Source organism: Phocoena phocoena, chromosome 12, assembly GCF_963924675.1.
Source record: "Phocoena phocoena chromosome 12, mPhoPho1.1, whole genome shotgun sequence".
Lineage (NCBI taxonomy): Eukaryota > Metazoa > Chordata > Mammalia > Artiodactyla > Phocoenidae > Phocoena > Phocoena phocoena.
Window position 1 is genome coordinate 30255749 of NC_089230.1, and position 144179 is coordinate 30399927.

Genomic DNA, 144179 nt, shown 5'->3' on the forward strand with positions numbered 1-144179 from the left:
TCAGTCAGGAAAACAACCACCTGATGATGTAAGCATAAAGGGTTTCAATGTGGGGAGTCAGAAGCTTCCACCGAGCGTCAGAAGGGCAGGTGAGGGAAGGTGCCTCTGCAGTACCGCCCTGGGCGGATCTCGGGAGCTGGCCCAGGAGCCTGTGAGAATCTGGAAGCACCCAGGAAGCTCCTGTCACCTCAGCCTGCAGCACCGACGCAGTGAATCTCAAGGAACTGTCACCAGCTGTCTAGGCTGTTGACAACACCAAAGCAGGTGACCTGTGAGAGATCTTGGAAGCTGCTGCGATGCCCATGTCTGCGGGCCTGTGCACACTTCTGCCTGGATGGCCTCCAAGGGAGGGTGGCCTCTCCCTTCTCTGCCTCCTCCATCCCCTGGAAATGCTTCTCTTTGGGCCACACTGACTTAGAACCAGAAAGCAAAGGAGGTTCTGGAAAATGTAGTTTCTGGCTCCCCTGCAGTGCAAAGGACACTACAGAAGGAGGGGACAGTGATGTTGAGGTGACAGCACACAGCCCATCACAATGGTGAAACGCTGATAGATGGAAAGAGCACAAACAAGGTGAAGCAGAAAGCCTCACAGAATTCTCTTCCATTAGGGGTTCTTTGGTGGGGAAAAAAAATAACACTGATTTTAAATGGTAAACAAGCCCATTTTCCCAACCAGAACAAAGTCTCTGTATTATATATACTCTGGGACCCCAGCACCTAGCTGTTTCCTCCCTCTGTCCTTCCCTAGTTGCCCAATAAATATTTGTGTACTTAATTTGGCATTTATTTTGTGCCAGGCTGCCACATGCCCGGGCACAGAGGGTATTAGAGTGAACCAAAAGAATGTGGTCCCTGCCCTCAAGGAGCTTACATTTTGATATTAAGCATGTAAAAAACACTTGATGTTAGGAGGAAAATGGTGGGTGGGAGAGGAAGGAGGTAAAGGAAAAACTGAATGAGGATGAATCCACCTACACCTGGGGGCTGTTCATTCTTAAGGACTGGCTTCCTGTTTACCCTATTACCTCATTACCAAGTACGTGAATTTCATTCTCTTTTCTCAGTTAACAGACTACTAGAAAAGTGATAGTTTTCTAAAAAGTAGCTACTAATTTGAAAGTTGATCTGTATGTATTGTCTCCAGGAAACAACTTTCCATCTTTTGGTGGCAGCATCTGGATTCAGAGCTAGGGTGTCCTGATAGGACTGACATTTATAGGACTTTTGCAAAAGTATTACTCCCAATAGAGGGAAGAGCACTGGAAAGAGGAAAGAGCTAAGGGAATTTTGGAATCCATGTTTCTTCAGAATGTACTCAAAGCCAATGCATTATGCATGCTCCTAGTAAAATGTCCCTTAAAACATTTTCAATTTAACCCTGCTCTATCCCTTGGCAATTTTTATTATTTTCTTCTGGTATCAAAATGGAATAAAGAACACCCTCAATGGCTCACATTAACCCATTTTCTCATAATTTAAATACTGTTTCAATTGGTCAATTTTAATCCTTTGTTTTCGCAATCCTTTGGTTAACATGAAAATCATGCATATTAGGAAATCTTATTTTTCTCCAAATAATTCTAATTTTAAAAGCAGAAGTAGAACTAAATGACACACTAAATAGATTTTTATAGACCCTGTTGCTTCTGGCAGGTTTTTAAGAGGTTGGTCATTTAATTACTCAGAGTGGGATTCTTGTAGGTTTTGTGTAGTGATGGCATTCCTGCTTAAAATGTAAGTGGTGGAAGGCAAAACCAGATTTCCTGTGCAGTCGTTACACGCATAACACCCTTACTTGTTTTAGAGGGAGTCTGCTAGAACTGAACTGAGTCTTTAAATAAACTTGAAAGGACATTAATTCCCACTTTGGCAAACCCAAAGTACAAATTTTTAAGTGTTTACTGTAAGTACCGTTAGACAGTAGTTACTAACTCCAAAATCTCTTAGCATTGGTGGAAACTTAGAAATGCAGTTGTTTACCCTCAACAAAGATTTACTGATGCTAGTTTCAGTTGCTAGTGAGTGCCTTCTGGAAGTTTCATATCAACTGTTAAATGGTACATCTGAAATGCTAAAGTCAAACCAGGATCAAAGAAACCAAGTTTACATCTCTAGAAACTAGAGATTTAGCCCAGGAGTAAGATACAAGCTTTTAGTAACTTGCATAGCTGAAGACCTAATCATGAACAGCTTTCATGAGTAGTTAATTAACTGAGAAAATAAGACATGCTGTAGTAAGGACAGATAAGGAGATAGAAAATATGAATGACAGGTGATGAGACCTGAAGGGTTGAATGAGAAGATATGTGTCTAATATGTGTCTAATCAGAGTCCCAAAGATGGAGAATAGAAAAAAATGGAAGAGATAGATGATTGCTGAAAAATTTCCAGAACTAATCAGAAACATGAATCCACATATACAAGAAATAATATGTATATCAAGCAAGATGAGTAAAAGGAAACTGAAGAACAACAAAGACAAAGAGATCTTAAAAGCAGCCAGAATAACTAAATATCCACATGCAGAGGAAGGCCAGATTTTGACAGTTGAATTTTCAGTGCCAAAAATTGAAGCCAAAAGACAGTCGAATAACATCTTCAAGGTGCTAAGTGACAATAACTGTCAATCTAGAATGAGCGCCCAGTGAAATTATCTTTCAAGAACAAAGGCAAAATAAAGACATATTTAGTTTTGTTTTTTTAAAAGGAGAATTTGTGACCAATAAACTTTCATTTAAAGAATAAGGATGAATTTAGAGAAAAATAACTAGAAGGAAGGTCTGGAGAAAGATGATTTCTAACATATGTAATATTCATCAGTTTTTCATTGAGTCATATTGAAAATAGAAATTACGTTGTCAGTACGTGTTAGTTGCCTACCCAGAAGCCATGCAACTCTTGCCAATTCTTAATGGTCTCAGACTTTCCTTTGGAATATTTTTTCTCCTCCTCTCTTGGGTAGCAGCCACATGCTTTGGGTGGAATTGACTCCAACCTAGCTCCAGAGATGGTGGGCATTACTGTAGATAAATCAGCCCATCCCATTCCTTTTGCCTTAGTGATTGGTTCAGGGAAGGGCAGAAACCCAGTCTAAACAATCAGCTCAAGGATTCCTCTCCTTCAAACTATAATCCAATCTGGATATCACGTGGGTTGTGGTGCACTGGATATGAAGCTGGACACTAGTGCAACATTTTAATACTATGAGGGATGATACAGCTTCAAGACAAGGATGTGAAGTTGGGTAGAGTCGTTCATTTATTCAATAAGAATTTGCTGAGTGCTTAATAAATACTGGGCCTAGGAAAAGCAAAATCTTATTTAGCACATTCTGACATTGGGGACAATGAAATTGTTTATAGCTTCCACAATAATTAGAAACATCTCTTAAAACCTCATCCTTGTATCTAGGAAGACTTTTGCTTTTCTAGTCAGGAATTTTAATTCCAGAAAAAGAACAAGACAATGAAAACATTGTATGAAAGGTTTCTTTCAAACTTTTCTCAATCAACAGTTTCTACCCCAATCATCGTGATGCTGAGAGGCTTCAGAAACACAAGTGACTCTGTGTTCAGACCAAGTACTTGGCCTCAGGAAGATGAATGATCAGACCTACTCACCATATGATTATAAGGGTCAGGTAGTTTAAAAAGAAATTACAATCTGAATTGAACCATGGATGAACAGTGTTGCTATTGAGCTTCAAATCCTACCTAATAAGCATAACCTTGTAAAGAGAGGTTAGTGTTTGGGCAACTGCATGTTCTTGCAGAAGAGCAAAGCTTTTGCAATATAAATAGTTGTGAGTGTACTAGCTTTCATCTTTGATGCCTTAACCCTCTGTGTTTAGAGTTTTTGTATCCAGGGCTGGATTGAGAATTTTAGAAGCTCCAAATACTAAAAAGATTGTGATGACAACCCCATATGTAATTCAAAAGAAAATTTATTTTTTCAGAAGGTCATAAAACACCTAAATACTGAAATTAAAATGACTTTTTCTAGATTTTCTTATTTTGAAATGCTGCATAAATTCATCACAGTTAAAATTTCTTAGTAATTTCTGGTTCATCTGCTTTGTTGGTATCTTAAGCACTTAACTTAGTCTGTTGGGTAATAATTCAGCATCAATTGCATTTTACATTATTAATTTTTCTGTAATTTTCAAAATACAGACGGAGGGGAAGAATATTATTTCAGAGAGGGATTTGATCACTCACAGCCAGCAGTATCCTTTGATTTGGGGGTAGTCTAGACTTTTTTCCTGAATAGTTCTAATAAGGAAAAACCTTTAATCCCAAATATATTACACACTGACAAAGTAATGGGTTTTAGAAAAACAAAGTAGGTCTTATTTTGGTACTATGCAATGTTTGGTTGAGATTAAACATGGTTGGAGGAGACACTTAGGTATGTAAGGATCACCGAGATTCATGGGTCAGGCCTTTTGCTGATTTGCTTTTCTAAGACTTGGTAGTACTGTGCCTCAGAGAACTAGGGTGAGGTTAGCCAGTCATTTTTGACTAAACAAAGAAGACTGCTTAAAGGTCTACTTTTTTCTAATCCTCAAAGCTATTTATGATTTGTAAAGTAGTATGATTTAACCTTTAAAAAAAATCATTGTATTAAGAGAAAACAAAAAGACCAAAGTCTCCCACCTAATGATTTCAATATGACATTTGTATTCTTTTTTTTTTCCATCTAAAAACCCCCTCAAGCTCTATGGAACAGAGCAAAGAGAAATTGACTGCTTTTTGTTGGGTGAATAATTCACTGGAAAACATTTGTCATATCAAGATCTTAGAGCAAGAATAAATATTGCCCTCACTGAGGAAACCAAAAAACCTCAGTTACGTTATCCTTCAATACTTTTAATTTAACTTTTATTTCTCTGCTTATGACTATTTCCAAATTATCTAAATTTAATGATGTGGTTGTTTTTTATATAATGACAGTACTATTTGGAAGACTCTTCTTTTTTATTGAAGCATAATTATTGAGGAGAAACAGAGATACACACAGGCAAGCACATACTACAGTGGCACAATTTTACCGGTTGAATAGCATTTAAATCACTGTTTAATATGTGGTGTTTTCCTTTGGGTCATCAATTATACCAAGTTATCTCAGACTCTTAGCTTCTTTGCTCTTGTAATTCCTTTAAAACTATGGGGGGGGGGGGTACTGTTGGGAAAGCCGTTAACAGGGAGAGGGGAAAATGGCCTTTCTATCAGTAGCATATTTTAAGGGGATAAAGCTAAGTAGTTGTTTTCATTTAAATTATAATATGCAACTAGAGACTCTCAAAAAGAATGAGAACACTATAATTGAATCACAGTACTTCTTAGTTTACATCAACATTCTATCACCCATTCTGTAGGTCTCTACCTTTTAACCAGCAAAGAGATAGTTACCTTTTAACCAGCAAAGAGATAGTTGCCTTTTATTAAGACTCTCTTCAGTGGATAGTGACTTCAGTTCCACAGCTGAAACCACCAAAGGGAGAACCCATGCTCCTTTCTCCTTATGAAGGCTATCATAATGTAAGAAAACTGCACTGAGCAGATTAAACAGGCAAGGGAGACTTTATTAAATACTATTGTAATAGGAGAAAGAGATTGAACTTACCTCCACTGAAACAAAAGGTAAGAGAACTTTTAAGCACTGAAGTGAGGTGGTGAAAAGTACTGTTGGGCATTATTGGGGAGGTTAGTCAATGCCATTAGGCCATCTCTGTTTGCTAATTGGTGCTTATTGAGGTTAGTTCCCTACCTTTTCACAGAGACTAGGAGATAAAGGTGCAATCTTTCTAGATGATTATGTTTTAATGGGATGGCTCCCAGGTCCTTGAGAAAGACATTCTTGGTATTAAAAATATAACACTGGAAGGCAAGGTTGGTTTACGTCTAAAAACAATTAATGTTACGTACCATATTAATTGAATAAAGCAAAAAACCGACATGATCATCTTAGTAGATTCAGAAAATACATTTGACAAAATTCAATATTCATTCATGGTAAAACTCTCAACAAACTAGGAAGAGAAAGAAACTTCTTCAACCTGCTAAAGACATCTTCAAAAAAAGCTAACACCATCTAAAATGGTAAAAGATTAAATGCTTTGCCCCTGAGATTGAGAACAAGACAAAGATGCCTCTACTCCTCACTTCTATTTAATATTGTACTGGTGTTTATAGCCATTGCAATCAGGAAAAAAAAAATTTTTTTAAAGGCATCTGGATGGGAAATGAAGCAGTGAAACTCATTACTTTCAGATGATGTGACCGTTTATGTAGCAAGTTAAATGGAATCTAAAAAGAAGCTACTAGAACTACTAAGTGAGCTTTGCAAAGTTGGAGGAGACAAGGTCAATGTACAAAATCAATTGTATTTCTATATACTACCAGTGAACATTCTACAAATTAAGAAAATAATTTCACATTAGCATCAAAAAGAGTAAAATGCTTAGGGATTAATTTAACAAACGATATACAAGACTTGTACACTGAAAACTATAAAATATTGCTGAGAGAAATTAAAGATATCTAAATAAATGGAGATATAGTTTGTGTTGATTGGTTGAAAGCTCAATATTGCAAGATGGCAGTTATCTCCAAATGTATCAATAAACTCAATACAATCTCAGTCAAAATACCAACTGGAATTTTTATAGAAATTGACAGGCTGATCCTAAAATTTATATGAAAATGCAAAAGTCATGGAGTAGCCAAAACATTTTGAAAAAGAAAAATAACATTGGTGGACTTCTACCTGATTTCTAAGCTTACTACAAAGGCACAGTAATCAAGACAATGTGATATTGGCTCAAGAATGGACATATAGATCAGTGGAAGAGACTTGAGAGTCCTGATATAAATTATTACATTTGTGGTCAATTGACTTAATTAATTTAAACCTCGTCAAAATTAAAAACACTTCTGTCTTCTGCATCTGTCCCTGCAGGGTCAGCCCTTGCTAAGTCACAGCCTGAATGGGAACCAGACGACAGCTTGTGTTGAACAGACTAGTGCCAGGTGGATAGGCCTTCTTTAAGAACGAGAACACAAAATTATGAATACAAAAGTAAACTGTGAATTGTGAGTATTTAGAATGAGAAAATAAATCACAAAAAATTACTATATTTTAAAAAGAAAAATAGCACAACACAATAAGTGATGTTGATGATTTATGATGACAATAGTCTGCCTAACACTTTTATAACTTTTTTCCTGCATTTTCAGGCTGCATACACTTTTATCTCTTCATAGGAACATTTTTTGTAATACTTTTTCTAGAAAGACTAGAAATATAGTTCATTCTTTCCTCTATCATGACTGATGGAAATTGAGTGATCAGAAAGCTTTCTTGCAGTTTCTTCATTCGTTACCGGTAATGCCTCATCTGAGTTTCTTTCTCAGGCATTGGTCAAGAAAATTATAAGAAAACTCCAATATCACTGGATATGGACCCTGATAACCCCTGCCACAGCAGATGGTTCACTTTTATTAGGTCTTTGCTGCTCCCTCTTCCCAGTGGGCAGTACCTGAAATGATGGACAGAAAATATTCCTGAATTCTCGGTCATAGTTGCCCATAAGCAGGGAGACATCTCGTTGGGCTCAAAGATAGGGTCTGGAGGCCTGAGGTTATATCTGGAGTCCCAGGATGATACAGTAATATTCCTGGTAGCCGCTAGTATCAGTGCGGTCCCAGTACCACCATCAGGTTGTAGAGGGTGACCACCAGGCTGGGCAGTACTTCCTGCTTCCTGCTCATGGCTAGGGCCACTCCTCTAGTCATCCAGAGAACAGAGCAAGCCTTAAAACGGGTACAGTGAGAGGCCCTAAAGATTAAGATTCATTAACAACATGGTAAATCTACCTCTGACCACAGTTGACATCTTTCTGGAGGGTGTGTTTGTACATCGCCAAACAGATCCTCAAAGCTCCTCTGTCACAGAATGTTAGAAGGCAATTAGCCACATGCTTTCATTTACATAACACCTCTACCAAAGACCTTAAAATTAGTTCAGAGTTTGGGTTTAGTCGAGTGGAGATATGCCAATGGACAGACGGAGTACGGTGAGGGGGATGGTGAGTGTAGAAGTGGAGACAGATGGCAGGAAAGCACAAGAGGAGCCTTTGGGGGAAAATATCTAGTAGTAAACGGTGTGGCAGTTAGACTCAGTAACAGTGCTTGACTGGTGTATTTTACAACGTGAGGCTGCCATAGGGACAAAAGAGAAGAACAGTATAAATTGCCACCGGGGCTATTTCTCGACTGTGAGAACTTCTTCTCTTTGAAAGAGCTGGACACAGGGAGAGGACAGTGCTTTCCAAATGGCAGAGAGAAAGTGGTCAACACTGGGTATCAGGAGGCATATTGCAGGGAGCGAAGATCTCAGGCAGGAGATGGCAGAAATGGGAGCATGAAATCTGTCCCAGGTTAGCAGAAGCCAGGTTCTGATTCACACAGCTGTGGGCATCCCTTAGCTGAGGCAGCCAGCACCACTGAAACTCCATGGACCAAGAGGCAGGAAAGAAGAGCTCTGGCATCTGCAGGGGAAAGTGGGCCCCGAGAAGATCACACTGGAGTCAGTATCACCCCGTGTGTCTCCTAACGTGGCTGTGGGGCAGATGCCTTTCCTGAAGGCAAAGCATTTACTGGTATTAAGTGACCAATGAGCTAGCTCTGACTGCACATAACACACTCCTTCTGTTTCCTGGAAAATCCCAGACAGACGAAAGAAGGGAAGACCTGAGGCTTTGTCGCTTGGTAAACTGAGGCTCTTAATCCATTTATCAAATGTAAGGTTAAAAACAACCATGCGTGAGATACCATTGATGGGCCTCAGGAGAACATTGGGTGACATATTCTGAGTGCCTTCACACTAAGAATTCTCCAGGAAGAACCGTCTTTACCAAGAGTCACCTGATTCCCTCCAGACCAAGAAATGACCAGCAATATGGTCCTTCCTCTGCAACTGACAGTCTCTAATGAAGAGATGCTGTTGTTCTGCTCCCCACCAGAGTCTCCTAGAATATGTGGCAGGGATGAAGGTTGCTTCCTTGGTCCTGTTGGCCAGCCAGCAGAGAGAGTCAGAATGACAAAGTTTATACCTTCTAAACTATACCATCAGGACTTCCCTGGTGGCGCAGTGGATAAGACTCCGCACTCCCAATGCAGGCGGCCCGGGTTTGATCCCCGTTCAGGGAACTAGATCCCACATGCTTGCTGCAACTAAGGAGCTGATGAGCTGCATCTACGGAACCCGCCTGCTGCAACTAAGACCCGGCACAACCAAATAAATAGTTAAAAATAAAAAACACCAGCAGCTAAATTTTCACTATGTTATGATTTTAAACCAATACATAAAAATGATCATGAAAATATCTTTACTGATTTTCATGTTTATAAAGATAATTCATGCTTATTTTTAAACGATGTAACAATATAGAAGGTAAAAAACAATATCCCCCTTCCCAATAAAAAGTGTTTAACAGTTTGGTTTATACCTTTCCAGAATGTTTTCTAAATAAAATAGTTTGAGTCCCCATCCTAGGTCGTTTGGGGAATCTAGCATTTTCTTCAGTTGTTTCAATGATTCCTGAGGAAGATGCTAATATAGTGGTTGCATATTCCTCTTGCTCTGGATCCTATTCGGAATTCAATTGCTTATTGCTTTGTGTTGTCCCCTGTTTACACCTGCTGACTGCTCCAGCTTTTCTCTGGTTTTCTTGGCTCCAAAACTTCAAAACAGGAATTTCTTCTGTGGACCATGCTTTCCCCAGCAGAGAAAGGGATTGCTTCCTCTTAAGTTCAGTAAAGGATCTTTCAGGAAAACAGGTGATTGTTTCAGTGGAAAGCTTCAGTGAGTAGAATGACTCATCTTTCAGTCCTAAGACCTGCCTGATGACATCAGTTCAACAGCCTATGTGCCATCATGCCCGCCTTCTTTTTAAATCCCTTTGAGCTATGCTTTTTGGCTCCTGTAGAAGTATGTGCCTGTGGGAACGTTTGGCCATGCTTACAGAGATTCATTTAAATCTTAGCATTGGTAGATTAGAAAACTTGTTTTAAGTGGTTTATAATTTTGGGGATATTTGTTGGTATTATTTTCTTAAATATATGTATGTTTAAAAAGCAAGTTTATATAGGATAAATGGAATAAGCTTGACACAGAATTAATACATATTTTAGTTTCACATGTAATAACATGCTTTTTCTCTAAAGCAGAACCCCAAACATTAAATGATGTGCTTATTTATTCCTAGTAAAAACACCCTCAGAATTATATCGTTTTTTTAATTTTGTAGGCCACATTATTTGATATCTAATTTGATTCAGTTGATGATGTGTAAAGAAGAGATTTCACAGGAAAAAAAATCAGTTAACTAGTCCAAGAAATAATATATCTAAATATTGAAACGCGTACTTTAAACCAATAAATGACAGAGTTGAGACATTTAACCTTTAAAGAAGAATAGAAATAATAAGATATTTTTTGTTTGCAGCCTTAGATTTTGTTTAAAATAATATTGTACAGTGTTGATTACTACACCATTTGGCTCCATTTGAAGAAAGAACATGATTGTAAGAGCAACTTTTGACATTTGAAAAACAACGTTGTTTACATTTGAGAAAATCACTATAGGTTGTTTTTAATACATTTAAAGAGATTTACAAACACTCATATAAACTTTATTCTATGTTCATATTACTTCAGTTATATTTTTCATAAAGTTTAATAACTGTAAACACTCTAAATGAAGCCATATGCCCAGAACAGGCACTGATTATAATTCTTTTATATTATACTTGAGTTCAAGACATTTCCCCAGTTACAAATGATTTAAAAGCTAACAGGGCTTCCCTGGTGGCGCAGAGGTTAAGAATCTGCCTGCCAATGCAGGGGACACGGGTTCGTGCCCTGGTCTGGGAAGATCCCACATGCCGCAGAGCAACTAGGCCTGTGAGCCACAATTACTGACCCTGCGCGTCTGGAGCCTGTGCTCCACAACAAGAGAGGCCGCGATAGTGAGAGGCCCGCGCACCGCGATTAAGAGTGGACCCCGCTCGCCGCAACTGGAGAAAGCCCTCGCACAGCAACGAAGACCCAACACAGCCAAAAATCAATCAATCAATAAATAAATTTAAAAGCTAACAGGTGAAAGAGTTGGTAGGTTCATAATTGGAAAACAAGTTATGAATAGAGAAACTAATGATTGTGAATTTGTATCCAGAACATACAAAAAAAAAGAAAGAAACACAAAAAAAAGTTTACCCAGTTATCTGTTGGCTTTCTGATACAGAATATGGTATTAAATCCTGTACACAACAGCATACATTATGGATATAGATGTTTTACCAGTCAAAAACATTTGGAATTTTAAAAATTCCAAACAGAATGAGTTTGTTCAGTTAGGGATTGAGTTTCATGTTTGTGTTTTTATCCTTCACCCTTTACTCTTCATCCCCAAAACATTTATTGAGTGACCAGTATGTAGTCAGTTGATACATATTTATCATTTTCAGGTTGAAGAGAGCAGCTGAGTGAGTATAATTAGCGAAGAAGGGTTTTCAACGGGCACTCATGTTCTAGGACTCCCAGTTTAAAAGGGGAGACAGAGCTAGGAGAAAGATTTGTTGGACGCAAATATGAGTAGGAGTAAGGGACTCTACCCCTTGGATCAGGAAATTAACCCCTTTCTCTTGTGTGTCAAAAGATACCCTAAGAGGGCTTCCCTGGTGGCGCAGTGGTTGAGAGTCCGCCTGCCGATGCAGGGGACACGGGACGATCCCACATGCCATGGAGCGGCTAGGCCTGTGAGCCATGGCCGCTGAGCCTGCGCGTCCGGAGCCTGTGCTCCGCAATGGAAGAGGCCACAACAGTGAGAGGCCCGCGTACCGCAAAAAAAAAAAAAAAAAAAAAGATACCCTAAGAAAAAAACATCTTGCGATGCCCTCAGGCTTATGATTGGTGGAGGCAGGAGCCCAGGGACCTAAGTGTTCAGATATCTCAGTAAAAGGGTTTACAGTCCTATTGTATCCCTGGCCTTGTCTTATGACCTTTTTCCCTTTTCAGCTGCAATAATCCATTCCTTCAATAACCTTGCTATCTCTCATTATATACTATACGTACATATGTATAGTATATATAAAATGAATAAGTAAAGAAAACCAACCCAAGTTCATCTTCCTCCTTCAAGTTTAGGGATTCTCTAAAGATCAACACAGACTTTCCCTCCTCAACTTCCAGTGAGACCTGGAAGTCTCTGTCTTCTCAGTGGCTGTTGACCCTACTGGCCCGCAAAACATTGCTGATTGCTCTAGTTTCTGTATAAGTCTTACATTAGCTCATCTAAAATTAATTTAGTTCATATTTCCTGGAGGACAGTAGCCTGAAAACCTACTGGAATGGCATCTGCAGGCACAGGTACACTGGGGAACTTTCCTCCAGGAAAATTACATGCACTTAGGTTTTGTACCAACTTAGTGAAAGCTCTTCCATGTGCTGAAAAGATACACGCATGACAGCTTGATCTCTGGGCAGCAGGTAGACGGAGGAATGAAAGGTGTGCTGATCTACTCTCCCTTCCTCCCCCTTCCCTCCATGTATGTTTACATACCTGTTGCCATTTGCCCCTGTGTGTACCTGAAAAATCTCTCTAGTGAACTGAAAACTGTTTAAACTCATTTCAGAAGAGGTGAGTTGGTTTTAATAAAACAACGTATGACTATCTCCAGGAAAGGAGAATTTTGGATATTTTATATGTAATTATGAATTATATTAACTGTTCAACTGAAAGTGACAATAACAATAATAGTATCCTCATCATTAGAATATACTGTGGGCAATGGGTTCATATTTTCTTTTTATATTTTCTGTATTATGAAAAAAAACCCTGGAGAACTAAACATTTATTCTATTTTGGTAGGCATACTGTTGATTCTAAGTGACTTTTGATTCTCTGTTGTATCTCTCCACCACCCTGACAGCTGAATTAATCTAAAACCGGCAAACATTTTCTAGTGCAATTGGCTTGGTGCATTTGTCATGTGGAGATCTGACTTTAGTCAGCCAAATAGCAGTCTCATGACATATTTAAAACATCCCTATGCTCCAGGGATAGAAATAACCTTCTTCTCCATACTCTGTTCAAGTAAATATTTCCTGGTAGCATTTCTCAGGGCAATATTGCTTACGTGAAAAACCAACTGTTCCTTGCATTCTTTTTAATACAATAAATGGACATGCTTTAATTGGTGTTCTCTGGCACAACAAAAATCTGTAAGACGAAAGCAAGGAATAAGTCTAATTAGGTCACATTCTTGCTTTTGGAAATGAGCATTCTTCACTTTAATACTTAAAATAAAAAACACAACTTAATTTTAATGAAGAATAGCCAAATAAACATAATCTTTTTGTGGAACTTTAACATTAAAAGACCATTTTGGCTAAATATGCAAGGAGGAATAAAACTTTTAAAGCCTTGTATTTAGTTTTCTTTTTGGAGTTTTCTAATGTTACTAGGTGTAGGAGTCTGTATTTTCAAATTTAACTTTATAAGGAACAGGGTTTACAATGCCTAAGTTTAAAAATTAGGTGAGGTGATGGAGGAGATGCTGAGCCCAAATAAATGGGTGAAGTGAAATTTATACCCCTTTTCTGGTTTCAGAGACCTGAAAAGTGTTAGTTCCAATATGGAGGATTTTTTTCTATCAAAATAAGATTTAAGAAGTAAATAAGAGATCAAACTTGGGCCAAAACAAACTATTTCTAGAAAAATGGGAAACTCAGGGAATTTCACTAGCCAAAAATTTTAATGATAAAGAGTTAGAATAGTGCTATAGACGTTAAGAAGAATAGAAATGAACTGGAGGGAGAGCATGGCACACTTCACCTCCAAATATGGAGAACTGAGGCTTCATACTACTGGGAATTACGAAAGCTTTGGGGAGATAGAGTGTAACAGAGGAAGATCTTATCAAGATAATGTGACTGAAACTCAGGCTAAAATTTCATCTACTCCGTTATGAATTCTACAAATATTTCTTGGACATTAAGTGTTTGCCAGGACATGAACTGCTGTCTTTGGGTCACAGCAGTGAGCTAGTCAGAACAAATTCCTAGCTCTTAGTAGAATATATATTCTAGTTGGAATATAGACAGTTTTTTAAACTGAGGGCTTCCCTGGTGGCGCAGTGGTTGAGAGTCCGCCTGCCGATGCAGGGGACACGGGTTCGTGCCCCGGTCCGCGAAGATCCCACATGCCGCGGAGCGGCTGGGCCCGTATGCCATGGCCGCTGAGCCTGTGCGTCCGGAGCCTGTGCTCCGCAACGGGAGAGGCCACAACAGTGAGAGGCACGCGTACCGCAAAAAAAAAAAAAAAAAAAATCCTCTCCCTAAAAGCAACCATAAACCTGGACAAAACACCATATGGTCATTTCAATAGTTACAGAAAAAATATTTGGCAAAATTAATACCATTTATGAAAAAAATATCTCAACAAATTAGAAATAGAAGGAAACTTCCTTAACTTGATAAAGGGCATCTGTGAAAAACCTATAGCTAACATTGTACTTAATGATGAAAGACTGAATGTTCCTTCCTTGTGATCAGGAACAAGGGCAAGGATATCCACTCTTATTACTTCTATTCAACATTGCATTGGAGGTTCTAGCAAGAAAATGAAAGGCATCCAGTTTGAAAAGAAAGAAGTAAAATTTTATTTATTCAGGTGACATGACTCTGTATTCAGAAAACCCAAGGATTCCATTAGAACTAATAAGCATGTCCAGCAATGTTGGATACAACATCAATACATAAAAATTGATTTTATTTTTATATACTACCAACAATTTGCAAATAAAATTAAGAACACAATTTCATTCGTAATTTCATTAAAAAGAATTAAATACTTAGGAATAAACTTAATGAAAGAAGAGCAAGATAGGTAGAAGAAAAAATATAAAACTTGGCTGAGAAAATTTACAAAAGATCTAAATAAATGGAAAGACATTTCATGTTTATGGATTGAAAGACTTAATATTAAGATGGCAATTCTCTCCCAATTCTCCCTAGCAGAAGATTTGCAAAAATTGATGAACCAATCCTAAAATATATATGGAAATGCAAAAGACCAGGATAGCTAGAACAATTTAGAAAAAGAAAAGAAAGTTGGAGAATTTAGAATTCTTGATTTCAAAAGGTAGTATCAGCCTGCAGTAATCAAGATAATGTAGTATCCTTTACACTTATGGTGAATTGATTTTCAACAAAGGTGCCAAGGCAATTCTTTGGGGAGAAAGGCTAGGCCTTTCAATAAACAATACTGGGACAATTGAATATCTATCTGCATGCAAGAAGAGGAGTTTTAGGACTTCCCTGGTGGTCCAGTGGTAAAGAATCTGCCTTCCAGTGCAGGGGACACAGTTTCGATCCCTGGTTGGGGAAATAAGATCCCACATGCCTCAGGGCGACTAAGCCCACGCACCACAACTACTAAGCCCGGGCGCCTCAACTAGAGAGGCTGCGTGCAGCAAACTACAGAGCCCACTCTCTCTGGAGCCCGTGCGCCACAACAACATAAAAAAAAGATCCCACATGCCTCACAGACGATCCCGCGTGCCGCAACTAAGACCCAACACAGCCAAAACACTAAAAATAAATAATTTTAAAAAAGAATTTAGATCCTAATCTCACACCATACACAAAAATTAATTCAGATCAATCACAGACCTAACTGTAAAAGCTAAAATTCTTAACTTTTGCTTTATGTGTGTTATTCGTTTAGTTTTCTATGTATGCGGCACATATCTACCTTTAAGCTCTCAGAAGTCTAAATTTTCTCTCAAAACCTCCAACACAACAGGTACCCCATCAGTTTCAGAGTTTTGGAAGTTCTCCTGGAGTCTTCTGTTCCATGCCCATGTGGACTGATTCCTTTCTATGACAGAGTCATCATCTCTGAATCTCTCCCCATCCAACTCTTGGAGGGCTCTCCCTTTGTCTCTCCCATATCTGAGACCCTGATTCATGGCTCTTGCTTTATTTCCTCCAGAATATTTTTGAGAAAAGATGCATAGGAGATAAGGTTTTGAGATTTTGCAAATCTGGAAATTCTCTATTGGTCACCTTATCCTTAATTGGTCATTTGGCTGGGTATAAATTTTTTGGTTGGAAATAATTTTCCTTAAGAAATTTGATGGCTTTGCTCTAATGACTTCATGCCAGTGAGCTACTGGGAAATTTGACTCAATCCAATTCTCACTTTTTTTACACAATTTTTTCCCTTCTCAGGCAATTTTCAGATTGTTTTCATCCCATGTTTTAGTGATTTCATGATGATGTTCTTTGGTATAATTTTATTTTCATCCTGGACCCAGTGGACCCATTTCTACAGTTCTGGGAGATTTTCTTGGATAATTTGATACCTCTCCCCTCCTCTCCAGTCAAGTTACTCTGCTTTCTTTTTCTGGAACTTCTGTTATTTGGATAGAAGCTTCTTTTCTAATTTGGTGTTATTAAAAATAGTTATTTTGCATCTTATTTTCATCTCTCTTTTTTTTGCTTTGCTTTCTTGTGTGTTTTTTGTTGTTTTTTGTTTTGGGGTTTTTTTTTTAACATTATTCTCTATGCCTTCTTTTGAGCTTTTCATTTACTGTATTTTATTCTTAATCTCTCAGCTTCCTTTTATTATCTGATTGTTTCTTATGGCATCTTGCCAGTTTTCACAGATGCTATATTATTTCTTAGCTCTCTGAGGATATTAAAGACAAATTTTTATTTTATTTTGTTTTCTGAGGATAGCTTCCATTTCCTCAAGTTGCATTTTTTTGATGATTTGTTTTCTTTTTTTCTCCCTCTCTGACTTTCATTTTAGAACAGTAGAGAATTTCCTCAAATACCTTGTGATCTTTTGTAGTTCATTCATACTGAAAGTTGGGGAGTGAATGGGAAGTTCTAGGGTCTAGTGGGACATGTATACTGTGGGGTGACCTGACTCGGCAGTTTCATTGGGAAGCGCCCAACATCAACATCCACATCCTTAGGCTGAGTAGATTCTCCAGTGAATGATCTTCTGTCTGGTGAGTTTAAGTCAGCTCTCAGGGTTCTAGAAGCTAGTGGAGACAAAACTGTAATCTGACAGTCTGTACTTTATGTATTCCCCCTCTTCTCTTCCAGGGCTGTTGCCCTCAGTGCTGCCTGGTCCCCTCACCTCCTTCCCCGATTCAAGTTGCTCTGTTACCCTTTCTGGAGGATAAGCCTTCAGTTTGGGGCTGGAACAGATGAGGGTCATTGACGCAGGTGAGTAGAAGAGAGGGGATTTTTTTATCCAACTACTTCCTAAATTTTCAGAATCTTGCTATTTTCACTGTACTCCCCAGCCCATCACCTTCACTTTCAGAGGTATATGGAATTCACTGTGCTTGGTCGTTTGGAGATGCTTGGATTTAAGTCACTTTTCTCCTTTCAATAGAGAAATAGACTTTCTCTATTGCCAGGTTAAGATTTAGTTTTCTCGGATTTGCTAAGTTGGTTACCATCGATCCATATGCTTTATGGTTTCCAAAAGTATGCTGTTCTTTTCTCCCCTAACATTCTCTTTTTCTTTGTACGTTTAAGGCTTTGAAAAACCATGTTAGTGCATTTCAGGAGAGAGAGAGGCCAGGCAAATCAAGTGTTCAGTTAACCATCTTTACTTAAATGTGTTATATTATTCTTTATGTCTTTTTGTGCCAGAAAGTTTTCATAATTTAAATTAATTAGAAGGATTTTCTGCTCTGAAATAGGTACATTCAGAATAAAGCTGGTGGTTGATTATAGCTAAGGGGATTGATCCCAAGAATGCCAGGCACTGTATTGTCAGCAGAACCTATGGAACCAGCTTTCTCCACGACACAGAGAAATTACATTTCTCCTGACCTCAAAGGAAGTTGCTTTCCCTTTCTTGGTAAATGTAAATAAAAAAAATACTTCTGGCTTGTTTCTTGCTACACATTGTCCTTTTTTTTTTTTTAGCATAGATTTGAATAGTGATTTAGTAAATTGGGAATTAAGGAACAATAAAAAAAATAACCCCCAAAACTCACATTTAAAATTTCCAGAATTAATGACTGGTTCAAAACGATTTCCTAGGCCCACAGATTTGTATTTTAACTTTCCTACAAATGAATAGCTATCTCAGAACACTTTCAGGCACTAGATCTTTCCATCAGGTCAGAGGGCAACATGACACAGCTCATAGAAAGCGAGTGCTTGTGGGGTGATGTCAAAAGCCTCAGGGGGAGTCTGCAAGTCTGAGAGGGGCTTTATTCATCCCAGTCAAACTCAAGGGTCCCAAGCAGTCACCACTCAAGAGACAAGGGAATGCAAGGTCTAATTTCAGTGTGCTCCTTGATCTTCAAGAGTAACTGCCGGTAACTCCGCTTAGAGGCTTATCTGCCAGAGTTGGTGAAAATTTGCACTTAACGGTCAAAGCTGCTGGTTTGGTTAGTCTGCTGGACGACGTTAAACCCAGCCCGTCCTGGGAGGTTGGGTGGGGCCCCTTCGCACCAGCTCATTCCCTTTGCCTTTGATGTGATTTGCCCTGGAGCTCTTCACCTCTGTATTTATGGTTAAGAGCAGACCACTTCTCTTGGAACCGTGTTTTTGGAGTCAGCCAAGGGCAACAGGACTCTTTGCATGCTTTTAATTATAGGCTTTTTTAAATGTTTTCTTCTGCACTCCTATATTTCACTGTTAGTCAGTTTTGCTATACTTTTCTCTCTTTCCCCTCTGCTGCTCTAAAGTCATTTAATTTCAGAAGGAATCCTGCCTTATATTAATGACCAGTGGAGTGAAAACAATAACTTCTGGAATTTTTATTTACAAATGTGAATTAAATGGACAAGAAGGAATCAATTTCAGTTGCTTGAAATAGAATATATTTGTTGGGCAAGGTTGGTGCGATGGAGGAGGTAAACAAAAACTGGGTGGCTTGACTAACTTTCCATAGTTTTCTTCTAGAGAAGTTACTTCTAAGTGAAGAGCAGTTTTGTCTTTAGGCTTATTTATTTTATTTAACATGTACTTAAATAAGACCTCCTAGTGCCAAGCTTTAAGGAATTTATAAGTATGAGCTCATTTAATCCTAACAATCTTATGAGATAACTTTAATTTTATCCACATTTTATAAAGGATAAAAAATGAGGCACAGAGAAGTTAACTAACTTCCTTAAGGTTGCACAGCTGGCAAGTGGCAGGGCTGAGATTTAGCTCCAGGTGGTCCTCTGCTCCAAAGTCTATGCTCTTCTTTTTCTAAAATACTGAAACCATACCTTGTTACCTACGGGTGTGTTCTGCTTGTAGAAATTAAACAAGGAAGGAAGAAAGGAAGGGAGAGAGAGAGGGGGAGACAAAAGGTGTGGAGAAGGAGGAAGGACAGAGTGAAAAAGAATCATAAATGACAATGATTAGTCACTTTCATCACTACATCACAAGCTGGGTTTATTTAATTCAGTACCATACATTTAGAGTACATGCCATTTGAAAATGCTTCCAAGGTAATCTTCTATATGCTGTGAAGCCAAGTGTACCTGTACTTGAAAACACTGAAATAGTGCATTCAAATCTGAATCTGCTTTAAATCAAACGTTTCAATTTTCTAAGTAGACAAGCTTTGTAGGGGAATAAAGAGATTATTTCATCATACTTTTCAGAGTATTCAGAAGATTCACAATAACTGGCTAGGGAGAATATGGGTATCAAAAGGAAGATTTCAATTTCTACTGTGCCTAAAAATTGTATTTTCAAATGTAGATTCAATAACTGAGTTTTAACTTTTGCATAAATTGATTAGATAGATATTAGAAAGATGTATGTTTTCTGGGCAAATACAACTCTCCCACAGCATACAGATATTCTTAAACATGTGGTTATGAAATATATGACGAAATTGGAGATTATTTTAATCGCGCGTGTGTGTGTGCGTGTGTGTTGCAGGGGCAGAAGTCTAGAGGGTGATGTCAGGACGTAGAGGAAATAAGACTTCAGAAGTGAGCTGAAAGAGTGGGATCCAAAGAGTGATTGTGTGTCAAGCAGTTTGAGGAAATATAAGACAGGAGGAGATAAAAATATTTACATCACACAGTTAATGATTCAAAATGTCATACCTAAACATTCATTTGGTTGACTGAATTTGCTTCCTAATAAATTAATTTGATGAGTTGAAACAGCTCTGCTTTGGAGCATCACATAATGAAATGCATTGGCATTTCACCCTCTCTCTGCTCTAGTCCTGCTCAGAATGGCACATCTCCATTTGTTTCTTTAGAGCCTGGATGCATTATTTCTTTACGGTGGTTTAAACTTTGTGTCTTGGCTCCACTAAGAGTATCTTGATGCAGTTCTCTCTTATATAAATACTCTTCCCCCCAATTTTTGCTTTGTTTTAGTTACTCTCCATGTTCCGATAATTCTTACCACATGGAGCAAAACATTTCAACACTATTTATTCAGAATGGAGGCCCTCATTTTGTTCTTTCTGTTGTTGGAGCTCAAAATAAGAAAGTGACAATATTTCAAAAATGGTTTTATATTAAAGAAAAATGTGTGCTGTATCCAGCTCAAAAGAGGAAATCTTGTCAGGTTTCTGACTAACTGTAATTTGATTCTTCTTCTAATGCTCCCTGAGTTACTTACATCACTAAAATGCAAGCTCCATGAGGGAATGGATTTTTTTTTTTTAAATGGGGCTTTTTCAGCAATATCTCCAGCATCTAGAAGTATAGGCACACAATAGGTTCTCAAAAGTATAATGAATAAATGAATAAAATAACATCCTGGAATGCAATCTAAATAAAAAATTCACAAATTTCAAATAAAAAAATATATTTAAAGGGATTAATCCCAACAAACTAAGGACATATTCTTTCATAGGGTTGTGTAACCATGATGATTTCTTAGAAAGGTTTTGTTTCACAATACATGTGAAAACTTTATGTGTGCTTGTTTAGAAGTTCTCATGAACACCAGCTGCTCTGATAATTTTTAACCATTGGTAAAAATCCAGAAACTTGTAAATTCTAGTGGCTATTGACAAAAGGCTGAGTAAAAAAAAACAAACTTCTCCATTAGAGAATGTATGCTGTGAACATTTCTTTCTATTAAATATTTGAGTAGCATTTCTTAATTTTAAAATGCTCCTTCCGTAAAAATCACAATATTCTTTTTTTTTTTTTTTTTTTGCGGTACGCGGGCCTCTCACTGTTGTGGCCTCTCCCGTTGCAGAGCACAGGCTCCGGATGCGCAGGCTCAGCAGCCATGGCTCACGGGCCTAGCCGCTCCGCAGCATGTTAGGTTCTTTTTTTTTTTTTTTTAAATCACAATATTCTTAAATGTTCTGATTTTTCTGGTGCTCCCCAACCTAAAATTTCTCCTATAGATGGAAATCTTTCTTCTAACCAAAACTTCATAGAAGACTCTTCACAAGTCTGATGTCATATATCATATATACCTTAAATTTTGTCTTAATCTTTAACTTTCCTTTTCAGGCCGGGTCTTTAAATAAACTCAACTCCTACAATCATCTCTTTGCACCAGCTCATGTTAGCTGGGCAGAGCTGTCTTGGATCATCTAGTTAAGTTTCTGTTTTCTGTTGGAACATTCCAAGCTTCGGCTCTCCTGGTTTAGAAGCTCTGTTGTGAAATACCGCCAACAAGCCAAGACGGGGAAATGGCTCTAATTGATGGAGAGTTACCTTAAAATGGGTGATCCAACAGAGGTGGCGATCATGTGGGCTGAAGCCATGAGACTGATGTTGGCAGGACTCTGGTATGCCCCTTGTCCCCCTTGTCCTTTTTTACACATTTCTCACTCTTCTGACTCACTCAGTGGGATTCGGTCTGTTGCTTTTTCTAATCTTTTTGCATTCTTGGCCACCAAAGAAACATACAGCATTCACACCACCTTAGACAAACACTTTTCAGGTAATTCCTTCATATAAAAGGTAATTCAGAATTGGCAATAAATATGCTTTAAGTAGTGGCTACCGTATAGTTTAACAGTTTGCCTAACTTTGCACCCCTCAGATAACATGCATTTTATCACATGGTGTTTGCTGTTGTTCACAGTGAATCAAAGAATTAAAATTAATGTTCTTTACTTGGGAGTACTTATTATTTCCTTGGGGAATATATTGTTACAGGAATATCTGCAAGACTGAATTAAAACATCATTTTTAAAGAGGAATGGGAACTTCCCTGGTGGTCCAGTGGTTAAGACTTTGCCTTCCAATGCAGGGGGTGTGGGTTCGATCCCTGGTCGGGGAGTTAAGATCCCACATGCCTCACGGCCAAAAAACCAACACATAAAACAGAAGCAGTATTGTGACAAATTCAATAAAAACTTTAAAAATGGTCCACATCAAAAAAAAAAACTTAAAAAAAAAAAAGAGGAAGAGGAAGGAAGAATAGAGCAGGAGATGGTCTGTCTGGATGATATTTGGCCTCTTCTCTGTAGGAGGTGGATCAAATTGATCCCACAGGTCAGGTTAAACCCCTTTCCGGGAATATTTAGGCCTCCTAAATATTCTTCACACAAATAAACCTACCTTACAAAGGTATATTTTAAAAATATTTTCAAATCAAAACATTGGTTATGCTAGTCAAAAAAGATTTTTAACAATATTGGAGGTATAGAAATGACACTTTGATTTCTCTGGTTTATATCCCAAATCATGATTTTTTAAAAACTCCCTTAGGTTTTTTTCCCCTGACTTAACAGTCCTGCAGTATAAGTAGCAATAATAAAACATTATTTGTCAGTTCTTCTTTAAAAAGAAAATAAATTTTCTTTTTAAAATTAGGTTTTCAAACTATTTTACACCCACTAACTGGTTAGTTTGTATCATGGTCTAAATTACCTAAAAGCCTTCACTCCCTAATGTCACTAGGGGTCATAGAATTAACCTACAATTTGAAAAACAAAATGTGATCATGGCAATTTTCTCTATAACTTTTTGCTGCTGTGAATTCTAAACACTGATTATATACTTGAGGAAGAGAGCAGATTACTCATTTTTTTCTAAGTTATTCCTTACAAGACACCAACTCTCATTTTATATCACATGAAGTTTAAATTTTCAACATGTTTAGTTTTCCTCTCCTAACATCTGAAAAGTGGAGGAAAAAATGGATTGACAATTACCATTCTGCCTAACAAGATTAACTGAGCGACTTTAAGTTGTGTCTGAGTGTACGTGTGGAGAGAGAGAGAGGAGAGAGTATAAAAGAGAAATACTATTTTAAAAAGATGACTTACTTTCTTCAATTTCATTCAGAATTTCACTTCCCCTCTTCACCCTCACCGTGACTTTTTAACATTAAATTTTTATATGTTCCATTGCCATTGAACCAATCTTAGTATATAGACACTCCTCAAGGAACTCAGTAACCACATACAGTTTTAGAAACTTGTGTCAAGAAAAGCTCCAAATATTTGTAGGAAATTGATTTCCTGTGGGTTTTTGTTTATTTTATTTATATTCAATAAAAGTACTACCAGTAGAGTTGTTTGATAAGAGATGTAAAAAAAATACATACCTGGCAGGGGAGGTACCATGATCTCGAAGGTAGTTTTCCCAGGGGGAGGTTTATCCATTGCCCTTTGGATGTGTTGACCCATGCGATTTCCCCAAGTGTGGGAAACTTGACTGCATAATTTGTAGCATTTGGGGGACTGTGTTTATGGTTTCCCCAGAAAAACAAAGAGGTGTAAAGAAGTTTCTAAGACATGTAACAGTTTATGGTTATTAATAAATATTTAATATTATAAGAAAATTCTTCCTTTACAGTTGAGAGAAGATCCTGTTGTCTTTGCTTTTATAGAAGTTGAAAAACGTTTTTCCCCCAGTTTCCTTCAAATAGGGAGAAAAAAAACACTGACTTCATAAAGTTACTCTAAAGATTAAATGTGACGTTCATGTAACACACCTGCGTCACTTTAATAAACGTATTGGTATTATTGTGATGATCGTTATCATTATTATGATTTTACTTCTAAGGCTATCAATACTTGGCTCTCCCCATATCGTCATTTTAACAGTTATTCTTTATTCTTTTGGTGTCTCAAGCTCACTGTTGGCATTAGTTTTACCAAATATTAACTTCCATAAACACATGGGAAGGTGAAGAGTAGAGATGAAGAGGTTGTGAATACAGGGAAATTCACCTCAAGTGTAGGGCTCCCTAGAAATTACCCTCTGGTCATGCTCCTGTGTTCTCATTATTATTAATGGTTTTACTCCTAAGGCTAATTTTGTAATGGCCTGGGGTTTTGATAAACTCTTTTTGGGCAAACTCTGCTGTAAGTGAGGTGATTGACCAGCAGTTATCTAGTCAATTAACAGTGACAGTCAACCTGATTATTTGTTTTATTTGTTTAATTACCTAAAGAAAAAAAAAGCTGCCTTTTGAAGACCAAATTGTGTTTATGTAAGGCTAAGTCGATTAATCTTTAATTTCTAAGTTAATTAATCTTTAATTTCTTTAACTTCTAATTTGGATATTTAAATGTGGAAATTTCCAAAGAACTGAGACTAGAGCTTAGATTTAAAAATGAAAAGAAATAAAATCTTGCAGCATAGGAAATAAACACACACATTTTTCCTTTTTTATTCAAGAATTGATTAGAGGGCTTCAAAACCTAGTTTAACACTCATTCCCAGACTATGTCTTATATTTGCCAGTTTCCACATGGAAAAATAATTGCTAATTATTCCAGTTTTGCATTTAAGGGAACCTCTTTTCATTATTTATTATGCTTAGTAGTGATTGTAATGACTTTCATTATTTTTTTATTTATTGTGTTTTAGGCTGCTTTGGGTCTTATTTGCAGCACGCGGGGTCCTCATTGAGGCATGCAGGATCTTTCGTTGCGGTGGCACCCAGGCTTCTCTTTAGCTGTGGCTTGCGGGCTCCAGGGCACGTGAGCTCAGTAGTTGTGGTGCGGGGCTTGGGATCTTAGTTCCCCTACCAGGGATGGAACCCGAGTCCCCTGCATTGGAAGGTGGATTCTTTACCACTGGACCACCAGGGAAGTCCCCCAACATGTTTTTTAATAATTACATTTTTATATTTCTAGTCTTTATGTTTTTTCATTCTAGTATAGATTTCTTTAATTTTTTCCAAAAACCTCATATGGAGTTTTGGAATCAAGTAGTACTGAATCATCTCATTCATATTCAGTTTTTGAACTTGATGCTGGTTGCTCATTTCGACTAAGTACGTAGACTTTTCTTGAAATTGATGGTTATAGAAGCATAAACCCATAGAAGCACAAGCATTTAAAATACCAAATCTACTGTACAACCAGAAGGGTAATATTTAAGGAGAATATTACTGTACTCACAATGACTTTTTTCTCCCAACATGTTCACAGAAGTTAAAATTTGGTAAACCAATACCAGTGGTGGGCATGAGACATCCAAAAGAGTAACTGTTAAGAGCAGGATGTGGGAAGAGCCAAACATTGTTAATTTTGTCAGGCAACCACCTTTCCTGCTTGTATCTATTTTAAAAAATGTAACTTTGAATAACAATTCACTTCTCTCTAGGACTTGCTAGCTTTGGCTGCAAGATGAGAGTATGGACTGCAGGGTCCTTGAGGTTCCTTTCAAGGCAAGTCCTAGGATATTCCTAGGACTAACTCAGCACATTTTATCACCCCTCACTTCTCCTCCCATAATCACTGACAGCTTCAGTTGCTTCACTGCCATAGAAACTAAATTTAGAGAACATGGTTATTTTTCTTCATCTAAAGATCACTCTGATAAAGAGCACAATTCCTGGGTCTATTGCTCTCATCAACGCCCAAACAACGTTTTAAAAAGGCTTTACAATGCTATAGGCTGAGTGCTGGTATAAATCAATTTCTTCCCTACCACGGTATTGATACACATCATAGTTACTTGTAAATGGAAATTCTAACAGATGGTCACTAGTGATAAAAAAAAAAAAACAGTGTTATTATTTTTTTCCTCTAAGAAAATTTTATTACTTTTTCTAGTTGAAACAGTTTGATTACAGAGCGTGGTTTATAGATAACACCGAAGTGCAGGTTTTGCACAGAGAAAGTGGTTTGCTTGTTGTTATCTTCATATGGAGGGATTTTCAAGGCCAACTAGCACATATTTTCAAAGTAACCTCAAGAACTCAGTTAAGCCCATTTCAGTTTTTTAATAATAAAAATAAATGCACTTCTTCGTCCGTGCCACCATCATCATTGGTATCATCCATTATTAAAATAAGGAGTATAATATTGGGCTAATAGCGGATCACGGCATCTGGCTCGTGTGAAAAATAACAGCCCAGCTGAAAGTTTCATGATGATGACCTGGTAGCTTTAAAAATTACTTTTTTTTGTTTTAGTGGATATGAGGTGAGAGCTAAGGAAAGTATGTAGTCAAAAAAAAAAAAAAAAAAGAAAGAAACCAAAGTTCTATTTTTGGCTTTTTCTGCCACTGACTCACAGTATTAACTTGAACCAGTGGCCAACTTTCGTCTACTAACTAAGCCTATCCACACAAGAGGCTTAGTTAACAGATGAAATGAGAAATGCTTCAGCTTCCCTCTTTGAATGCTGGAGAACTGCTGAGATCACTTATATAAATATTTTTCTTTGAGCTCCCTAGAAGACAGGAACTTTATAAATATTTAGTTTTATTGTTGCACCTCAGGTACAAGTAGACGGGAAATTATACTCCCATACTTAAGTAAGAAATAACCTATTTCTGATAATCCTTGTTCATACCAAGGACTTTGCATTGGCTTGTTAGGGTCTCTTGAGCTTTCTTTTTTTCCATCCTCCTCCGCCCTTGCAATTGACAAACGTGGAAATATAAATAAACCTTCCACAGCAGCCAGGGTTCCAAGGTAAGGAAGCCCAGCATGGATGCAGACACGCTGGCTGATGGCAAGCTGTGTATCAGAATGGGTAAGGATTCAAAATACACATCACGTTTAGAATTCCTGATTGAAAAGTGTGAAAAAATGATTCATTTTTAAAGAATGAGTAATTTGGTTGAATGTTCTGAACTCAAGAAGGACCTCACTGAATCTCTAGTTTTGTATTTTGTTTCTTTTTTAGATACATGTGTAGAGAAGAAACCTAAAAAATGTGATTGTAACCACCAGGTTTAGAGTCACCCTGTTTATTTCAAGAGGAGTTTTACAAAAGTAATTCGCCTGTTTCTTTGCAAATTCTTATTCAATAGGCTCTTCCTTCAAGGTTTTAATGGCACTAGGTTCTGGAATGATGTTCTCGGAATTCATACAAGTGTTATTTTTGGATGGTGGGATTTCAGGTGATTTTTTCAGTTTACTTTCTTATTCATATTTTTTGCATTTCCTGACCTTTTGCTTTAAATAAGGAGCAACTATCATTTTTACAAAAACAATAGTTAAGAAAGTAAATTTGAAAGCTCTTGCCACTGATTTCATTCTCTTCTCGGCTCTGTACCCTGAGTTTTTAATGGACCTGTGATTTCTTCCTGCTTTCCTTACAGATTTAAGACGAGCAGTTGTACAGTAATTAATTTCCCAGCTGGGAAACTGTGACTTTATGCAACTGAGCGGGGAGATGGTATTGATCTAGGGAACTCAGGCAGCTTATAAAGCACACTTAGATAAAATTGTCTCTTTTGTCTTCATTTACTGGGGTAATTCAAGCCAAGGCAGAATGGGTCTCTTGAGGATGAATTATGCTAATGGTGTTCTGTTTGTTGACCTAATCTCAACACGATTAAATTAGTTTTAATAGTTCTTAAGGGGCTTCCCTGGTGGTGCAGTGGTTGAGAGTCCGCCTGCCGATGCAGGGGACACTGGTTCGTGCCCCACTCCGGGAGGATCCCATATGCCACGGAGCGGCTGGGCCCGTGGGCCATGGCCACTGGGCCTGCGCGTCCGTACGCGGCGGAGGAGGCCACAACAGTGAGAGGCCCGCGTACCGCAAAAAAAAAAAAAAAAACCAAACAAACAAAAAAAAATAGTTCTTAAGCACTCAGGGTGTTTTGGATGCAATGTCAGTTACAGACAAGCAAAGGGCAATAACTTCACCCTCAACATTCTGACTTTATGAAAGAATAAAGACCATTTAAGACTTTCTCTTTTGTGTATTCATATATGGTCTCCTTTTCTATTTTTGCCTCAATACCAGGGCAGAGCAGAACATTCAATCATATCTGGGGGCCAAGCTTTCCCTCCACAGCCCATCTTTGTTAAGAGGATGCTTCCGGGAGGATCTGAAAATGCATCTGTTTATTCTTCCTACAAGTATTTATTAAGCACTATTGCATGTTCATCCATATTCTAGGCAATGTGCTAGAACAAGGAACCAGAATCTGTTCCTGACTTAAAAGGCTCCTGGAGGAAAACAAGCATATGGACGGACACTGAAATGTTAGGGGTGCCATCATGAGGTCTGGACAGAACATTCCATGGGCATGGGTACCACTGTGGAGGGGTCAATGCAATCTGATGGACATGTGGGAAGAAGGTTCAGAAAATACTTCGAAGAATGGAGGGAAGAAAAGGCAAGTGTGGCAGAGTGTGAGCAATCTGAAAAGGCACAGTGATGGGAAACAGCAGGGCTCTCTTTTGAGGATTCTAGAGGCAGCTTTTATGTGTCCGGTTGGAAGTGGGTGAGTGACATGGCAGTGATGGAAGGTAAAGCTAGAACAGTAAACAGGGGTCAGATTCCAGATGTGAATTTGGGATTTATATAACAAACCCCAGGAAGCAGATGTAACCATGTATTCCAGGCTCCTCTATGCTAGGGATAAAAGTGGGGTCACAAAACAGGAAGTTTGCCTTTGAACACGCTGCAGTAATATAACTCCCCTGAAATGCCTGTGCCTCACATGGTACCAAGACCCACTCTTCTTGGCCTCCGTGTCCACCATTTTGTTCCTCTCTCTCCACATTCCCTTTCTCTTCCTGGCCAGAGCAACAGCAGTAGCCATGCCCCTGTGCTTGTATAAATGCAGTTCTAAGGATGCGATTCTTAGTTTGCTGAAGTTGATGTCTGCCCAGGGAGCCCTGTGGCAGCTGGTAGTTCATACTCTCAATGCCTCAGTTCTTTAAAGGCTTCACAGGCTCTTTTATTTCTTGTCTTATCCCAAGGTTTCAACATTGCTCTACTCTGATGGTGGTCTGTTGTCGTTGACTAAACCTGTAGACTTCAGTCCCCTCTCTGCTTGGGATGAGTCCCTTCTCAAGCAACTCCCTGAACTCCCTGGTAAACAGATCTGGTGGAAGGTTGCTTTCCAGAATTAGTCAGATATGCCCGAATCTTTGGGAGAGCACAGTTTTGATGCATGGTGGCAACTCTGGAAAAGTTATGGGGAAAGGAATGGCAAGAGAAAATAGGAGCAGGAAAAAACAGACTGAAACATGACTCAAAGAGAGAGAATTAATATAAGCAGCTTGTGTGGAGCCTCCGAATCCAAAGTAAATAGTACATATTTGTAGTATTCTTCTTACCCATATTTTTTAAATCTGATATCTTATTTTTAAATTTTGTATTATTTGTATTTTATAAGCCACCTTAGAACTTTTTTGAAACATGACAGAATATAAATAAATGAATAAATAAAGAAGGTAATTTGCAGTTGCCACACGGAGTAATTAGCATTCTGAAGACAGGAGTGATGTGGTCAAAGGTAGAGACAAAAACACTTTTTGATAAACATGACTATGGCCAGAACTTGAAAGAGCAGGAAACGAGGATATCAAATTAAAATCTAACTCCCAAATGATGCTTCAACCCTGACCTATTTGCTGATGGCAGAGTGGTTTGGCAGAATTTTGTCCCCTCAAGACCAAACCAAATCAAACAAAAACCAGGCAGAAGGAGGCAAGCCTGAAGGTGCTGACTCCTGCCGTCAGGAACCAGATCTCCCCAGACTCGATGAAAGGGTGAGAGAGATGCGCTGGACGAGGTGAACCGTGTTCCCGGCGGGGTAGAGGCATCGCTGTGTACAATGGTTTCGGAAAATCGACAGCAGCGAATACCGAAATATTAAGCGGTTAACCCTGGACGGGACTTCCTCTTACTTGCCCTCCAGCAAACCCAGTATTATCCCTTTGATTACTCGGGTCCTCCCCTCCTCGGTTAAGCTAAATTTACCCTCTCTCGGCAATTCCTTATTCTTTCCCCTGGGATCCCCACCCCCTGGTCCCCAAGACGTGCTCACCCTCCCCGCTCCTTTTCCCTCTGCCCCCGACCCCCTTGCCTCGGCTTCCACCTCCTCCTTTCTCCTTCCAGGACGTCCGTCGCTCCGCTCCCCACTGAATCCCACCTCGGGGACCAAAGCTGGGGCGCGGGGTGGCAGATGGATGGGCGGCAAGGGCGGGACGCCGCTGGAATCGGCGGGACCCGGGCCGACGGGCTGGCGGGCCGCCCGGGCCTGGGAGGGAGAGCGGGACGGTCCGGCCCCTCCCGGCGGGCGGGACGGGGGGCGGTGCCCAGCCGCCGGCTCTCGGCCGCCGCTCCGCGTGCGCCCACCGCGTTCCAGGCGGCTGGAGCCCAGGTGCCGCCAGGCGGGACGCGCCCGAGGATGTGCCGCTGGCCGCTGCTCCTGCTGTGCGGCCTGCTGCCCGGCGCGGCGGCGGGGGGCTCGGGCCGCCCCTTGCCGCACCGCACCCTCCTCGACTCGGAGGGCAAGTACTGGCTGAGCTGGGGCCCGCGGGGCGGCCGGCTAGCCTTCCGCCTCGAGGTGCGCACCGCCGGCTACGTGGGCTTCGGCTTCTCGCCCACCGGGACCATGGCCGCGGCCGACATCGTCGTGGGCGGCGTGCTCCGCGGGCGGCCCTACCTCCAGGTAAGCGCGTCCCCTCTCGGAGCCGCCCCGCCGCGCCCCGGCCGGTCCCGACCCCGGACCACCCGGCTTTCCCTCCGGCCGAGACTGGAAGCCGTCGCGCCCCGCCGCCCCGCCGCCCCTGCCCGGCACCCGTTTGCCTTCTCCGTCCGCTTCTGTAGCCTCCGGCGCCCAGGTTTCACGCTGAGCACGGTGACCCCAGGCAGCTTTTCGTCTCTGAGCACTTTCCTGTCCCCAGCGCCCCATTTAATACATCCCCCAGGTACACACCTGCCACGCACCCCCCCTTCATCCCTCACAGGAAAGGAGAGGGACCCCGGCTTTGGGGGCCTAACGAGACAGCTCTCAGGGTTGAAGGGACCAGAGAGCTGTAGCATTTGCCGTCTTGCTATCGAGGGTCGGGGATCTCAGAACTTCCCACATCTCGGCTATTCTGAAGCCTCCTGGCTCGCGGGCTGGGTCAGCCACCTTACCCGAGAGATGAATGAAAGGTCCCCAAGAATCGCTAGGAGCTTGCTATTCTGAGAGACGTTTAGGAAGCCGCAAAACCTACAAAACCTGGAGTACCCAGGCAAAACCCCCTATTAAGTGGCAAAACTTTTCACTTACTTTAATAGCAAACAAAATCAATTCGACAGCTACAGTTTTGCTTTGAAGGAGCCCGAGTAGAGTCGTTGCCTGTTCACAGATGTTTTTATGAATAGGAAAAAAATTTTTTTTAAATTATGAGATGACCAGAATGATTAGGTAGGTAGGTTTTCTGGACATCTTTGTTCGATCTTGACCGACATTTGGACACTTCTCCACGACGACATAACATCGTGGTAAATATAGTGTTGCTTATCAAAGTTCATCCAAAAATGCTGACCATTGCCGAAAGTCTCTTGATGCAGATGAAAACTAGTTGCTCTGGCATTGTGTTAAGGCTTTGATGATGTTAAAATCGATGTGCACGATGGATTTCAAAGAGCATTTCTCAATAATTTTATTTCTGACTTCTAAGTTTGATTTCCACAACATTCTGCAATTGATTTTTAACGCTAATTTTGGCATTGGCCTTTTAACTCCGGCTAGAAATTTAAAAAAATGACAGCAATAAAAACTTTAAAACCATCTTGTTGTCTATATTTTCATAAATTAGTCCTTTCTTCCCCAAAATAAGGACAACTCCAAGAAAGTAAAGTTATATGAGGATTACACTTTGTTGAAGTCATTGATGTATAAATTTTCTCCTTCTGGAGCATCTCAGACATTAAATTTGTAAACCAAGAATTTGACCCCAAACACTGGCCTCACTAGCTGAATAACTTAGCTCTCTTCTGATATGAAGTAGACAATACCTTATTTAAACACCTGTTGAGCCACATCTTTTTGTTCGTTTGTCTGTTTGTTTTTTTAGGGTGGGGAGAGTCAAATGCCCCTTAACTATCCTTGCAAGTTTTGTTGAAGGGCGCAAGTCTTACTATAGTGGTATCATAAAACAGAGCATGTATACTCTAAAAGATAAGTCGATATTGATTTCCCCAGAAGAGTAGCAGTTCTAGAAAGCCCATCCAATTTGATATCAAATGAAAGACTAAGAGTAGAATTCTGTTTCAACATGCCATAATGGGCACACCACAAACACAGGGTTTGTTAAACTACAGTATTTTCACACTGCTGGTGGTTCTTCATAAAGATCACATAAGAATTAATTAAGTGCACTTTAGATGGGTTTTGAAACATAGAACTTTTCTTAAAGTGATTACTGAACACATATCACTATGAAATAAGTCTTGGAAATGGATCCTTTCCCAATATATTTAATGAGCACGAAGTAGGACTTTCCCCTCTGTTTTTATTCCTAAGGAAATGAAATCTTTATTTTCATGTATAAAGGATCACCATTTTCTTAGTTGACTGACATCCTTTACTATTCCATGTTTTTAAGCATCCCATTCATTTTAGGACATATAATATACAATAAAAATTATGCTTATCAGTTGAGAAAGAAAATTTATTAAAAACTTCTTTAATAAAATGAAAGACCCCAGACACTAAAAATAAAAAGAAATGTATCAGTTCCAGCTGGATCATCCAGGGTGGGTGATTCCATTTCCCAACTCTTGAAATTGTATCTTCCCCCTAGAAACTATTGATTTGAGATTCTTCATGCAATGGTGTGATAAGGGTATCCTCAGCAACTGTACCAAAAAGGTAAATAGGGTTGTTAAACATTGTGTATGTGATTCCACTAGTAGACTGAATTTTGTGTAATTTTACTCCCAATAAGAACAAATTTTGGGGCTTCCCTGGTGGCGCAGTGGTTGAGAGTCCGCCTGCCGATGCAGGGGACAGGGGTTCGTGCCCCGGTCCGGGAAGATCCCGCATGCCGCAGAGCGGCTGGGCCCGTGAGCCATGGCCGCTGAGCCTGCGCGTCCGGAGCCTGTGCTCTGCAACGGGAGAGGCCACAGCAGTGAGAGGCCCGCGTACCGCAAAAAAAAAAAAAAAAAAGAACAAATTTGGCTTCTGGGGCACAATGTAGGATGGCATCCGAGTGTATGATAACAACCTAAGTTGACATCCTAGTCACCTCCCCTTGTGGCTATTTTCCATATATTTTATTTCATCCTTTCTTATTTAATTAAAAAAAACTTGACCTTTACATATTTTTTATTCTTTTATTATGACTTTTAATAATGATGATTATTAAACTCAGTTTATTATTAAACTGATGACCTTAAACTCTTCTTTTCAGTAGAATATTAACTCCTGGATAATTATATAAGAATAAATCCTAACCAGCCAGGCAGAGAATTGTCGTTGAAACAGATGTCATAAACCCAAATTCATGTCGAGGTCAAGCAGCAAATGTAAAAGAGTGGCAAGTCTTGAGTGGAACAGGCAGGACTGTAATGCAGCAGAGTAGAGGGGAGAGAAGAAACCCGAGTTTTTGCATGTGAATTACTGTTATGTAGAAATGCACATCGAGTCTTGCCAGATCTTCCGTTTGTTTTTGTTTTTCTGAGAGAAGAAACTTTTTTTAAAAATGTATTTATTTAACTTATTTATTCTTGGCTGCGGTCCTCATTGCTGCGCGTGGACTTTCTCTAGTTGCGGTGAGCGGGGGCTGCTCTTCCTTGAGGTGCGCAGGCTTCTTATTGCGGTGGCTTCTCCTGTTGCGGAACACGGGCTCTAGGCGCGCGGGCTTCAGTAGTTGTAGCATGCAGGCTCAGTAGTTGTGGCGCACGGGCTTAGCTGCTCCGCGGCACGTGGGATCTTCCCGGACCACGGCTCGAACCTGTGTCCCCTGCATTGGCAGGCAGATTCTTAACCCCTGCACCACCAGGGAAGTCCCAAGAGAAGAAAGATTTTTAATTTGTGTGTGTGTGTAAGTAAAACCTTCTGATTAGTAAATAGCAGCCACAATTCAGAGTTGTACAAAGCACCCTGTAGTGCGCACATACATACACAATTTCAGTTGAGATATATCCCATGGACAGCTTCATCTGGGACCAAGAGGAAAAGAAGCTAAAGTTAATAAAGAATCAACCCAAATTATGAAAATCCAGAAAAGACAGAGAGGCAGGTCCCATTTCTCTTCAGGCCAGATTTATTCTGTGTCAAGAAACGTCCAGTGTCAGCGGGGACCTTGCCCCTTCTTTTGATTGTCTGTCATTGTGTAACGAAGCACCCCGTACCGCAGTGGCTTATTTGGCTCACAAAGCTGCAATCTGAGCAGGACTTGGTGGTGACAGGTCTTCTTTGCTCCACGTGGTGTCAGCCCCAAGGTGAGTGCTTGAGTCACCTGGAGGCTCTCTCACTGGTTTGTCTGACTATTGGCTGGACCTCCGCTGGTACTGTGTCGGGAACGTGGCCTTTCCATGTAGCTGCCTGGCTTCCTCCCAGCAGAGTGACTGGGTCCCAAGAGTGAACATCTTGAGAGGCCCAGGTGGAAACTGGATGGCCCTTTATAATTTAGCCGTGGAATCACGGACTGTGTCTTCTGCTGTAGTCACAGCCCCACTGGATTGAAGAGAGAATGTAGACGCCACCTCAACATCACGCTGGGAGGAGGTCACACGGGAGGGGAAGATATTAGTGTGGCCATCTTCGGAAAATCCATGCAACCACACCCATCGTCACCAACTTGCCAGTTCCCTTCCACCACCGCTTCTGAGTACCTGTCACCATGTAGTCACCCTCTCTTGACACTGCTCGGTTTGGGAGGCAAGTGCTTACTTTTTCACCTCTTTCCTTACCCCCCCCCTTCTCACACACACACACACACACACACACACACACACGCACCCGCGTTACTCACAAGAAGTTAGTGAATAGTTAGCCTCCCAGTCCCCATTCCTTCCACCCCTCCCCCCAGAAAAAGAGTTCTAAACCTCCACAAACCCACATTTTTCAGTGGTTGCCCATCACTAATTCAGGGCTGGACCCAATGAGACTGTCTCCGGAGGGCAGCGCGACATTTGCTTGTAGAGTTGTGGAGTGAAAAATCAGATTTTGATTTCCTTGCCTCAAGGCAGTATACTGGCTTGGACATCCTTAAAACCACACCCAGAGATGAGGTATTGTGGAAATTTGCCCTGCCCGTTTTGTAACCCTCCGACCCCGTCTGGAGATATTTCTTCAAATGTTGTATAACCAGGTACCATCAAAATGGTAAAGAAAAGAGAGAAACGCGGTTGTGAAGTAAAGCCCGTCCCAGTGTGCCCTGTTGGGTAAGTTGCTCTGGATCGGGTTACACTTGGGGACACGTTACCCCTGGGATGCTGCTGAGGTCAGTTTTGAGACGGTGCGTTTCACAGAACAGCCAGGGGTGGGGGTGGGAAGCGGTCTTTCCTCTTGCCTCGGCTTTGTCTCAATGAATTAACTCAACTCTCACTTCCCTGATGCACTCAGATTCATGTCCTTTCCTTGTACTTTGCCCCTTTTTGACACAGAGTGATCCCACCCCGACCCAAGCCACTTAGCAACTGTGAGTCCCCATTTGGGGGAAGTAATCCGGGTTGATGAATGCCTAGCTTGTGTGAGTTGGAGAAGAGGGCAGCATTGTCAGATGTGCCTGTTGAATTTGCACAAAAATGGATTCACTCTTCCTTTGGGGGTGTAAATCGCTGGGGAATGGAGGCTGAAACCTATGTCATCATTTGCTACAGCCTTGCTGGTTGGCCGTCGCTAGGACTGAAACTTTTCTGTGATGAGAAGGAAGTCTTCAGCAGCGGGGTAATTGCTGCAGGGCTTCTCCCTGAGGAAATGCTCGGAAATTATGCTGTGATTTGAAATCACAGAAAACAGTGAGCATTCTTTGTGGTTAAAATGTGCTTCTTTTAAGTGCACCGGGGCCAACGGCAACAAAGAAATGTTTGGAGAGCAAATTGAAAAGCTGTAAGGGAAAGGCGAAGAGAGTGTGCAACCCTGACACAGCTCAGCTGGGGCTTTGTTAAGAGATATTTATAAATCTTCAAATTATGTGTCGCCCCCCCCCCCCCGCCCCACCATCAATTTCCAGATGATGAAGGGACCTCTCCAAGCTTCATGCTTTGTGCATTAGTAATAAGTACACATGCACCAATGTAAGCTGGAACAGGAACACACCAGGATACTCTTCAGCTGTGTGGTTCTCCCTGGAAGAGCAGATGATTTCATAGCGCCAGCCTGAGGAAAGGGCAGAGTAAGAGCGAAGAGAACCGTGCACCTGAATTGACCATCAAGGTTTAAGACTTCAGGCAACCAACAGCCTATTTCTGGATTCTTGGAAGGAGAGGCAAGAATCCACTTCAAAGAAAGTGAACGGTGGTTTATTAATTCATCATTTGTAATAGAGCCTTATTAAAATAAAGTTGCTGGCAAAAGGAATGAATTCATTATATATCATGTTTCTGGAAATGTTTGATCCATATGTAAAAACAAAAAACAAACAAAAAAAACCTCTGTCTATGGATGCCTCACAATGCTGCTTATTGTAACTTTAAAAAAATAATTAGTACAGAACTTTTTTTGTGTGGTAAATATTTTTTGTTTATTGAACAAATAAACAAATAGTTGATTTACAATATTGTGTTAGTTTCAGGTGTAAAGGGATGCAGTTATATATACATTCTTTTTTATATTCTTTTCCATTATGGTTTATCACAGAATATTGAATATGGTTCCCTGTGCTCTACAGTAGGACCTTGTTGTTTATCCATCCTGTCTATAATGGTTTACACCTGCTGACCCCAGCCTCCCACTCCATCCCTCCCCGCAACCCCCCCCCCCCACCTTGGCAACCATAAGTCTGTTCTCTGTGTCCATGAGTCTGTTTCTGTTTTGTAGGTAAGTTCATTTGTGTCATATTTTAGATGCCACATAAAAGTGGTATCATATGGTATTTGTCTTTGTCTGACTTACTTTACTTAGTATGATAATCTCTGGGTTCATCCATGTTGCTGCAGATGGCATTATTTCATTCATTTTTAAGGCCGAGTAATATTCCATTGTATCTATATATACCACATTTTCTTTATCCATTCATCTGTCAATGGATATTTAGGTTGCTTCCATGTCTTGGCTATTGTAAATGGTGCTGCTATGAACACAGGGGCGCATGTATCTTTTCAAGTTATAGTTTTGTCCGGGTATATGCTCAGGAGTGGGATTGCTGGATCATATGGTAGTTCTATTTTTAGTTGTATAAGGATCCTCCGTACTGTTCTCCATAATGGCTGCACCAACTTACATCCCCACCAACAGTGTAGGAGGGTTCCCTTTTCTCCACACCCTCTCCAGCATTTGTTATTTGTAGACGTTTTAACGATGGCCATCCTGACGGGTGTGAGGTGGTAGCTCATTGTAGTTTTGATTTGCATTTCTCTAGGAATTAGTGACGTTGAGCATCTTTTCACGTGCCTGTTGGCCATCTGTATGTCTTCTTTGGAGAAATGTCTATTTAGGTCTTCTGCCCATTTTTTGATTGGGATGTTTGTTTTGTTGTTGGTGGCAGTATGATAAAAATTGAGCTGTAACCCAAGTGAACTCTTTGGGGTCCTCAAAAAAATGTTCAGATTGTACAGGGGTCCTGAGATGGAGATGCTGGCATGTCACTGGTGTCTGTCAGTCAGGCAAGGGATGTGTCATGAGCCGAGTGGTTCATCCAGTGAAAGTGCCCCACGCACAGTTCAGTTCAACCTCTTTTTCCCCTATTGTTATTTTTTTCCTTTGTGTGGGTTCCCGGGAGTGGAGTTTCCAGATTAAGAAGCAAAAAGGCTTTGGAAGCTCCCCACTCCAACTTATAATTACATATTTAAACATTTTTAAATTTTATTTTAATTTTTTTCTGGCCATGCTGCAGAGCTTATGGGATCTTAGTTCCCCAATCAGGGATTGAACCCGGGCCCTCAGCAGTGAAAGCACCGAGTCCTAACCACTGGACCGCCAGGGAATTCCCTAAACATTTTTTTTTAAACTGTGGTAAATTATATGTAACATAAAATTTACTGTCTTAACCATTTTTAATCGTATCTTCCCAAACTGAAACTCTGTCCCCATTAACCACTCAGCCCCCCATCCCCCTCCCCAGCCCCAGGCAACCACGAACCCATGCTCTGTGTCTGTGGATCTGCCAGTTCTGGACGTTTCCCATCAATGGAATCACACACTCTGTGTCTGGCTTCTCTCGCTGAGCATCGTGTTCTCAGGGTCCATCCATGTGGTAGCGAGGGTCAGGGCTTCACCCTTTTCGTGGCTGAGGGACGTCCCCGTGTGTGGAGGGACACGGTGTGTTTCTCCATCATCTGGTGATGGACACTCAGGCTGTTTCCACCTTCTGTGCTGCTGTGCACACACGTACAGGTTCGCTTTGGAAGTTTGTAGGTTTGTGTTGCTAAGCCCCTTCCCCTGCCGGGTCCCCACTGGCATGCTCTTCAGCAAAACTGCCTCATCGGTCCCGGGTCCCGAGGACGATCCGGTTGCTGAACGAGGGGGAAGGGCTGCGTGTGTTTGGGTTCCTGCAGGTTCTCTCCCTTCTGCTCCCGCTGACCATTTACTCTTCCAGGGCCACGGCGGTGAAGACTAGGTCCTCGGCGGGCGCCCCCCGCACGTCTTCCAGGATCTGCTCCACCGTGGGGGGCGCCGGGCGGGTGGGCAGCACCGCCCACTTCTTGGCCTTGGAGCCCATCCCTGGCGGCAAGCCTTCAGCCGCAACCGCGGCCCAGTGGCCACTAGTACAGAACTTCTAAACACAGAATATTTCTCCAGGAAACCTCTTCCCAATCTATGTCTTTTTAACTTGTTAAATTTTAAAATAGACTGGGAAAAAAAAGCTTCACATTAGGACAACATACAGCACACACATAAGCAGAGAATTCTACAAAAATAAAAATAACTTCAAATATATCACTTTTTGTTAACTGTAAAAATGGGATTATATATGAGTGCTGTGCAAATAATGTATAGACCAAATTTAATTTACTACTGAGGTCTTTTGTAGTCATCTAATGTAGCCAAAAATTATGAGAAAATCTTTAAACAATGCTTGCTTTTACAAGTTAAACGTTGATGTTTTGGGTATTTACTTGCTGCTCGTAAGAGCTCATAGTTCAGTTGATTCCCCTTAAATTTCCTAAACCACCCCCGCCCCAATTTTACGGTTAAGAAACTAGGCCTTAGGTACCTATTAAACGACTTGTTGGAGGCCATACAGATCAGTAGCCTGGATTCATTTCCTCTCAGTCCTGGTTTGGTGGTCTTTCTTCTCCTACAAGCAACTGGTAGCTTACATAAAAACATATTAACAGTTTTCTTCCTCATTAGTGAAAAAACATGTTAATAAAATGCATTTTTAAAAAGTGATAAAATCATAGTATCTCTCTCACTACTTTTGTTGTACTATGAATGTCATAGATATACATTTCTATGATGTGATTTTTCATTCATGGAGTTCTTGGGTTGTTTTTTGGCTGTGTAGGGTCTTAGTTGCGGCATGCGGGGTCTTCGTTGAGGTGTGTGGGATCTTTCGTTATGGTAGCGGGCTTCTCTCTAGTTGTGACGTGCGGGTTTTCTCTTCTCTAGTTGTGGCGCACAGGCTCCAGGGCGCGTGGGCTCTGTAGTTGGTGGCATGTGGGCTCTAGTTGAGGTGCACGGGCTTAGTTGGCCCGCAGCGTGTGGGATATTACTTCCCTGACCAGGGATGGAACCCTTGCCCCCTGCACTGGAAGGCGGATTCTTTACCACTGGACCACCAGGGAAGTCCCTCGTGGAGTTCTTAATATATGCCATACATTATGATAAGTCCTTAAAGTGTGTTATCTCATGTAATTCTCACAATAGCCCTATAAGTTCAATATCTTATTTCTCCCATTTTGTAGATGTATAAACCTGAGGCTCCAGGCCACACAGCATGAGAATCATTTGGGACTTGCATATGACTGTTTTAGTAAAGTACTCACCGATAGGCAGAGAATGTTAGAATGTCATTCATTCACTTGACCAATATTTATGGAAGGTTTATTGAACAGTTCTAGATGCTGGGGATATAGCATTTAGTGGGAGGAAATCAGTGGTATCAGGGGGCTCACATTTTGATGGGGGATAAACAAATAAACCAGCAACAACAATATCAGAAAGTGGTAGCTGCTGTGCAGAGAATTAAAATAGGGTGATGTGATAAGGAACAGCAGTGTGGCTGTTTTAGACTGGGATGCTTAGAATCAAAACACGAAGGAAAACAAATATCCCAAGTTTCAAGGTTGTCTTTCAAGATTAACCATAATGTTTACAATTCAAAATATCATATACTATGAAGAAGATTATCTGGCACGGGCATCAAAGGACTCAGTAGACCTTGAATATAGGAGACTGCCTACCTGGAGGAAATACAATTAATGTGTCTGAACTGTATGAGCTCTCTTTTCTATTTCTGTGGCATTGTTACACAGATGTTTAGTAAGCTCAACTAGAGTCTTTCAGGCTTTGATCTAGAGACTCGGTGATTTTATTTTATTTTAAATTTTTTTGCGGTACGCGGGCCTCTCACTGCCGTGGCCTCTCCCGTTGCGGAGCACAGGCTCCGGACGCGCAGACTCAGCAGCCATGGCTCACGGGCCCAGCCGCTCCGCGGCATGTGGGATCTTCCCGGACCGGGGCACGAACCCGTGTCCCCTGCATCGGCAGGCGGTCTCTCAACCACTGCGTCACCAGGGAAGCCCAGACTCAGTGATTTTATAGGAGTTTCTTTCTTAATACCAGGTATGAATGTTTTTCTCTTATACTCTGTGTTCTTATCTTCAATAATATGAGAGAGCTAAAGGACTTTGAGAAGCTACAGCAACAAAACCACATGCATCTGGGGAAGACTTCCATCTTTCAGGCAATTTTTAGACTAAAACTTGGAAGTCTCAGTTTCTTAGATACAACTAAATTGCTACCATTTTCCCCCTGCAAACTTCATGCACAGAAACCCACTCATACAAGGAAGTTCTTGGTAGATGAAACCATGTAGAAGCAAGGCCTCTGGTACTTTGGACATCCAGATCCCTTTGGGCAGGGCCAAGGTGGATCTGTGCTACGGTGGATTGGAATCCAGTGGTGAGCAGGCAGAGCTAATGGAAGACTGAGAACTGGGAAAGATACTTCCTTCATCAGAAATTCCCAAATTTGCACATTAGAATCACCAGGGCATCTTTTAAAACTTTCACCGTCCAGGCAACCCCCATCCCTCCTTAATACCCATTAAATCACAATCTCTGGGGGTGGTGGACACAGGCATTAATATATCTTAAAGTTTCTTAATTGACTCTGTGAAGGCAATTCTGAAATGTGCAGACAAGTTCGGGAACTACTGACCTTATGTGGTTAGGCTCTTCAATCAGAATCGGGTGACTCCTGTGTGGTCCACCTACAGAAGCTTGGAAGATTCCAGGCACCGGGCATGGGGACGCATAGCAGGATTCTGGACAAAGCAATTCAGAGTGACCACTTGATGTTTGAAGCAAGGGCAAACATACGCTTAGATATTTAAGATTATTTTGTAAAGTAGAAAAATAAAGTGGGTTTTTCTAGAATTGAAACACTTCTGAAATGTTCAACAGATTTGGTGATACTTCTAAGTATTTTCTCGAAAGTACATGCTGCAACGAGAGCAGCAATGGGAGAACTGTGGGTAGTGGTGTATTTTAAAACATGCTGAGCCAGAAATCTTCCTCCTCCGCATAGCCCTCTACCATTCCTACACACCTTTTGTCAGTCGGTACTAGCAGCTGTATTTCTAAGCAACAGGAATATCTGCCCACACAGAGTCTAAAATTCATAAGTTATATATGGCCACAGGGCATTAAAGGAATATTAATAAATGAAAGTCTTAGATAATTTCTCAGCCTGTTCAAGAGGCGTGTTCTGCTCTAAAATCTTTTTTTAGAATTACCAGTGACAAAATGGACTCCCTTTGTATTTGGAAAAATTCTGAAGTGTCTTTCTAGTTACGTAAATAGATATTCTTTTCCTTCCCTCCTTCATTTTCCAAGGTTGCTAATAAGTGAAATGCCCTAAAGCTATAGTTGCAGTAGGGAGAAGGAGGAAAAGAAGCAGGAGTGGTGGATGATTAGTGTTTTATTAGGGTGGGGATGCAACATTTACAGGTCGATGAGTGTGTCAGTGCTGCCACAGTCTTCCTGAGGGACCAGGAAAGAGTCCATGTGCCTGGCGGGTCCTCAAGAAATACCTGCTGAGCAGCTAAAAGCAGGAAGCCCTGCTCTGAATCCCAGCACTGCTCGCTACTTACTCCTTGTGTGGCCCTTGGCAAACTCCTTAACGTCTCTAAAGTGACAGTTCCCTTTATGAAGAAGGGAATTACATCTAACGCATGGGGCTTTTGTGAGGATTAAATGAAATAGGCGTGTAAAGCTCTTAGCAGAGTATGTGGCACGTTAAAAGTACTCAATAAGTACAAGGTATTATAATGAGTCGCTCAGTGAAATATCAGAATTGTCAGATGATTACATGGAGAGAAACGTCCCAGATTTTCAACTTGGGGGAAAATATCTACTGAAGGAGTAGATGGGGGAGATTCATAGTAATTTTTTTTTTTGTGGTACACGGGCCTCTCACTGTTGTGGCCTCTCCCGTTGCGGAGCACAGGCTCTGGACGCGCAGGCTCAACGGCCATGGCTCACGGGCCCAGCCGCTTCGCAGCATGTGGGATCTATCCGGACCGGGACATGAACCCGTGTCCCCTGCATCGGCAGGCGGACTCTCAACCACTGCGTCACCAGGGAAGCCCGATAGTAATTTTTGAGGAAATTCAAGGACAAACTTTAAGCAACTGGTTTGTGAATGCTTGGCCCTAAGCAATTGGTTTGTGACTAGAGGTCAGCATGGTTTCAATAAACACAAGTTATACTCACAAGACTGCATTTGCTTTTGCATTTGATTTGCTGAACCAACCTGTAGTTGTGGTAATAAATCAATGGTGTGTCTGAATGATTCTAAAGTAATTGGCAGGTCTCTTAGGATGTCACAACATGTTGATAACAGACTGCCTACATTAGTCCACAGAATAAGGACTCAAAAGATAGTGATATATGGGGAGGGGGAAGGGTGAGCTGTGACAGGGCGAGAGAGAGGCATGGACATATATACACTAACAAACATAAGGTAGATAGCTAGTGGGAAGCAGCCGCATAACACAGGGAGATCAGCTCCGTTCTTTGTGACCACCTGGAGGGGTGGGATAGGGAGGGTGGGAGGGAGGGAGACGCAAGAGGGAAGAGATATGGGAACATATGTATATGTATAACTGATTCACTTTGTTATAATGCAGAAACTAACACACCATTGTAAAGCAATTATACTCCAATAAAGTTGTAAAAAAAAGGATAGTGGTATATTAAAATAACGGAAGGAAACTAAAAGTTAAAAACTCACTGAGAATACAAATAAAGTTAAATGCTTGGTTTAAAGATTAATTGTGTATGTACAAAATGTGTAAAATTGGACTTAATTGGAATTCATATGAAAAAGGTCTAAATATTAGTTCTTCTTAAGCTCAAAAGATGTGCTTGTTGAACACAAATATGCAATATTAGCCTATAAACTCTACGTTTACATCAAGGGAAGTAATACTGACATTGTAATCTGTACTAGGCTAACCGTAACAGAAGATACCTTCTTGAATAACTTCTTTAAAGGATGTGTGGGTGAACTGGATCATTCTAAAGGAGAATTCCAAGGATGATTGAAATCTCTGGAAATTGGGGTACTTGAATAATGGGAGACCACTGGCAATGTTTGCTTGGAAAAAGAACAATTAGAAAAAACATGATCATTGCCCGTGAAATAGTGGACAGTCTTCCTCAAGAAATATGGATTAGATGCTACCTATTAGGTTCCAGAAGGAAGAAAAAAGACCCAATTAGTATACTTTATTTTAGGTTAGTATAAGAAATACATTTCTGACCATCAGAGGTGTTAAAATGGAATGAGTTGCCTTGTGAGATTGTAAACTCATGAGCTTTGTCACTGGAGATGTTGAATACTGTGTGATCCTCTCTTAAAAACATTTTTGAGAGAAATCCTCTTGATAGGAGCTAGGATTAGGTATCCTTCAGGCTGTCTTCCAACTTGAGTGTGATGCTGAAAAGAAATTTACTCCACAATCTTGCTTTTAGGTTATTCTAGAAATTAACAGAAGGGAAGACATTAGCAACTATGAAACTGTCTATGTTGTTTTTTAACCTGCCTCAAGAAGGTCTGCTGTCTCTGTGGATAGCTATGCATTGAATCTTTACATTAGTTGTGAGAGTATTTCATTTCTTTCCCTACTATATATTTCAGTATATTTGAATTATATTAGTGAATATATGTTAATCATATATAGTGAATATGTATTAGTTTTGAAACCGAAAAAATGAAAAAAGGAATGTCTTATGACTTGTATATGCTCAAAAGAATTTGGAGGGCTTCAGGAGCCTTTATATTCAAGGCTGAATAAAAGTTGGTAAGTTTCAGAAGCTTGGTTGATGCATTATTTTGATCTAAGAGCAGTCTACATATTCTCTGCCTCCTGACCTTCTCACCTGGATGTCTAGGTAGCATCTTAAATCTGCTTCTTCCCCAGCCTTCCCCATCTCAGTAAACGGCACCTCTGGGTACCTCCAGTCAAAAATTAGGGGTCATCTTTGTTTCTTCTCCTTCCTTCTTCCCACATATAAAACCCACCTCTTCAGATTCTATTGATTCTTCCTCCAAACTAAATCTAAAACCTGCCCACATCCCTTCAGTTTTACTACTACCACTCAAGCTTGAACCCCTGGGACCACTGTGTGACTCCTGTCTTCTGATCATGGCTCTTCTTTTTTCTTCTTTTCATTCTCCACACGGTAGACACAGTAATACACACACACACACACGCGTATATATATATTTTCATATCAATCAGAATATGTCACTTTCTGCTTTAAGCTCAAATAACTTCTATATAAGTTTAGTATTAAATCTGAACTCCCTATACTGACCCATAAGGCGTTCACAGCATCTGGGGCCTCATGTGATCTCTGTTGACCTCATTTTTCTGTTCCGGGCACTACAGTTCAGTCACCCTGGTTTTTATTTGCTTCACCAAACTGGATAAACCTCGCCTTGCCCCCTTCTAGGTCCTTTCCAATAGCTGCCCTCTCTTCCTGGACCTACTTCCTCCTCACTTTCCATGGCTGGCTCCTAGCTGTAGTTTATTTCTCAAAGTAAGTCTCAGTGTCTCAGTGGTGACTTTTCTGATCCCTCAACCCAAAGGCTTTCCAATCTGTGTCTAGAATCTCTGCTTTATTTTCCTATAAGCACTTATCAAAATATTTTTGGTTATATTTTTATTTAAATTTTAAAAATTGTCTGCTTATCCTGCAACTCCACTATCAGTTTGATTATAATAAGGACTTTGTCTTATACTGTCTATACTGTACAATCGTGTGCTCTCAGCCCTACATCAGAGATGAGGAATAGTAGCCATGCAATGAAATATGTGTTGGAAAAAAGGAGAGGAAGAAGGAAGGGAGGATGGGATGGAGGAGTGAAGGCAGGAAGGAAGGGGCCTTCTCTTCAAAATTTATTCCTTTCATAAACCGGTCATGGAAAATTAAGAGAAGTCATCTAAATTTTTTTTAAAATTAAAATGATGGAATACGGTGAAAGTAAAGTAACATCTTATGTCAATGGTAAGATTTGGAATTGTTTTTTCCATTGAAGCCTATTGTTAGAGATCAAGTCAAAGTTTTCATTTTACACTTTATCTGATAATTCTGTAATTATAGCAAAGTCTTAAATGACCTATATGAAAACTAAAATGAGATGATTGGCTGTGGGAGAAAATTCAGGATGTGTATTTCCAGAAGGTGGCACTTAAAGGACAGATTGCTCAGGTGGGCCCCTCATGGAACGCAAGCCAATAGGGCTCGCATTTAGGCGTGCTGGCAGCATTTAACAGATCCCTTCTTAGAGCTAGAGAGCTTCAGTTGTATCTGAAGTGGTTTCTGGAAGGCAAGCCCCTTCTGTTTTGACACTCCTCTCAAATTTCCAAGATTAGCGAAGAAATAACATTAAAATCAGCTTATACTGAAATCTGAAGATTATGTTTATATAGTTTGTTTATATGGTTTTATGGTTTTTTAGGATCAAGGATTCTCTTGAACACAAAAATATCTATTATTATACTATCGGTATTATTAAACTACCATAACACTTATTATAGAAATGGATATTACAAACAGGAATGTTGGAAGTAACAAGGCTTTTGTGATTTAGAAAAAGAAGAAAAACTACAAGCACCTGTTGAAGAAAATGATGACGGATGGTAACATTTTTCTCAAGGGTCCCTCTGCAGCTGTGCTTACATTCAGTTCCCCAGGCTGAACCGGGGTTTATTCATATCTTTTATTACACCCATAAAGAGTTTTCACTTCATCCTGTTTAACACAGCACCGGTCAAAGCTCTTCTCTGTTTACAGAGATTTTATTCAAGAGAGGAAAAAAAAGACTGACAATGAGTGAGAACCAGTTTCACATCTGTGTAATCATGTTTTTTAACGAGAGGTCGTAGCAATCTTGTGGATTATCAAAGCTAGTGTTTTTGGTTTGTTATCTTAGTTTGAAGGTGGCAGTCCGTACTCTGGCTACCATGCGAAATGCTAATGCCAACTTCTGCTGATGCTGTCTTTACTATTGCCACACAGCGTTTTGAAACCTCAGTAATACAGTTCATCATTTATTTCAAAGCATAACATGTTCAAAAGGAAAAATATCCTGTGAGAATATGCTTCAGAAGTAATATTTTATTTATTTTGAATTTTATTTAGTTATTTATTTATTTATACAGCAGGTTCTTATTAGTTATCCATTTTATACACATCAGTGTATACATGTCAATCCCAATCTCCCACTTCATCCCACCCCCACCCACCACCCCAACTTTCCCCCCTCGTGTCCATACGTTTGTTCTCTACATCTGTGTCTCTATTTCTGCTTTGCAAACCGGTTCATCTAGAAATAATATTTTCATGACACAACTGCAGGTTAATTTTATTACCAGAGTCTAATTATCAACTCAATTTTCAAAGGTAACAGCTAATATTTTACCTTTAAAAAGTATAAACAGTATAAAAAGTATAAAAGTTAATACATGATTAATATAATAATCCGCAATAAAAACAAAAAATAATACCTCGATGACAATTCGTATTGAAGCTGATATTTATGCAGATATTTGAGTTAGAATATGATTGAAATCCGCATAAAACCATTTATCTAGGGAGATGTTACTTCACATTTCACTTTATAGAACATTAAAAATGAATAAGTACAAAGAAGAATGACTTCTGCATACCAGCTTTTATATTTACACAATTAAAGCATCCACATATTTTTATTCTTAAGTGCTTACAAAACCTCTATAGGATCATGATTCTCTGAATCCTCCTCAACCCTCTTGCCCTCATAAAGTCAACTTTTAATGGTACTTAATCGGAACCTACTTTTATTTATCAGCATTTCATGTTACATTTATAATTTATAAATATATTTAATACATATACAATGAGATTTTTATAATGGCGAGACCATGACAATGAGAGTACACTGTGATCAATATTTCTATTTTTATTTATTTTTATTTTATTATTTTTTTGCTGTATGCGGGCCTCTCACTGTTGTGGCCTCTCCCGTTGCGGGGCACAGGCTCCAGACGCGCAGGCTCAGTGGCCATGGCTCACGGGCCCAGCCGCTCTGCAGCATGTGGGATCTTCCCGGACCGGGACACGAACCTGTGTCCGCTGCATCGGCAGGCGGACTCTCAACCACTGCGCCACCAGGGAAGCCCTCTATTTTTATTTTATAAGTCCTGGAATATCAAACACTACAGCAAGGTGGCTGAGGAATGGCCTTCACCACGGATGTACACTGAAGCTGCATCTGGCCCCACTTGCTAAATGGGATGTGGAGTGGGACAGAGGGGCACCATTTTGTTCGAATTCTAAAGGTGAAAATCTGATAGTAAAACTGATCTGGAAAATTTCCTTAAATAGCCCATAAGTACTATACTGTATGGTTTTGTGAATATAAATTTCTAGGTGATGTTATCAGTATTCAAATTCTTAATTGGTCAATGTTTTGCTGTTAATTTCATTCTCCATTTTTTTTTTTCCCCTGGAAGATGATAGTAACAAAATAAGTATTCCATTTAATTATCCCCTTGTATAACATTTATCTCTTTGTCAGACTGTCAGGAAACCCTTAAACTCGCTAAATATACTTTTTTTTGGTTTGGCCAATCCGCAGGATAAATTCTCAAGATTGTTCTCTGAGTGACTCGCTTTCTTTTCCTCCTTCCTTCTTCCTTTTTTCCTCCCTCCCGTCTCTCCTTCCTCCCAGGGAGAATAATTGAATGATAAGAAATTTGAGACCCAGGTTTTTTTTTGCCTTTTTCTCTCCTCTTGCCTCATTTAATTGTGCTTTTAAGGTTTGCCAATATGCCATTTCTTACGGTATAATATTGACACCATCAATCCTGTGTTTGATTATAGTTCATGTATCTTCTTAATACAGGCTGAAGGAAGAAAGTAGGTGCTACTGCGGGATATTTTGCTCCCACCAAGTTAAACTGTTCCTTTACCACAAAGATGTGAATATCGGAGGATAGGTTATGGGTCCTTATCTTTTAGTTTCAAGATTATCCCCGCATTTAGATTTAGCAAAAGGAAAGGCAGGATTCTTCTTTCAAAATTGCACATATTTAATGAGGCTCTGCAATGTGCAAGTCCCTCCATTAGGCACTGAGGATATAAATTAACATCAGAAAACATTCTAAAATAGGGTTTCTCTTTCTCAGATATGTTTTTTAAAAAAATTTCTTTAAAATAGGTAGGGAATACCATCCTAGTGTAAAAGGATTTCAAAAAGCTGTGGCATGTATAAACTCTTTTTCTAAATGTTGATGTCAGTTTCGTAAGATTCATGTCCATTTAGGGGCTAAAAGGTCATAACAGCGTTCCCAAATTTCAGTGCCAGATGTGTCTGCATCACACGTCATGCAGACCCAAACTCATTCTAGCATCTGGTTAAACACCTTCCACACCAGGTCTTAACCATATGTAAATATAATTGAGAGCAAATGGGAAAACAATCTATTGTTCCCTTTTTTTGTTCCATTTACAATGTAAACAACTTTTCTAAAGGTATAAATTTATAACTGGATTAACAGGACTTGCTGTCTATTTCTAGGCAATTACCACTGGTTGAGAAGATAACGTTGTGTGTAGAATATATTGCATGCAACACGGGAATGGAAATAGAGGAATAAAAATTCAGAGAGGGAATGATCACTTCCAGTTGGCATGCTCAAAGAAAACTTCGTAGAGGAGATAGAATCATGAGTCTTGGAGAGAAGGAAGCATTTCAGTGGAGTTGTTTCAGTGGGTGGAGGTAGTGGAGTGGATATCTCAGTGGGGTGAAGAGAGTGGGGAGATAAAGAGGAAGAATGAACAAAAGCAAAGGGCTTGAAAAAGGTAGATTATTTGGGGGGAATAATAAATAGATAATAGAGATCACGTGGTGAGATTTTTTTTAAAAGTCTTTATTGAATTTGTTACAATATATCTTCTGTTTTTATGTTTTTGGTTTTTTGGCCACGAGGCATATGGGATCTTAGCTCCCCAACCAGGGATCAAACCTGCATCCCCTGCACTGGAAGGTGAGGTCTTAACCACTGGACCGCCAGGGAAGTCCCATGTGATGAGATTAACGATAGACTGGAAAACCAGGTTAGGCTAAATTCTAGAGAAACTTGAATCTAAATTATAGAACTTTTCACTCTATACTGTTGAATAAAATGTAATGACACATTGAGAGTGATTTTCAAGGAAGACCTTGACAAAAGTATGAGGTGATAGAATCTGAACTGAGATAGGAGACGCTGAATGGAGCAGAAGTAAAAGCTGGGTTATTTTTTTAAAGGAGGAACTGATAGGAGCAGAGATTATATGTGGAGGTGTGAGTAGTAAAGGAAGAAGTTAATAAAACTGTGGTTTTGAATTTGGATGGTTGGGAGAATGGCAGTACCAGGAAATAAAAATCCTTATAGATAAAGGGTGAATACAATTTTGGATACATTGCACGTGAAAAGACCGTAAGACTTCCAAGTGAAGGTATCCAATGGACTTTTGGGTATGTAATCCTGAATAAAGGTGATGATTGGAAACTCCTGGAGTAGATGAGATTCCCAAAGGATGAAAGATGAAGACAGTGTAGTATAATGTCAAGGACAGAAGTTCCAGGACCATAGTTAGGGAATGGAAATAACAGAGACAAACTGTCACAGGTGGACAACCAACCATGGAACCTTCTGGAAGTGGGGAGTAGGGACATCCTTGCCTTATTCCCAGGACTTACCTGTTCCCAAACAGTGGGGAAGAATTCAGCCTTTCATCGTTAAGTGTGATATTAGCTATAGGTTTTTATAGATTCCTTTTATAAGGTTAAGGAAGTACCTTCTGTTGCTAGTTTACTGACAGATTTTGCCATGAATAAATGTTTTAAATGGATTTTCTACATTTTTGAGATGATTGTATGATTTTTTTCCTTTTTAGACTTTGGTATAATGACTTTGGTATAATTTAGACTTTGGTATAATGAATTGCATTGATTGATTTTCTAACGCATGCACTTCTAATGCATGGTCATAATATCTTTATTTCTTTTTTTTTTTTTTAACATCATTGGGTTCTATTTGCTACTACGTATTTTTAAGAAAATTTGCAGTTAGGCCCAGGAGAGATATTGATCTTTTTTGTAGTGTCTTTGATTTTGGTATCAGATTAATGCTGGCATCAAAAAATGAGTTAGGAAGTATTCCCTCCTCTTTTATCTTCTGGAAGTTTGTGAAGAATTGATATTACCTCTTCCTTAAATATTTGGTGAAATTCCAAGTGAAAACACTTTGACTTAGAATTTTCTTTGTAGGAAGATTTTTACCCGTAGGTAGACTATAGGGCTATTCAAAGTATCTGTTTCACTAAGTTCTGCTGGTTTGTGTCCTTCAGGTATTTTGCCCATTTTTCATCTAATTTATTCAAGCTTTTTACATCAAAGTGTACATAAAATTATTAACCTCTTAATGTTTGTAGGATCTATTGTAATATTTCTTGTTCATTTCAATTACATCTATTTGTTTTCTGCTGGTCCCATTTACTCTTTGTTTTATAGTTCTCTTTTCCTGCCTTATTTTGATTGATTTTTTAATGATTCCATTAAGTAATATTATTTAGACTAGAAAGAAGGCAAGATGTGAGCTCTCATGTATCATAACTGAAATTCTCTCATGTATCAATTTTCTGAACATTGAAGACTCAGTGGTTTACATGAGGCAGATGAGCTCAAGGGATTTTCAGTAAGTCCTGAATGAAGTTTCTCCTGCTTTGTCATAGCTAAGTTATCTGAAAAGCCAGAAAAAGGTGGAATAGCTGAAAGGAATTGGTTTTGGTGAGTGGAAATAAAACAAATGGAAAATTGGCAAGCCAGCTGGATATTTTGTGGGACTAAGGTTTTGGAAACATATTTGCAAGACTAGGATAATTATTCTACTCTTTGAACTGATTACATTTTGTACTGTATTCCTTTTGTTTGCAAAAACTGTGACTACTTGAATCACGTAATGAAATGTGAGCTTGGTGTAAAGGCACAGTTTATCTAAATCCCTTGTTGTCCACACGCGTTGTTATTTCATTTACATACTGAAATCTATGTGATCAAAAGTGGGAAAACCATAGTATCATAGGAATATTTCATTTGAATTGCTTCCACAATTACAGCTGGTTCTCAGGAAAAAATGTTGGACAAACCCTGACTTCAGCAGTAGAAGAAGTAACATTTTATGTGAAAAAAAACTTGATAAGATGATTTTGTAGCCAGAAAGATAGAAACTAACCCGTCCTTTTCCAGCAGTGGCCACTATGATGCAGAACAGTAAAGAAGGATAACCTAGGATCTGACTGCCTAGGTTTCAATACTGGCTTTACCACTTAACCAGCTGTGTGACCCTGGGCAAGATGCTAACCTCTTTGTGCTTCATTTTATCTCATACACTTGATCTGAAGATTAAATGAGTTAATACGTGTAACATGATTAAACTATAGAATGTACACAGTAAGTTGTAGTTGTTACCAGAGTGAAAGAGGTTAGTTAGGCTCTGTGCATTACCGATAATGTGGGGTCTGAATAGTATCTAGATCTGGTACCCTGGGTATCAAATTTACACACACTTGATAGCTAATTTAAAAAGGTTCTAGGAGGGAATTCTCTGGTGGTCCAGCGGTTAGGATTCTGCGCTTCCACTGCAGGGGGCACGGGTATGATCCCTGGTTGGGGAACTAAGATCCCACATGCCGCACGGCCAAAAAGAAGAAAATAGATGCTAGGAATAGAAATGCCAAATACCATCCATTTGAGTATGACAGTTATAGACAATTTAAAGTTCTTCTCTTGTACACTGTATTTTCTCTGTCAAGCATGCAATCGTTTCTTCAAATGTTAATTTTAGTGTTAGAAAAACTAATTATAATTATGTTTCAACATGTTTATTCTAAATCAAGTCTTTGTGATCATCAAAAATAAAATATCCTTATGTACTGAAAAAACAGTATAATTATGGCAAATTTTGTGTCTTCTGTTAGTGATAAAAATTAACAACGTGATTTTTATAACTCTAAACATAGAAAGCTAATGGTAAAAAGCATGGAGAATATTTTCGGGAAAAACCAAACTCTAATTGCAGAAGAGGGAAGGAGATTGGCATTGAATGAGCTCTAACCATGGTTGGCAGTTTTTTCCTTCATATACTATTTCACTTATTTATCTTTCAAAATCCACAAAATAAGTATGTGTCATCTCAATTTTATTAATGTTAGAACAGAAGTTCAGAGTTTGACTTCAACAATTCGTCAAAGACATTTCAGAGTAGAGCTGTGGGTCAGATCCTAGTCGTTTGATCTCAAAGGCCACGCCCTCTCCATTGCATCTGTCTGCCTCCCAGAAGTGGTCTTACACCACTGAACAAGCTTAGTATGAAAATTATAGCTGAACCACCAAAACAAAACGTCCCTAGCTTTTCAATATCTTGTAATTCAACTAGTGTCATTTCTTTCCATATTTTCCCATTGCATTTCATTTTAATAAACATATGCCATTAAAGCTCCTACTATAACAACCTATAATCTCAGGATGGGTCTCCTTGCTTTTACGAGTGCAGAAGGGAAACACCACAAGGTATAACAATGGAAAAGTGCTGACCCTGGCCCTGGTCCTGGTGTTGCCATGAACTAGTTATTTCATTTGGAGCAAGCCATTTCACAGTGTTGAAGTTCTTTTCACTTGCAGAATGAGGAAAAAGTACTCAGCAATTGTGAATATTCATTCATTCCATCTCTTTCAATGCTCTGTGATACTATAAATCCATTACTGCCTTTTCCTGAAGGGCCAGAAGTTCAAAATATGGACCAGTTTCCTAGGGAACTGTCCCTAGTCCCACCTATGGAGTATCCCATACTCCAGCCCCTTGGAAATTCCCAGGACTTAAAAAATGACTATAAATACAGGGTTTTGTAATAAGCAAACTGAGAATTAAAATTTTAAGGTGATATATGTATACTCTTAATCTAAATTATTTTCACCCTGAATTTAGGACATCCTAATTTTTCTTTTTCATATTTTCCACAGGATTATTTTACAAATGCAAATAGAGAATTGAAAAAAGATGTTCAGCAAGATTACCACCTAGAATATGCCATGGAAAATAGTACACACACAATAATTGAATTTACCAGAGAACTGCATACATGTGACATAAATGACAAGAGCATAACGGTAAGGAGTCTATCAGTGAATGCAGGCATGAATAGAGTGTACATTTACAATTGGGAAACACTTTACAGAATAAAAAGAAACAAATATTTTAAAATAACTGTTAACAACAAAGTCACATAGTCTTCTTTGGAATATTTTTGAATTCTCTTTAGAAGCCACAAAAAAATCTAAGGCTATAAATTTCAATGAAGGCAATTTTTGTGTGAATCTAAAATTTTGAAGAGCTGTTTAAAGTGTGTGAGATTTTTACCTATAAAAGGTTTTAGCTTCTTTATAAAGTTTTAAAATAGGTAATAGATAAAGGTTGGAAAAATTGTATTACACAAGAGAGAATTATGATACTGAATATTAGGCTGTAATTCATCTGAATTGTAACTGATGCATTTTTGTAAATTTCTAAAGTCAAGATGAATAGTAGACTGTTGAAAATTGCCTGTCAACATATTATACAAGATTTCTTATTGTCAGACATCATGCAAAAATTAACATCTTTGTGCATATGCAAATTAGGTATTTAGAGGATCTAAAATTCATGTGGTACTTTGAAGGTTTCCATGAATTTCTTGAATCAATTTCATTTTGTATAGACCAACAAAATTATCGTTTTTATTTGCTAAGTCAAAGCTTTAAAAATGGGAATGTAAAAATCTGAAGCAAATTTGATTAACATTCAGCATAAAGGGTAAAAGAGGAAGAAAAAAAACACATGCAAAGACATGGGCCACTTTTTTATGTACTATACAGTGCAATTATACTTTAATTGGAGTAACAATTATAGTTGTTTGACTTAAGAAAGAATATAGCTTTTAAAATAAATAGCTTTTGTCTTATTATTTATTTTCAGAGTTCTTATTACAAAGATCTGGCAAAGTCATCTTTATCTGTGGGGGCACTGAACTGTTTATACCCCAGCAAACCCTCCCCACTGCCCCGCTGCCCTTTGGGCAATCTCTCATTTACTAAATGGAAACCGATTTCACTTGACAGTGCTTTCCCTAGTTGGGATACCCCAGTCCCTAGGAAATTCCCAAGATTCATAAAATGACCTTAGATAGATTCTAGGATAATAAACAAACCTAAAATCAGAAGTTCCTGCTATATTTCCACTTTCTGTAAATTCATACATGTGAGTGGGCTAGTGTCTGGGAAAAATCTATTGTGAAAATAAAAATCCTGACCTGGGAAGTCATTTTAATTTTCATTTTATTTATTTGTTTTCCCTAAAATGTTCCATTGCATAAAAATAGGTTGTAATTTTCCCAAACCCCTGCTGCTTAACAAGAGTATTTGCTTGGTAACTACTAGTTTGCTAGTTTGGAGGTTTAGTGTGACAATGATTTACCGTTGCCGTAAGCATGAAAGCATAACTACTAAATCAGTTGTCCTTCATTCTGTTTTGGAACACATAATCTTGCATGGGGGAGATGATTTCTTCCAAAAAGGAACTCACCTATTTGGATTGTTAATGACTTAATCAGATTTACACAGTTCCTGTGGGAGACCATATTGATAACTCCAAATGTCATTATTCTCTTTTTTGAGCTTCTATATCCTGCTTTGAATAGAGTTCTTTAAACTCAATTCAATGGTAAGGAAAGTGCTCTCATGAGACATAATCATGCCCCTGTCTGATCACCAGGAGAGCACGGTGAGGGTGATCTGGGCCTACCACCACGAAGATGTGGGAGAAGCGGGTCCTAAGTACCACGAATCCAGTCGTGGTACCAAGAGTCTGCGGTTATTGAATCCTGAGAAAACCAATGTGTTGTCTACAGCCGTACCATACTTTGACCTGGTAAATCAGGACGTAAGTATTTTTTCAGGTTTTTATGGTTCTAGGGGTGGGTTTATTGAAAATGCATAATGGTTTTTAAATTATTGTTTTTAATAGAATGTCAAGAGAATGTGACTTTTGTCCACCTCTCCTTTTTTTTTAAGACAGGTCCCCATCCCAAACAAAGGTACAACATATTGGTGCCAAATGTTTAAGATTCCTATGCTCCAGGAAAAGCATCATGTAGTAAAGGTATGTGACTCACTCACAGGCTAAACTCAGTTTGTATGAACAGAGGAGAAATTGTTGTTCTTAAAACAAAAATAATATCAAATTTATAGAAGTGATTTTCAGTTATTTAAAAGTTACCTAGAGAACAAGGAACTGGCTTATCTGACCCACACACTGTCCTAAAAGTCACTGAATTTAGTGAGAAACTTGGATTGTAGCTAGTATTTTGTGTTTTGTCTCCTAATTTTATATGTTTAAAGGTTAAAGTTTTGGGATGCATTTGTACACCTCTGGTTATTTCGTAGGCAACAACTCAACATTTGGAATTGCAAGTTAAAATAATATATTTATGTATCAATAAATTCTATCTGGGAAGTTCACATTCCCCAATATTGTTTGAGAATATCTGCTTCATTGAAAATACTGGATATTGTCATAAAAATAACTGTTACAGTATATTTTTGAAAACAGGAAAACAAGAAAATTGTAGTGAATTTCTACAGAGTTGTAAAACACAGAATGGGGTAATAAATAAAGCCTAATTTGCCTGTGGCATCTAATTCCCTCCCACCTCCTCTAGGGATAGGTCTCCCAAAACTTTTGCGTCTAGTTAGTGACTGAACAAGTATTTTTAAAAATTTACAAGTCCTTGGCTCTGTGCTAGGAATTGTTTGGGCAGTTCCACGGAGGCTGAATATATGTTTCATACTTTCAAAGAACCTACAGTGAGATTGTAGGAGACGTGACCAAGACACAAGAAAGAATAAGATAGAATTAAATAGTGCACACAAAATACATCGCCGACTTTTTGTCCTCCCCCAGACTATGTAATGAAGTAGTGTGGATGTGAGAAAGGGAGAAACTTCTGGATTCTGAAATCTAGAGGGAAATATGAGGGTTCAAATAGCAAGTTGGCTCTTTAACTATGTGGTCTCAGATAAGTCACTCTGGGGTAGCGCTGCAGGCCCCATTTCCTCATCTGTAAAAGAGGGTTATTCGTCCCACTTTTCCTACCAACCTCAAACCATTCTGGCAAAGATGGAAACACTGAGCACATTCTATAAAGTGATTTAAATTTGTTAATTTCTAATGTATTTCTCCAGTGGCACAGATCTATCTGCCTTTTGTTTACAGAATGATTCATAACTACTTAGAGAAAGCAAGAGGGGTAGGTTGAGGAAATGTTTATTGAATTAATAAGTAGTCCTAAATATTTGTAGGATATTTTTACAATCAGAAGACTTACCAACAGTGTGACTGTGGATGAGTCAATTCACCTCCATGCAATGTTAGTTTCTATTTCTTGCATGTGAAAGGGGAATGCAAATTCTATTCTTACATACTTAATACAGTGCCTGAGTCCTTCCCTTAAACCAATGAAAAGTCTTTCTCAGAAAAGAGAATGGTATATTTATACATACTGTGTGTCATACATTACTATGTGTCATTTGCAGTAAATTTAACTGGAACCTGGCTTAAGGGTCAAATGTAAAACTATAGGTTAAACAAATGTTTCACAAACCAGGTCCTTGATTCATTTTTCAGCAAATGTTAATTGATAGGATGTAAAGTCCTTAACCACTTACATGAATGCATTTTTATTCTTGTTTTTATTAATGCTAATAATTAAGTTGAATGAAATAAAAACAGTTGTCTACACTTAAGGGATGGCAGTATATGTTCTGACCCTCTATGTAGGGTATTTGCTTAGTACCTCATCCAAGAAGTCTTAGCTAGCCTTCCCGTCACAAGCATATCATAGTAAAACTCAGATATGTGTGCATCTATTATCTAAGGGTGTGCTTGGAATTAAGTACTTTCGGGTTCACATTGCTGTCTTCATAGGTATCAAGAGGGATCTCAGTGACTGGAAAGGCTTTGGAGCAGTTTTTTTTGTTTTGTTTTGCTTTGGGTTTTTTTGCAGTGGTTGGAGATCTGTAAGATGACAAAAATTCTTTACCCTGAACAAGAGGGGATTTGAGGGAGGGGCGGCGGGTTGGAGAGCAAGGCTTATACAGACTTTCGTTGTTGCAGGGCAGAGGGTTGGTAGCTAAAATTTTAAACTCTTATTACTCATGAATACCACTTATAGACTAGATTCCTGAGCTTGTTGGTAATCCCTAAAATATTTTAAGTCATTAAGTATTATGAAACATTTAAGTCGCAAATGAACTCAAATAGGATAATATACAAAAAACAACAAACACAAAAACGAGAGGGCTCTATTGGGAAAATAAATTGAAAATATTTAGGTTGTATAAATTTTGAGATAGTCTTTCAAAAATGGTTTTAATTTGCAGTTTACAATGAAATTTTAATAAATATTTAAAGTAGAATTCATAGATTTCTAATTTACCTTAAGAAATTATCTAATTTCCATTCTCTTTTCCTTAGCAGAGATGATTTCTAATAATTTAAGAAAAGTGTATCTTCTTTTCATAGAACCAAAGACTCCTATATTTCAAAAATCCATTGGCTAACTGCTTCTCCTTATTCCTTATTTTATATCCCACACATTGGCTGCATGAAAAAGCCTCAGTCCTTCTCTGATACAAACAAAAAGTGCTTTCTCAGAAAAAAGAACATTGCTTTTATATTGTATTATGTTGTGTGTCATTTGCAATGAGTTTTAAGAACATATTGATTACACTAGTATTATGAGAAACCAGTAGTATTCTCTGGACTCTATTTCAAAGCAAATGTTTATAATTGAAGTTTAAACATTGATAGTATTGCCTAGTATACATTTAGTAGTTGTAATAACTATAAAACTAAGCAGGTAAATAAAATATATTGGTGATTTGATCAATGAATACATTTAATAGAAATGACTAAAATTCAAAATACTAATTACAGCTTAAATTTTAATCATATAATGATAAAAATGATTTACTACTAAAGTACAAAATAATAAGGTAAATAATTTCTAAAATTATAACAAAGATAAATAATCTTATCCATAGGAAGGGTGGGATTATGATATAAATTATTGGTCGTTCCAATTTACTTGTGACTCCAGTTTATTGATTTGTATTTTGATGCTTGCAAAAAATGTCTAAAATTATGACTTGAAAATGTTGATGTTGTCAGATGACAGATATGGAGATTGTGAAAAAGAAAACTCTTGGTAGATTATACTAAAACCACACTTCTCATATGAGATCATCTCTGTGAGTCGCTCTTGAGACCCACCCTCCAGCCCATCTCATATTTAAGCATGACCCTATTTGAGCTTTGCCAAATACGTGATATTACCCCAAATTTAAAATTTTTAGAGAAAGTGATTCTTTCCACTCTCTTTAGTCAATATAATAGCATTATCCCAACTTACAGTAATGCTTGGATATACTCTGCTAGAAGCTGGGGCTGTCAGTTGGTTTAACACACTTTTATTTTTCTTGAGGAGCTTTTAGTGTCAGGGGATTTTCCCCATAGATGAACTAAACTTCTAATTCATCTGTTTAAATCTGATGTGTCTTAATCAATTTAATCAATAGTTGTTGATGGCTTATTGTGTTAAAGAGGAGGAAAAAGAAAAACAGCCAGGTTGAATCACCATCCTTAGTCATCTCCCCTTAAAAGAGATGACTCCCTAATAGGGAGGCAGTAGGTGGGTTCTAGGCTTTGATGGGCCAGGGTTGAACCCCTTCTTTCTATTAGTCACTGAACAGCAGGAAAGTTATTAATCACGTACAACTCAGTTTTACATGGGAATGATACTTTCCTGATGGGATTGTTTAGACTAAAGATTAAATAGCAGGTTTAAAAAAAATTTTATTAGCACTTAGTACAGTATCTAACACAGAAGAGTCTTAATAAATTCAACTACTCTTATCAGTCCATTTATTTTCAGTTTTGCTCTCTGAATGACTTTTCACTGAAAACTACTATTTTGTGTGAAGGCCCAGAAAAGGACAAACATCATGCTAGAAGGTTGACTATTGCTGAGTTTTAAGAGAGGATTACTTTTACTAGTTGTGTGATCATGGGCAAAGAATTTACTGTCCTGTACTTCAGTTTCCTCATCTGGAAAAATGGGTATAATAGTTCTCACCTAATAGGGTTGTTATGACCATTAAATGAATCAAAAGCATTTAATATTTGTAATTTAGAACAGGGCCTGGCACATAGTATTTGTTAAATAAAGTAACTAAATAAAATTATGTTGATCTCTAGTGATACACAGTTGCTAATCTGTTAAACATCTTGTTAGGTTTCTGGGTTTCTGAGGGATTCCAAAACAGCCAACCCTTTCTACACAGTCAGAGTTCCAAATAAAACAGAGATTGTTGCTCATTTCATTTAGGAAGGCCACCTTGAGAACTCTCTGCTCAGGAGAAAGGTGAAGTTGCGTGAAAAAAACACGCATTGTTCTCCTCTTCAGCAATCTACACAAGAAGTGAAATGCTGTGCTTTATACTTGTTACTGGACAGAACATCTTTCTTGCCATGAAATTAGATGCCGCTGTTCTTTTCCATTGCTGGCATTCATAAATCTGAGTGATTTAATTTGGGGAATGTTTCCTAGAATAAGAAAATCTAAGCACAATTGACACTGAATAACCATGAAATGTCCTTGAAGCCAGAGTACTGTATAGCCATGAAATAGTCACTCAAAAATTGATTTTCCTATGCTAGACACACGGCATGAACCTTTGACTTTAGATACTAAATTAAATGAACACTGCCGTCCAGTTTCCCCATTATGTTCTTTCCTTCTTCTTTTTGAAATAGAAAGACGCCATCAACTGGAGAAATTTAGCATTAACACATTCTGACACGTCAAGTGTGATAGTGGGTTTCTATTTCTGAAAATGTGTAAGACTTCAGGATTAAATTTAGTAAAACTTGGAAATTCTCAGTGTCAAACTACATGATTTGACAACTATTAGAATGATCTCTTCTCAGTCAGTGTATCTTCCTTTTTTCCCTGAAATGCTATTTCAAAATATATTTTCGTTCATGTGATCTTTTGCCCCCTGATGGAAATAGCATTTTGGTTTGTCATCACGATGCATTTTCACAGACTCCATGCTTTAGTTCTCATTCTTTCATTGTGTGTTTCACTTTACTCTGTGGCAGACTAGTAGGTGTTTGTTATTGACTGTTGACTGAACAGTTGTTTGTACTTTCACCCATTTTCAGTCCAACTCTATAGTACTTTTTTGGGTTTCCTGATTTCCCTTTTATCTTTTCCTAATTCAACCATATTTCCTAAAGGCAAACTTTAGCTCTTCAGATAGATCTATTTAGTATGTTGAAAGAAATTAGCTTTCAAAGTATGCTTCACGTTAAAATACTTTCCATTCCTTTTAAATACTTTGCAACACTATATGTGGTTATTAAATTCTTAATACCAATGCATGACCACTGGCACCTGTGGATTTCATCACTGATTGACAAAACAGATGATTTTTGACCTTCTAGAAAAAAATCATGCTGAAAAAACATAAGAATCTTCTTCTTTGGGAATTTGTCATCCAAAATTTGTAAATACCAAAATAATTTTACCCTTATGTCCAAGTATATCTAAGAATATCTGAAATGTTGTACAGCTTTTATCTACTAGAGAAGAGACGAAATTACTTGGGCGTTTACTGTGGCTAAAACTATAACTTTGAACAGAAGAGAAGTTGGTAAGAGCACCGCCCCTAGCAATAATGAGCTGACTCAAATTAGCACATTTAAAAAATTGCTGACTTAGATTGTTCAGTACTGCCAAGTTCTTTCTAGATCCTCGTGGGTTATACTGACTTCACGGAAACATCGGAGATTGTCGAGCTACATGGGTGTTCTTAATAGCCACTTGAAAGTGGAGGTAATTGAATTCACTTTGAAAGCATGTCTTTTCATGGAAGTGATTTATTGCTAACTCTGTCTCTAATTAGCTTTCTGACCCTAGAGAAAGTGCTTAACCTCACCATGATCCTCAAATTCCTTGTCTGTAAGATAAATGGATTGGACCAGATGATTTCAATTGCTGAAAACTAAAAGTGAAATCTGTGCTGGGGTTTGGATGCCCTGTGGTGTGACTTCCTGATACACTTCATTCTCACTATCCCTGGGCATGCCAGGGTGACAGTGCTTAGGACCCCACTGCCTCCCTTAAAGTTAAAAGCCCTCCTTCTTGAAGTTAAAAGTCTCCTTCAGTCCCTCGGTCATAGGCTCTCTTAGCATACATTCTGAGGCTTAGGTTTCCATCTGTAAATGGGGATAATAATAGTACTCGTCTCAAATGGTAACTGTCGTTATCAAATGAGATAATATCTGTAGAGTTCTTATATGTTTGGCATATATTAGATAGCTCAATAAGTACTAGCTATATTCCCAATTTACATTGGTTTTCAGGTACCTCTAAATCTTGGATATAATCCAAATAAAATAACTCTAAATAAACAAACAACTAAATAACTCTAAATCTTGGGAATAATGTCCTTTTAAAATAAGGATAGAATCAAGAGTGCCAGGGTGAGGAAGGCTTATAGGTTGGCACAGCGTACAGGATGGACTCTAGAGACAGGTAGGGGTTGTGTTCTAACTCTGCTTTTCATTAGCTGGACGACCCTGGGCAAACTAAACTCTCAGTGTGCATCTTCCCTTGTGAGGTAGGGAAAACAATTTCCAGTGAAGATGAACTGGTTACAAGTGAAGACACCTGTTGCATGATTGGCTCATAATTGCTTGATTTCTTCTCTTGATGGGGATTATAGAGATGGATGACTATAAATTCATCTAGTATTTTCTCATACTTAAAGTCAGGACCGCACTGAAACCACGGTAGGCAGTAAGTCTCTATTTTATTTTGACAAAAAGATTCCCTGGGAATTAGATTTCATAGCTTGTTTCCATTATTCTAAACCGAAGGAAATTTAAGCTAATTTCCTCCTGTTCTGCCTAAGTAAGGATAAAAACCAGCTGGTGACTAACCTCTGGGAAATATTCTTTCACATTCTTAGGTCACCCATTAGCCTTCCACTCTATGGCCTTAAGTAATCTTCAGCCGACATTAAAAGATAGTTATTCTTCTTTGTTGCTCTTCTACCACCCAACTCTGCCCCCAGTCTAGTACATCTATTTTTTTTTAAGTAGTTCAAAAGGTTGGATGACAAAATTGAAAAGCATTAGCCCATCTGTTGATAATTATTGGCTATAAAAATTGGTAAATAATTAACAGCACTTCTATTGAAAGAGTACTAAGATGTTTAGGTTGGATTCTAGAAGTTGATGGCACTATAGGATTAAGAAGTATGGTAATATTAAGATATGAATGACTTTTACTTACATAAAGGTAAGTATGTAAGCAAAACACTTACCTATGTTTTTGCTACTTTAAATACATTATCTTGTTGAATTTTTCACAGCCTCCCTTGAGGTAAGTTGAATTACCACCACTTTCCAGATGAACGCAGTGAGGCATGGCAGGCATAAGTAACTTGCCTAACATTGCACAAATTCTGTGAAGCAGAGCCAAGATTGAACAGAGATCTTCATAGCAAAACTAGTGGATCTTTCTCTCTACAATACTACTAGCCCAGGACTTAGGATTTTTCTAGGTGATATATATCAAGGAAACATAATGTGAATAAGTTACTCAGTACCCAGGCTACTTTTATGTCCTATAGCATCAGTGCATAGACAGAGGGCTACATGAGCAGATCCCACTGGAACCTTCCAGAAATCTCAGTATAAAGATCCTGGGAACTGACTTAGACCTGGTTGGATGGCATTTGAGTACACAGAGGCCTACTGTTTTCACTCTTGGGCATTGGAAATGCTCACGAACAAGAGATGACACCTATAAAGTTTCATTTGTGATTTAGGAAGTCATTTAAATACAATTCGATTTAGGCTGATTAGGTGAAAGATTATGCATATGGATACAAAAGGGCACGGAACGTTAGATCTCAGAGATGATGTTAGGGAGACAGGAACTTCAGTGGAAAGAAGGTAGCTTGCTAATCTGATTGGGCATGTCTTGTAGCATAAGGATCATTGGAAACAAGCCCGTAGCCTTCTCTATAAGCTGAGTTACAGTCCTCTTTGGAGTTAAGTGAAAATAATGGCAATGACCTATTTTATTGCCCTTCACTGGCAATGTGAGAAAAAATACTAACATTTCCATTTGGAAGTTAAATGTATGGCAAAGTGCCTAGAGAAAAGTACCCTAAAAACGAGAAGAGCCATGTTGTTGGAGAGAGGTCTTGAAGTGTTGATATCTCCGAGTGGCCTAAGAACCAGACTGAGTGTGGGTTCTAATCCTGCGGTAACCATTGGTCGGCTGATCATTCATGTGGCTGCACCACAGTGCTTCTCAAGAGATTGAATTCATGTTAAAAACACAGTTCAAAGACTATAAATCTGTATAACCAAGAGGTTGTTCTAAGTGATCTTTAACCCTTAAAATTCTAAGACTTTAGTGAAATATTGAAATCGAAAAAACTGGAAATGTATAAAATAAATCGACACATTCATACAATATATAAAATAAACTGTAATAAAAAGTTATACTAAAAATTATAAAAGGAATGAAGATAATTTGTGTGTGTGTGTGTGTGTGTGTGTGTGTTCTCATGGGATATAACATGCCAATTTTATTTTGATGTCTATTTTCAAGGTAAAAAATTCTATACTTTTCAAAACAGGATGACATCCATTATTTCCTTTTTAATGCAACACTGAAATTTCTTATAGTTTTTATGAATGGAGCTTTTAGTAATTAGTAGAGAAAAGTATATATGTGGTAGAAACTTAGTTTAAATAAATCAGTTATTTACTATTCAAGTTTATAAGGCTGCACAGTTGTGTTCTTTAAAATATCAAGCCTCTCAGTGCATTTAAAAATGAATGTATTTCTACATCAAAAATTCAGATTATACCTAAGAGTTTAAAAATATATCTATTTTATGAAGAAGAATATTACATTCACAGATCAAAAAAGTTATGGCTGAGTCTTGCTTCATTGAATAATTATATCTTTCTTGACTCCTAACCTAGGGTACACATTAGAACCATGTGGATAGAATCTTTAGGATGAAGTCCAGGCCCTTATGTTAGTGGTAGTTGTTGCTGTCATTTGGAAAACTTCCTTAAGTGATCTTGATATGAACTCTGTGGTTGAGAATCACTGTTTTATATATATTAAAATTTCCCAGGAGACCATACTTAAATTATATTTTATAGTACCTAGTAAAATGCTCTTCATATTGCATAGCATCGGTGCATATTTTCATAGTAATACACTGTCTTATTCAACAAATGTTGTAAAAATTGAACACACGTCAAACATCTACTTTTGAAACGCACTGTTAGTTGTCTGCACATGAAGATTTGAGCAATTTATGGTTTTGAGATAGTTTATTCCTGATGCAGTGCACATTTTTTGTGGAAGTGGAGAGGCGAAAACACCAGCTGTTTCCTGGAGCCACAGCTGACATTCATTATAAAATTTCAACATGAACTAATTCAGATATATGGGATACTTCTACGAAGGAAAAAAGACTTATGTTCTAGGGAAATGTACACCTTGAAGTTAACTCTATACATTAATGCTTATAATGTAACGGATCCATTTTAGAAACTGTATACGGAAGACCACCTTCCTGACTTTTGAATGCATTCCATTACCAACAAAGAGACATCTTTTCATCACTGAAATCCCACTGAATTGCTCTATGTGGAATCTTAAATATTGATTAATGGTCAGACCATGTAAATAACTGTTGTTGAGTACATAAGAGCTAGAGCCTTTCAGCCTTTTAGCTTGGCGTGAGAAGTCCTGAGGATGTAGGAGAGCCACTTTGTGATATGTTTCAGAAATCAGACGTGTACTTAATACACAATATGCTTAACCAGCTAGAAATATACCTTCATACTATCCTCTAAATCGCAAAGAAGAATCAATGAGTGTCTAATGAGTGTCCACTTCAGAAAATTCTATGTCTTTTGTCAGATACAAGGCAATATAAGACATAACCTTTCACCCCAATGACCTTCCAATCTAGATGGGGAGAAGAGATGCACACACGCATAACAGAGAAACTGCAGAGCCGGCAAGCGAACATGGTGTCAAACTACAAAGTACAGGCAGCTGAGGCAAAAAGAAGGGAGAGAGCAGTAAAGTTTTGGGCACAGTCCCATGCTGTATGGAAAGAATCATTTGGGGGAAAGTACAACCAGATGGATCTTAGGTAAGGATCCAGGTGTGGTGAGGATGACCAGGAGGCAACCTCCCTGTTTATGTGCTTCCACGCCAACATAAAACGAGATGAAAGACAACATTTACTGAGAACACTGTACATTCTGTGAATCATCAATCCTCATAAAAAAACTCCAGGAAAGCAGGTAGTAGTATTATCCTCATTTTAGGAAACTGAAGCCTAGAGAAGTTACATAACTTACTCATGGCTGATAATTCACCTGTTCATATACTTTTCCCTGAGGAAGAAATGTCTCAAAGAATCCTTGATGCTCCGGCCAACATCTGCCTGTGCTAGAGCTAACCAGCAGCGGCTGGCTGAACTTTAAATTCATAGTCATGTCAGATCAGAATGCAGAATCCCTGCAGTTACTTGTTGTCAGGGTAACTGCATTTTTTGATCAGAGAATGCCTTGGGCATACTACGCCAAAGCCCCTAGTGTCAAATATTGAAAGGGACTGTAGACTGTGGCCTTCACTACCTAAATGGGGTCACTGATTTTATCTTGAATGATACCATTGTGTAGTTTTATCCCCAGTCATGAACTTATAGTTTTACTTAATGTTAGAACTCTGGCAAGTTGCATCATACACTCTAAAATAGAAACCAAGGCTACCTCTTAATTGCATACATATGCATATAACCCTTTAGTTCTTTAAAGAAAAGCTGCAGACAGTTCCTCAGAAGAGAGTGATGGCCTTTCAGTTCTTATGGAAGTGAGAGGTCTTCCCTAGAGCTCCAGTCACTGTAGGGTGACTTGACTATTGAGTTTGTTGGACATCCATTCGCATTGTCAACATCAGTCGAGTTCTCTCAGTAGTTTACAAGTATGTAATGTGTGTGGGCTTCTTTATACAAGAGGTTTGTATCACTTAGCTGTTCATTTTGTTGAATCATGGACCTAGAAGATCTCAAGAGATAGTTTATTTATTTATTGCCTGAGCTTTGAAAAAATATTTCTTTAAAACCACCCTCCAAAGATGAATGTTTCTCATAATTATTAAAATATTCCATAGACTTTCCAAATTTATCTTTATTAACGAAATTGGATATTTTCTCCATAATAGCCGATTTTAACTTCATGACTTCAAGGCAAATTAGTCCTTTTGAATGGAAACTGAACACAGTTTCATCACAGCAGTAAATACCATGGTCTGTTATTGAATGTGCCCCTCTTACCTTTTATGATCTTGGTATCAGTATATACCCATCTGCAAAATGGAAGTAATAATTCCTGTCTTCTCAAGATTACTCTGAAAGTGCTTTAAGAATATTGAGTTTTCAAAAACAAATGTTTGTTGATTGTTCTTTAGCTACCAGGCACTGTGCTTTACTTACTACTTATGTCATTTTGCAGATGAGGAAACTGAGGCTCAGAAAAATTAGATGACTTTCCGAATGTCACAGAGGATTTAATATTATAAAACATATTCCTGTAGTCTAGCAGTGGGAGCTTACCCAATTTATTGAACTTATATGAACCTAAGTATCGAGGACCTTGTTTTCATGGTCACTTAGAGCTGGTTTCAAATCCTGGCTCTCCCATTTGCCACTTGTGTGACCTTGGGTAACTTAAACATCTCTGGATGTCACTTTCCTCATTGGCAAAATGGAGACACTACCTATTCACAGATTAATTATTTGAAAATGCTTGTAGAGCATCTGCTCTAAAGGCATATGATATACTTATATTTTACTCTGACACTTTAAACCTTCTGTTTGCTTTTGTCATCATTTATTTCATGGTTGCAGAAAATGAAGTCTCATGAAAAACAAAACTGCCTTCCTCATCCAATTAATTAATTGAAACTGTGATTCAAATTTAGGTCATAAATCCCAAATTGCTGTTATTTATTTGTGTCTTCAGTATATGAAATACAAAACAATTTTAAGGTAAAAAATATACCCAAGAGTTATATCCCTTTCTACTCGGTCATCTTTTAATAATCGCTAATGAAAGAATTTTTAGAGCTTTTGGAAAAGCTCTAAATTACTTAAATGTAACTATCCAGTAATTTAGAGCAGTTGTGAAACTCACTTTGATTTCATTGACTTTTCTGAGACATTAAAAAGAGGGAAACATTGAAATATATTTATATCCAACTGGATTTCATATGGTATATTAGCTCTTTATAATTTGCCGTTCACTCTTTCTACTATCTTTGCTTTTTGTTTCTATATTCACTTTTTAGATAAAGCTTGGTTCCTCTAAGAACTAGCCTGCCAAACGTATCTTATTTGTTATGTAAGGCAAGCTCTCATTGCAAGAAGTTGTAGGATTCACAACTGAATTAGATTTACAAGGTTAGAGAACTAAGTTCTTTTTTTAAATGATAAACAGGAAATGTCAGTACTCTGAGTAATATTTTCCACTCATATAGCAAATAATTCCAATGGAGTTTTGGGTTGGTCACTTTATTTCAAAGTGTATTTGTTCCAAGTGCTAAAAGATATTTTAAAGACTACTTTATTTCTTCTTCAGCTTGAATTAGTAATCATATGAAATTTGTATATGATATGATGTCCTCCTGGCTGGCCTTTAACAATCTTGAAAAGAGATCACAACTGTTGAAATTTTATCCCTCATTAGTTGAAAGATTAAGGAGTTTGTTCTGTGCACTGTTTCTCAAGAGAATGCTTTAGTTTTCTCTTCTTTTTGGGGGTCTATTTTGTATAATGTTTGTGTCTACCTCTGCTGATTGGATTTAAAATTTGAAAACTGCATTTAATGAAGTGACTAGATGTTCTTATTTTTAATTTAAATGCTGGGAGTTTTTTAAAAAAGTATTTTCTAACATGTGTACATATTTCATTTGCAATGTAATGAAAACTTGTTACAACAAGAAAAAAGTGAACTGTATAAAAGAAACAATAGCGGTGTCCCCCTTCTTGCAAATTCCACTTCTCTGGGGTAACCAATGTTAACAGACTTATTTGTTAATTTCTATAACTTTATGCTCAAGGAAAAAATTACAGAATTATATAGGGTTTTATTGAGTTAATATCCCTTCTTTTTTGAAACATAAGTAGGATCACTATACATATATATATATATATTACTTTGAAATTTTCTTTTTCAAATTACCACCCTTAATCACTGCAGGTCAAACTATAATAATACATACACTTTAATATTTATATAATTAAGTTCCCTATTACATATAAACCGCAATTCTTGCAGCAATCCACAATTGATGTGCATTCAAGGTGATTAAAATTTTTTTTACTGCTATGAACAGTGCTTCAATAAATATTCTTGTAAGTATATGCTTATGTATTAGTGATTTCATTTCTATAGGATAGATTCATAAATGAATGAGTTTGTATATTAGTTTATAGATTAAATAGTTATAGATTTTAACTACTTTATAGATTAGTTTATAGATTAAATAAATGAGTTTATAGATTCATAAACTTTAACCTGGAGTAAAGGTTATCTGCATTACAAATTTTAATTTTTTCATTAGATTACTTTCTAAAGTTTTCACACTAGCAATGTGCCGATATTTCCTCATTCCCTCTCAAGTACTGAATATATTTCAGTCTTTTAAGTTCATTGCCTACTAATGGATGAAAACTAGTATTTATGAGTGCTTTAACTTGCTTTTTTCAGTGAGAGACTGATGCTCTTTTTATTTATATTGCCTCTTTGGTGAATTTGCTGTTCAATTCCTTACTGATTCCTTTTTTAAAAATCCTTTTAATGAATTAGATATATAAAAGTGTACAAACACTAGTATATGACTCACTGGATTTTCAGAAGGTGAACTGACTCATGGAATCAGAGTCAAGATCCAGAAATCAGAACATGACCACTCCCCTGGAGGTGGCCCTTGAGATCCCTTCCAGGTACTGTTTCTCTCCAGACATAACCACTATTCTGACTTCAGTCATTGTTTATTAACTTTGCCTGTTTTGAACTTCATGCAGAGAGAATCAGATATTCAGACTCTTTTGTGTCTGCCTTCTTTTCCTCAACATGCTGTGTGAGTAGCCACACTTTTGCGTGTAGAAAATCATGTGTTCATTTTCATCTTTGTGTGATACAGCGTTTGTCTGTACATTCCAGATTTTTTATTTGTTTGTCTCAGTAAGCTATTGCTGTGTCCCAAACCACCCCGAAATTCAAAGGCTTTAAATAAATACACATTTATTATGGTTTACAGATCAGCTGGCAGGTGTTCTTCTGTTTATTGCTTTGCTTACTCATAAGTCTGTAACCAGCTTGGGTTGTGTAGGCGGTTCTTTAATGGTGGCTGGGCTGTCACATGTGGTTGGGAGTCAGCTCTTTGTAGGCTGGTCTAGGCGTCCTCAGCTGGGAAGTGGGCTCTCCTTTATAGTAGCATGTTCTCCAGACGTCTAGATTGAGCTTGTTCAAAGATGGTGGCAATGTTCCAAACAAGAAGGTAGAAACTATAAGGCCATTTGATGTCTGCCCTTGGGATTGGCATACCATTACTCTTGCCCCAAGAATACAGTTTCAACCTAGATACAGGACAGTTTTTCAAAGTGTGCAATGGTTCTAGCTGCTTTGTATCCTTGTAAATACTTGATATTACCAGTGCTTTCCATTTTTAGCCATTCTAGAGGGAGTATAGCGGTGTTGTATGGTGTGATTTTTAACAGGTTTGCTGAGGTATAATTGATGTCCAGTGTCTTGAGACACTGCTCAACATCGTTACTCATTAAGGAAGTGCAAATTAAAACCACACTGGGATTAGCTATCACATATAAAGCTACTACGAACACTCTTTTACAAGTCTTCGTATGGACATATGTTTTTATTACTCTTGGATACATATCTAGTAGTGGAATAGCTGGACTACGTGGTGTGTATGTTTAATTATTTAGGAAGTAGCCAAATAGCTTTTCAAGATAGTGGTACCATTTTATATTCCCATCAGCAGTGTATTAGAATTCCAGTTACTTCACATCTTGCCAACCCTTTAATTTTAAGCTATTCATATAGATGTGTGATAGAAAACTGATAAACAACAGAAATTTATTTCTCATAGCTCTGGAGGCTAGGAAATCCAAGATCAAGGTGCCAGTAATGTGGGTTTCATTCCCAGACTTCTTCTTTTCGCTTGTAGGCAGCTGCCATCTCACTGTGTGCCCATATACCTCTTCTTTGTGCAAGCACAGGAAGAAAGAAAGAGAGAAAGCAAACTCTCTGGTGTTTCTTCTTATAAGCCTTTAATTCCAATATGAGGGTCCTACTTTGATTTCAAACATACATACATATAAATTTACCTTTGAGAAATTTCCCTTAATTTCTTACCGAGCTTATCAGTACATTTGAAGGTATGTTTAAGTTTTGAGAATCCAGAAGTTTTCCAACTGAGGGGTGTTTAAAACAGCTAGCTATCCTACTGAAAGCTCAAGCTGTGATGGATACATTTCAGTTTTGCCAGATTCGGGATTGAGGAGGCTGGAATGCCATGACCACAGGCGCAGAGAACAGATCTTCCTAGTAATGTTTGAGGGTCTTGTGACATGATCCTATGGGGCATGGGTAGGAGGTTGAAAAGTGAGTTTCTCTTGAGGCAAAGCGGAACTATTGCATTCTGACTAGAGGAATGGCATGATTTGTTGTTGAGATTTTAGAATACAGAAGATTAGAGGTAGGAGTTTAGCCTCTAATCTAGGACAAGTATACGTGAGAGGAAAAGACAGCCTCCACTGGGAGTGGCTTGGGAAATAAGGAGAGAATACACACAAGTGTTGTTGTAGGGGTGGAAGTTGAAACACTTGGCAGCTCACTTGATATTAGGGGTTAAGACTTTAATAAAAATCCAAAGGAAGAGATGGTTCATGGGGAAGAGAAGATGACGAGTTCTTTCTTGGAACCATTATCATAACTCGATTTATCAGATCATTTTTAGGTTTCGCCTTTCAACTGCCAAGAAAGGAGATTGGCCACATTTCTGAAACTGCACATTTCTCTCGTAATATGAATACCTATGAAGGTTGTGAATAATGAAGTTTAGACTGAGTGTGGCTTTTATCTGATTGAGAAGAATATGGAATAAATCACCCATGCTTTTTATGTTTCTCTCATAAATAGAACCATTTTTTGTGTAATTACTATAACAGCAGACCTAAGAATATTTAAGCTCTGATAAAAAGTATTGATTGCAAAAGTTATTTGAGATTTAATTTAAAGAAGATGGAGACCATGTTTAGGAAAAAGAAGATCAGACCTGTTAAGACTAATGACCCGTGAGTTATTCCTTGAGACTCTGAATGCCTGAGTTTGCCATTCAGGTCACCATTGAGTGCCTGGTGAGAAGAGAGAAATGTGCTGGATTTAATGGGGGCAAAGAGGAGCAACAAAGTAAAAAGGACAATATGCTAATTAATTCTGGGTGGTTGCTATTATAAATGATGTTATTTTCTATAGGTATAAACTTTTTAAAATCAGAAACAAGCAAATAACTTAAGAGATTAATGCGATACTTGCTTTGCTTTCCAGAATCCTACATCTAGAGGAGAAGACTTATTTATTCAAATAGCTAGAAGGCAGCAGGAGACTGAAGGGCTTTGAAAAGGTGAATTCAGTGTGATCCTGTTTACTAAGCTAAGCAAAGGCTTCGTGGAGGAGGGGTTATCCATCTAGAGTGGAGGTTCACCCACAGAAGAGCAGTGTTAACTCAGCCGTAGCCTGAGTGAGACACTCTTCGTTTTGTTGTTTTCCCCTTTTCATGGAATTGCCCTATAAATGAGGACTTCTTTTTATGGAGGCCTCATGTTTAAACATGTAGAGAATAAGAAAGAAACAAAGAGGGGAGCCAGAATTATAAAAGCCATTCGCTGGTATTTGTTTAATTTTCCTGAAATGTAAAGACTATACGTACGTATTTCTTTTAATCTTTAAAAAAATTTTTTATTTAAAAATTAAAAAAAAATTTTTGGACCGCATGGCATGCGGGATCTTAGTTCCCTGACCAGGGATGGAACCCGTGCCCCTGCAGTGGAAGCACGGAGTCTCAACCACTGGACCTCCAGGGAAGTCCCCTTATGTATTTCTTAATTGTAGTAATGGCTAGTCACAAATTCTGTGAGATCACCTTCTTTTTTATTATTTTTATCATCCCTTTTCCAACCAGAGGGCAAAGTTCCATAAATAAAATCAAATGACTCTTTGAAACAGTACTGTAGTGTTAAAGTACAAAATTCTTTCTGAGCCTTATTCCAATTCTTTTTCTAACCATAGCTCCCCCTTCAGATCCCCACTGCAGTCTGTGTGGATAAGAAAGGGAGACAAGAACTGTCCCGCAGAGAATGGGACTTAAGCTAGTCAGCCCCGGGTGCAAATTCAAGCCTGCTACTCAGCAGCTCTGTGAGTTTGTTCCATTGACTTAACTGTGCCTCAATTTCCTTGTCTATAAAATGAGGCAATAATACCTGTCTCTGGATGGTATGAAGATGAAATGAAATTAAATGTGGTAGTATGTGTAATGTGCTTGGTACACATAAATACAATTGATAGCTATTACTGATGCTATGGCACCTATATATTTCCTATGGGATGCATCTTTTTACCTAACCTTAGAAGTTAAGCCCCAGGACAGTTGTGCCATGCTCATCCTTAGACCTTCAGTTCTGGGTACAGTTCCTGACAATGGTGCTTAATGAATGCTTGTTGGATGAATGACTCAAATCTAAATTCAAGTCAGTGATGGTGAATTATAAACAATGTTCAGTAAAGTATCTCTTATCCCTGAAACAAGTGAACTTTGAATGTGTGGCACTGTGGATTATGTATCTAATTTCTGGGCTGAACTGAACAGCTCTACTCTGTTACTTGTAGACACTTCATAGAAAGGGCCAAAATTCAATGAAGTGAATTATGATTTGGAAACCTGCATTTACTACCAGCTCTAAAGCGACATTATTTCGTATCTTAGAGAAAAATACTTAACATCAGTTTCTCCTACTTTCATTACAGGATAAAAACATAGACTATGCCTTAAACTTAAATTTAATTTAAATTTAAAGGGTAGTGAATTCTACACCACTGGATAAAAGCCAACATAGAATTCTGCATGAGGCAGTGTTATTCATTTGTATTGCTTACAATTACATCTAATCTTTAAACTATGCGTGAAGGAATAAAAAATGCCATATAATGATTATTTCCGTACTCCTAGAGGAAAAAAAAAAGTTAGCCCATCTATTAAATTTCTCCAGGAAAAACAATCCTTAAATTATGATGAATCAGTGCTAAAATAATACACTTTACTTAAATGTGCCAAAATTATTATGATAAATTATATATAAACACGGGTACTAAAAGTTTCAGGATGTGGAAACAAGTCTTGAAGAGTTAGTTTTAAAATATGCAGAATTAAATCAGTTATTTTTACATGTAAGTTGTATTGAGCTAAATGAAAAACTAAATTTTTTCTTTCCCCTAATTTGGGGCTATGGCATTTTATCATGTGGATCATCTGTTAGTAATTGAGTTCTGTCCTTTCATGGATGGAATTATTAGGCCTTTAAACCATTAAAAAAAAAACAAAACACACACACAACAACAACAAAAACAAAAAGCAGATCAGCAACTGTAGCTTCAAAGGAGACCAAGAAGCAAAAACAATCCAGGGAGACAGAAAATGTTTGATGCAGAACCAAGGAAAGGTCTCGGTGTCTTTGCCGGGACCCTCCCAGCAGGAGCTGTGTCTGTTCAGAGGTGAAGCCAACTCAGTGACATCTGCCAGTGGGCTGGAAAGTCTTGACAACAGGTTTGGGGAAGAAAACTCTTTTATTCTAAGGGCTTAAAAATTTGGATGCTATAATTGGGTTTTCAGAGGAACAGAATGTTGTTTCATCCTGGTCAATTATTACTGTAAATAACTAATTTTAAATTAAAAAATCATGAGAGGAAACAGACTATTGTTGCATTGACTCAAGATTAGGGAAATAAACATTTTTTACATTTTTGGGGACTGTATTATATATTCAAGTGTAATAGCATAACACAAATGTGATGTATATGTAACATTCAAGGAAGTATCCTAGATAGATTATGGATAGGAAATATGAGAACTAATATTTGATGATGTTTGTATATACCATGCACTGTTGTAGGAGTTTCTAATACCTCATGCGATTCTCACAATCACCTTATGAGGTAGGAAAAAAAGACTCAGTTAATTACCTTGTCAGGGGCCATTCAGCTAATAAGTGATGAACCCAGAATTCTTAAAATATATTATAAAATTAATATTTCTTCAGGTAAACAACTCAGATACAGAAGGCCATACAATGAAAAGCAAAAAGTTCTAATTTCTACCATTCAAGTTCTGCTTCTCATAAGCCAACATTAATGTTTTCTTGTATTTTTCTGAAATTTCCTATACATATGCAATCATACACCTTTATGTCTATTTCTGTTTACATTTTAAGTCCTCTCTCTTTACATATATATTTTTTCTTGTTTTTATATTTAGACTTCAAAGGAATTAAACTATATATTTTGACACTTGCTTTTTACATTTAACTGTCTCTTGGAAAATGTTTCACTTCGGTATGTACAGATCTATTTAATTCTTTTATGACTGTGTAGTAGTCCATTGTCTGAATTTAATATAACTTAATTGATAACATTAAATATTTTCAGTTTTCTGCTATTACATACTTCCTGTCTGTATTAGTTTGCTCAGGCTGCCATAACAAAATATCAGACTAGGGTGGCTTAAACAGCAGATATTTATTTCCCACAGTTCTAGAGGCTACGAGGTCCAAGATCAAGATGCTAGCAAGGTAAGTTTCACTCTGAGGCCTCTTCTCTTGAGTTGTAGATGGCTCTTTTCTCATTGTGTCCTCCCATGGCAGAGAGAGAAAGAAAGAGAAAGAGAGCACTCTCCTGTCTCTTCTTATAAAGACACTAATCCTATTGGATTAGGGCCCCACACTTATGACCTCATTTAACCTTAATTACCTCCATAAAGGCTCTCTCTCCAAATATAGTCACTTTGGGGATGGGGACTTCAATGGATGAATTTTGGGGGGATATAGCATTCAGTCCACTCTCTGACATTGCCTTTTAACAAACTCTAACATGTTGCCAATCTGATAGGTGAAAGAGTACGTTGTTTTCATTTCCATTTATGTAGTTGTGAATGACTTTTAACAACTTTTTCTCTATTTGTAACCACTTGTATCTCTTTGCTATATACTTTTCACTCATGTAACTTTGCCTGTTTCTACTATTGTCTTTGTTTGTTTATCAGAGCTTTTTTATATCAAGGGAATTGGTGCTTTGCTTGACATAAATGTGAATATTTTCCTCATTATTTTGGTAATTTAATGTTTACTTATCTTTGCTCAGCTGAGTGTTGCTTCCAGTTCTTTCCTCTATTAGCCTATAGTCCACTTCTCCACAGTAGGAGGATGGGTCACTTTAGATAAAGTTGGAGTGTCCATGCATTTTTATTGCACTGTTCTGTCTCCCCTGTTATTCTGTGATGTTGAGCTATGTTCCTATCAGATATCCCCCATTTCTGCAGTTTTTATCCTTCATAAAACATGTTGGTCCACGTGTGTCTCTCTACCCTGCATAGGATTGGCAAAAATCCAGTTACACTCATACCTTTGATATATGTATCGCTGCATTGAATAGCATGCACTGACTAATAGCACTGTTGGATAAGTTCTCTGAACCACTTTTCTGCAGTATGAAACAGCAAATCATGTCTATTTTATATAAACAATATGTACTTTTGATTACATGAATTGCCAGAATCTAAATGCAAGTTTACCTAAAACTTCAATTCATTGTTTAAAAACAGCTCACACTTACAAGTAAGTTAGAAATTGCATGTCAGAGAATAACTAGCAATAACTAGTCTTGATGTTCTGTTTTCTTAATTAAAGCACAGAAATAATAAAGACTTTGAAGAAGTCTGCTCCATGTAATGAATTGTCAACCAGTGGTAAGACAATGAGTTGCTACTCCAAGTAGGGAGAAAAAAACTCATGTATGAAATTATTGCATCCAATAAGGAAAAAATGATAGATGTGCTAAGTTATACAGAACTGAGTAGAGTTTTCAACCTCTTACTATGAATTATTATGTGCTAGACACATTTTCTTTTACTTTTTTTTTTAACATCTTTATTGGGGTATAATTGCTTTACAATGGTGTGTTAGTTTCTGCTTTATAACAAAATGAATCAGTTATACATATACATATGTTCCCATATCTCTTCCCTCTTGCGTGTCCCTCCCTCCCACCCTCCCTAACCCACCCTCCCTAACCCACCCCTCTAGGTGATCACAAACCACCTAGCTGATCTCCCTGTGCTATGCGGCTGCTTCCCACTAGCTATCTGTTTTACGTTTGGTAGTGTATATATGTCCATGCCACTCTGTCACTTTGTCACAGCTTACCCTTCCCCCTCCCCATATCCTCAAGTCCATGTCTGTGTCTTTATTCCCGTCTTACCCCTAGGTACTTCATGACCTTTTTTTTTTTCTTAGATTCCATCTATATGGGTTAGCATACGGTATTTGTTTTTCTCTTTCTGACTTACTTCACTCTGTATGACAAACTCTAGGTCCATCCACCTCACTGCAAATAACTCAATTTTGTTTCTTTTATGGCTGAGTAATATTCCATTGTATATATGTGCCACATCTTCTTTATCCATGCATCTGTTGATGGACACTTAGGTTGCTTCCATGTCCTGGCTATTGTAAATAGAGCTGCAATGACCATTTTGGTACATGACTCTTTTTGAATTATGGTTTTCTCAGGGTATATGCCCAGTAGTGGGATTGCTGGGTCGTATAGTAGTTCTCTTTGTAGTTTTTTAAGGAAACTCCATACTGTTCTCCATAGTGGCTGTATCAATTTACATTCCCACCAACAGTGCAAGAGTGTTCCCTTTTCTCCACACCCTCTCCAGCATTTATTGTTTCTAGACATTGGCTTCTAAACCAAGTCTTTGGCTTCAGGCTACCACAGAGTATTGCCTCCCCAAAGAAGTTCAGAGAAACAAGGCAAATGTGAGCCAAAATAATCAGAGAAGGAATCCAGGGAAAACAAAAGTTGGGCTTTCAAGAATGAGTAAGATTTTAGCAAGCAAAGTTGAGTAAGGGGACTGTATTGGGTGGAGAAAACAGTGCTAATGAAATCATGGAGGTAAGAACGAACATGATGCATAAAGAGAAGTGATTCTTATGGATGGAAATTCATGCATATAGGGCTCTGTAACTAACACGCAGCCAATGACAGAGCGCCCCGGATGTCAGAAAAATAAGTGTGGACTTGATCAGCTACCAGATGGGTGGTATGGAGCCATTGAATATTATTCAGATTCACAATGTGAAAAGTGGTAATCTGTGAAGATGGTTTGGCTGGGATATGGAGTGTGGTCCAGAAAGCAAGCTCCTAGACATTTAAGAAGATAAGTATGTGATTGGTATAATTCAGGTAGCATGTGTAGGAGGTGTAGAGTAGGATGAATGCTGTGACTGGAAAGTAGCTTGAAGGATATTTTGAAGATGAGAAATATGAAATGGGATGAGCCATATTGCTTTGGCATGTTCTAAATATTCAGTGTTCTCATGAAAAAAAATCGGCTTTCAAATATGTTATAGAACCAGAGACGCAGCCATTAGCTAATATTTGGGGAACTCTTTTTTTTTTTTTTTTTCCAGAAGTCTTAATTAACAAAGCTTCTAACTTCATCCAGATTTGGGTGCTCATCTCAGTTTGCATTGTTTGTCTAAAGAGAGGGAAGAAACAAATGAAGGGTAACTGAAGAAAATAATTGTCATTGATAATTACTGTCAGCGTCCAACCCATTTTTATTTCAACTGAGCGTTGCTTACATTTCTTTCAGGCAAATCTGTGAGTCTGGTGGTTTGTGATGTTTCAAGAGCTGCAGCTTCATTTTGAGTTTGGCCTTTACCACTGTGTTGTCTTCATGCTTAGGCTGTTTTCCCTCATGGTAGGGAAATGGCAGCCTCAATTCCTGATGTAACACTTTCTCTTTCACATCTTGGGGAAGGGAGAGGACAGCTCTTCTGTCAGCCACCATGGAAAAGTCCCTGTGATTTGACCAATTTAAGTTCATGTCAAGGATGGGATCACATAAATGAGTTTAGGCCATTCAGGGGAAGTAGGAATCATTCTTAGCCCAACGGTGTAGTTAAACAGTTCAGGATTCTGGTAGGAAAATCAGTGCTGGAAGGCAACCAAAAATGATCATTCTCTGGCCTTTGCTTCTCTACCGTTCTAGAATATGAGCCATATGACTGTCAGATTCATGTACGATGCATCTTTGTTTCGCCCCTTGACACCTAACAAAGAGCAAACAGTAGAGTAGATATAGGTGTGTGGGGGGGTTTTTTGTTGTTTTTTTGTTGTTTTTTAGTTGATTAGTTGAGTGCATGAATGGAGGGCATTTAAGAGAAAATATTTTCAGAGCAAAATGATAAGGAACATTTATATTCAAAATTATACATCAACACACATAAGTGTCAATGTAGCTAAGTTTCTTTTGGAGAAAGGAGGGTGGTCGTAATTCAGAAAAAGATCTCTGTCAAGAAAATACGGCTCATAAGACATGTCTACAAATTTGAAACTCAAATCCTAAATAAATTGACAAGGCACACATAAATTTGTATTTCATATGATGACATATTTTGCAATAAAACATTTGACCCTGTGATATTTTTTTGATTGAATATTTATAACATAAAGCCTTAAAATTTGATTTTGAAATACTGGCGTTTGTGAATAAATTATTTGCATAGTTTTGTTTGTTATCTATGTGGGCACAGTGTTAAAAATGTATTTAAAAACCCAGAACCCAATTTATAATAATACATCACTTTTTGAGCACCTACAAGGTGTCTGTTGCTTTATATGTACCAGCCATTTGATTCTCAAGTAATCTTGTGAGTAACTCTCATTATCACTGATTTTCTGATAAAGAAACTGAGATAGAGAAGCAGAGCAACGAGGAAACAGAGATAGAAAGTCACGTAATTATCAATTCCTTTTTTTGTGGTGGGAATAATTAAAATCTAGTCTTTAACAAGTTTGATGCAATTATATTACAGTGTATAAATGTATCAAATCAGCATGTTGTACGCCTTAAATTTACACAATGTTATATGTCAAATATATTTCAAGGAAAATAAATAAATATGAAAGTAATGGAGCAAGATTCAAACCCAAGAAAATGTGGTCCAAAAATGCTCTCCCATTATGCTACTTGCTTTAGGTTGAGTTCCCAGATTCAGTCCTTTAAGACAAGGTTTTAGGTACAAGGATTGATTAAGGAAGTACCAGGAGAAAACAGTAGGGGGCAGAGTAAGGCTAGGGAAAGGGAAGAAGCCAAGCAAGTGTGTGACTGCCTTGTAGTTCCAGGTTTAATTTAATCCCATTGTCTTAGCCCGTTTGGTCTCCTCTAACAGAATACCATAGACTAGGTGGCTTCTAAACAACAGAAATTTATTTCTCACAGTTCTGGAGGCTGGGAAGGCAGAGATCAAGGTGCTGGCAGCTTTGCTATCTGATGAGAACCTTTTCCTCAGAGATAGCTGTCTTTTCACTGTGACCTCACATGGAAGAAGGGGCAAGGGAGCTCTCTGGGGTCTCTTATAAGGGCACTAATTCCATTCATGAGGATCTGCCCTCATGACCTGATCACCTCCCAAAGGTCTCACATATAATACCATCAGCTTGGGGGTTGGGATTTTAATATATCCATTTGGGGGGGCAGGGACACCAATATTCAGTCCATAGCACCCATGAAGAATATAAAGTATGTTTAGGGTTGTCCTATTTAACACAAGATTACCAGGCATTCATATTCTCTTACCTTTCACCTTCCCTAGAGGAATGTACATTTTCTGGTATTTCTTGCTGTTTGCAAAGTGAATCCAGAATCATGCCTCTGGTGCCTAGAAATTAGGAACCAGAACCTGGGTGATGGGTACACAGTAAAGGCTACAGGGAACTGAAGTGATCTTGGTGGAGTAGACGCTGCCCCATCTACTACCCTGCCAGTAAAGAAGCCTGTACATCAGTGTGGTGGTTAGGAACACGGACTCCCAGTCCAGGCCGCCGGAGGTCAAACCAGGGCTCTGACACTTGGGCAAGTTTCTTAACTTATATATGTTTTACTTTCCATTTCTATAAAATGTGTGAAAATTCTATTACCTAAGCTCATCAGGTTGTTTTGAGGATTAATGAATATAATATTTATGTTTATATGTCTAGTCTGTATATAAACTAGAGCCTTAGAGCCTGATGGAAAGTAAGAACTAGTGTGATGGGACTTGCTCAAGGTCATGTCGCACAGCCGGTTAGTGGCACAGCAGGAAGTGACCTTGGTCTCCAAACCTCCAGGTCATTCCACTACTCCTTGCTGGCCATATAGGTGTTAATTTAAATTTTCTTAGAGTAGGTAGGTGATCTCTAGCTTATTAAATATCTCAGTTAACCAAAAATTAATATATAAATATAGGACCAGAAGCTATCTTAGAGTTCATGAATAGTCTATTAAAAATTCAAAAAACAATACATACACTGAGCATGCTGTGTTATGAACTTTCTTAAAGGTAATTTTCTGTTTTATTTTGTTTTTTTTTTTAATATGCTTGAAGTGTTTGGCAAAAATACCTCATTAATTCACATGCAGAAATTAATGACTGTAAATCATAATGTTTTACCTTTCTCAAGGGTATTTGCATGTTCACCAAGTAAAACAGCCTTAGTACTAAGTGCCTATGTGGAATTTCAGAAATCAATAAGCAAGGGAGAGAGACATTTATGTGTGTTAGAGGGGGTGATTTTTTTCCCCCATATTGCCTATTAAGGGTATTTTATTGAAGTAACTTTGTTATTAACTTACCCAGATCCAATTAGGAATAATAATTAAGATAAAAGAGTAAAACAAAAGCAAAGCAGTTTTATATGGCAAGTTTCCTAAGAGAAAAAAAGATATTTTCGGATAGCACATACATAAATGCACACACATATTGATAAGTTGATGATATATAGTTGTGTGATTATTAATCAGGGCTCTTGGTTGCAAGTAACAGAAACCCAACTTGAACTAGCTTAGGAAATAGAAAGGAATGTACTGATTCATGAAATAAGAGGAAAGGTTGAATAAATAAGCCACAGAATGGCAGAGCTGCAGCTGGTTTCAGGAATAGCTTAAGTTAGGTATTCAAAGACTGTCTTGGCTTTGGCACTTTTCTGTGTGCTGACTTTATTGTATCTCACCACATGTTGGCTTCTTCCACAATCTCCACCTTCTAGAAGGCAGTGGGTTCTTTTTCATAGTTTGAAAATCCCCAGAAAGGATTGATGCATTGGGCACCCATCCCTGAACTGGTCAATTGTGGTTGCACGGGCATGGTCATGCACGAAGATGGTAGTTCCTAGGAGAATTCAGGATTGCAGTACGGAGTGAATTATTTCCCAGAGATCTCCTTTCCCTCAGTTTTTCCCTTTTCTTCATTTCTTTTAGTCATCTCCATCTGATTTGAGCATGATTTCCTGGGCTTTAGCTGCCACGTCCGTTCAAGCTGTGACCTCTTGATGCCATATCAATAAGTCAGGTTTTGCTTTGAACCCTGAACTTTTTCAGAGTGGATTACCTGTGGGACAGTGATATCATTCTCTTGCTCAATTTGGTTGCCTCTTAAAAGTCAGATATATTGTCATTCTCAAAGAGTTCTCCCCATCAGGGATGGAGATGAAGAGGGAGAAAGGGAGAGAGGGAAGCAAATAGTCACATGACCGTATAATCATCTATCTATACTACTAGTTCTGGCTGAAATGTTCTCATAGGCTGTATCACTTTACGAGCCAGGTGCCCTTTGGATAACCTTTGTCAGAGCTGGTTTACCTGCTATTACACGGACAGCAACCTGTGCTTCGGGTGCGTATGTAAAGAGGGATGCCAGGAACAAGGACGGGCAGGAGGAAAAGTGGTGATGGGGATTTACAAAATTTCCAGCTCATTACAGATTCCACCCATCACCTCTTTCCTTTTGTTTTAATTTTTAATTTATTAGACTGCAAGTTGGTTTTGGAGAGCTATGTTCCACTCATGTTCCAGCAAGTCACATCTTAAATGGGTAGACTTGGAAGAATAAGTATAGGAAAATTGTTCATAAGAGCTCTAATCACCTCCTGTTTTTCTCACTGAGCTCAGTATACTTAGACCAGTCAAGAAGGGCATTTTATCCCCCTCTTTTTTACCCGCCAAAAATAAAAACAAAAGCAAGATAACACATATATTTAGCTATAGATAATGAATCTTATTTGTTTTTACTTTTTACACTTTTTATTTTGAAATAATATCAGACTTACAAAAAGAGTTGTAAAAATAGTAGAGTTCCCTAAATGCTAGCATCTTACATTTACTTAGTTTGACTATCAAAACCAGGAAATTACCCTTGATACAATATTATTAACTAATCTACAGATCTATTCAAATAAGAGGAAACAATGTATATTTGTGATAAGTTCACATCACAAACAAATGCAGAGACAACCATGGCCTGGGTACAGGTGTAAAAATCTGAGAATTGTTAGTTTTTTATTTTAAAAAATTGAGATTGGGGGCTGTATTAGATTCCTAGAGCTTCCATAATAAATGACCACAAGCTGGGTAACTTGAAACAGCAGAAATTGATTCTCTCAGAGCTCTGGCAGCCGGAAGTCCAAAATCAAGGTGTTGACCGGGCCATGCTTTCTCAGAAGGCTCTAAGGGAGAAACCTTCCTTGGCCCTTCCAGCTTCTGCTGCCTTCTGGGGTTACTTGGCTTGTGGCAACTTGACTTCAGTCTCTGCCTCTGTCTTCACGTGGCCATCTCCGTGTGTGTGTGTGTGTGTGTGTGTGTGTGTGTGTGTGTGTGAGTCTGAATCTCCTTCTCCTCTCTCTTCTATTAAGACACTAGTCATTTGATTTAGGACCCATCCTAAGCCAGTGGAAACTCATCTTAACTAATTACATCTGCAAAGACCCTATTTCCAAACAAGGTTACATTCTGAGGTTCCAGGTGGACATGAATTTTGGAGGAACATTGCTCAACCCAGTGTAGGGGAATTAAGCAAAAAATAGGTTTCTTTCTGTAAGTGTTAGTACTAAGGTAATTGATATTTGAAAGTTGAGAAAACATGGTTACATTCAGGCTACCTTTTTTTTTAAATAAATATATTTTATTTATTTATTTTGGCTGTGTTGGGTCTTCGTTGCTGTGCGCGGGCTCTCTCTAGTTGTGGCGAGCAGGGGCTACTCTTCGTTGTGGTGTGTGGGCTTCTCATTGCAGTGGTTTCTCTCGTTGCGGAGCACGGGCTCTAGGCACGTGGGCTTCAGAAGTTGTGGCATGGGGGCTCCAGTAGTTGTGGCACGTGGGCTCAGTAGTTGTGGCTCGCGGGCTCTACAGCGCAGGCTCGGTAGTTGTGGCGCACAGGCTTTGTTTCTCCTTGGCATCAGGTTACCTTTTAAAGGTAGCACTCACTGGACTTGTTGATCGACTGCATCTCTGGGAGATGGTGAGGGAAGTGGGATGCAGCATAAGTCACTGGAGTTGAGATGGTCAGGAAGTTAGGAGGCATTGCATTTGATGACTCAGCCTCCTTAATGTTGGCTTCGTGAAAAAGGGAGTAGTCACTTCATTTCCATTCAATAAGTAGTTATTAAGTAGTCTGGGTGTTGCAGGGACTTTGCTTTGACCTGACTAAAGAGGTCAAGAAAAGATGGGGTCATGAGAAACAGTATAAATATCTGGGGCTTTTCAATGTCTAGGTCATTTTACCATCAATGTTAATTTTCATCTTTGTCTTGCCTATGCTTAGCAGCTTTTATTTCTTCTTCTTCTTCTTCTCTTTTTTACTGCTAAGTCCTCTCAAGAGTATCCCAAAGTTCCAGTTTCTTGAACTAACTGAAGGGGTTGTTTTACCTGCTAAAATCCTTCAGGTTGAAGACTTCCCTCTCTTTTTCATCTGCGTTTTTGCTCTCCGGCTGTGTTTTAGTTTGCACCCATGCTAACATATAACCCGCGGCTGCCAGGCCGTCCTTCCCTGGCTTCTGTTGCATACGAAGGTGGGCGCACCGGCCTTCCATCTGCTCTAGGTCTGTAAATTCCAGCTATGGGCAAGAACACAGTGATCAGTCACACAGTTTAATACGTCATGAGGTGGGTGTCATTGCCACCCACTTCCACAGGCACTTTTAAAAAAGATTTCTTTTTATTTATGTCTTCTGCAGGCATATAGCCAACTAAAAGCAAAATTCAATTAAATGTTCATTACAGTCTCAGGAATGCCAGTTTATTTATATTTGTGTACTTTATCTTGCCATGACCTTCTGTGACAATTTCTATCATTGTAATACTTTTCTGGATAGAGGCCACTTTTGGCATTCCCATTTTGATTGTGATAATGATGTGACACCTCTGAAGTAGTAATCAAAACAGGAAGTCCTTTGTAAGTGCTGCCCCTTACAGCACTGATAGACAAATAAGCCTTACAGCCTTCTTTGTCTCGGAAGTATTTAAATACAAAAGTATAGCACTCCACCGTTGTTTCAAACAAGGCAGTGATGCAAAAGGAAAATTCTTTCCTGTGGACTGTTACCAAGAGCACAAGAAAGAGTAGTGTCGAGTGCTTGCATTCAGCCAACAAGCAGTGTGAGTCATGGACCCCTTGTGCACCTCACTCTCCTTCCTCAGATGTACTCGCTGGTCTCTGCCTCAGCCTTACTTGGGAGAAGAGAAGGATATCACAGCAGGGGATAAAACTCGAGTGCTATGACTGCTTCAGATGTTTGTGGAACTGGTTGCGGCAGCAGAAGATAACGTGCAGCCGTCATTTGGTGATTGGTAGCCATGCACTGGCGTCACTAGGCTCTTAAGCGTGACAGGAAGCTTTGTGGGAAATTCCTGTGCTGGGCACCATAAGCCAATGGCCCCGTCCCGCTCTCATCAAGGAGCTCACATTCCCTGGAACTTGGACCCTGCACTGTCGGGTTATTCGCATCCATGGGGATATTCTTGGTGTCTCACTTAATTATCCCCCATAGTCAACTTAAAATTCTCTATCAAGAAATTCTCCTCTTTTCAGGAGTTTCATAACTCGTATTTTTCCTCCCACGTCTATGGCCTCTTCATTCAGTAGTTATCCTTACGTATCATTCTCAGGCTTCTTCTCTTTCTTTGTCTCTTTCGTCTCACAGTAGAAAAAAAATTCTGTTTTTCCAAGGGCTTCACTTCTTCCAAGGCTTCCTATATTTTCTTATGATCAGTACCTAGGTTTGCCTGCAGTAAGTTTCCTTCTTGTTTTATGAGTGTATTTTTCTTAGGAAATCCTCATTTTCTAGGCTGTACTATCCATTTGGGGCTTGGATTGCAATTTAATTCTCCCTAAAGCCTTCACTGAGTTTTGAGGAGAGACCTTGTTATTTGCTCTCCTTAGGAGAGAGCACAGTTAAAGGTCACAGTCTGTCTCCTCTCCCTAGAGGCTAAGGGTACTTGGACTGGGTGGCAAGGAGGGCAGGAGACTCCCCAGGCATGACGCTCCCTCCCAGTCTGGCACTGCTTCCCTGATGGCAGTACTGCATGGGGATTTTCATAGTGGCTCTGAAAGCACCTCCTGGCATTGACATCTGCCTGACAGCTGTCGGCAACTTCCCTTATGTGAAACCCTTCATCCGCCCGCTCACTGGGAGCAACCGCCAAGGTCATTGGTGCATCTCCAACGTATCTTCCTTCAACAGCGTGTTGCAGCAGAAGAGTACTGACCTTGGGGTCAGACCAGCCTAGTTTCAAATCCCCATCCACCACTTCCTAGCCATGGTACTTTGAACTTGCTGCCTAAACCTCTGAGTCTTAGTTTTCTCGTCTGTAAAATGGAGACAATAACATTTACCTTGTAGATTTGTTATAAATAGTAAATGAAATATGTGAAATGACTCAATAGTGGCTGGTAGTTAGTAGGTGCTAAATAAAAGACAGATGTTACTATTATTGTTCCTAGAATGCATCGTTAGCTTGGCAACTTGGTGTTGGCTTCAGCACTTCCTTTGTACATACAAAGGCACTTGTTCTTAAAGAATTTTTTTTTTTAAGAAGTTTATTTGAAGCTCCTCTAAGACAGGCACCACCCAGCCTCACATACTCTGCCCCCACCCTCTCTTAGCGCCCTCTTGCTGTGCCATTATGAAGGCCTCTAGTTTATGTAGCTGCCTTGGCATCAGCCAGCCCTCATTTGCCCTAAGGGCTCCTATCCAGGACCTACCTTGTAGAGCTCAGTACAGCCTACAGGTTCTGCCTGAACTTAGAAGGCACACAGCAAAAATATTTTACTATGGCCATATTATCAGTTTCCGGTCCCCCTGGAGTACTGAGGTGCCCAAATAAGTACTCGCAAAAAAGCTCAAACTAAATGTGCAAGCTACCATCTCGTAGAAATCCTGGGCTGTCCTTCTGTGTACTTGTTATATATTACACAATCATGCTTGAACAATAGCTGTCATTTTCAGGCAAAATAGAAAATAGTTTCTGTCTTCAGGGCACACGATCCTCTAGAGATGAGGCGAGTGCAAACCCAGCCATGTGCAGCGTCATTTTCCGTGAATGTGATGTTAAAAATGTACGTGTGGGTTAGGTGTGGCAGGACTCTGCAACACAAAGGAAAAGCTGGATTTAAAAACTTGAACCTCTGACTGCCCATTCAGATCTCTACTCACTGACTACTGCTTCTCTCTTTGGCTGCTGAGATTTTCATATATATATATAAACATATATATATAAATATATATACATATATATAAACATGTATAAACATATATATAAAAACATATATATATGTAAACACATATATATAAAGAAAACTAGAAAATCAAAATGGAGAGACTTAGGAGAAAGTAGCTGAAAACACTTCACCTTTATGACTGTCTAAAGCAAGGAGTTTAAAATGAATTTTTTGCATTTGAGTAGTTAGGGCTAAAAGCACAAATGTGGATGAGCTCTAAGACAGCTAAACTCTTGGAAATTTAGGAACACACCAGGCCTTCTTTGGCGGATGAACAGAAGGTTCAAAGAACCCTGTAACTAATGGCAACACCTATAGCCCAGCTAAGCTAAGTACAGGGCTCGTCCACTTCCTCTGGATATAAGGCTCTTTGGGTTGTTAGGATGTGCTTTTAGCTCATTCTGGGTTCCTGGACAATGTTCTGAAGGGACTTAACAGAAGGGACAATGGAAGGAGCATAGTCACCTAAATCACGCTTTCAGGACCAACTTTACCACTCATTCTATTTTCACCAGTTTTCTTCTTCTAATCTGAGCAGTGTCACAGGAGTGCATCGCTACAGTGACTTTTTCTCTCCTAAGTTCTAATGGTAAAATTCTTGTTAGAATTTGATTTTAATCACTAAAATAAAAATATCCTTTATTGAGCCCTCCTTTGTGCCTAGCACTATGCTCTGTACCATATAGATAGGTGATAGATGATAGAAAGATAGATAGATAGGTGATACATGATCTATTACTGCCAGTAGGGTTGGGTAAAGATAACATTTTGAGGTGGTAGAGAGGGAGACTGAAGACGTTTATGCCTGTGTGATTTTTTTTTTTCTATGTGAAAAAGAGACAGAGAGACAGAGACAGAGAGATGGAGAGAGAGACAGAGAGAGACAGAGAGTGCCAGGGCAAAGTAAAACCTGGAAGAGAGCAAGCAAGTTTTGAAACAGCTGCTATGCAGAAGGTTAAGGGAAACAACAGTGAGTTAAAAAGGCAAACAACAGATTAGTAAAGTCCTAGGATTCTCGGAGGAGTAAATGGTTATCGCATCTTTGCTGTTGCCATTGTCTTTGCCACTGCCATCACTGTCAGCACCATCATCATCATCACTGTCATCGTCTCCAGAACAAATTATGCTTCAGCCACATAACCATTACATAGATGAGAAAACTATTCTTTGAAAAACTAATGATCATTTATGCTCATTTCATGCTTATCGTAGGGTGTTGTAGGGTGTTTTTATTCATTGCATTCACCTGTGCTTGCTTAGGTTAAGCCCGTGATACAGAGAGGCCACGAGAGTCTGGTCCATCACATCCTGCTCTATCAGTGCAGCAGCAACTTCAGCGACAGCGTCCTGGACCACGGCCACGAGTGCTACCACCCTAACATGCCCGATGCCTTCCTCACGTGCGAGACTGTCATTTTTGCGTGGGCCATTGGTGGAGAGGTGGGCCAATGATTACTGAGGTGTAACGAAGTTAATTGATCATTTTTCCCCCTACGAGCCTAACACTTACATGTAAAACTCTATATACTTTTTTTTTAATGTATTTATTTATTTTAGGCTGCGTTGGGTCTTCATCGCTGTGCGTGGGCTTTCTCTGGTTGCTGCGAGCAGGGGGCTACTCTTCATTGCGGTGCACGGGCTTTCTCATTGTGGTGGCTTCTCTTGTCGCGGAGCATGGGCTCTAAGTGCCCGGGCTTCATTAGTTGTGGCACGTGGGATCAGTAGTTGTGGCTCATGGGCTCTAGAGCACAGGCTTAGTAGTTGTGGTGCACGGGCTTAGTTGCTCCGTGGCATGTGGGATCTTCCCGGACCAGGGCTCGAACCCGTGTCCACTGCATTAGCAGGTGGATTCTTAACCACTGCACCACCAGGGAGGCCCTATGTAGTATTTTTGATATGAGGGTGGTTTATTTTTCTTTCCATAGGAAGTAATTCTTTCCTTAAGCCATTTTATTTGATCAACTGTAGATTAATGGAGTTGAAAAATATTGAAATATCGTTGAGAATGGCTGGCTTTTGGGTGGAACAGAGCTCTGGGGGACATTCACAGGACAGTATGTCATGGAATTTTGCTTGTTTAGGGTTTTTCCTATCCACCTCATGTTGGATTATCCCTCGGTACTCCATTAGACCCTCATTATGTGCTCCTGGAAGTCCATTATGACAATCCAACATATAAGGAAGGTGAGTGTATTCTTTATACATTCTACCTATGATTTTAAAAGTTTTGTAACTTTTTATTTTAACAGAGTTAAACAGACTTAAAATAGCATCCAGTGGTAGAAAGAATTAACCTATACATTTGTCATCCAATTAAGATACTTTTATTAGAATGAAAAAGGGCACTATTAATAGTTACACTGGGACAACAGTCATTAACCAGCGATGAACCAGGCAAATGGGCGCATGTGATCACTAATTTTAAAAAGCAATTTGCATATTACTTACCAGGAAGTAGAATAATAGACTTTCCCCTTTATGATATGATAAAATATTTTCTTTCTAAAAGCATATATAAAAAACTATCATACATCACACTAGAAAATATTAAGCATTTTGTTGTGTGATAGGCAAACCATAAATATACTCAAAAATATTTATGCAGTGACACTGTGTAATATGATGTTGAAATGAAGAGAGGCATTTACACCTGAATTTACTATGTAATATTCCAAAGCCAAAAAATTGAAGGATTTAATAGGAAATTATCAACAGAAGAAACTTAAAGTTATTATTTTACACTGATTCGTGCAATTTTTCAGCAAATACTGAGCACCAGTGATGTGCTGGATCTGTGTTTAACAACATAATGTCCTCACCCTCATGGACATTATAGTATAGGGGAAAAGAGAAACAATAAAATAATCACAACAATTAATACAAAATTATATATATGTTAATTGATCCAAAGGTCAGTTCAGTAGTCACAGGTAGGTAAGTCACCACTGCAGAGAAGAAGCAATTAATTTTATAGTGGAACGGATTTATAATTGTTGGGGCTCATACCGTCCGTCCTTATGATAACTTATGTCACAGGAAGAGATGTGTCTTATTCATCTTTCCTCCCCACTGTGCCTGTTGTTGTGCTGTTCACATGATAGATTCTTAATAACTGTTTGTTGATCGAATGACTGATGAATTATTAAAAGGCTGGTAATAAACTATAAAGAAAGTTAACCATTAGTACTTTTCTTCATCACCAGGTGGTTTCTAGACCAAGGGGTTTTCACCTCTATGTAAATGTTCCTGAACTTCACCTCAAAACAGTATAAAATGAAACTCCTGTTGAGTTACTCTATATTCTAATGAATGACTTTAGAATTTTCGTTCTGTCTTCATGTTAGGTAATTGTGGAATATATCAGCTGGTCAACACAAATGTGTCTCCTATGGTATGCTGTGTAAGTCAAGAATGGTTGCAGACCATATGGCGACTCGTCTTTTAATACCTCTTTGTGAAGCTGAATGTTGCCATCCATTAATCTTTGCTTGTACTCCTTTCCCTTGAGAGATTTTTAAGAAAAGCCAATGAACCCATTTCAGCTGAATCTGGAAAACTTTTTCTTTTTTAAGAACTTAAACTCACTTTTAATTATTCTTGTTTAAATGCTCGTTCCAGGCTTATTAGATAATTCTGGATTGAGGTTATTTCACACGACAGATATAAGGAAATACGACGCTGGGGTGATTGAGGCTGGCCTCTGGGTAAGCCTCTTCCACACAATCCCTCCAGGCCTGCCTGATTTCCGCTCTGAGGGTCACTGCACCCTGGAATGCCTGGAAGAGGTATGCTGTGTCTGAGTTTATGAGCTGCTGTTTCCAGATTAATCTATGCTCTTAGAAACTATGTTTGGAAAATTCCAAGTTAGTTTATTATTAATCTTTTTCTTGTTGTCATGCTGTAAAACAATTATTTACAATTTTAGCAAGACCTTTATTGCTTTTTTAAATCTTGAAGACTACAGGTGTAGAATTCTTAAAGACAGGAATAATTTTCAGGGTGTTTTCCTTCCTTTCCCCTCCTTTGATTGTTTCATAGTGGATACTTCACTTTCTCTTTTACAATTTTGACCTTTGTTTGTGTAGTCCCGTTTTCCTTTCTCAACTTTATCTTTTATCCATATTTGTTTTTCCCATGATTCATTTTCATTTTTTTCTCATTTTCTCTGATTTATAGTTGCCTTCCCTTCTTTAACCAAAGAGCAAGAATAACTAATATAAAAATACATATTGGATAAGAGAAAACCATATATAAGTATTTCAGAAAGGCTGCTTCCACTTATAGTTCTTTTTTCTTGAATTAAAGTATTTCGACATGGTTAGTATTCCTTATGAATTATAGGATATTGTGGTTGTAGACAGTATGGCAGACTGGTGGAGTGGAAAGATTGTGCTCTTCTGAGTTATTTAAGCCATTTAGACCATGAATTAAATTGCCATGACATCAACCACTAGCTGTAGGACCATGAGCATTTCATTTAATTTCACTCTCCCAGTTCAGTTTTCTTATCTGGAAAAGTGGGAGTAGATTCTCCTTTTAAGAGTTTCAATGTGCAAGCTACCGACATACTGGAATCTTTCTGCCAGGAGCTTTGACTGCTTTCTTACCTACTAAAAGAAGAAAGAATAAAGATAATATTTAGAAGTGGTCCAGTTGGTCCTCAGCAAGCATTAGTTCCTTTTCTTTTCTCCCAGCCAGTATTGCTTCACAAAGATAACACTGCTAGGTATAAGTCAGGAAAAATCCAAATTCAAAATGTCTGGCAGCTCATGCATTCACTCAAATTGTGTAAGCGTTTCTTCTCAGTTGTCTCTACAAGTCTGTTTTAAGGTGAACTGTCTGAGCTTCTTTGGGCTAATCAGGCCTCCCCTGTGTCCCCTGTAGGCTTTGGAAGTTGAAAAGCCAAGTGGCATCCACGTGTTTGCTGTTCTGCTCCACGCTCACCTGGCAGGCAGAGGCATCAGGCTGCGTCATTTTCGCAAAGGGGAAGAAATGAGATTACTCGCTTATGATGATGATTTTGACTTCAATTTCCAGGAGTTTCAGTACCTAAAGGAAGAACGAACAATCTTACCAGTATGATTGTTTTGTTCTTTTTCACTGAATGTCATCAAAGTCCTGAGACGTAGGTCTGCTGAGAATTAGCCGGGTTTCTACTGGTGAAATAGCTCGCTCATCCACATCCTCAAAGCCACCCACGTGGCTGTCGCACAAGCCACATGGAATGTGTTTGCTCTGTTTTCCCAAACTGAAACTCATTTTCCTTACTATTCCCAGGGGCAACTCAAGTTGTTGATTTACAAAGCAAATAAAAACTTGGGTTTTGTGCTGTAAGCATCTTTTTTTTTTTTACTCGACTCCCCGGTTAACGGTCCTTTGTCTCGCAGTTCAGGTAGCGGTAAGATCAGAAGTCTGCTTTCACCGTAAGATAGTTTTTGGAAGTTTCATTTCAGTAAAAATGAATATAAGGTAATTCTTTCATTTGACAAAGATATTTGGACATAGCTAATTATTCTGTTGTGTGTAAACCAGCTTGCAACAGTACTTGGGGTTCTAGTGGAACGACACAGAAGAGAATTTAGTGTTTTATAATAATGAAGAATTTAAAAAATTTTATGATGCTTCATTTTGTCAAATTTTTTGTTTAATGGCCATCAAGCTCAATAGTTATATAAATTCCTACCCTTATTCTCTTCTTAAACGTCAGACACTTATACTAGTTATGAAGTGAGGGTAATAGCAATATCTTTTCTACATGCAGAAATTCCCTGATCCACCCTGAGAGTAGGAAGAGGAAATTTGAGAAACAGTGATCTCAAGATTCTTAAGGACTACCCTCCATTTTATGGTGTTGTGTTGTCTTGGGACTCTCTTGGGTTATCTCAGAACTCCTTGTGACACATAACTGGTGTGCCATAAGTAGAGTGTAAATATGTTGAGATACTGATCTCTGGGCTCTCTGAATATCTAGGCAGGGAGGACAAATCTGGGGGCCATTACCCAGAGCTCACTCCCTCTGATGAATAGCCTGTCCACTCACCTGACTGGGGAGCCATAAAAAAGTATATTCATTATGTGCAGAACTGTTCAAAAGGTTGGAAAGTACGGGAAAAATAAATTACTAGTAATTTGCCTCATAAATCTGTTTTAAGAAAATGAATACCTAAGGACCTTTAAAGAAAATAATGTAAATGAGGAGATAATCACAGTAACTAGTATCTGTGGCTAAATTTTATGAAGTGTTTTATCTGTACTAAGAGCTAAATGTGTGATCTGTCATGTAATCTCCCAACAGCTGTGCAAGATAAGTGCTATTTTTATCATTATTTTTTAGATGAACAAATTGTGCCCAGTTGAGTCATTTCCTTACCTAGGTCATGCAGCTAGAACATGGTGGAGTCTGGCTTGAACAAAGAGAGTCTTATTTGTTTCTTTGTTTGCTTATTATACGAGCAAACCTAGAACTTAATATATCAAAGGTCTTATGAATCAAAGTACTTAATGCATGCATTCATATAGAAAATTAAACTGTTGGTCTACAAATGTATTAGATAAATAGAACAACATGAAACTCCAATCTGAAAGCTTCTACTTTTATGTTTTAGGGAGATCATCTAATTACTGAGTGTCGCTACAACACAAAAGATAGAGCCCGGATGACTTGGGTAAGAAGAATTTTTTTATTATTAAAATTTATTTGTGGAGGAGGAGGAATAAACTTTGATCTTAGAAGAGAAATAAGTGAAAAGCATTCACATTTGGAAGCAAAATTCCTGAATATCTTGAACATGAAACCTCATAAAAGTAAAATCAGAGCTGTTTTAGCATTTTATCAGATTAACTAATGATGCTTTGGTAATATTTGTAGTATAATTTAGTGACCCCTTCAGGAAAAGCTATCCTTAGTCTTTCAGTTTTTCCTCACCAAATATTATTATAAAGACCTGTGGTCGCTAATGACCATGCGCGTGAGTCTGGACTTAGATGAACCGAGACTTCAAAAGGAAGAATAAATTCCATGACCTTAGCGCTTCTGACCCAAAGAGAAATCTGGTCCCAACAGATTTACTGGGGAGTTCTGCCACACATTCAAGAAATAAATCACTCACGCCTTCCTCGGTCTCTTCCAGGGAGCACAAAAAAAGGGGGAACACCTTCTACCAACTCATTTTAGGAAGTTAGCATAAGCTTAATACTGAAACTTGATATGGGCAATACGAGAAAGGTCCACAACATGCACCAGAGGGAAGTAACTTTGACAAAGTATTGACAAACCAAATCCAGCATTATATAAAACTGTAACGTTAGGACTGATTTGGGCTTAACTAAGGAATGTAAAATTGGTTCAAATTAGAAAATACACTAATGCCATTATACATTAAGAGATCGAAGGAAAAAGACTTATGATCACTTCAATAGGGGCAGAAAAAGCATTCATAAAATTTGTCAGTCATGGGGGGAATAAAGGACATTTAGCAAACTAGGAATAGGAGAGAATTACCTTAACCAGATAAACATTTGCTGTGAAAAATCTATAGCAAATATCAAACTAAGTGAAATGCTAGAAGTAATTCTTTAAAGTCAGGAAGAAGACAACGATGTTTATTATCACTGGTTTTATTCACTATCGTAGTAGAAAAGAAAAAAATGAGATATAAAGATCAGAAAGGAAGAAGCGAAGAAATAAAACATTATTTACAGATATTGTAATTTTCCACATCAAAACCTCCCCCAAACTGATAAATCTAAAGTTAATTGTATTTTAGTGTGTGATAAATTATCTCAAGAAAATTCAGTTTAAGGCTATAAATCCTATAGAAATAAAATAACATTAGATGTGTTTGATCTCTATGGAGAAAATTATTAGTCATTATGTAAGACATTAAAGATCACCTAAAGAAATTAAGAGATACTGTGTTCATGGATAGAAAAGCTCCGTGAAACAAAGATAATCTTTTTATTTTTAAATTGGTTTATAAATTTGATATAATTCCAGTAAAGAAAGATCAGAGAGATTTTATGATTTGGGGTTTTGGTGTCTAACTAAGAAATCTTCACCTAGCCAAAGGTTTTCTCCTATTTTTTTAAAAAAAAATTTCTAAAAATGTTACAGTTTTAGCTTTTACACCGAGCAAGTTGATTGTAAAATCTACATAAAAGAGCAAAGCATTAAGAATTGGCAAGACACTACTAAAAAGAACGAGATGGGAAACAAGCTACTAGATTTGATGACTTATTTTAAAGCTATGGTGATTAATAGTGTGGTTTGGGTCCAGAGTTGGAAGAGTGGACCGGAATAGGGATCCTGGAAACAGACCTACAAACCCCCTGTATGGAAACTTGGTTTAAGATAGAAATGGCATTCAGATAAGTGGCAAAGGATGGACTTTTTCATTAAAGAATTACTGGCACAGTTGGGTATCCAGATGACAAAAATAAAATTACATCTTTATCTCCCACAATGCACAAAAAAATAATTTCTAGGTAGATTAAACATTAAAATGTGAAAAACAAAATATTAAAACCACTAAGAGAAATATATATAAATATAACTTTAGTACTTTGGGGTAAGAACTTATTAAACGGAACATAAAAAGTGCAAACTATAAATTAGAAGATTGATGAACTTGATTACCTTAACACTTTTGGTTACCCAAAAAACACTATTAAGTGAAAAGATAAGTTCTAAACTGAAAAAAAAATTGCAATACACAAAGCATTAGTATCCAGCATATAAAATAAATTCTATAAATCCATAACATAAGACAAACATACAATAGGAAAAAAGCAGAAGTGTGTCCCTCACTGGACATTGCCATCGGTGTCAAGGAATGACCCACTTAAAGTTATACTCTCTTCAGTGGGGCAGCCAGCAGCCAATGACTGGTTGATGTGAGAATACAAAAGCCCAATTCCCTTCCTACAATTTGGTATAACTCTGAATAGCCAACCCAGCTCGGGAACAAATTAAATATATTTACTGAGGTGTCAGCTGCACTGAGGAGATCAGCTTCTCCTTTCGCCCAGTCCTGCATCAAGTGCAAAGCATTCTGTTTTGCAGTTTGTAAAATCATTGCATATTAACCACTACATTAATGTATAACTATGAACAACACTACTATGTTTTTCACCTTCACTTTTGTAAGATAGATGATTTGCTGGATACGGAATTCTTGATTAATTTCTTTTTCCCTGGAGCACTTGAAAATGTGATTCCAATATCGTTTTATTACTTCCATCATTTATGATGAAATGTCAGTTGTTCACTGTATTACTGTTCCCCTACGTGCAATGTATCGTTTTTCTTTGCCGCTTTCAAGATTTTGTCTTTGAGCAATATGACTATGATGTGTCTAGGTATGGCTGTCTTCATAATTATCTTTGGCATTTATTGAGCTTCTTGGGTCTGTAAGTTAATGTTTTTCACTAAATTTGGGAGGATTTCCACCATTTTTTCAAATTTTTTTTCTATTCTTTTTTTCTCTTCCCTCTCATTCTGGAATTCAAATTACATACATGGAACATTTAATATTATCCTACAGATCTCTGAGGTGTTTTCACTTTCTTTCGTCTTTTTTCCTCTGTTCTTTGGGTTGGGAAATTGCTATTGGTTGATCTTCAAGTTCACGGCTTCCTTCCTCTGCCATGTCAAGTTGCTCTTGAGCTCATCCTGTGAATTTTTAATTTAGTTATAGTACCTTTCAACTCTAGAATTTCTATTCGGTTCTTTTTTCTAATGTTTTCCTTTGTCTGATGTCATTCCTTATTTGTTCACTCATTTTTCACATATTTACCTTTAATTATTTGAACATCTTTCTTTAGCTCTTTAAATATATTTATGTCTGTTTTCAAGTCTTTGCTGAATCCAGCATCCATGTCCTCTCACAATTTATTTCTACTAACTTTTTGTCCTGAATACAGATCATAGTTTCCTGTTTCTTTTCACGTTTAATAACTTTTGGTTGAAAATTGGACATTGTTGTAGCAACTCCAGATGCCGTTCTTCTTTTTAAATTAGTACCTAATTTACTACTTAGATTCAAACTGTGAACTGTGCCTCCCCTGTGGTATGCAGCTGCTGATGTTTCTACACATGACAGCAAGATTATGGAAAACTCAGTGCAATCAGGCAAAGATTCCATCACACTGACCGATCGGTATCTTGTTACTGAACATCCTCTGAAATGTTCACTGTGGTGAGAAGTTTACATCGCATACCCTGAACTTTGAGGACATTATTAAGTTATTTAAGAAAGGCAGCTTTGAAAGAGATGGACATAACTTTATTAATTTTGAAATGTGCCACTATCTTTTGAAAAACCAAATTGGCCTTTAAGTGATGATTTTTCAGCTTTAAGGTTTATGACGTTTCAATACGGGAAGAAACCGCGTAACATTTGCAGCTTGTGTTCTGTAAGTATCAGAGTTGGTGGAACATATACATTTCTAAATAAAGTATCTCCATTTTCAGGGAGGATTAAGCACCAGGAACGAAATGTGTCTCTCATACCTTCTTTATTACCCACGAATTAACCTTACTCGATGTGCGAGTATCCCAGACATTATGGAGCAACTTCAGTTCATTGGTGTTAAGGAGATCTACAGGCCAGTCACGTAAGTAGTAAACGGATTTCATGGTAGGGGTGAGGATGGGCTTTATTTTCATAGTAGATTCATCACCATGGTATGGGATTCCTTAATGTGCTGTTCTATTTGATTATTTTCAATTGGGGAGTCCAAGGGACCTTCTTGCTTGTTATGTCCAGGGTCCTTGAGACTACTCTTAGGTTCAGTAGTTTTCTAGGAAGACCTAAAGGATTCAGCTTATAGTTGTACTCATGACTAATATGTATTACAGTGAAAGAATATAAAGAAAAATGAACAAAAGGAAAAGGCACATGAGGTAAAGTCCACAGGAAACCAAAAGCAAGCTTCCAAGAGACCTCTCCTAGTGGAGTCACACAGAGTGTGCTTAATTCCACCCACGTCAAATTATGACAACATATATGAAGTGTTGTCAACTGGAGAAGCTCATTAGAGACTCAGTGCTGAAAGTTTCTACTGGGGAGCTGGTCACATAGGTGCCCTCTGCTTAGCAAATAGCAAAATTCCAGACTCCCAGAAGGAAAGCAAGTGTCAACATAAACAGCATCATCCGTACAGACAGTCTAGGCACAGTAAGTTACTCTCATCATTTGGAGAAAGTTTTATGTCCTATAGGAAATTGTTTGCTATTTAAGTTCCCTGATGCCAGCCAAAGGTCAGCCTTCCAAGCAGGTGTTCCTAAGGATGGCAGTCTCACGCCTTCTGTGTTAACTCTTTGTGTACAATTGCAGATAATAGAAATGACTTAGGATAAAATTATAAACAAGAGAAATATTATTCCTGCTCCCTTGAGATTGTGTGCTAGAGTGGGGAGGAGGTAATAAGCAAATAAACAACATAATATAAAATTTCAGATATTAAAAGATGTTATGAAAATAATCAAGACAGTGAAGGAAGTATATAGTTGTTCTCAGTAGGGTGGTGAGAGCTTCTCTTGGGAGGTGTCTTAGTCCATTTGGACTCATTACTGCCATAGACAGGGCAGCTTATAAACAACAGAAAATGTATCTGTCACTGTTCCAGAGGCTGAGAAGTCCAAGATCAAGATTCTGGCAGATTCAGCATCTGGTGAGGACCCACTTCCTCACAGACAGCCATCTTCTCACAGTGACCTCATGTGGCAGAGGGTCAAGGGAGCTTTCTCAAGCTGCTTCTATAAGGGCACTAATCCCATTTATGAGGACAGAGCCTCCCAAAGGCCCCACCTCCTAATAATGTCACCCTGGACATTAAGATTTCAACATGTGAATTTCTGAGGGTGGCGGAACACAGATATTCAGACCATAGCAGGAGGTGATGTTTGAGCAGAGACCTCAGCGATCAGGAGCCAATCAAAGGAAGATATGCAAGTATACTCTTCAGGGAGAAAAGCCAGTATAATGGATGGCAGGTATGAGGCTAGCATGTTCAAAGAACAGCAAGAAGGTGGGTTTGGCTGAAGCAGAGTGAAATTTGGCAGAGAGTAGGTGACGAGGTCTAAGAGCAAGTGGGACCCTATAGTGTAGAACTTTTCAGGCAACATAAGGACTTTGGGTTTTAAGTGTGAAGAGAAGCTATTATAGGGTATAGGGTATTAAGAATGTTAATTTAGCTACTGCATTGAGAAAGGACTCTAGGAGGGCAAGATTGGAAAGAATCATATCTACCTGGAGACTTGTGATTGTCCAGTTGAGAGGTGAGGGTGCCTTGGACCAGGATGGTGCCAATAGTGTTTATGAGAAATGGTTCCAGTCAGGTTAGCTTTTGGAGGTAGCACTCTCTGGACTTGTTGATTGACTGCATCTCTGGGAGATGGTGAGGGAAAGAGAAGAGTAAAGGGAAAGTAAGGATATGTGAATGGTGCAGGGAAACATGTTTGAAGAAGTAATTGAGAACTATTATTAATTAATTATTATTATTAATATTAAGGTTGATGTAGAATAAAAGGATTTTATCCATTCTTAGTAGTGCCACAAAGAATTAGGGTGGCTGGTAGAAATTTTGAAGTGTAGATTTTATTTTAATATAAGGAAGAATTTTCTAATGATTAGGATTTTTCAAAATGAAAAGGACTGATGTAATTAGGCAAAAGATACACATAGAGTTTTGAGGGGGTGTATTTAAGGAGAATATAATTATGGTCTCCTTTTTTTTTTTTTTTTTTTTTGTGGTACGCGGGCCTCTCACTGTTGTGGCCTCTCCCGTTGCGGAGCACGGGCTCCGGACGCACAGGCTCAGCGGCCATGGCTCAGGGGCCCAGCCGCTCCACGGCATGTGGGATCTTCCCAGACCGGGGCACGAACCCGTGTCCCCTGCATCGGCAGGTGGACTCTCAACCACTGTGCCACCAGGGAAGCCCTGGTCTCCTTTTGTTCCAAAATTTTATAGGGATTATAAATTAGGAACTAAAAACACTCTTCTTTTTAAATTAAACCTGCTATTCATAGATATGTTCTACTGAGTTCTTATCCAGACAACCCAATGACCACTAGACAATAAGTCTGTATCTACTAAAATACAAATAACAAAATGCTGGTGTAAATTAAGTTTAGGTTATGAAGTATTTTCACATACATGATTTCATTTAATTTATTTTCACGCAATTCCAATAGGTAGAGCAGTATTTGCAATCCCAGTTTAGAGAAGGAAATGGAAGCTATGAGATTAAAAATCTGTTCAACCTCATAGAATACATACTAAACGGGGGAGCTGGGGTTTGTATTGTGGTTGCTGATATATGTGCCTTTTTGTTCACAATCAATAACTACATTGCAAATAAGTAAATAAAATATCAATAAAAATCAAAACAGCACATAAAACATCATTCTAAAAACAATAGGATGTAGTCTTGTCTTTAAAATATTGAGATTATATTGTTTCTTACTAAGACTTAAGTAGTTTTCTTTTCCCTTTAGAATATTTTTAACGTATTGACTAGAAACTTTTCCTAATCAAGAGAATGTTGGAGTGAATGTTGGATGAACATTCAGAACCGTGTATTTACAAGATGAATGAAGCGTGTTCTGTGGTCCAGTTATTTTCTTTTGTGTTCAACTTGTGTGAAGTCTCTGAAACACTCAGCTCCTGTGTCCCAACGAGCTCTGTCAGTGTCCGCACGTTTGGTCTCCTTCAGGAAGTATTGAAGTTGGGGTTTTCATCACTTCTCAAGACAGGGAGGGTTGCTTCAAAGAACAGGCCAGTTTTGAGATGTTATTGACCACATAAAACCATTTAACTACATGGTTAAATATAGTTATTCTTCAAAAATATGAGTGAAAAAGAGCCTCTGTTATAGAATACATGTTTGGACTTTAAATCAGACTTTCAAGTCTAGTTTGTCATCACACTGACATAAATATCATTAAAGGCCAAACCAACAAGGCTCTGGTGAAAAGATCAGAAAGAGAGAAATGGTTTGAGTGCTTTTTTTCTGTTTTGCTTATAAGAATATCGCTAATTTGGTTTTAGGACACAATACTAAACAGGAATATCATATAACATATAACCTGGAATCTCCTATTTTTGCTTTTAATATAAGGACTATTTAGGTGTCCAGTTTTTTTAAAACATTCTGTAGCAATTCTAGGATTAAAGGATGCATTGGCGGAAAGATAGAGACAAGTACATCCTGTCTCAGGAATTGTCTGTTTTGGGGGATGCAGTTTTTCTGTGCCTCCTACAGATCTGGCAAGGCTTAAGGAAAAACAAAAAACTCCCAAAGATCAGATAACAGAGTAGACAATGAGCTCAGATAAATTTGTATTCTCTGCTGTACCACACATCACCACTGTCTGTGTGGTTCCAGTGAGGTTTATGTGATGGAAAGTTCCTGCCTTATTTGTTCTATTTCTTAAAAAAAAAAAAATCAAGAGAGGTGTTTGTATTTTTCTTTGCAGGAAAAAAATTACTTTATGTTGATAAGGTGTAAAAGTCACACAGGCTTTATTATCGAGTTTAGGCAATGCGAGAAAAGGTTTTAAAAAGGAGGACGTGGCTTCCCTGGTGGCGCAGTGGTTGAGAATCCACCTGCCAGGGCAGGGGACAGGGGTTCGAGCCCTGGTCCGGGAAGATCCCACATGCTGCGGAGCAACTAAGCCCATGCACCACAACTACTGAGCCAGCACTCTAGAGCCCGCGAGCCACAACCAGTGAGCCCACATGCCACAACTACTGAAGCCCACGCGCCTAGAGCCCATGCTGCACAGCAACAGAAGCCACCGCAGTGAGAAACCCGCGCACCTCAATGAAGAGTAGACCTCGCTCACCGCAACTAGAGAAAGCCCATGCACAGCAAAGACCCAACGCAGCCAAAAATAAATAAATTAAAAAAAAAAAAGAGGACGAAAGCAATCACCCCAAATTCTGTTAGACATAAGCAACACTAACATTAATGGAATGTCATTACAGACATTTTTCTATGTAGGTATTGATATGAAGATGAATAGAGTAGCATTAGAAAGATTATAATTTGTGCACTGCTTTAAACAAAAATATTAAAATTTAATTTTGTTTTAATTTATCAGAAGAAAAAGAAACTAAATCAAAATTGAATAACTGTTGAACAAATAAACATTGCTATTGTTTTTAACTACAAGAGATAATATTGTATAAAGGAGCTCTCAAATGTTGAGAAAATAGATCATAAAAGATAGTAACACATTTTTTTAAAAAACATGTTTCAGCTTTAGATCATAAAGATGAGGACATTCACACTTTCACATTTTCTCCCAACCTCCCTTTTGTACCTCCAAATATGTATTATTTATATTAGAATTTTTGTATTCTCAAGATTTTAAATTTTCACATTTATTTCTAAAACATAATTTCCACAATATTTAATGCAACTTTTATAGATTCAGTGATAATCCCTAATCTTTATATGATTTCTGCATTTCTGAGTTCTTTAATTTGATTCCTCGGGGTTTTGTCCTCAAGTTGCTTAATCAAGAAGGGCTTCCATGTGCCCTGAGTTCTTTTATATTTGAAATTTTCTGCATTTACATTTGGGCAGCATATAATATTTTGGGGTCTTAGGGTATTTTTTCCCCCTTTGGAGATGTCTTTGGATGAATGGGCTCATTCTTCCTCTACCTGGAGAATTCATAAGTTAAATTGAACATATTTCAGTGTTGAGCATATGAATCAAATTTTCCCGAAACACAAAGTGTTCTTTCAGTACATATATTCACTTCTTTTTTTTTCATTTCAAGGGCATTTTATCTTATATCTACAAACTTTTTTCTAATCTATTTGGGATTTTTCTCAAGCATCTTCCCATAATTTTTCAGAAGTGCTCTTCTGCTTCCTGTTTTTTCTCACTTATTTGGTACTAATTTTTTTGTCTTAAGTTTATTTCCTGTAGTCTGCTATCCCTCTTTTCATCTCATTGTGTTGTTTTTTCATCTTGTATTTGAGCTCTTGTTTAATTGAATTCATGTTCTTATTAAATAAACTTACAGCGTGAAACACTTGAGGGAATTCTCTCCAGTACAATTGATTTATATCTTCCTCTAGAGTTGATTTTTTTCTGTCTCCTTATATGAAATGTGATATAATTTCCTTTCACCCTAAGTTTGCATGGTTGTTTGTCATTTCTTGCTTACGCTGAGCCAGTTCTGTTTAAAACTTCTCTTTGCTCTGGTAAAATATAGGTGAATTTTTACTACCTTCTAAGCAAATCTGAGAGAGCTTTCTTTCTCTCCACACCACAGTTTGAAGTTTGGGTGATGTGTTTTTATGTACTTCCTTTTCTGTATTTTGAGGGTAAAGGGCTGTGTGTGTAGAGGTGGGACTCTATATCACAATGCATGGATTATTCCTTCCTCAGATTTTATTAAAAATCTATTAGAGGATGTTTACTAAGTGGTTAGGGCTGAATGCCTTTCCATAAGGGAATGTCCCAGGCCTTATATCATGCTGTCAAATCTGTTGCAGCTCTCAAGCTTTTGCTTCCATCAGGGAGATTCAGCTTTACTGGGTGCTTCCCAACATTCACTGGCTCAGGGAGTACCCAGAGGATTAGGAGTTGTGCCTCGTTAAGTCAGATTTCCTGGTTTCCTTCTTTAGCAATTTGATTGGTAAAGTATATACTGTGTCTTTTTTGTTGGTTTGTTATGTTTTTATTTTTTTTTAAGTCAAATTGCTTGAGGTAGAACATACATACAATAAAATGCCCCTATGGTTAAGTATACTGTTCTAAAGTTTTCTCAGATGTGTACCCCTGTTGAACCACATCACAAATGAGATATAGAGCATTTTCATCACCGCCAGAACTTCTCTCACACCTCTGGAGACAATGCCCCCTCCACACAAAGCTCCAGGAAACCATGAAACTGCTTTGTCACTATCTATTGGCTTTGATCTTTTCTAGATTTTATGAAAATAGGGTAAGATGGTATATACTATTTTGTGCCTGGCTTCTTTAACTTACAATGTTTCTGAGATTCATCTACACTGATGAATGTATACTGAGATTCAGATATATACATGAATATACACGTATGTGTGTATCAGCAGTCCTTTCCTTTTTATTGCGGAGTAGTATTCTCCAGTGTGTATGTATATACCCAAATTCATTTATCGATTCACCAGTTGAAAGACATTTGGATTCTTTCCAGTTTGTGGCTATTATGAAGAAAGTTGCTATGAACATGATTGTGTTCATCCTTGGATGGACATATGTTTTCAATTTCTGGGTTAACACCTAGTGGTGGAATCCCTGGATTGTACACTAAGTTTATGTTTACTGCATAAGACTCTCAAAATGTTCTCCAGAATAGCGGACCTTCTTACATTCTCACCAGATTAATAAGATCTCCTACTGCTTAACAATCTTCCCAATGTATTTTGTATTTTCCAGATTTTAAATTTTATCTATTTTAATGTGTATGCAGTGGTATCTTATTGTAGTTTTATTTTCCATTTCCCCGTGACGCATGATATAGAGCCTCTTTTCACATGGTTATTAGTCATTTATACCTGTTCCTTCATAATGGTTCAAATTCTTGTCCATTTAATTGGGTTACTTTTAAAAAAATTATTGAGTTGTAAGAGTCCTTCATAATTTTAAAGAGTTCTTTATACTTTGGATATAAATCTTTGTCAGGTATACGTTTGCAAATAATCTTTCCCAGTCTGGCTTGATTTTACTTTTTCAACTGTATTTTTTGAAGTCTGCTTTATCATTTTTGGTTTGTTTTGTGCTTTTGATGTCCCACGTAAGGAATTGCTGCCTGCCCAAGGTTGTGAAGATTTTCTCCTGTTTTTTTTTCCTAAAAACTTTATAGTTTTAGCTTTAGGTTGATGATCCATTTTGAATAATTTTTTTGTGTGTTGTATATGCTGAGGTTCCTTGTATTTCACACAGATATCAAGTTGTACAAGAACCATTTGATGAAAAAAACTACCCTTTTCCTATATAATTACTCTGGAAGGTTTGCTGAAAATCATTTCACCATATACTGACAATTTCTGGACTCTGAGTTCTGTTTCATTGTGGCACATGTTTAGCTTTGCTATAATACCACACTCAAGTATTATTATAGTTTTATAGTAAATCTTGAAATAAGAGTGTGTAACGTGTAAGTCTCCAAACTTGTCATTTTTTTTTCTTCTTCCAAAATTATTTTGGATAGTCTAAGTTTATTCCATATTTGTGTATTTTTAAATCAATTAGTCAATTAAATTAAGCTTACAAAGGAAAATTACTCATCAATATTAAATCCTTCCTTTTTATCAACTATAGTGATATATAAATAATACCCTTCTATTTATATGTATATCTGGGTAGTCATTTGGACACTGCCCAGATATGCAGAAATGTAACTGTTGTACTTTCTAGAACATTCCTAATGTTTCTAATAACTAAATCCCAGTCCCAGTGAGAACAGAAGAACTTGCTACTTCAACATTACCTGTTTCTGGTTTACAGCTTAGTCTTTTAAGGAAAAATACTCAGGATAAATCTTTACTTTTTCAGGATTTCTCCTCATTCTATCTTTTCCTTCTCTTTTCTCCAGTGGTAATCTGGAAGTGTGGTGTAGGACAGTCTGGAAACGTTAGGAAATTAGTTGGTGTGATGTTACAGAGTAGGAGCCTGAACAAATTTAGTAGGAAGGGAAAGGAGACAATAAAAGTGAGACAAGATGCCAGGTCAGGGAGGTTTTGACGTGATTCTCCTCACCCAGCCTGTCATGCTGGCTCCAACATAGGATTCATTGGGTCTACCCTTTCCTACATCCTTTTCCATATATTTATAGTAAGTAAATAAATGTGTTTATACCTCTTCTGTCATTTTACACTGTGGAATCTCAAACATATACTAGTTTACTAATTTGTTTTAGCAGTAAAACTTTTTAAGATTTCATCTACGTATGTAATACAGTATTCACTCTTACCAACAAGGCTGCGGAAAATTTAGGGCCCTTCGTCCACCTTAGTGCTTTAGCAGAGATTCCATTGCCACCTTGTGGTGTTTTAGGTGATTACAGGCTGATGATCTCCACACCCCCCCCACTCCCACCCCGCTAACCCCCAGCATTTCCCTGGTGATGAAGTTGATTTTCCTTTTTTCAAGACAAATATCTTAGCTCTTTGAAATGTAAATTTGATTTTTAATATGATTTAAAGTTATTTTATATTTAATGAAATATAAAGTTTTTAGTGTATTTAAAAGGACATTGTATGTAAATATAATGGTCAAATTTTTACTTTCAAGTCAAATTTTTACTTTATGCAAGTTTTTACATGTACAAGTTTTATTTTATACTAATTCTGGATTGTATCTCTGCAAGTCTTCACAGTGTATTTAATTTACAATGTTATAGATCTAAGGTCATTGCTAGATATGTTTAATGTAGTATGATGGTGATTGCTCTCTATGGTACTTTAAGGTCTCTGTGCAAAATAGTACATTTAAAACTCAACAAAGATATATTGACTTTAATTAAAGGAAAAAGAAGGTTAGGAATAAAGAATATAAAGATTCTCATATGTGACCTATTATTCATTGTCTTATTAGAGTACAGAGGAAATGATTTTGTTTTAAACATTAAAAATTTATCTTCGTAACTGTAAAAGATTAATAAAGGATGTTTAATTTAATTAAAAAGATAATATTCAATGTGCCTGAGTAGGTTATGTGTGTAAGAGAGAGAGTCGGTAGTGACATAATTAAATGAAGAAATTGTGAAGATCAAATATTAAAGATATAGATTCCTCAGCTGGATGTTAATTCATTGTTAATTACTGAAAATCACTGGAACTTCCTCTTGGGGTGTCAAGGGAGCCACATACCTACTGGTTAATCTCCTGGAAGGTCCGTGGAGTAGTTTGTGTAAATTTCTAAGCTATGTCAACACTTACACTTTTCCTTTTTTCAAGAATCAATAATATCAAACTTATATTTAATGAAAGGCATCACCTGAAGAGTACCTCTTGAAGCTCGTCATGTCATTCTTCTGTGATTTCGTCCTTCTTTCTTGGACATTTAACATATATTTTTTTAGAGCAGCAAGTAGAAGCAGAATGTATCATCTGTAGAGTATTTTTTTCTCAATGGAATATTAAAAACACTGGTTCAATTGCAAATTTTTCGAAACTTTTTGTCACTTAGGCAAGCTAAAACAGGGCAGCCAGCAGCGGTCAGGCTTTTCAACAGCATGGAATTGAAATTTCCAACGTTGTTCAGTACCTTTTGAGATTCTGTACGTTTCTTCATTACACTATTAGCATTATACTCGTCAGAACTGAATGCTTACCAGTTATACTGTTAACTAGAGCCAAAACAAGTATGTGAGGAATTACGAGGCTCTGGGGAAGCTTTCTAAGCCAAAACGATGTGTTTAAAAGTAATACCCATCTGTTACTAAACCGAGGAATTTTGTTTTTTTTAAAAGACTCCTTATTTTATATATATTTCTTCTAGCAACTGCTTAAGAGTTCATCAGTGCCTTGCATTAGGTTATGTGTGTGTGTAAAAATGAACAAGTATGAAGTCTATTTTAGAATGTTGAAAAGTGATGGAAACATGTAATGCTTTTGTTCTGAATATGACTAATTATGGTTATTTATTTTAAATTCAGGACCTGGCCTTTCATTATTAAAAGCCCCAAGCAGTATAAAAACCTTTCTTTCATGGATGCAATGAATAAGTTTAAATGGACTAAAAAGGAAGGTCTTGCCTTCAATAAGATTGTCCTTAGCCTGCCGGTGAATGTGAGGTGTTCCAAGACAGACAACGCAGAGTGGTCGGTAAGCCCCACTTTGTTTTAATCTTCGGGGAAACCAGATGTTACATCTTACCTGAATCCGCAACAGGTACAATCAAAGGAACAGACAGATATCCGTAAACCCAGTGGTCCAGCTCTTGTCACCTTTTTTGGTTCTCTTGGTATAGTATAGATTAGCCAAATCTTGTCTTTTGATATGTCTGCGAATTTATTCAGTGATTACTTAGATTGGCCCCAAACTCCTGATTCCACTTCCTTTGAAGAAGGCAATCTATTCTAAAACTAAAGTTGGGGTGAAGAAGGAATGAAATGGGATGAGAGCTTCAAAAAAAGACAGAGCGTGTTTTCTATCTCTTCTTTCCCAAGGGCGTGTCCGGCCCTCTTCGCCCCCTCGCTGGGAATCCTTAAGGTTCTGACACCGGGACGGTGCACAGCTTCAGCATCCATACCGCCACCCCTTTAAGCCCTGCAGAAGCGCAAAGGCTGAGCAAGCTTGGCCGCAGTCCTGCTCTTAAATCACACACTCAGTGGCAATGTCTGCTCTTTCCTTTGCAGATTCAAGGGATGACAGCATTACCTCCAGATATAGAAAGACCCTATAAAGCGGAGCCTTTGATGTGTGGAGCTTCTTCCACTTCTCTGCGTGGAAATGTGTCTCTCGAGCTGCTCCTGGGCTTCATGGTTCTGGGCGGCACGCTAAGCACCGCGAGCTTGTAATTACGTGCACCACGAAGCACGTAATCCTGTCGTGCTCCCTCACCGTGGTTTTCTGAGATCCGAACCTGACATTTAACGTGCAGGTTAAAGACACTTTGGGCGTGAAGGGTGAGGGTGAAGCTCTTGGAGACTTTCCTTTCACATGTTCCCTTCCTCCCCTCCCCCTCTTCCCAGGCTGCCTGAGAGATGTCAGTCGGGTTCTCGTCTTTTCCTCAGAAACATCTGATAAAATGTATCGACCCCCAAATAGAGCAAAGCTGGCCTGACTTAATACAACCTCTTAAAAACTATGGATAAAGTCAAGTGGAAGTAAAAGAATTCTTTAATATCCTTCTGTATTTCATTTTATTGAAATACTCCTTGTTATTTTACTTTTTAAAATTGATTTGGTTTCTATATTCCTTTTTTTTTTTTTATGTTTTCATCTTAAAGGTGTAAAAGGAAGTACTCTCCCTTCCAGCTGTCTTCCTCTTTATTGCTCTCTGGTGTGACTTCCCAGATGTAACAGTGGTCCTTCCTACCTTTCCGCGTTACCTGGTTCTGTCCTTTTCTGTGCATTACCCACAGACCTCAATGCTTTCTGATGGTGCCCATTCTGAGTCTGAGTCCCAAACTACCCTGAATCCATCTCAAAGTACTTTTTTTCCCAACCCTTCCTTGCTCAGCACTGGCCAGGTGAGTTTTTTCCTTGAGCTCTGTCACTATCTAAAAAGAAAGAGGCTATGGGAAACATAGAAATGGTACATAACTGATTGTAGGCTGAGGAGAAAATGTAATTGGCCGCAAACTCTGTGCTGTGAGGGGTGTTTTGTGGGGCTCCAGGGCAAAGGCCAGATAGTGAGAACCAGCTGAGGAGGGTGTGAGGTCCCTCTCTGACCATGGTGGGTGTCACACGTGTTGCATACTGGCTCGATCTGAGTCACAGTTGCTATTGTAGATGTATTTTCATATTAGATAATAACCTAACTTTCCATCGTAAAATTGTCACCAACTGAAAATCTTGTCACCTTATTTGGTTCTCTTGGTATAGTATAGATTAGCCAAATCTTGTTTTGTGTCTTTTGCTCATTTCTTAAACTAAGTCTGTTTGGATCATATTAATAAACTAAATAAAATTAAATTTTTGTGTGGTATCTTGCATACTCCTTGACAGAATCAAGTGGTCCAATACCGCTTGCTTTGCCAGTCCAATCAATTAAGAATGTTGCATTTTTCCATTCCATTTTTAGGCCATTTCTCCCTAGCAAACAATGTCTTCAACACAAACTGTATTATCTTTTACATAAATATTATGTTTCGGAGTTTCTCCTTCTTGATTCTCAGAATTTGTCCATCTAATGAGATACTTGTAATGTTTTTGAGGAATATTTTATTGTTAACTTCAATTCTTTTTATTTCATAAGTGTTATATCAGATTCTATGATTTTCCTTCTAAATATTTATGTAAGAAATATGATCATCTCAAACACTCCCTATTTGAAATTTCATGTTTATTTTTACTTCAGAATTTCTGAATCTGAGATATCAAAGTAAAATGATTTCCTTTGGAAATTGTGTAATATTATATTTGTTTTCATTGTTCTTAGTAAGGAAGGTGCACATACTGGCTAGAAAAGGGTACACAGCTTTTGGAAACTCAAATCTTTGGAGCCTGGGGAATCTATTTTTCTACTTAATGTTGCTAAGAATAAAGCTACATTCTTCTGGTAGGAATTCTCATGAATATATATAATTTTGAGGCACTGACTCTTTCTTTGAAATTGGGATAGGTTATCTGTTGAATATTTGGTAGGATTCTGATTATATTCCAAGTTAGTTTGCTCTTTAGTTGAGCAGACCTTCCTGAACAGCCCAGGCTTTTTACTGCTGCCCTGGATCAGGTCACAGTACCTGTTTCCTAGGCTGTCAGGGAGGAGTGCCTGAGACTCAAGGGAGGACAGAGTCTCCATGTACAATGGTCCCTGGTTTGAGCCTCCGTGTGGGGAGGGTCAGAGAAGCAGCCATGATAAAACCAAAATTCACCAAAGCCACGTGAGGTTGAAAGTATCTTGGGTGATCATTTTCTCTGGAGTGGTCTCAGGCGGGGTCAAGGGTGATAAGAGTGATTAGGGTGATGCAGTCAACAGAGGCAGATGAATTAAGAGCTCTGGACTTTATCTTAACGGCTACGGAGGCCAATGATGAATAGCAAATAGCAGGACATTTGGAAGCAGGATATAACTGCACTGTACGATTTGCTCAACTAAACTCTTATTGTTGGACGTACAGGCCATTTCCCGTTTTTCAGTATGATAAACATTGCTGTGATTAACGTTCTTATAATTAAAACTCGCATTTCTATAAGTATTGCCTTATAAGTTACTATAAGTGGAATTACATACTAATAATTGCATATTTTTGAGAATTTTGATGAATACTGCCAGATGCCTTCAACTTACTGTTCAAATTATTCTCAAATGGTTCAAAGAAGAATCCTATCTATCTACTCAGCCAGCTAACAGAGAAAGACCTGAACTAGAGTGACACAAATGACCACTTTCACTTTGCTGATTAAAATTAGTCACGTGGCTTCACTGGAATGTGAAAGGGGCTGGGAACGTAATGTCTGTTTGGATAGCTGCCTCCTAACGATAGCACTACAGAAGAGAAGCTCTGATGCAATAGATATTTTTAGCAAAATTGACTTCCATCTAATCCAGTAAATTCCAAGAGTTTTGAGTTTTAGAGACAATTATCAGACCAGTATAGTGTTGTCAACTATATATATATTTGTCAAGTAGGTCACTAAACAGGATAATTAGTATTTATTTAACAATTTTTTTGGAAGCCTACTTGGAGCCAGGCTCTTGCTAGAATGTTGAGCTTATGATTGGGAGTAAAAACAGATATTGTCTCTGCCATGATGGAGATTATAGCCGCATGGTAAAGCTCATAGCTGAGCCAAACAAAATCTCCTATCTTTATTTATTTATTTTTTAAATGGAAGGATTCAGAATAAGTGTCAGTCCTTCAAACTGAATAAATTTAGCTTTATGAAATGCTTATTCATCATCCTGAACCATCCCTTTTCCATAGATTATTTGGACCACAAACATAGTTTATATAGTTTTATCTATTTTGGGTCATCTTAGTCTTACAAGATCTTGATTGACAGTTGTATCCAAATCCAGCATAGTCAAACTGGTAGTTTATGAGAAGAAAATGGTCAACTGAATAGACTTATGGCAGCATCCCCTACCCCCCTGGTGAGAGGTGTGTTCCATGTAAAATATGAATAGCGGTGGAAAATTGATACAAAGTTAAAGAGGGTTACTGTTCCACTTTTCAGAGTTTCGAATATATGAATGTACATTTGAAAGTCCAAGCTATATAGTATGAAACATTTCCCGAACTCATTGACCACTCTACCACGTTGTAGTGGAGCAATGTTCCCTAAGGAACAAACTTTGGGGCACACACTTTTCCCCGCAGAGCATGTCCAGGTTTATGGAACAATTTTTCTGAAGATTGCAACGTGTTCGTGGCTAGCTGCAAAGCATAGCCCAACAGACACGGGCCTTCCACGTGTGTTCATTGGTCTATTCCTTATTTGCTGTTCTTTTTGCCAACAAACACTATTTTTTATTAATCTAGAGTTAGTACAATTTACGGAGAATAAAGAAAAGGGAATTAACTTTTTTTAATTAAAAAAATACACTAAAATGAATTACATGGCATGAATAAGGTATCTGAGAAGTGTTGACAAGACTATATTTTTGGAAAGTTTCAGACCTATAGACACAGACTAATGGTGTGGAATTGATGTAATGAAAAAAAATTAAAATTGGGAATAACCATCTACAAATGTAGAATGCAATCCTGAATTGAACCAATTTCTCCCTTAATATTTTTAAATAAGCCCATTAAATCTTGACAACCAAAATAATTCCATATATTTATACAACGCTTTGGAATTTGCAAAGTGCTTTCACATTTCTCAGTGTTTAAAACTGCTTTTACAAGTGAGAATTTGTATTCAGAAAAGCTAAGCAGACAGCGCGTTGTACTGCAGTAATCATAGCAGACCTAAGTTTCAATCACTTTACAAACTACACGTGTGTAAATTAGATCCAAATTACTTGGATTTACTAAGCTTCTGTTTCCCATTGGTAAAGTAGGGATAATAATTTCTAACCTAATAAAATTGCTTGTGGATTAAATGTGATAATGAAGGTAGAGCACCTGGCACAATGAGTTGTCAATATTAGTTTTTGTCCTCGCTTTGCAAGATCTCACATTTCAGGTGCACAGTATCTGATAACAAATGCAGATTTTCTCTCCTGCCTTACAGACATAATCAACTGAAAGTTGACTTTAACCAAACCACTTTTGCTGAGTGAATGATACGTAATCAAATGAACATTAGTCTGGGTGAATTTGGCAATCACGCCCTCAAAAAGAAAAACCTTTAATGACTGTCTACTCGTTATGTTTTATGTTTCCAAAGAGGTAAAATACTGTTTTGCTCTTTTATTTCCTCTTGAAAATAATCTGTTCTCATTGAAACTAATGATATTTCAGAGTTCAAATGAACTGTTTCTTGTCTTTTATGTGATTAGTTTTTATGTGAATAGCTTTAAAGTTCTCTATTTTTTATTGCTTCATGAGACTTTTTCTTCCATATTTGATTACAGTAACTTCACCTCACCTTGAGAAATTATTTTATAAATTGTCTTCTCTTATTAAGGTATTTCTGGAAAAATGGGCTCTTCTAAATAATCCTACTAAATATAATGATACTCTGTTAACCAAAAATAAGGAAAGATGGGGGAAATAAAAGTGTGGGGTGAGAGAGATCCATAGTAAACAAGGAACGTGTTTCTATTCGCCACTAGAGGGCGCTTTGTGTATCTCTCGTCAATCCTGTCAGCTCTGGAGCAGGATTTGAACATGCTGGCTTCGTCCGGCTGCTCTGAGGATTCACATGCTGGACTCTTCCTACTTCCTTCCATATTACCTTTATTCTTGCTAATTCTAAATTCAGTTACCTAAAGTTTAAGCTTTCTTTTTGAGGGTTTAGCTCGAAGGTCAATCTTAAGTTTCTTAACCTTTTACTGTGATGATTCTAAGCCTCTTTCTAAAATTTCCAAATTGTCATTTTACTGTAGCTTGTGTTTTATACTTTCACCTTCGATTTTGGGTTTATTTAGATCTTTAACTTTCTGTTCTCTTATCTCTCACTGTTTTCTTTTCGTTTTTAAAATTTAATTCCAGTTTCAGTTCTGACCTAACCATCTTAATCATTTCTTCCCAATCTCTTTATTATTAAGTCCATTAGTTCTCCATCAAAAAAAACTATATATATAGACTTCTTTAATAATAGCTTGATGCCCTTAAGTGGGATTGTGAGCAGTAGTGAGAACACATTGTGTAAACAAGGAAAAGTGGAGGAAATTTTGCCCCAAACTCTCTGCATCTACATCACTGGCTCCCTGTACAGGGTTTCCCAGGGCAGATGAGGCTGTCTTCAGTGCTTGAAGTCATTGGTTAATCTTTCTAGAGTCATAAACCCTATCGCTCAGATGGCACACTGGATTTGCAAGGATAGTGTTACTTTTTACGGATCATTTAGTGCTCAAATGAAATACTCTGTTCTTTACAACTCCATAGTCTCCAAATTATAAAAGCACAGGATTTGGGGTAAACTATGACACTTTCATTCCCCTAGCCAGGAGCTGTATATGGGCAGTGCACTTGGAGAAATGAGCGAATATGGTAACTAGGCCTACTCCTGGGGTTGCCTGTTTTTTTCTGTCACTTTTTGTGATTGCTAATGAACTGGAGAAATTTTCTTTTTTTCTTTATTAAAATCGTCCATTTTTACAATTAACAAAGATTTCCTGCAGTCTGTCCTTTGCATAATTGAGATGTGGTTGTACATATGAGCTCTGCAGGAAGTCCGTGTGCAGCCTTTAAACAATTTTAACTTTTCATCCATCACTTACCCTTCAGCCAGACATGCTGCTACAGACTTGAAATACACTGGTGAACAAGAAAGCTCAAGTTCAAATCTCAGGAGAAAAAGATTGTAGGTACAGCTTTAAACAAATCTTTTATTTTTAACTTTTCTTTGCATAGTTAATACAGCATCAATTCTGATAGCCATGGGACATAGTTTTTTTTTACATATACTTTACAGCTTTACTTATCGTAATGTTTGACCTATATATTGCTTACAATTAAGTGTTGTATTTACCCTCAATGTTAGTGATATTTTTAGGACTGTTAACTTGTTTTCTGTATTATTTACAGATGAGTTTATTTAACAGTTAAAAGGGCTTCCTTTAAGTGAGATATGCCTGCATCTCTAATAAGAATATTATTTTTCATGTGATGTGGATCCATTCAGCTTTAATTTATAAATTATACTTGTGAGCACTCTGCTTACAAGAGTAAGAAGGGTAGGAGGAGCGAGCAGAGAGCTCTCTGAGGAGGAGAGCTCGGGTTGTGTTCTGTGGCTCATATTCCATATCTACAGAAAAACACTTTCGCTTGGAACTGTTACGCAATGCTTAGTCTCCGGGTCATAGCAGCTTTTAGTACTTATTCTGATGTGATGACTTGACATTAAATCATTGCCTTACTTCATTACAATGAACATAAGATTGATTTAAAGTTGACCCAAGTACAATGAAGAAGCTAGAATAAGATTAAATTTTCTAAAATCCTCTTTAAATCCTCGTTTTAAAATTCATGTCCGTTAGACTGTCTAATGGGATTTAACTGAAAATTTTTCATCATTTTCCTTTGTAACCCCTATACAGTTTAGCACAGTGAACTGCCTATAGTAATTTCATTATAAGTATTAGTTAAAGAATTCTGAAATAGTTTTAGAGTATCTCCAATTATGCTTTTAAAGTTTTTTAAAAGTAGGTTGGGCTTCCCTGGTGGCGCAGTGGTTGAGAATCTGCCTGCCGATGCAGGGGACACGGGTTTTAGCCCTGGTCTGGGAAGATCCCACATGCCACGGAGCAACTGGGCCTGTGAGCCATGGCCGCTGAGCCTGTGCGTCCGGAGCCTGTGCTCCGCAACAAGAGAGGCCACGACAGTGAGAGGCCTGCGCACCGCGATGAAGAGTGGCCCCCACTCGCCGCAACTAGAGAAAGCCCTTGCACAGAAACGAAGACCCAACACAGCCAAAAATAAATAAATAAATAAAATTTTTTTAAAAAGTAGGTTGCTAATCTCCAGTAGGCTAAATATGTTTAGTATTTAAAACTTAAAAAATTTTGAATTTGTTTTGTACCAAAAGTGACATAAAGCACATAATGTCAGACTAAGTAAATCAAACTTTTTCCTATAAAGTTCTTTTATGGGATATCTTACTGTTGGTAGAAAAACACAGTAACCAGAACTATGAGACTAGCTTAAGGGCTTGCTTTGTAAATAGGCAAAAGGATAACCGTCATGTGAGCTAGCTTTATGAATTCAGATAGTTAGAGGATGAATAGAAAAACTCTGCCTAGCTGGCTATTGCCTAAAATTTCAAAAAGAGAACATTATTGTTTGGTCACTGGAAAGCTAATACATTAAATATTATTCCTTCCTAGGAAAGAAGGATTTTTTTTTTTTTTTTTTGCCTCTCACTGTTGTGTCCTCTCCCGTTGCGGAGCACAGGCTCGGGACGCGCAGGCTCAGCGGCCATGGCTCACGGGCCCAGCCGCTCCGCGGCACGTGGGATCTTCCCGGACTGGGGCATGAAGCCGTGTCCCCTGCATCGGCAGGCGGACTCTCAACCACTGCGCCACCAGGGAAGCCCAGAAGGAAGGAACTTAATGGAATGTGGTGGACGTAAGAAGGTTGGAGGAGATGAAGTGGGTCGAGTATTCAGATGAAAGAATGAACAAGACTACCTGCAAAAAAAGTAATGGACACTAAACAGAATCTAAGACAACCTTCTCTCCAATTTCTGTAGTTAGCACTATATGTGTGCCTGAGCCACACAACCAGGATTTGTCAAGGTAATTTGCATTTAATGCATTCTCTCCTGTCATCCGTAAAAGCAGCAAGATATTTACTTCAGTATAAAATAGGAGCCTGTGGTTTAACATGAGGAAAAGTCTAATGCAAAGTTTAAAATGGGTCCCCATATACAACAGCTACATTTTCTTTCAGTCTTCTGTGAGTAGAAATGGCCTTAATTAATCAAGAATAAAGGTTATGGGGTGAAACATCAAAGGATAACAGTGTTCCTTCTCCCCTTTTTGTGGTAGGTGTGACCTTCCCAAAGATTAGAAGGAATAACACGTCGTTGAAGTTCCCATTTTGTTTTAAAGGACATGGGTGCCACTGTGGGGACAGATGCCCAGGCAGCTACAGAAATATTCTCGATCCTAGAGGGTCCAGCAGTCCGCTCTTGCAGACAGAACAATAGTCTGGGGTTTGAGCAGACACTGTGGTCCCACAGATTTCTCATCTTTCTTCTTCCTTTCTTCCATGTTCTCTCCCCACCCTCCCTTCCACCTTCCATTTCTCCCCTCCTGTCTTCATTCTGTCTTGCAAACTCTCAGCTAGACAGCACACATTTACTGAGCACCAAACTTGGCCGGGTTATCAACAAGACAAATTTCCTGATTTTGCAGAATTGACAGCCTCAAGGGAAAGCAGTACCATGAACAACCACCACGCAAATACCACTGTTCGTATATTAGAACGGCTAAAATCAAAAACACAGAAAAAAAATGCTGATGAGGGTCTGAAACAAAAATATATAAACTTATACATTGCTGGTGGGAATGTAAAGTGGTACAGCCACTTTGATCAAAGGTCACAGTTTCTTATAAAGAAAAGCATTCATTTAGCCTACAACTCATTCATTTAGCCATCACATTCCTGGGTGTTTACACTAGAGAAAGGAAACCTCATGTTCACATAAAGCCCTACATGAATGTTTGTAGAAGCTTTATTTATAATAACTAAAAACTGGAAACAAACCAAATGTTCTTAAATGGGCGAATGGAAAAATAAACTGGGTACATGCAACTTATGAATTACCACTCAGCAGTAAAAAGGAGTGAACTATTGCTACAAGGACTTGGATACTTCTCAATGTCATATGCCAAGTGAAAAAGAAAATCTCAAAAGATTACATAATGTATGATTCCATTTATATAATATTATCAAAATGACACAATTATAGCGATGGAGGACCAGTGGTTGCTGGAAATTAGGGCTGGGTGTAGGATTTGACTGTAAAGGGGTAAAACGAGGAAGTTTCTTTGTGGTGATGGAATAGTTCTGTCCTTTAATTGTGATAGTTGCACAAATACGTACCGGTAATAAGACTTCATAGAACTATGCACCCCTCTCCTTAAAAAAAAAAAGTACATGCAAATACTGGTGAAATGTAAACATTGTCTATAGTTGAGTTAATTGTATTGTAACAATATTGATTTACCACTTTTGACAATATACTATGATTATATAAGATGTCATCATTGGGGGATTTATTGTTCCTTATATATTTTTCTATGTCCTCTGGCCTGTGAATTCCATGAAGACAAGAATTATAGCTTTGTTGTCTCACTTGTTCCTAACATACTACCAGGTACGGAGAAAATGCTCAATAAACATTTGTTGCATAAATGCATTCTATCATAAATTATCAGATGAAAAGTCAGGTTGCTTCTGAGATCAATCGCATCTAATGTCTCTGCTGTATTTAACACAGTGATCTCCTTCCGTCTTCTTCATATTTCCCCCCCCCCCTTGGCTGGGCATTACAATTCTCTCTTTGTTCTTTCCTGGACTTTTATCTTTTCTTAAACCCTACACAGTCCTTGAATCGAGGAGGGAAATGCCATAACGATGGTGACAAAGCGGGTAACTTAAATAAGGATTTTACTTGATGATCGTAAGAAAATGTGGAATGAAGAGGTCTGGGTCCAAATCGGAGAACACAAAACTCAACTGAAGGTTTTGATTTTTTTTTTAACTAAAAAAGTGTTGAGCAGACCTTCTACATGCATTTATGTGATTTAGCACCTTCCTGCTCTTTAGGGTTCTGTCTTCCCTGGTGTTCATGAGTGTTTGTATTATGATAATTCCTGGCCTCAAACATATTGGACTAGACATAGCAACAGAAATATACATACACAATTATGTTATACAATTATAATTATATATAATATCTACATATCATCTATATGATAATTATATATAATATACATTAAGGTATATGTAATTATATATTTCTAATTTCAAATCTCAAATTTATTATACCCCAGATAGAACTCCTCTTGCCCCAAAACGTCTATGTTCTTATCTATTTCCTTTTTTGTGAATTGGCCACACAGTCCTCTCATTCACCTGAACTGGAATTTGAACTCATCATCAATTTTACCCATTTCTTCAATCCTCACGGTCTGTCTGTCCCTATGTCTTGTAGACCCCCTTGAATGCTCTCTGCCATTCTCACTGTTAGGAGTTTAACTCAAGTCCTTATTATCTCTCATTTGATCTTTTTGCCATAGTCTCCTTGTCAGTGATTCCAAAAACCTGGATGTGTGTCAGAGTCACCTGCGGAATTTTGTAAAAATAAAGATCCCTAGTCCCAGTCACCACATCATACCTACTGAAGCATAATCTCAGGGATGGGCCTAGAACATTCACAGTTGGTTCATTAAAGCAATGCAGTGACTTAAAAATGCTCATCAATATTCTTACTGTTATATCATCAGTCTATACTTCTTACTGAAACCATTGGCAGCCATACTGCTCTCTTTATTCCTCTTCCTAAAGAGCAGGCAGCACCCTAATGCGACAAAGAGGAACCATAGTCCCAGGTGCTGCTGTAGAGCCCAGAAGTGCCTCAGGCTTGAGGACTTTAATAATGGACCCTGCAAGTCAAAAGGCACAGTGAAGGCAGACATTCCAGCTAGAAAATTATCCAGCTAAACTCAGAAGAATTGAAAACCTAATTGTAACACTAAATAATGAAATCATTTTCCTCAAAAAATAATTTACCTTTTTCATGGATGAATTGCTATTGTTTAAACAAAGTATTTCTGTTGGTTTTGGTGGGAGGGTTTTAACCTTGTACTGGAAGCTAAGGACCATGTGAAACCCAGCATTACCTGTATTAAATGAGGCTGTGCTCAGGGGCTGGAGAAAATCCCTCAAGTAGAGTGAAAATATCTCTTCATTTCATTGTTCTAACATTTAATCATCTTTGACAGAAACCCATCCTTGAAAAATAGAACATTTTCATAAGTAGATGAAAAAAAAATTCTAAAGTTTCTTAATTAAGCTTCTACTTACAAGAAATATTCTTTCTTCAAAATGACAGCGCTGACTGCCAACCCAGAGTTTTGAAAAAGAAACTGACTGGCTCAGGGCTGGCAGCACAGCTGTGATGGGGGAAGAGGTGGTGCCCTCTTGTAGCATGAATAAAAATGACCAGAAGTGCTGACAAACCAACAGTTCTCATTCCACTTCTTTTCTTGCCTTTGGAACTATTGAGCTAATAATGACTTCTCTCTTTTATCTCCATTCAAATACAATAGACACATGCAAGTGTTTCTTTTGCAACAGCTGAAACCTTCTCTCCGGTAAGCTAGGACACAGTGCTGTTTCGAATTTTAGCTTCTTTTAGATTGAATTAGAAGGACACTGCCCTCTTGTGGTAGATATGTCACTTTGCAAAGAGAGTGATAAATTTCTCTGGACGGACTCCCAACGTAAGAATTTAAATATTGCCAAAAGGGCGGGTGGGCATTTGAGGAAATGCATAGATACCTTGAATGCAATCCTAATAGAATTTCACATTTCCTATTAGCATTACGTAAGAAGAACAAGAAAGTTCATCTTAATACAGCCTGTTAAAAAACATTTGTTATAAAGTATTGGTTTTGAACTCAATGTTTCCTTCCCTTGTCTTCTCTCATCTGGTGTTCATGAAAAATAGTGACATGGCTAAGTGTTTCTAGCTACTTCAAATAGAAACAAACAATAAAACTTCCCCAAATTAATTGTCAATATTTATTTGTGAGAAATGCTACTAAATTAAAATTTTCTATCTCAAGAACCTGAATGTTTAGCAGGGGTCTGGCATAATAAAAACATACTGGTTTCATTGAATTTTGTTTAATGAATAAATAGAAAGCTTCACCTTATATTACCTGTCTGCTAGAATTCAGATACCATCTTTCTCATGAAATAGATGGGTAGGCAAAGAAAGCTGTGTAAATTCACTTTTGTATTTTAAATGCACCTGCAAGGAGTTTATTGTGTTAAACATGTATTTAGTGCCTGCTACATGTCAGAATTATACTGCATACAAATTGTATAGAGAGAAAAGTATAGAGAGTATAGAGAGAAAAGAAAAAGTCCTTACTTTTTAAGGAGTGCACTGACCAATGAAGCAAATATCTACCCACTCTGTTTTACTTTTTAAAAAATGAATGTTTGCTTTTAAACAAATCACAGATTTGTTTAAAAATAAGCTATATATTAATTTAGTTTCTCCCCCCAAAAAGTATACTTTTATGGCTGATTTTTCTATTTTTTAAACTTCCAAAATAGAGTGAAAATAAAATTTTAATATGAAACTGTTTGCACAATATGGCCATCCTATGAGGCCTGGATAAGTCAAGGTTCTCCAGAATAACAGAATGAATAAGATATATATAGATATTTATAAGAGGAAATTTATTATAGGAAATGGTTCACAGGGTTATGGGAGTGGAGAGGACTGTCTGCAGGCTAGAGAAGCCGGAAAGCTGCTGGTGTAATTCAGTCTGAGTCTGAAGGCCTGAGAATTGGAGGTTGGTGTAAGTCCCTATCTGAATCCAAGGCCCAAGAACCAGAAACATCGATGGCCCAAGGGCAGAAGAAGATGGAGGTCTTAGCTGAGAGAGAGGTAGAGATAGAGAGAGAGAGAGAAAGAGAGAGGAACAGAGAGAGACAGACATAAAGAGAGACAGAGACATAGACAGAGATCAAGTTCACCCTTCCTTTGCCTTTTTGTTCTATTCAGGCCCTCAGTGGATTGGATGACCTGCAGCATTGGTGAAGAAAACTTGCTTTACTCAGTTCACCGATTCAAATGCTAATCTCCTCCCTACACACCCTCACGGACACGCCCAGAAATACAAAATGTTTTACCAGCTGTCTGGATATCCCTTAGCCCAGTCACGTTGACACATAAAATGAACAGGGCCCATTCTTGCCTTTTGAATAGTTATAGAACACAGAAACTTGAGATCACAAGACATTCAGATAGAAGAGTTTCCCTTTTCCATATAATTACCTTAGCACAAACCCTTCAGGACAAAGTAGGGGCCACTGACTCCACCCTAGGGGTAACCATTCTGCAGCTTTCTGGAAGCTGCAGAGGGCCTGGAAATTAGCAGACTAGTTCTGGGAAGATAGGATTCTGCGGAATAGAATGCTTGTCAGATTTTTTTTCTCTCAACTTGGGGACTCTGCGGCTGAACTTAAGGCATATCCAACATAATGATACTTTGATTCAGGAAGAATAAAGTACACCAAGAGTTATGTTTGCTCTTTTCCACAGGAGAGGTGATGCCGGTTCACTTCGGAACACAAAACTAGAAAAGGTATTTTCTCCTTGGTTTTGATTTGCAGTGTTCTAAAAAGATGCTACTTTGAAAAATTCTTCCACACTGGTCTGGTTTAATGCCTGACATTCCATTATTCCTTTCACACAGAGTCACAGACACTTTCCTATATGCTTAGCACATTCTAAGCACTTAGAAAAGAGTAGAGTGAGGGGAGAGAATTCACAATTTGCTTTTCAGGATCTATAGTCTGGTCAAAAAAAAAAAAAAGTCTCAATATAAGAAAAAATGTGGGGCTTCCCTGGTGGCGCAGTGGTTGAGAGTCTGCCTGCCGATTCAGGGGACACGGGTTCGTGTCCCGGTCCGGGAAGATCCCACATGCCGCGGAGCGGCTAGGGCCGTGAGCCATGGCTGCTGAGCCTGCGCGTCCGGAGCCTGTGCTCAGCAACGGGAAAGGCCACAACAGCGAGAGGCCCGAGTACCGCAAAAAAAAAAAAAAAAAAAAGAAACAATGGAGACCAGCAGAAAATGAAAATCAGTGTCACAGGAAGGTACAGGCAGGGGGAAGGATCAGAGTTATAGTCAGTACTTTCCCAGTGCCACCTCTTCATGCACATTTTCTCACTTAACCCTCAAAAGTCAACACATAAAAGTGTTATAGAAAGGGGGACCAAGAGAGTGGGCTCTTGTCTAACACCTGGAAATGAAATGTCTGAGGAGACACACATACTGACAAAGCAAAAGACTTTATTGGGAAGGGGTGCCCATGGCGGAGAGCAGCAAAGTCAGGGAACCCAGGAGAGCTGCTCTGCCTCGTGGCTTGCAGTCTCAGGTTTTATGGTGATGAGGTTAGTTTCTGGGTTGTCTCTGGCCAGTCATCCTGCTTGGCCCATATTTGGTCTGACTTAGGGTCCTTCTCAGTGGCACATGCATCTCTCAGACAAGATGGGTTCCAGTGCGAAGGGTTCTGGGAGGTTGGTAGGACATATTATGGGCTGGTGTCTCCTCTCTCCTTTTGGCCCCTCCCGAAATCTCCTGATTAGTTTTCGGCAGCACCATGTTCCTTCTCAGGACCTCCTGCTGTGAGACAACTCAGGCAAGTCATCATCATCATGCCTGGCCGAGGCAGGCAGTTTCGGTGAATGGTTCCCTAACAAAAATATTTCATGCCAAAGGTCATACACTAGCTCTGTAGAGAACCTGGGGTACAAATAACAAAGATAAAAATAATACAATTTTTATAACAAGAAGATATAGTTGTGTTTTTTTTAATACATTTATTTATTCTATTTTATTTATTTTTGGCTGCATTGGGTCTTTGTTGCTGAGCCCAGGCTTTCTCTAGTTGTGGCGAGCGGGGCTCCTCTTCATTGTGGTGCACGGGCTTCTCATTGCGGTGGCTTCTCTTGTTGCAGAGCACGGGCTCTAGGCATGCAAGCTTCAGTAGTTGGGGCACACGGGCTCAGTAGTTGTGGCTCGTGGGCTTAGTTGCTCTGCAGCATGTGGGATTTTCCCCGACCAGGGCTTGAACCCGTGTCCCCTGCATTGGCAGGCGGATTCTTAACCACTGCACCACCAGGGAAGCTGAAGATATAGTTTTTTTGAGGTTCAGTTATATATCATTTATTATACTAGATAACAGGTCTGTGAAGTAGGCACAATCATTCTTATTTTGCAGGTGAGAAAACTGAAGTTTAGGGAGATTAAGTAATTCCCCTTTATTACCCCCAAAAGAATAAAAAATGGCTCACTGAGGATTTAGAGTCAGTTCCAGCTGAATCATAGGCTCATGCTCCTGGCGCTCTGCTGGGATGCTCTCACATCTGGGCTCTGAAGCTCATAATTTTGCCACTACTGTGCCCTCTTCAACATTTCTCCTTCTGCAGCATGAACCATCCATGCCAAGAAGAGTTCAGTGAATATTACTGTAGCCTGAAAGGTTCTTTGGGTCCAGAGGTTCTTGTTGAAAACCACACATCTCTAAAGGGTTCAGTTCTTTAGCCTGTGTTTTCTACTTGTCACCAGAAAGAAGATCCATGTGGTCAAGTAAGTTTGGGAAACACTTGGTTCAACAACATATACAAGTTGTTTTGTTTTTTTTTTAAGTTGAGGAATTCTCAGTATCATTAAATAGTTGTAGTAATAGTAATAATTTTAATATTCCCTGTTAACATGTATCAAGCACATATGATTTGTCAAGTATTTTGCTAAATGTTTAATATATGGCCCCTGATTTCATGCTAACAAAATAATAGGAAGAAGAGACTATTACTGGCCCCATTTTATGGAAGCAGAGCAGTTAAGAAACTTATCCAGGCTCCTCTGTGGAAGAACTGACTCTGAAATTTACAAATCTCCCTTGACCTTGGGTAAGTTTCAGTTCATACCATTTCCCAGGCATATTTGAACTTGGAACATGTTTTGGTGTGGCAATCACAAGCCTGCTTTCTTTAGGAGATGCATTGGTAAATACCCCTGTAATAATAAAAACTAATACGGAGAGGCACCACGTACCAAGCCAGGACTCGAGGCTTTGAAGAGATTGTTTAATTCATCCTTGCCTGTTAGTAGGGTCACGTTTTTAGGATGTAAAAGCCAAGCCGCAGAGCAGGTAAGAGACCTGCATACGGTTGGGAGCCAAGGAGTTCATGCTCTCCAGGCCATGCTCATCACCCAGCACCATACTCCTCCCTGGCCCCTCACCCCACAAGCAGCCATTCTTCTGGGCTCTGTCCCAACTTCCTGCTTTCTGGGAAGCAGAATCTTGATTTGAAGGTTCCAGACAGACACTAGAGACCTGGAGAGAAAGGGCCCTGGAACAGAGGTCTATCTTGTTAGCAGGAAGGCAGGACTGTAGGTCTGTGAGGGACACAGAAGAGAAGCTAGTCATGGCGAGGTGAGGGCACCAAGCAGGCTGGAGCGGAGGGTGGGAAGTCACGTCAGGCCGAAGTGAGAGCTAGAGTGGGTGGGGTGAGCAATCCAACAAGTGTTTGTGTTGGGGTGTGGAGTCAGCCTGGGATAGGTAGGGGAAGCCCTCAGCTGTCTCCCTTGGCCTGGACCACCTCTGTGAGGCTATAATAGGAAACAGCAAATCTGACTCCATATTAGATCTGTTGCTTTGACTTCAGCCTTTGTTTTCTATTGCCTTTGCTGCAAGTGAATCCCTGAAGAAAGTTTGCCTGTAGCTTAAAACATACGTAATGATCCATCTCCGTGAACCCTGCCCACCATGCCTGAATGTTAAGCTAAAATGCCTTTGTTTAGCTCACAGGAAACATCCTGACCAGGTCCACCAGCGAAGAGCTGCAGGAAAGAAGAATTTTAACACATTCCCTCTGGAGTCTGGCCGGAAGCAGGAAATAGCTGCAGCAACTTATGGCCTTTTTTACTTTACCTCCTTACTTCCGTCTTTCTGTATCATAAAAGAAAGTAGTATCCAAACCCAGGCAAGATGGTTCTTTAGGACATTAGTCCAGCATCTTCTAGGTCTGCTGGCTTTCTGAATAAAGTTGCCATTCCTTGCCTCCACACCTTGTCTCTCCATTGATTGGCCTGCTGTGGGGTAAGGGCTTAGACTCAGTAACAAGGAGACTAGGTGACATTCACTTGGAGGGCTTGGGGGCTGGCACAAGCATGGCTGCTCTCACAGGGAGCAGGCTCCCTGCCTCAGCTGCATGAGGCCATGTTGTGTGTGATGCCTCTGACTTGGTCTTAGAGGAGCAGGCCCCCTCACCCCTCACCCCCAGATGGTTTACTAGAAAGAAGGGCACCTTTGCCCCAAAGAGACAATACTAAAGGGGTGGCCCAATAGATAACACATGTGACCATCAGGAGCTTTTATTTCATGAGGTTTCCTTGGACTCAGGCTTCAAACACCAGGTAGGGCCTGTGGAGGAAAAATCCACAAACAGACTCCAGCAGCTCATGCCTGGAATTCATATAGTCAAAAATTGTGTTCACTGAAATTTCCACTATTTGGTCATTACTGGAGAGTTCCACGTTTAAGACCAACAATGATAAATCCTCCAAAATGCCAAAGGTAACTTGCTCCAGAAATAGCAAGGAAAACAGTGCTGAAGAGGAGAAGGGAGTGATGCTGATTGTGTGGCATCCTCTGAGCCAGGACTTGAGGAACTTCGGGATAATTTTAGCACATTTCTTAGCTGGAAACACCGTGTGTCAGGGGCACCTCTCCAGTCCACGCTGGAACGCAGTTGCAGAGATGAGGGGAGCCCTGCTCTAGTTTAATCTGGCTGATCAAGGAAAGGAACAGAATGTGCTCCTTCCACAGCTGCAGGACCCTCCTGTCATGGCACTTGCTGCTCCAGGAGAAGGTCTTGTCTAGCATTATTAATATTCTGGAAAGTTCTCTGACTTGTAACACTGAAGAGGTCAGAAACCCTTTTCTATCCATTACAGTACTGTAGAAAAGCTGTAGGTAATCATAATATGACCATATTTCTCAAATTGGCCATGAGGAATGCCCAGAGTGATCGTAATAGATAAGAAACCACAGTGACAGGCAGACCTTGGAGACATCATGGGTTTGGTTCCAGATCACCGCAATAAAGCAGATATCACAGTAAAGTGAGTCACATCAATTCTTTTGTGGTTTATTTATATTTTTTGCTTTTTATTTTATTTGAAAATTTTAATTTTATGTTAGAGTATAGCTGATTAGCAATGTTGGGTTAGTTTCAGGTGTAGAGCAAAGTGATTCAGTTATACATATGCAAGTATTTATTCTTATTAAAATTCTTTTCCCATTTAGGTTATTACAGAATATTAAGCAGAGCTCCCTAAGCTATAGAGTAGGTCTTTGTTGGTTACATATTTAAATATAGTAGGAGTCACACCAAATTTTTGGCTTCCCAATGTATATAAAGGCTCTGTTGACACTATACTGTAGTCTGTTAAGTGTGTGATAGTATTATTAACAAATAACATCATTAACAAAATGATGCATACACTTTAATTAAAAAATAATGCTGTTGGGAAATCTCTTGCATTCCTGTACACTAATGATGAAAAATCTGAAAGACAAATTAAAGAAATACTCTCATTTACCACTGCAACAAAAAGAATAAAATACCTAGGAATAAACGTACCTAAGGAGACAAAAGACTCCTTATGCAGAAAACTATAAGACACTGATGAAAGAAATTAAAGATGATACAAACAGACGGAGAGATATACCATGTTCTGGGATTGGAAGAATCAACATTGTGAAGATGACTATACTACCCAAAGCTATCTACAGATTCAATGCAATCCCTATCAAGCTACCAATGGCATTTTTCACAGAACTAGAACAATTTGCACAAAATTGCAAAATACAAATTGAACAAAACGAAACAAAACAAAAAACAAATTGAACAAAATACAAATTTGCACAATTTGTATGGAAACATAAAAGATCCCGAATAGCCAAAGCAGTCTTGGGAAAGAAAAATGGAGCTGGAGGAATCAGGCTCCCAGAATTCAGACTATACTACAAAGCTACAGTAATCAAGACAGTATGGTACTGGCACAAAAACAGAAATATAGATCAATGGAATAGGATAGAAAGCCCAGAGATAAACCCACGCACATATGGTCACCTTATTTTTGATAAATGAGGCAAGAATATACAGTGGAGAAAAGACAGCCTCTTCATTAAGTGGTGCTGGGTAAACTGGACAGATACATGTAAGAGAATGAAATTAGAACACTCCCTAACACCATACAGAAAAATAAACTCAAAATGGATTAAAGACCTAAATGTAAGGCCAGACACTATCAAACTCTTAGAGGAAAACATAGGCAGAACACTCTATGACATAAATCACAGCAAGATACTTTTTGACCCACCTCCTAGAGAAATAAAAATAAACAAATGGGACCTAATGAAACTGAAATCTTTTGCACAGCAAAGGAAACCATAAACATGATGAAAAGACAACCCTCAGGATGGGAGAAAATATTTGTAAATGAAGCAACTGGCAAAGGATTAATCTCCAAAATTTACAAGCAGCTCATGCAGGTCAATATAAATAAAACAAAAAACCCAATCCAAAAATGGGCAGAAGACCTAAACAGACATTTCTCCAAAGAAGATATACAGATTGCCAACAAACACCTGAAAGGATGCTCAATGTCACTAATCATTAGAGAAATGCAAATCAAAACTACAGTGAGGTATCACCTCATACCAGTCAGAATGGCCATCATCAAAACATCTACAAACAACAAATGCTGGAGAGGGTGTGGAGAAAAGGGAACCCTCCTGCACTCTTGGTGGGAATGTAAATTGATACAGTCACTGTGGAGAACAGTATGGAGGTTCCTTAAAATACTAAAAATAGAATTATCATATGACCCAGCAATCCCACTACTGGGCATATACCCTGAGAAAACCATAATTCAAAAAGAGTCATGTACCACAATGTTCATTGCAGCACTATTTACAATAGCCAGGACATGGAAGCAACCTAAGTGTCCATCTACAGATGAATGGATAAAGAAGATGTGGCACATATATACAATGGAATATCACTCAGCCATAAAAAGAAATGAAATTGAGTTATTTGTACTGAGGTGGATGGACCTAGAGTCTGTCATACAGAATGAAGTAAGTCAGAAAGAGAAAAACAAATACCGTGTGCTAACACATATATATGGAATCTAGAAAAAAAAAATGGTTCTGAAAAACGTAGGCACAGGACAGGGATAAAGATGCAGACCTACTAGAGAATGGACTTGAGGACATGGGGAGGCGGAAGGGTGAGCCTGGACGAAGTGAGAGAGTGGCATGGACATATATATACTACCAAATGTAAAATAGATAGCTAGTGGGAAGTAGCCACCTAGCACATGGAGATCAGGTCACTGCTTGTGACCACCTAGAGGGGTGAGATAGGGGGAGTGGGAGGGAGATACAAGAGGGAGGAGATATGGGGATATATGTATATGTATAGCTGATTCACTTTGTTATAAAGCAGAAACTAACACACCATTGTAAAGCAGTTATACTCCAGTAAAGATGTTAAAAATAAATTAATTAATTAAAAGAAAAGAAAATAGAGTATAGACATGTGCCATTTGCCATCTAGCAACATCGTGTAATGGGGTCATAAAGATCTCAAGCATATATTGCCATGTGATTCTCAATCTCTTTTATGTGGGATATATGATATTCTATTTCAGTAATACAGCACCACTGAATTCAACATCAACATTCAAAAATATAAATTGATGTGGAAACCCATCCTGCTTAGCTTAATGTACTTAGACTTTAAGTATTCAAAATCTTATGTGCGTGTACAAACTGTGAAAAAATTAATTTTATTAGATTTCAATACTTTAATCTTGGGTTTCTTATTCCTTCTTTGATTTTCTGAAGTATTCAGATCTGCTCACAGTGTGGAAATATAAATATATGATCGTGTACATACACGAGTCATAATAAAGAGCTTGTCTCATCTCAATGGAAATAAATAAATAATGCTGGAAAATGGTGCCGAATAGCTTTGCAGTGTTGCCACAAACCTTCAGTTTGTAAAAAATGCAGTATCTGTGAAGTGGAATAAAACAAAATATGCTTGTATAAGGCATTAAGAAGGAATTTAGAGAATCAAACTGACCTCCTCCAGCTCTATAACCAGTCCAGGGGCTAGGTTTCCTTAGCTGTCTGAGCTCTGTATTTGGCAGGGTTGAGTCTCATCTGTACTCCGCAGGAGAAAGTAGCTTCCTTAATTAATGATGTCTCCTACCAGTCGAGTGATGTCAACTGTATTGTATGACAAACCTAGTTTTATACCAGCTTGTTGAAAAGAAGCCTCTCCCTCTGCTTAGGTAGGCTTTGAGCTCATAGAAATGCATTCTTAAAGCTCAAAAGACGCATTCAGAAAATTTCTAAGAAGAAATAAGAACAGCGGAGGACAAAGATGAAGAGATTTTTGAAATGTATTTCCCATATGATATCTGAAAAAGAAAAGACAAAGCTAATAAAGTTTTTTAGCAGGGGATATAATACGGATTTTTTTCACAAGCATTTACATCTTCACGTTTTATTCACAGCTAGATATACAGTGACTATTACAGGTACTATAGTTTACAGATTTGTTCAAAATGGAAAAATAGTTTTAATCAACGGTATTGTGCCTACAACATTAGATTCACTTCTGAACATCATGTAAACTTCTTCGGCTAGGCAGTTACTTATCATCAGCTGTTGACAAAATCTTATATCCAAAGTCGAATTATTCTAATATAACATTGCTTCTTAAATGTTTGCAGTAGCAGAAGCAGCTTACCTTCATTTCTGACTGACCTCCTTAAACTACAAATTTATCTTTTAGGAAAAAATGACCTATATCCAAAGTTCTGACTGATACAGTATGATTTTTGAAAGCTGATGCACCAGATTTTTTTTTTAACCTTAAAAGAATGTATTCTAAAAAACAAAGCAACTTCCTTTCCTCACCTCCTCCTTCTGTTTCAAAAGCAAACAACAGAGAAACAAAGAAATAAACAAAACACATTTCCTGCAGCACTTGTATCTTCATTAGAAGAATAACAGGAACTGACGATTCCCATTAACTATTCAATGGCAAACAATGTATAAGCTTGTGAGCCAGAACTTTGACAAACGTCAAAGGAGTAATATTATTCTACAAACAATATTTTCTACCTGTTTTTAGAGGTCTGGAAAGGTATGAGCCTACCATCCCACTCTACAAGGTATTTTTTTAAAAGGCCCAGGTAAGAGCTTCAGGTAGGCAGCTGGACCCTACACTGGGAAAGACAGAGGAGGGTTGAGGAAGGAAGTAGGGCTGGTAGCTACTGATGAGCTGTGTTTATCCACACTGAGCTAGCAAATACGAACTAGGCAATACCTCCTGACTTTGGGGAATTGCCAGGTGCACGTGGATAAAGGGAGAACTCAGGGACACAGGAAGGAGAAAGGCCAATATTTGTTCTCAGTATCTGGCTGCTAAAACAATTGACGCAGATCACACTGGCTAAGAAGAGGCCAGTAGGCTGAGCTGAGGGGAGGGGAACTGTCTCAAGACATGGAGGGAGTTTTCACATCCTGTTAGACTTGTGTTATTTTTTGCAGTAAAGCTATGGAAAATACTGGAAGGTTTGGGCAGGCAGTTTGAAAACAAAAATTGTGCTCCTTGTAACTGTATGCTTGCCCCTTCGCCAGCCAGTGTGTGCAGAAGAGAAATGGCCCAGCTGAAGATCATTTCCTCTTGCTCCGATGCTCGTTTGCGATGATTGATTCATAAAGGTCACTGGATGGCTCGCCAGCACATTTTTGTACAAGGAGTCCAGCTTTCTGTTTTGACGTTAGTCAGATACACATGTGGCACCTGAGGAACAAAGAGGAGACGGGAAAGAATCAGATTTTCTTTTGGCTCAGTCACTGTCAACTTGGAATCTCTTACATGTCTGAGAGCCTTATTTGGCCTAGACACCCCCAACCTGGCAAAAAAAACTGTACTACAGTTTTAAGGGTTCACTCTTTGTCTTTTTTTTTTTCCCACCCTTTTAAACTTTTCCCTTTTCTTTCTTCCCTTTCCTTCTTCCTTTCTCAAACTTTTCTAGACCCTTATTATATATGTCAGGTACTGTGCTGCTGGGGATGTATACAGGTATATAAAACAGTCTTGGCATCAACAGGGTTTACAGTCTAGTGAAAGATTTGAAAACAATTAGTAGCAATACAACCTTCTAAATACTACAAGGAACTCGTGTACAAAGTGACCTGTGTCCTAGACAATGACCTGCCAAACATTAGAGGTCCACACTAATTGGTACTTTAATACAATGAAAGTACCAATACAATACAATACAATTTTGGTCTCTCTCTCTCTCTCTCTTTTTAAGCTAATTTATCTCTCTATCTGATCAATAAGTGGGTTTTTTTTGTTTTGTTTTGTTTGTTTTTTTTGTTTTTGCGGTACGCGGGCCTCTCACTGTTGTGGCCTCTCCCGTTGCAGAGCACAGGCTCCAGACGTGCAGGCTCAGCGGCCATGGCTCACGGGCCCAGCCGCTCCGCAGCATGTGGGATCTTCCTGGACCAGGGCACGAACCCGTGTCCCCTGCATCGGCAGGCAGACTCTCAACCACTGCGCCACCAGGGAAGCCCAATAAGTGGTTTTTGAAGATTTTTATTTTTTACCTTTTCTTTCTTTTTAAAAAGTTCACTTGTAGAAGATTGCCACGATGTGTTGAATGGTTATTATGTGCCAGCCAGGCATAGTGCTAGGATTTCAGGGTTACACAGATGACTAGAAAGGGCCCCTGACTTAAAATAGTTCATGGTATTATGGATGAGACAGATTTTCAAAGCAATACCATATAATTCAGGTAGGTAAGTTCTAGAAGTTATGGATGAGGTACTATGAGAACACAGAGCAAGAGAAGGTTACTTTTCAGAGAAAACTCTAATTCAAAAAGATACATGCACTCCAATGTTCACAGCAGGCCTATTTACAGTAGCCAGGACATAGAAGCAACCTAAGTGTCCAGCAACAGAGGAATGGATAAAGAAGATGTGGCACCTATATACAAAGGAATATTACTCAGCCATAAAAAGGAAAGAATAATGCCATTTGCAGCAACGTGGATGGACTTAGAGATTTGTCATACTAAGTGAAGTAAGTCAGCCAGAGAAAGACAAGTATCATATGATATCTCTTATATGTGGAATCTAAAAAATGATACCAAAGAACTTATCTACAAAACAGAAATAGACTCACAAACATAGAAACAAACTTGTGGTTACCAAAGGGGAAAGGGGGTGAGGGAGGGATAAATTAGGAGTTTGGGACTAAAATATAAACACTGCTACATATAAAATAGATAAGCAACAAGGACCTACTGTATAGCACAGGGAACCATACTCAATATCTTATAATAACCTATAATGGAAAAGAACCTAACAAAGAATATATATAACTGAATCACTTTGCTGTACACCTGAAACTAAACACAACATTGTAAATGAACTATATTTCAATGAACATCGATAAAAAAAGGCAAACAGTTAATTTTCTCTGATGGACTTCCCAGGAGATGGGTGGGTCAGGTGAAGTCACAAAGAGAGGATGACATTTGAGCTAAGGCTTGAAAATGATTGCGTTCACCAGACTGGTGGCACTGTGTTTAGCTCAGATTGTACCCAAGTTTATGTACGACACAGTGACTTTTTTACCGCTGTGGAATGCATGTAACTCAAAATTAATTATTGCCCATCCCTGTTCTTAAGTCTTCTGGTTGCCTTTACTACTGTAGTCATGGTACTCAGATCCATCCCTTTCTTAAGGCCTCCCCTACTACACTCTACTCCTTTATTTTTTGGCCCAACACCTTATAGTGTCTTTCAAGTTAACCCTCCATGATCCACTCACCTCTGAGCCTCCTCTTACCTCCAAAGGACTCACTGATACACAGCAATCAACAAAGATCCACCTAACCACATCCTCATACAGTGGAGGCTTTAAAACGTTCCCCCACTCCCCCGCCCATGCCCCTGCAACAGCTTCTGTACGTGGAAGGGAACAGAATAGAAATTTATTCTTTCACTATTAATTATCCAAACAACTACTCTACCCCCTAGAAAGTAGAAATCACCACAGTTTTCATTTTTAATCATTTTCATTCCTATGAATTATACTTGACACCCGACCTCATACTTTTCTAGGTATTTTTATACTAGTATCACCTGTTCTTGTTTATTTGTAACTCATTATAGCACATACCACGTTATATCACATCTCTATATCATTATATCACATCCCTACAATAAGACAAAAATTCTATTACTGTGTACCCTGCCTGGTCATCACATGCTAGTCAGATATGCTTATACTGCCAAGCTCCCAATTTTCTTAAACAGAAAAACTAAAAAGGCAGTGGAGCCTTTTGGGCTAAAATGTTGTAGACTATCAAGACCAGTCTTGACTGTCAGAATCGGTGACAATAAGGTAAGTCAGCTAACAGTAGGGGACATAAGTGGTTTGAAGGTATTGAAGTCTAAGTTTAATAGATTATCGTTGGTCAAGTTAGTTACAACAAATTCTACTGTTGCCTTTGTTCTTTAGAGAGGCTGAACTGAAGAGACCCAATTGTTTTTCATTTCTAAGAAGAAGCAGGCCAAGTACATTTTTAAGGCGTCTGCATTTTCTGAACTTCTGAATTTTTCTCGTTGAATGGAGAAAATATTGCTCTCTGAGAAAAGGTATGTTCTTGGAACAACTGCCGAAAGCTAAAAATAGTGGGAATTGAACATAAGAATGCCTGGAGGGAAGAAAGCCAAACTGTAGATTTTGGTTACTATATTTGACTTAAAACATCCACTCCAAAAGGAAGAAAACAAAATTCTCATAAGTTTTATTAAAATTCCAACTGATATTATTTGAAAAGCAGCTATCTTATATGATTGAGATTTATTTCCCTTAAAATAACTCATTTCGTTTCATTTATTTTTCTGAGAACTCAGTATTAATTCAATTGGCATAGCATACTAGACATTATTGGAGGGTTAACTAAATTTAGTTTTGTACAGGTAATCATAAAAGAAAAATCGGAATGTTCTCTTTCAAAGTATAGGTTAAATTTCTCCACAATTTTTAAGAATGCCAGGTTTCCTTTCAGTTTATAGATGTCATTCTTTTCATAAAGCACATAAACTTCAAATGAAAAATTAAGACTTGCCTGCTGAAAATGGCTAATGATTTATCTGAATCCAGTGCCTTGCCCCTTTGGAACTTACTATTTGGGTATTAAAGAGAGAATAATAACACTTTTATGTATCTGCTGGGAGACAACATCTGTGAAACCATATATTTATTGATGAACCCAGAGCAAGCTTTTGTTTTTAGTCTTTTATCTAAGCCCATATACTTTAATTTTGACAGTAAGTGACACTGTGACAACATTCTAGCCCCGAATTTATTTTCAGGCTAATCCAGCGGATGCCATTCATCTTTGTACGGTAGCAATAACATTGGCAGTTCTTCTCCCTTTCCTTGTTGATAGCTTCTGAGCTCAACGATGCATTTTCTTTGCTGTGGAAACAAATAGCATGAGGGTCCAAGGAAATGAAGCATGATAATTGTCCCAGGAGTTCAAAATTTATTGCATGTTGCTTTGTTGATGGACCTTTTATCTATGTCATTGACTGAGATAATTCAGTGAAGTCCTCGTTCATGCTCTTAATCCTTTCCTACCCAGCACCCACTCAATCATTTCGGCTGTTTTATTTTTTGAAAACATAACATTTCAAGTTTGGAAGAGACATCAAAGTTGCCGCTAAATATAATATTAGGTAAGACCATTACACTGGTAAAAAGCCACGTGAGAAATTCTTGGTGTAGCAGGGATTGATAACGTACTCAAAACGCTGGGCCTCAGGTAGAGTAAAAAGTCCATTTGTAAAGTATCCAATAAACTAGCTTGGCGGTTGTGGGTATTTAAAGTATGGCTTCATACACAGAATAAATGCTTTTGGGCAATCTCTAAATAATGTGGATATAAATATTGTCAAAGGCCTAATTAATTTTCTTGAGCAATCTCAATTTCAGTGGTAGAGTTGTACCTTGAAACACACCATACTCCTCATTTATTAAAATAACTCTTGTGATCGTAAATCAGGTGCAGTGTCTATTATCTAAGGAGATTAAAAAAATATCTGATTCTCATTACATTCCTGTGAAAGAGGCAGATGACACACACCATTACCCTATTTTAACTAAAAGATTAACGTTGCCATTAATTCATTGAATACACATTAATTGAGCACCTAACAGGTGTCAGAGAAATTCCAGATGTTGGAGATATGCATTTACAGCCCCTGTTTTGAGAAGAGCTAAAAATCTGTGCAGAGTCTAGTGTGGAAATTATAACATGATAAACCAGGGTTAGATAGAGCCAGCAAAAATGTTTGTTTTGATCTGTATAGATTTAAAAAATTATATTGATATAGTTAAAATAGATACTTTTCTCTCCAAATATGGATTTTTAGGCTTTTATTTAAAACCTAACATTGGGCTACTGCCTAGGGGAGACATCTGTTCTTTAGTTCCTACCACTTCCTGGCAAATACACGAGGCCACTTCCTTAATTTGTATGTAGTAGTAACGCAAGGAAGTGAATGTGGGAATCTGTAACGCTTGACAATTCAAAGTGAGAAGTTATAGGGAGTATAGTAAGCAGAATTTCAGGATGGCCTTCACAACCCTCACCCCCTGATACTGTTCCTGTGATTATGTCTTGCTGTATGACAAAGGGGAGATTGTCCAGATAGGGCTAGTCTAATCACATAAGCCCTTGAAAATCAGTTTTCTCTGCCTGGGAGCAGAGGAGAAAGTCAGAAAGATTTAAAGAATGAGAAGCACTCAAGTCACCCATGAGAAGGACTGGATGACTGGTCACTGCTGGTTGATGATGGAATGGCAGAGCTGAGACTGCCTCTAGAAGCTGCAAGTGACTCCCAGCTATCAGCCAGCAAGAGAATGATGACCTCTATCCTGCAACTGTAAGCAAATAAATTCAGCCAACAACTTGAATGGGTTTGGATGGCGATTCTTCACCCAGAACCTCCAAAAAGAGCCAGCCCAGCGAGTACCTTGATTTCAGCCTTTTGAGACCCTGAGCTGAGAATTCAGATGAGCTCACTGGGACTTTTGACCTACAGAACAGTGGAATAATAGATGGGTTTTGTTATAAGCCAATAAGTTTGTGGTCAAGTGTTGTAACAGTAATGGGAAAACCAATCCAGGTGAGGAAATAGCTAAAGTCAACTTGTGTGACTGGAAACGTACGACCATCTTTAAGTGAGATAGTGAACATAAGAGACGGAATCAGATAAAAAGAAAAAAAAGCATGGTTGATTTTAGTTTTGGAATCAGATCCTTGAATGGGCCGTGCAGTTTTTTTCACTCATTCTTTTATTCATTCAGAAGTATTTACGGTGCATATACTAGGCATTAGGCTTGGTTTTAGAGATATTGCTAAAATTGACCTGCATCCAAGTTCTGGCACATACTAAACACTCAATATTATATTGAATTGAGTTGAATTGCGTTACATGCCTTTGAGAAGACTGAGTTTGGTGTCTTAAAATTCTTAAGTTATATAGTGAATAAATGTCTGTATCTTCACAGCCCCTACCCCCACTCCCACCATGCTGCTTTAATCACTTCTTATTATCCTTGTTGTACATTTTTTACCTTGTTTATTCCTGAACACAGAAACACCATAGTTTAATTTTTTACCGTCAATTTAGGCACTATATTGTATGTATGTTTGAAAATTGCAAACAGAATTCTTAGAATTTGCCATTGAATCAGTGGACTGGACAGACGGGGTTCTCTCGTCTGCAGGTTGTTCCTCTGCCTGAAATACACAGCAGAGAGCAGCCCACGGATTCTGTCCCCTAACGTGCCATCATGATGCATCCACCGAGGCGCATCAAGCTGGTCAGGAGACGATCCCATGCATGCTACAATTTGTTTTGTTTTGTGTTATTTTCATTGCAAAAATCTTCAACAACTGTAAAGTTACAGGCTCTTTGTAAGACTTTCCTTGGGGTTCTATTTCAGATTTACTATAAATTTAGTCTTGTTGTGGTGAAAGATGCCAGATCTCTTGAGCTTTGCTTGAATCATGAATTTCACTAACCATTATTTACATCAAAACTAATAACGAGGGGCTTCCCTGGTGGCACAGTGGTTGGGAGTCCGCCTGCCGATGCAGGGCACACGGGTTCGTGCCCCGGTCCGGGAAGGTCCCACATGCCGCGGAGCGGCTGAGCCCGTGAGCCATGGCCGCTGAGCCTGTGCGTCCGGAGCCTGTGCTCCGCAACGGGAGAGGCCACAGCAGTGAGAGGCCCGCGTACCGCAAAAAAAACCCCCAAAAAACAAACAAAAAAAAACTAATAAAGAGTATCCAATCAAAATCTTTGAAAAAAGGCACAGTCATTTGTTCCTGCCTTCCTGATCTTATCTTACTCCAGCTGGTCTTAAATCGTTTGGTACCAATATTTTTATCAGACTGTTTTGATCCGAATGGAATTTTTTAAAAAGGAGAAAAGGAAAATTTTAGTTCCTATAATTTGACTTAATCCAATTAGAGCAAGAAATAGAAAGAGACAAAAGAGATTTTAAAATATATGCATAAACAATCTCACTGTAAAATATAATTATTAAGTAGCTTTAAAAGTACTGAGAATTAGCAGTGTTTTAAAAATTAATATAGAATGCTTATAAGTAATAATAATAAGGTATGAAGATTTTATACATTAATAGGCTTCTGTAATCATGTTGAATAATATATGAAGAAGTATATAAATACAGATATCTTAAAGCCATTTACAAACGAAGGTTTATTGAAAGAAAAACTAATACTCTTTCGCAACATCTTCACAACAGCCTTCTTCCCATTCGCCTCTTCAGAAAAGACTTCTCAATTAACTGTGCAAAACATTAACCTTCCCCAACCCCGTGTCCTTTATTCTAGACTCTATCATATTATTCCATTTTATCTTCTCCATAAATTAGCAATAATGGAAAAGGTTACATTTATGCTTCTGTTGTAGTGTTTCCCGTCAGTGCTCTGCAACTCCCAAATAGAATATGAACTCGTTGAAGAAGTTCTTCCTTTCCACATTTATATCACCAATATCTAATACTTAGTAGGTACTGATAATTATTTGTGCACGGATTAACTTGCTTTTCAAATATGGTAAATAATTTTGCCATAAACTTATAAAAAGATGTTAAAATTAGAAATAGATACAAGCACTAAGATATAGTTCTTTAATCTCTTTGTTTTGATGTAGTAGAAAAAGCAGTAGGTTTAGAATATGTATAACTGGCTTTGTTATGGTGAAAGATGTATTCCACCCATCCAAGAAACATGTATTGAGAGCTAGTCATGTGCGGACACTCTTCCCTTTCTTTCATTTACTCATTTAATTTACAATCTGGTTGAACATTTTTTATTTTCTGTAAAATAATGACAATGATCCCCATCTACTTCTCCCATGAAGTCTATGTGAGAGTGCTTTGAAAACTGTTGAGTTACCCTACAATAGTAAGATATTATGACTAACATATTATCGCTAGAAATGAACATATTCATATAAATGAGGGCCAGAAATTCACGGACTTGTATTCAAATCTTTCTACAGCTCTCATATATGCTCAGACAAATGGAGGGTAAAGATAAATTTCTACACAATTTTTTCATGAAAGAACAAATCATATACTATGTGATGGATAACAATACATTTGTTCATTCATTTTAAAATTCATTTATTTGACAAACAATTATTGTACCAATACTACATGCAAAACACTATGCTAGGCACCTGATGTGAAATGAACTCTGTAAAGAAGGCAATTTAAGGATAAGCCAGTGCTATTCCAAATCTTTAAAAGATCATGATCAAATGATTTCAAATATTTTCATATTCCTAATCATTTAAATAAAGTCTGGATTAATGTCTTGTTCCCACTTTCAGCCCAGGCTTCTAGTATCATGTAATGCTGATGGTAGGTAACATTTTTAGAATACCGCACCTGTACTGCTATACTTGCATTATACCATTTAATACTTGCAACAAATCCAAAGGATAAATGTTCTATTTCATATGTCGGCAACAATGCATCTGAGGTCACATACTTAGCCACTATTTTGTACTACTTATGCTTTGTTCTCTGAATGCCTAGGTACCCCATTTCATATACCAATCAGTGACTCAGTAATGTGATATGTCAGTGGTAATTGCTCTCCTGATTGAGCCCAGGTCCTAACTTGTGTGTGTAGATCACAGAAACATACAGTAACTAGAATTCTGTAAACATAGGCAACTTTCCATCTTGTCTTTCCCAGATACCACATTTTGGCAGCATAAAAAAGTGGATCCATTATGTGTGGAGAATATAATAATACCTCCGAAAAGCTGGGGAATGTTTCAAAGCTTGTCAAGCCAAAGCCTGCAGCAAACGCTTCTTTGACTTCACACGACTGAGGATGTCCCAGCATGTCTGCCTCTAATGTGTTCAACAAGAGTGCCATTGAGCACAGTACCTTCTATGCTGGGGAAGCATGCTGGATTCCAGACAGCCATGGGTCTTCCTCCTCGCTTACTCCTCAAGTGCAGATGCAAAAGTCATTTGAAAAATAGTAAGAGTGTCCTAGTTTTAATGAGAGAACCATTACAAGAAGGAAATTCTCCTTAGCTCAATATGATAAAAATCAGATGTGATGTTTTCCTATCTACAGAAGTAGAACTTTCATCGAAATCCTTGCCTGAGAGAGATTAGAACAGACAACGGTTACACAGAAGTTTGGCTTTGCTGGAACTGAGATATGCAAGAGGGATGTTACCCATCAGCTGCCTCATTTGAAGCCTGCACCAGAGGTTCCTTGTGCAAACTGGAGGACCATGTCTGCAGCTGCTACACGTCCAAGAGTAAAACAGCTTCAGAATTCACCTAATTAACGTTTAGCGTAACAACCTGCTGAAATCTGTTTCTGTGATTGGCAAGAAATCCAAAAGTAGCCCTTGTTTCTTTTTTTTTAATTGAAATATAGTTGATTTACAGTATTGTGTTAGTTTCAGATATACAGCAAAGTGATTCGGTTGTATATATATATATATACATTATTTGCAGATTATTTTCTATTATAGGTTATTATACAATATTGAATACTATTCCCTGTATTATACAGTAAATCCTTGTTGCTTGTCCATTTTATATACAGTAGTGTGTATCCGTTAATCCTATACCCCTAATTTATCCTCCCCCTTTCCCTTTTGGTCACCATAAGTTTGTTTTCTATGTCTGTGAGTCTGTTTCTGTTTTGTAAATAGATTCATTTGTATTATTTTTTTAGATTCCACATATAAGTGATATCATACAGTATTTGTCTTTATCTGACTTACTTCACTTAGTAGGATAATCTCTAGGTCCATCCTGTTGCTGCAAATGGCAATATTTCATTCTTTTTTATGGCTGAGTAATATTCCATTGCGTATATATATCAAACTTTAAGAAGAAGATATAAAAGGCCTTGTCTCTTTATTCATGGAGTTATCCAAAACTGTGGGCAAGGCGGTTTGATGTACATCCAATTATGATTAGATCTTCCCCTTCTCCTACATAGAATTCTATATATTGCATGCAGCCTAGAACAATGTATCCAGATAAGTCTAGATTTAGAGGGGGACCACTGCTGTCACTGTCCTGTTTAACTTCACTGGCATTATTTCAACATGGCCCGAATCTCCTTCTCTATTGTAGGAAGGTCCAATGAGCTGGAGATCAGAGATTCTTGGCTCTTGTCCCACACAGCTACCAATAAGCCATGTATGACCTTGGTTATGTCTCTTTATTTCTCCAGCCAATGAATGAGAGTTTGGAAATTTCTTTCTAAATCTAAAACCCTCTTTTTTGTTACTTTCTTTTAAGTCAACATTTCTTTTCATCCATGGACACCTCCATGACTTTAGCTATTTGTTCACATCCCTTCTATCTTGAACAATCCAAACACTCTAATGAGGTTTCTTCAAATTCAACCATTCTCTTGTATGGAAGCTTTAGTCTTTAAGTAGGACACACCATATATTTTCCAAGTTACTGAACTTTGGGAACAAAGGAGAGTCTGAAAGATATCAATAATTTGTAGAGATTGTATTGGAAGGGAGGGGAATAATAGCAGTCTATGGTTGTTGTAGACGATTTGAGGAGGGCTTTGCTTAGGAAAGCAGAAGTGCATCCAATTATCTCGTGCTTCTCCGTGACATCTGAGAATGAAGTTCTGAAACCCTAAACAGAGCTCACCAAGACCAGAATACGATTCTGTCCCTACATCCTTCCTGACATTAAAATTTTATTTATTATTTTTATTTCATATTACTATTGCTTCATTGTTTCAGTGGTAGTTCTGCTTTTTTTCAACTGAAAAAAGAAGCTTACATCATAGAAGTTCATTGCTAATCAGTAGCACAAAACTAAGAATAGTTTTGTGAAACAGATAAGAATGGTGATAAAGGATCCTTAACAACAACTTATGCTACTAGAGTACAGAATAGTATATGTTACACTATTTGATAATACGAAACCAATTTCTAGTTATCTTAAATGTTTTTTTCTTTTTTAAAGCTTATTTAATTAGGAAAGGAAGAGCTAAGTGAAACCTTTGGGAATACTTCTGAGTAAAAGAAACAAAAACACACCCTTTTAAAACGTTTCTAGGTGTTGCCAGAAGGTGGTGTAAAGAGTCCAGTCTAGCCTGGTTGTCTTGCAGCAAGGAGAGGCTAAGGGAGGTTAAAGGGGGAAAGAGTCCCCCTCAGAAGAGGTAAAGCAGGGCAGCTGGAACTGGGGGTGCTGGTGTTGGAGTGGGCGGGGGGAAGTGGTGGTAAGTTTATTTGCAAATCAGGAAACTTGGGTCCTGCCTGTAGTACTTTCTCCCGAGGCCGAGATCCCCCCTCTCCTCAGGACAGTCATGCTTCTCTTCAGGTCACCTCCTAACTAACATGAATCTCTCTTTTTCTTTCTAAACCTCCCTCAAAGACGATTTTTGTCTTTAGAAGTGACCACACAATACATATACCCTATGGAGTGCAACTTTTCTTCTTCAGTCATAACACATTTTTGAGTGGAGTCCATGAATATTTTCATAGACTGTGAACTGCCCGGTACTGCAAGCTATAACCAACGATCCAAAGAGACTAGTTACCACTGATCAGGTGTTATGCCTTTAATCCACATTCCTCCCTCTTCACTTAAGGGAACTGGGAGAGTATGTGAAAGGGTAGTTATATCAGAGAGATGTTCCGCAGGCTTCAGCTTGACATTGTTGGAAGAGCA

The 144179-nt window shown here is 38.3% G+C and overlaps 1 protein-coding gene and 1 non-coding gene across 2 annotated transcripts; both read left to right on the forward strand.

Moving 5' to 3' along the window:
- The first annotated feature begins 23575 nt into the window (after positions 1–23575).
- Positions 23576–23740, forward strand: LOC136132367 (U1 spliceosomal RNA). Its single transcript, XR_010656448.1, has one exon. It is a non-coding gene; the product is annotated as a U1 spliceosomal RNA (small nuclear RNA).
- Positions 23741–30555: 6815 nt separating this feature from the next.
- Positions 30556–110272, forward strand: MOXD1 (monooxygenase DBH like 1). Its single transcript, XM_065888970.1, has 12 exons — positions 30556–30860; positions 54078–54224; positions 55864–56031; positions 56167–56250; positions 89481–89660; positions 90302–90404; positions 91839–92005; positions 93105–93296; positions 94826–94885; positions 98692–98834; positions 108887–109055; positions 109589–110272. The coding sequence occupies exons 1-12, from the start codon at positions 30597–30599 to the stop codon at positions 109748–109750; spliced, it is 1839 nt and encodes a 612-aa protein (XP_065745042.1). The 5' UTR covers positions 30556–30596; the 3' UTR covers positions 109751–110272.
- The last annotated feature ends 33907 nt before the right edge of the window (positions 110273–144179 follow it).

Bases quoted from the DNA above. Each gene is read 5' to 3' on its own strand.
- MOXD1 (XM_065888970.1), top strand. From the start codon at position 30,597: ATGTGCCGCTGGCCGCTGCTCCTGCTGTGCGGCCTGCTGCCCGGCGCG. The intron at 93,297-94,825 runs GTATGATTGTTT...TTTATGTTTTAG, and splicing joins AAGAACGAACAATCTTACCA to GGAGATCATCTAATTACTGA. The intron at 98,835-108,886 runs GTAAGTAGTAAA...TTTTAAATTCAG, and splicing joins GAGATCTACAGGCCAGTCAC to GACCTGGCCTTTCATTATTA.